Source organism: Phyllostomus hastatus, unplaced genomic scaffold, assembly GCF_019186645.2.
Source record: "Phyllostomus hastatus isolate PE091 unplaced genomic scaffold, TTU_PhHast_1.1 phas_contig_38, whole genome shotgun sequence".
In the NCBI taxonomy this organism is placed as follows: domain Eukaryota; kingdom Metazoa; phylum Chordata; class Mammalia; order Chiroptera; family Phyllostomidae; genus Phyllostomus; species Phyllostomus hastatus.
This window is the reverse complement of record NW_025333869.1, coordinates 1,616,221-1,760,399: the sequence shown is the minus strand read 5'-3', so window position 1 is coordinate 1,760,399 and position 144,179 is coordinate 1,616,221. Positions and strand designations below refer to the sequence as shown.

At 39.6% G+C, this 144,179-nt stretch overlaps 1 pseudogene; it reads right to left on the bottom strand.

Moving 5' to 3' along the window:
* Positions 1 to 141,926: 141,926 nt before the first annotated feature.
* Positions 141,927 to 142,271, bottom strand: LOC123821075 (annotated as a pseudogene).
* Between the last annotated feature and the right edge of the window lie 1,908 nt (positions 142,272 to 144,179).

Here is a 144,179-nt window from a genome sequence, read left to right as displayed (position 1 = left end):
TTCCCAAGTCTCCACTACACTGTAGTTTTGTTAAACTATTAATTTAGGTTGAGCCTGTGATCAACTAAAACTAGAGATTTTTGTTTGTTAGCTTGTTTCTTTTTTAAGAAAAATATGTATTTATTTTTAGAGAGGGGGAAGGGTGGGAGAAAGAGAGGGAGAGATAACCTCTATGTGAGATAGAAACACTGATCATATGTGCTGTGATGAGGCTATAGACCCATAACCCAGGCATGTGCCCTGACTAGGAATTCAACTGGTGACCTTTTGCTTTGTAGGATGATGCTCAACTAATGGAGCTACAGTGGTCAGGGCTTGTTTCCCTCCCTCCCTCCCTCCCCCCTGCCTTCTTTCATTCTTTTTTCTTTTTAAATGTAAACTGCCCTTAAATGAAGTTTTCTCTCATGTATTCATGCAGTCAATTCTTTTAGACCCAGTATTATGGGTTGAATTGTGTACCCCACCCCTTCCCAAAGAGGCTGAAGTTCTAACCCCTAGTGCCTATGAATGTGACCATACTTAGAAACAGGGTCTTTGCAACTGTTCAAGTTAAGATGAGATCATTAGGATCACCAATCCAATATGACTGGTGTTCTTATAACAAAGGAAAATTTGGACATAGAGACAGACATGCATAAAGGGATGATATTGTGAAGATGGGGAGAAACCATCTACAAGCCAAGGAATGCCTGAGGCTACCAGAACCTAGGAGAGAGGAATGGAAGAGGTTTTCTCTTACCACCCTGTGAAAGAACCAACTCTGTTAACATTTTGATTTTGAACTTCTAGCCTCCAGAAATGGTAGATAATACATTTCTGTGGCTTGAGCTACCAAGTTTATGGTTCTTTGTTATGGCAGCCCCAGAAAACTAAAACACCCAAGGTACAATTTAAAGAATTTTTTCATTTGGAGATAATAATAGATAATACCAGGAAGTCACAAAGATAACATAGAGGGGTCTCATGTATCCTTTATTTAGTTTCTCCAATGGTTAAATCTTATATAATCATAGTACAATATCAAAACCAGCAATTTTGCATTCATCCGATGTGTATATGTTGCATTGTGTCATTTTATCACAATCATAGATTCTTGAAATTCAGTCAAGATATGAAACTAGTCTGTCACCAGAGGGATTTACCCCATCTCATCCCTTAACAGTCATTCCTACATACCTAACCCTCCCCCAATCCCTGACCCTTGGTCTATTTTCCATTTCTCTAATTTTGTCAGTTCAAGAATGTTACATTACTGAAGGTGTGTAATTTTTTTTGAGGTTGGCTTTGTTCATTCAGCAGAATGTCCTTGAGATCTACCCAGGTTCTTGCTTGTATCAATAGTTCTTTTTTATTGCTGAATAGTATTCCAGGGTATGGGTACACCAAGGCTGTTTAATTGTTCACTGATTGAAGGGCATTTTAATTGTTTTCAGGTTTTAGCTATTACTGATAAGGCCTCTATGAACAATTGTTTACAGTTTTTTTTTGAGGACATACATTTTCATTTCTCTGAGACAAATGCCCAGGAGTGTAATTGCTGGGTCAAATGGTAAGAGCATGTTTAGCATTTTAAGAGACTGCCACACTGTTTTCCACAATGACTGTGTCATTTTACATTCTAAGAACCAATATATGAGAGGCTCTATCTCTCTGAATCCTAATCAGCATTTAGTATTGCCACTATTTAGCTCTCTAGTAAGTGTGTACTAATATGTCACCTGTAGACCTAGTTCAATTATTGAACTTAATCATATTGTTGTATTTCACATCTATATAAGTGCATTTTTCTAGCCTTTCATGAATGTCTTACATCTGTATTTTGCTATATTGGCTCTCTTTTCCAGTAAGCATGATATTTGGAAGAATACAGATCTGACTTCAGCTATCTACTTCATCATCTATGATCTGTGTATCTTTGAGCAGCCAGCTTAACCTCTTTGAGCTTTGTTTTCTCCTTCTGTAAAAGTATTGCTCTAATACTGTAAATATGAAATAAGATAATGTATGTACGGTGTTTAGTAGATGGCATGCCCCCAGTAGATGCTACGCCCCCAGTAGATGCTACTTTTTTTCCCTTCTGTGTTTTCAACTCACTAAAAACGTAGACCAGGACTTCTGGCCAAGATGGAGGCATAGATAGACACACTGTGCCTCCTTGCACAAGCAAAATAAGGTCAGCAACAATTTAGAAACAGGATTAACAACCAGATATGACAGAAAACTGAACTGCATAGAAGTTGGACAACCAAGGAGTTAAAATATACACATTCATCCGGACTGGTAGGAAGGGTGGAATCGGGCAGCCTGGCAGAGAGGGGTCCTGGCACAAAAAGTGGTGGCACTGGATGCATAAGGCTTCCTGGGGGTGTAAGGCATCCCAGGCACAAGATCACAATGGGTGGACCCTGGGCACGCAGGTGTCTGGCAGACCCAGCGAGGCAGTGACTGTGAAGTGAGGCACTGGGCACAAGGCTGTGGTCCCACATTCGCACACAGGTAAACCAGGTGAAATTGGGGAGCAAGACAGACCTTGAAACACAGGTTCCCAGCACCTGGAAATAGAGCCTTGGGGCACTGAATGAAAACACCTGTGGGGATTGAGGTGCCGGGAGAGACTCCCAACCTCACAGGAGAATTTGTTGGAGAGATCCACAGGGTCCTAGAATGTACACAAGCCCACTCAAATGGGAATTAGCACCAGAAAGTCCCAGTTTGCTTGGGGGAAGCGGCAGAAGGACTGAAATCTGACATAGAGAGGAGCATGTGCCATTGTTCTCTCTCAGGCTCCACCCCCATATACAGCATCACAATCCAGGGACTGGGTTGTCCCATCCTGGTGGACACCTAAGGCTCCTCCCCTCACTACGTAAAAGGTGCAACCAGACCAAAAAAAAAAAAAAAAAAGACCTGAATGGAAGAACAGATCAAAGCTCCATAGCAAATACAACGAACAACCAAGAGATAGGCAATCTATCAGATGCACAGTTCAAAGCACTGGTGGTCAGGATGCTTACAGAATTGGTTGATTTTGGTTGCAAATTAGATGAAAAAATGAAGGCTATGCAAAGTGACATGAAGGAAAATGCACAGGGAACCAATAGTGATGAGAAGGAAACTGGGACTCAGATCAATGGAGTGGACCAGAAGGAAGAAAGAAACAATCACATAGAAAAGAATGGAGAAATAAGAATTCAGAAAAATGAGGAGAGGCTTAGGAACCTCCAGGACATCTTGAAATGTTCCAACACCCAAATTATAGGGGTACCAGAAGGGGAAGAGGAAGAGCAACAAGTGGAAAAGTTATTTGAACAAATAATAAAGGAGAACTTCCCCAATCTGGCAAAGGAAATAGATTTCCCAGAAGTCCAGGAAGCTCAGAGAGTTCCAAAGAAGTTGGACCCAAGGAAGAACACACCAAGGCACATCATAATTACATTACCCAGGATAAAAATGAAGGAGAGAATTATAGAAGCAACAAGAGATAAGGGGACAGTTACCTACAAAGGAGTTCTCATCAGACTGTCAGCTGATTTCTCAAAAGAGACCTTTCAGTCAAGAAGGGGCTGGAAAGAAGTATTCCAAGTCATGAAAGGCAAGCACCTACATCCAAGATTGCTCTATCGAGTAAAGCTTTCCTTTAGAATGGAAGGGCAGATAAAGTGCTTCTCAGATAAGATCAAGTTAAAGGAGTTCATCATCCCCAAGCCCTTATTTTATGAAATGTTGAAGGGACTTATCTAAGAAAAAGAAGATAAAAAACATGTATAGTAAAATGACAGCAAACTCGCAATTGTTAACAACTACAGCTAAATCAAAAACAAAAACAAAAACAAACTAAGCAATCAACTAGAACAGGAACAGAACCACAGAAATGGAGATGACATGGAGGGTTAGCAAGAGGGGAGTGGGAGGAGGAGTGAAGGGAAAAAGGTACAGAGAATAAGTAGCATAGATGGTAGGTAGAAAATAGACAGGGGAGGGCAAGAATAGTATGGGAAATATAGAAGGTAAAGAACTTATGACACATGGACATGAACTAAAGGAGGGGAATGTGGGTGGGAGAGGGTGTGCAGTGTGGAGGGGAATGAAAGGGGGGGTGGGACAACTGTAATAGCATAATCAATTAAATATATTTGAAAAAATAAAATGAATTCTATACCACCTCTAATTTGCTTACTTTAGAGTTATTTTGCTACTTATTAAAGTTTTGCTGGAAAAAATGTATTTCTAGATGTTATTTGAGAAGAGTGTGAACCTAGCCTCCCTACTAGCATCTGGCAAGGTGTTCTGAACCAACAGGGGAAGGAAGGATATACATTCAGTACCCTGCCCATCACAACACATCAATTTCCTCATCTCAGCAGTGGGAATCTTTCATTTGTTATTTTAGTTTGACTTGTTTGTGGTGTGTGGCCCTGCTGACTTAGAGCCCTCTGTAGAAGAGAAAATAAATACTGCAAACAACTCCATGACAGAGAAGCACCTCCCTTTCTGTTTCTCTTGAAACATATGTTTTTTCTTTCATGATTTACTTATTTATTTATACTTGAATTTTTTAGAGTAGGTTGAGATTTACAGCAAAATTGAACCAAAGGTACAGTGATTTCCCATATACCATTGCCCTTATATATGCACAGCTTCCTCCATCAACATCATCCCCCATCAGAGTGGTACATTTGTAACAATGGATGAACCTACATTATCACCTGGAGTCCACAGTTTGTTACAGTTTAAATTACATTACATTACATTACATTACATTACAGTTAAATTACTCTTGGTGCTATATATCCTAATTGGTTTGGGAAAATGTATAATGACATAGGTCCATTATTATAGTATCCTACAGAATACTTTCAGTGCCCTAAAAATCCTCAATGCTCCCCCTACCCCTGGATCTCCAACTCTTGACAAACACTAATCTCTTACTGTCTCCATAGATTTGCTTTTCCAGGATATATGGTTGGAGTCCTACAGTGTATACACCTTTCAGATTGGCTCCTATCACTTTAGAAATATGCTCTTAATGTTTCTTCTTATCTTTTCATGGCTTGATAGCTCATTTCATTTTAGCACTGAATAATATTCCATTGTCTGGGTGGTCCACTGCTTATTTGTCCATTCATCTACTTAAGAGCATCTTGGTTTCTTCCAAGTTTTAGAAATTAATGAATAAACTGCTTTAAATATTCATGTGCTGGGTTTTGTGTGAACATACGTTTTTAGCTCCTTTGGGTAAATACCAAGGAGTGTGATTGCTCGATGGTGTGGTAAGAGCATATTTAGTTTTATAGGTAGCCATGAAACCCTCTTCTAAAGTGACTGTACTCTCTTTCTTTTTAAGTGTATGAACAACCCTTGAAGTCAGCAGTGGCCTAAATGAATCAGTATATGCATGTGGTCACTTAGTGAGGTAGTTCTGCAGGACATCCTGTGGAGTGGGTCATTAATCTCTAGGCACAAGTGTCTAGCAGATGTCCCCAAGCTTCTACAACCCCACCTCTGAGGTATTTGTAAAAGGCATAAAGGAGATGAACGTGGGTCTCCTTGGTCTCTAGTGTCAGGTAATGGACACAACAGCAAGAATGGGGGAAATGGCCTCACCAGGGTGCATGTGGAGGACTCTGATCTTCTGAAATATGCTGATGTCTTTGTGAAGACAAAGAAAAACCAGAAGTACGTTGGTCTTTTAGGGGGAGCTCAGTGTTCCTTTCTGCCAAACACATACCCTTGCAGATCTGCCTTTTCGGGGCAAAGACATTTAATTGAACCACAGATACACTGACAGGAAAGGAGTGTAAAGTCACAGCCCATTTTGGGTGGTCATTGGGGACAAGTCTCCTGGACAGGTGGGTGGGAAGGTGGCAGGGCCCTCCTTCCCCATGGGCCCCTTCCATGGTGCATGCAGTGCAGGGCACTTCTGCTTGTTGAAGACACTTTACTCCTGTGTTTTAGAGTGGTAGAACATGACCCAGCTGACCCTAATAAAATAAGTCCACTTAAAATTAAAACTTTTAATAACAAAAATGTTAAGATTTAAAGCTATCAAATAAATAGCATCTTTCTTCTTCTGTTGAACTTGGAACCAAGTGATAGCTGAACTCAGTGGTTAGCATAGCCAAGCAGCACTGTGCTAAGCACATGCACAGGGCTTGAGTGGAGCCACCATGACCACGAATTAAATCAATGACTTAGTCTCTAGCAGAGCTCGACAACTGCCAGACTCTCTGGGTAGTGGAGGTGGAGGGCAGGCCCCTCATCACAGGTAATATATATTAACTTACTGAAAATATATTAACTTACTGGAAATATATATTAACTTACTGAAAATGGATTTATTCATTGAGCACTCAGTGAGCGCTAGCATCGTTCTAGGTGCTGTAGGCAACAGCAGTGAAGAGGAGACAAAGTTGTGTCTCTGCTGTATAGTTTTATTAGTGTGTGTTTGTGGAACTTGAGGATGGAGGTGGAGGGGGTGTCATATAGATCATAGAGATAATAAAGAAATGTATGTGTCTGGTTGGTTGACATTCCTTTCCTGGCATCTCGTTTGGACGTCCCACTAATTAGCTGGTTCTTCTTCTGAAGGTGGTTTAAGCTCCCAGAGCAGGCCTCATGCCCTTTCTCCTGTACTTCATATTCTGGGGTCTCTCTTCTTTGAGACAGAGGATGGAGAGAAAATGCCACTTTCATCTTTCTCTCACTGGATTAGGAAGGAGTTATACTTTGGGATTGTGGTGCTGACTCACTTTTTAAAGTTGAATTGCTTAAATGAAGTGAAAGGTTATTTTGTAGAGAACAAATAAAAATTGCCCTTTAACTAAATTTCAAAATATCCAACTTCTGACATAAACTGCTTTGCAAAGGGTGAACATGATGACTTTTTTTCTCTAGTAGATTAAAATAAGATGCACCAAAATCTTGTTCTTTTCTGTTCTTTTCTTTATGATACCAAATATGGGCTTTGTTTTTAGAAGAGAACTCAAAGTTCCTTGTGGAAAATTAGGGAATCACTCGAAGGAGTTGGAATGATATACCAGAAAGTATTTCCTTATGGGGGGGGCGGGTTGTGATGAGTAGGCTGGGTGTTCTTTACAAACACTAGACTGGAGGGTGGGTGACAATTTGGCAGTGTTATAGGTACCGTCACTCATCAGGGACTGAGTGATATTCTTCACCTTCTTAGAACTCTTGAGGGGAAGAGCAGGGCAGCAATAGGGGCCAGAAGAAATCCCCAGCATGAGGGATTTGCTTAGGTAAAGCCACCGGATGGGGACTCATTATACTTTCTCTTGCCCCCTCCTGCTCTCCTGCCATTTCTACCTTCATTTGCTGATTTTCTAGTCCTGCTCCTGGCCAATTTTGCCACCTCGCATCTTTGAACCTCAGATATTTGTCTTCAATTTTTTTATTCCAACTCATTTCTTATATGTCTTTCATTCTTTTCCTTTATTTTGGTACCTCCTCTTCAGTAAGTTTTTTCCTACTTCAATAAAGATTACTCTAAATACATCTAAAACAGTAAAATAAATGTTACCTTATTTATGTTAGCATTTACTGGAAATTATATATATATATAATAATGTATCTAATATAATATATATTATATAATAATATAATATATAATATTATATAATAATTATATATATATATCTTTACAAGGACAAGATATTTAATTACTTGTGTTATAGTTAAATACATCCAGAGCTGTATGCAACAGGTGCTCATGGAAAACACCAGTGAGAACAATTTTACCTGAACCACAGTTTCTCCTGTGACTTCTCAGAGCTTCTTTTTGGTGACCCTGTCATAGAGGTGCGTGTGCCAGCAGCACTGGAGACCTGGGGCCTCTTGGATGTTCATTCAGAGTCTCAGGCCATGCCCATTCTTACTGGAGCAGAGAGTTCCCAGGTGATTCATATCCACAAGAAAGCCTGAGAAGCACGGTGTCAGAGGACACACAGAGACCTGTGACTTCTCTGTTAGAGGATCATCAGTTGCCAGAATTTCATAATTAAGTGCCATGATTTAATATGTCAGAGAACAGAACTGAAGTCCACCTTGGTGGCTTCAAAGGGCTAATGTCATGTAGTACAAAGTGCAATCCAAGCCGGTGACTTAGACACAGAGGAGAGTAGGAGGTATAAATGGAATAGGATCATGAACGCTTTGATATTGTTCTCAGCAGGGTGCCTGTTGCACCCGCTGCAGTGCCTAAACAATAGTGTTTCCTTTGTCTTCATTTGTATGCCTGACTAGCAGGAGAGGCTAGACATGCATAACCAGTTGAGTCTTAAAGATCTAGTTCAGAAAAGACTACGTAGATGGCTACCTAGTTCTTCTTTTACATAGTTGGCAGGAGTCCCACATTCTCCAGGTGCCTTTGTGAGTCACTCTACTGAATTGTTTGTGAACCATCAGGCACTGGCTGTTAACACTGAGCATATTTGTAGGTGAAAAGACTAGTGTACCTGAGCCCATTCAATTGTAGGTATTGTATTTTATGAGATTTGCTTTCCTGGTACAGTGTGTTATCATCACTGCTTTTAATATTATTTTTGGCTTGCATTTTGAGCCCTCTATTGCAAAGTCAAGTGAAGCCATTCTTTAGCACTTCCTTCTGTAGTTAGAAGTACAGCAAATGTTGTTACTATCCTCCATGTACTTCCTCATTGTGACTGGTGGAGTTCAGGCCATGGGTCAGGTGATCAGACATTATTTTCAACTAACTTGACTGAAAGGTTATGCTTTTGGATCTTTAGGGAAATGCTGTTTTTTTTTGGTAGGAGAATTGGTAAGAAAAATATTACCTTATGGAAGACACAGAGGGCATTAAGAATGCAGAGAGTTTTTAAAGATTTTATTTATTTTCAGAGAAAGGGAGGGAGAAAGAGAGGGAGAGAAACATCAATGTGTGGTTGCCTCTCATGTGCTTGCAAATGGGGACCTGGCTCACAATCCAGGCATGTGCCCTGACTGGGAATTGAACCAGTGACCCTTTGGTTCACAGGCCAGTGCTCAGTCCACTGAGCCACATCAGCCAGGGCAGAATGCAGAGTTTTTAATCAACCTTAGGAAATTTTGTGAAGAGCCAGAACTGTGATGCTCCTTACAAGGGGCACTACATGAATCCTTGTTCACTATTCTTTGGTCCTCTGTGGTTGGTAATGGGATGAGGACCTGTGGGACAACTAGGCTCCTGTCCTCAGCCCTGAGTTACTAATCACTGTTGCCACCACCCTGGCCCCTAGGGAACATGTTAACATGCCATTCCATGGTTAGCACTCAGGCCTAGCTTAGGGCATATAGCTGTCCTGAATTGACCACAGCACAGATTCTGGAGTCACAGCAGAGATTAACAATGGGATGAGTGACAATCACTCACCAGACGAAGCTGCTGTGCAGGGTAGACAGTATCTGTTCTCTCTCATAGGACACTGGGAACAGGGGCAGGGAGGAGGTTTCTTCCTCTTAGTCCTCCCAGGCTGCAGCCCCTGTGTCCATTTGTGCCTTGTCCTCTTTTCTCACTGGTGAGGAGGAGGGTCTCTGATGATTGAATACTCACTTCTTTATTCTTATGACCTCAGAGGCTTATGGTGTTCAGGGAGGGGCCTCATAAAGATTGTGTTTTGTGACTTGAAATAAAATACCCGAGAGTTTAGTCTCCCATCACAGCTGTTTTAAATGGAAAACCTAGGAGGCTACAAATATTTAGAAAGCAAGCAAACAACCAAACATAAAAAAAAAAGAAGTCCAGAATAACATATAAGCCAATATTTCAATCCTAGGATTTCATACCGAGAAAAGTTTCTCAGGATGGGTTATTCCGTGATGTATTTGTGTTCATGGTCAGATGGTGATGGTGGTTGAGTCTATGCGGCCTTTCTCCCATCCATTTTCTCAAACCTTCATTTGTCTTCTATGCTGTCTCCACTGGGAAATGTTGAATATATAACTACTTAATTCATATGGGCACAGGTGGACTCATCTGGACCCATTTTTAGAATTAGTGTTATGCATGCCATCTTCTGGCCATTATTAAGAAAGCACCTAAAATGAAAACAAAAGAGAGGACTCAGCTTGGAGCAGTGCTTTCTGAATGAAATTCAATTTTCCAACCACCCCACTGGAACTGTCTGTGGTGCTGCTCAGTACAGACCCTGGGCTCAGCCACACTTGCAAATGGATCTGGAGGTGGAGACAGGACCTGGGCTTGGAGCAAGAACTGGTGATTCCTTTGTGTCTAACAATGGAGAACCATCAGCTTAGACTAGACTTTGAGACCGAATTTTCCCGCCCCTAATTAATTATGGAACTGAACTGCCTTCTTTTCCTCCCACATTGCTGTCCCCTCACCTCTGTATGTAGCCTTTCTGTCCTCTCAGGGGCATCATGGTGAACTCTGCTCCCTGACCTACTTTTAGTATCATATTAAAGCTGCAAAAAATGTATTTTACATTTCTTTTTAACTTTATTCCCTTTAAAGTTTACAAAGCACTTACACATACCTTATTTCATTAGTGTTCTAAATTTACTTTTTATAGATTTCCTTCAAAGACCACAGAACAGAATTTTCTTTGATTTTAATATGCATCTCTCCCATCCATTTTTGGAGAGATGAGTGATAAAATAGAAGAAAATTCAATTATGTCAAATATTGACTTATCACATGTATTAAATTGCATGTAATTCAGAGTGTATGAATACATATATTTGACCTCCTCCTCTAAATGACCAAATGTCCTAACGTACTCTTTCTAGAGGTTCCTTGATTGCACAATTCCTATTTGTACAAGATTCAAATTTGCAGTATATTTCTCAAAGATGTTCTTCCTTACTAATTAATGCTCCATAAGGTTTTTCAAATACTTCCCTGGGATTCCTGAACTTTTCATCAGTCTGTATTTGAAGGATAGATGTCAACTGAAAGTCAGACTTGTCTTCATCAGCTGATTGAGAATATTTATAATGATGGACCTCTTGTTTGTGCTAGCTTATTGTTAATTCACCAGTAAGTATTTACTGAGTGTCTGTTGTACAACCTACTATTTCAGGGGATACAGAAGTGAGTAATACATATAAAAATCACCTGTTCTACCCCACTCCCACCTTGGAGTTCACATTTTAGTGGGAGGAGACAGACAATAAAATAAAGTGTAATAAGTTTCATGAATAATAATAATGCAGATGGTGGGGGTATTGGAGGGTTTGAAGTGATAAACAGGGCACTCTGGGCAGAGTCACTAAGAAGGTTATGATTGAACTAAGATTGGACATCTCAGAGCATGTTCAGGTGGAAGGCATGACAGGTGCAGAGGCTCTGAGAAAGAAATCAGCAGGGCCTGTTCCAGGTTAGTAAGGAGGCCTGGTTATTAGGCCTGAGAGAGAAGGAGATGGTAGTGGGAAATGACATTGGAAGGGCAGGTGGGTGCTGGATTGGTTAAGGCATGGTAGGCCATCACATGGACTCTGAGTATAATTTGTAGGTATTGATGGTCCTCACATGTTTTAAAAGGCCCATTGTGAATACCACATGCTCCATGTCACTTATACTTCTGGGATCATTTTTCATATAAACTGCAGCCAAGCACTTATTTTAGGACCTAATTTGGGAAAATCAAATTAAGCAACCCAGAATCCAGGTTATTCAAAGTATCATTCATAGGGACATTTAAAAGACAATAGTAATATTGGAGCAAATAGCCATCCAGGAATTATAGCCTACCAGGGCAGGGGGCATTACTTAGCCTTTGTCTGGCACTTAGTAAAGATTTGGAGCATGTTTATTGAACAAATAATACATGGACACACAGATCCTTCATAGCCCATTGTTGTGAATTTCAGTTTCCTACCTTAGGGGCTCCTTGAGGAGTCATTCTGAAGCCTACTGTGTGATATTCATACCACACTGGCCTGTCTAGTAAGAATGCTGACAGAGATCTAATGGTAGGTTAAGGCCAGAAAATGCTGCTGAATAGGAAAATTATTATGCTACTTTGACTTTTCTATGGGGGGAAAGGTCTGGATGTTCACTAGAAACTATCAAACTAGAACCATTCTGTGTAGTTGGGGAACTGCAGAAAATAGCCCAAGCTTATGGTAAGGTGATCCTCCTTACCATATTCTTCAGATGTGCCCAGAAAATCTTTTCCTGGGGTAACCACGTTCACATGATACTTTCATAAAATATTGGGATCTTTCCATCATTTCACTTCTTTTGTATGAAAGGGCTTAAATTAATGAAATGTTACTGTAAGTCCATTTTCAGCTTTACATTTTCAGCTTTAATATTTGTTTTCTCCTGATGCACACCCAAATGGTTCCTGAAAATGAAATAGGGCATAGGAGTTGATTAACTTTACACATCATCTCTAAATGAAATGTAGCATATTTATGGGGAGGTAGTTGATTAATGCTGAACAGGAAAAACAGGAAGTGATGGAAATGTTCACCATAGAGTTACAATTGCAATGCTGAGTTTCTAAACGCAATGGCTTTTCTTATCTTCCTAATGACAATTGTCATTGGGAAGATGACAGAAGTAGGTTGTTACTGCTAGTAATGAAATACAACTGGATACATTTGAGAATATCTTCATAAAATTATATTTATTGGTAGAATGGGAAATGATCTCATTTATGCTTTAAAGGAACTCTAACAAACATGTTAAATATGACAGATTCTGCTATATTATTCTAATACTTTAAAGCATATATAGAGCATAGACAATTTGTTTTTAAGATTTTTTTTCCTTATACAAGGATGTTTATTGCTTTGAGGCAGACAGACAGACAGACAGACAGACAGACATTGATTGGTTGCCTCCCATATGTGCTCTTATGGGGGATTGAACCTGAATTTAGGTATGTGCCCTAACTGAGAATGGTACCTGCAACCTCTTGGTGTACAAGACAATGCTCTAACTGAGCCACCTGGCCAAGGCTACAACCTTTGTTTTTAAATGGATGGGTACCATAGAATATGGATGGAAAGTGAAAAAAAACACTTTAAAATTAAAATTTTAACTTTATAGTTTTATAACTAAAAGAATGGTATAGACCCCAAAATACAATTTGGTGTATCTTTTTATTTTAGTGATACAGTTGCTCATAATCACAAATGGCTTAAGTTTTATCCTTAATCTCTATTGTTTCATTTTTGTCTTGTTCATTAGTAGAAATGAAAAGGTTAATAAGCATATTTATATCCAAATTCAGAGAAGCAGTTGTTAAACTTTACAACACATCACTGTGTGTTTTTCCTCTTTCTGCCCCCATTTCAAACACCCAGGCTGTCATGCTGAGTATCCTGACCTGTGCTGAAATCTATGATAACTGTGCAGAGATGCCAGACCTGTTTTCCAGAATGGGTGTTAACACCTGCTCCAGGGTGACTTCCTTTTTTTTTTTTTTTAACTCTACAGAGTGTGTTTCAACTTCTTCTCTTGAAGAGATAAAATGTAATTTCAGGTACATCAGCCTACAGTATCTGGGTGTGTTTTCAATGCACTGTACACAAGTTGTAGAGAGAACATTCCAGTGCCATAATTAATCATAGAAAGATTGTTTCCTGATTCAGTAAAATCACTTACAGAATCACTTGGGTGTGGACAGATGGAACTCAGAGTGTGGTCTGGAAGGAAGGGATAGATAAGAGCAGGTTGGAGTTGCTTGAATTAGAATTGAGAGGATGTCATAGACATGGAGAGTGGGGTGGGGTGGGAGCTCTTACTTCCTAGCAGCTTATTTCTTGCTGGAGTGAAGGTAAAGAAACATCATTTGGAAGCAGAGTGGGGGGAAGTGATAGAGGGATAAAGCGTTTCTTCACCTATGTGGTGTAGCAGCTTGGGACAGCTTTTAAATAAAGAAAAGGGTTATCTCAGAAGGCCAGAGAACATGGAGATAGATGACACTGGTTAAATGCATTAGTACAGACTTCTGGCCAAGATGTAGATGCAGGTAGATACACTGCATCGTCATATAACCAGAAGAAGGACAACAACAAATTTAAAAATAAAAAACAACCAGAACTGACAGAAAATCAAACTGTATGGAAATCTGAAAACCAAGGAATTAAAGAAGAAATATTTATCCAGACCAGTAGGAGGGGTGAAGATTGGCAGCCTGGTGGAGAGGACTCCTAGCAAGGTGGCAGCTGGTGGAATAGGTAGCTGGCAGAGCCAATAGTCCTACATTTGCATACAGATAAACCAGGAGGAACAACTGGAAAACAAGATAGACCACACAACCCTCAGTTCCAGTGCAGGGAAATAAAGCCTCAAAACCTCTGACTGAAAAGACCTGTGGGGGTTGAAGCATCTGGAGAAGCCCTCAGCCTCACAGGAGAGTTCACTGGAGAGACCCACAGGATCCTAGAACATATACAAACCCACCCACCTGGAATCAGCACCAGAAGGGCCCAATTAGCTTGTGCTAATTAGAAGGGCGCAATTAGCAGTGGGGGAACTGACTGAAAGCTGGCAAAGAGCTAAACAAGTGGCATTGTTCCCTCTCAGACCCCTACCCCACATACAGTGCCACAATGCAGCAACTTGGGTTGCTTCTCCCTGGCAAATACCTAAGGCTCTGCCCCTTACAACATAACAGGAGTGTCAAGACAAAAAAAAATGGCCCAAAAGAGAGAACAAATCAAAGCTCCAGAGAAAATACAACTAAGTGATGAAGAGATAGCCACCCTCTCAGATGCTTAACACAGTTCAAAACAGTGGTAATCAGGATGCTCACAGAATTGGTTGAGTATGGTTGTAAAATAGAGGAAAAAGTGAAAGCTATGAAAAGGGAAATAAAGGAAAGTATACAGGGAACCAACAGTGAAGGGAAGAAAACTGGGACTCATATCAACAATTTGGAGCACAAGTAAGAAATAAATATTCAAATAGAACAGAATGAAGAAATGAGAATTCAGTGAGGAGAGGCTTAGGAACCTCCAGGAAAACCTTGAACATTCCCACATCTGAATCATAGGGGTGCCAGAAGGAGAAGAGGAAGAGCAAAAAAATTGCAAACTTATTTGAAAACATAATGAAGGAGAACTTTCCTAATCTGGTGAAGGAAATGAGCTTCCAGGAAGCTCAGAGAGTCCAAAGAAGTTGGACCCAAGGAAGCACACACCAAGGCACATCACGATTACATTAGCCAAGATTAAAGAGAAGGAGAGAATCTTAAAAGCAGCAAGAGGAAAGGAGACATTTACCTACAAAGCAGTGCCCATAAGGCTATCAGCTGATTTCTCAAAAGAAACCTTACAGGTAAAAAGGGGCTGGAAAGAAGTATTTGCCTTTGAAAGGCAAGGACCTACATCCAAGATTACTCTATCCAGCAAAGTTATCATTTAGAATAGGAGGGCAGATGAAGTGCTTCCTAGATAAGGTCAAGTTAAAGGAGTTCATCATCACCAAGCCCTTATTATATGAAATGCTAAAGGGACTTATCTAAGAAAAAGAAGATGATAAAAAATGTGAACAGTAAAATGACAATAAACTCACAACTATCAACAACCAAACCTAAAAAAACAAAAATTCCCCAAACAAAAATGAACTAAGCAAACGACTAGAACAGGAACAGAATCACAAAATGGAGACCACATGGAGGGTTATCAGTGGGGAGGGCAAAGGGGAGAATGGGAAACAGGGAATAAATAGCATAAGTGGTAGTTAAAAAATAGACAGGGGGAGGTTAAGAATAGTACAGGAGAATGTATATCCAGCCATTGTTAATATAAGAATGGCTTGCATGATATTGATGTAACCTGACAGGCAAAGAGAGTGGCCTGGAATGTGCATGTGTAAACATGACGATTTCACTGTACTAGTCAGTGGGTCTGGTAGATGCCATTGAGTGAGCACATGTACTGTGTGGCTGTCACATTTAAAATGACCCAGTGAGTAGAGTAACAAATGTGCATCAAATTTTGCATTAAGCTTGAACATTCTTTTGTGGAAACTATTCAGATGATTCAGAATGTCGCAACTATGGGCAACTGGTGATTGGCAGCTTCATCAGTAGAATAAGCCCACTCATGCATCATGTCTTGTGCAGAGTTTTTTGACAAAATATCAAATTATCCAGGTGACTCAGCCCACTACAGCCCAGATTTGCCACCCTACAACTTTTAGCTTTTTCCAAAACTAAAATCACCTTTGAGAAGGAAGAGATTTCAGACCATCAGTGAAATTCAGGAAAATATGTCAGGGCAGCTAATAGCAATTGGGAGAACTATGTGAGGTCCCAAGGTGCCTACTTTGAAGGGGACTGAGGTGTCATTGTCCTATGTACAATGTTTTTTTGTATCTTGTGTCTTCTTCAATAAATGTTTCTATTTTTCATATTTAACAAAAAGAATAGTATAGGAAATTTAGAAGCCAAAGAACTTATATGTACGACCCATGGACATGATCTTAGGTGGGAGAATGATGGGGGGGGTGTGCAGGGCAGAGGGGAATAAAGAGAGGGAAATGGGATGGCTGTAATAGTATAATCAATAAAATATATTTAAAAAATACCTCAGTCTAAGGCAGACATTCTTTTTTTTGTAGTCTATCCCTTTATTCATCTATTTATTTCCCTCCCACCCACACTAAATAGCGTAGTTTCAGTAAATCCTGGTTTAATTGAATTGGAAAGATGCCATTAGTGAGGATCATGTTACATGTGCATGTGACTGAAATGAGACTCTTTTCTGGGCCACAGGTGTCTCATTTAGTGTCATTTTTATACTGTTGCTGCAGAAATGTGAGGGAACAGTAATGTAGCCTTTCCAACATTGCACTCACACCCACATTTTCAGTTTGGCCCGCACATATCCTTGGTTCTTGCAGGTTTGAATGTTGGTTCTTCGCACTGAAATAAAACATTGTATGAAATCTCTTCCCGAGGTGAGTGTGCACAATGCAAGCAACAATGGGGTAGATTCTTTCAGAGGGCGATGTCTCCTGGATTATACACAGTCATTCCCCCTGTAGATGGCATTAATTCCTTATCCCTAAAGCACTGCACTACATGTTTGTTTCTTCATCTTGAAGAGAAACATTATGCTTTGTGCAGAATCATTTTCCTCTGCCTCAGAAGATAAGCTTAAACAGTGGTAGAAAATGAGTTATGAAGAAGCCTAAGCTTTCAACTTAGATGGTGACTCAGTAACTGCCCACAGAATCTGGCTTTATTTTCCCACTGGCTTCCTGCAAGTACTGATTGTAAACAATAGAATGCGATTGGAACTGTTCAAAGAGCAGTATTTTTTTACCCTTTTCAGATTCTTGTGATGGTGCATACAAAGATGACTTTTGAAATGGTGAGTGTACACACTTTTGTGAAGGTTATCAGACCACAGGGGTCCCCAGTGCTCCTGGGCCACAGACCAGTACCAGTCTGTGGCCTGTTAGGAACCTGGCCACAGAGCAGTAAGTGAGTGGCAGGACAGTGAGTGAAGCCTTATCTGTATTTACAGCTGCTCCCCTTTGCTCACTTTACCTCCTGAGCTCCGCCTCCTGTGAAGTCAGCAATGGCAATGGATTCTTATAGAAGCACAAACCCTACTGTGAACTGAGCATGTGAGAGATCTAGGTTGTGTGCTCCTTAGGATAATCTAATGCCTGATGATCTGAGGTGGAGCTGAGGTGATGATGCTAGAACTGGGGAGCGGCTGCAAATTGATTACACAGAGACCATAATAAAGCAATTGTTTTCAGACTCATATCAAAATTATTATCAGTGAGTGGCAAGTGACAATTAAGCTGAATATGGTGGCAGACTATAAAGACATATTTCTCCCCCTTCACTCCACCATAGAAAAATTGTGTTCCACGAAACCAGTCCCTTGGTGCCAAAGAGATTGGTGACTGTTGTCATACAGCACTTTTCTCTGAAAATTTACTTCAACAAATTAGCCACTAGATGGCACTGTTGCATCACCGACAGAAGCACAAAGGATTGATTCTTAGGTAAAGTGTATTAGGAATTCTTGTGACCAAATTTTGGGAGTAAATATTTAAAGTAACTCCTGTAATTTTAATCCAGAAATTTGCATTTTACATCAATTCTGGATTTGATATTCAAAGGATAAACATGCAGTTTCATGACTTGTGGGTCTTTATGATCTACTGTAAAGCACTTTGACAAATATGAAGGAAATACTCTGTTGGCACTTCTGAAAACATACTTACATAAAGTACCATGTCACCTACCAGCACCTGGATCATGATGAGTACTAGCTAACTATTAGTAGATGCAATTAAAATAATAATTTTAGAAGTAAAGAGATAATGCTGATAGGCAGACCTCACTTGATGGTGCTTCACAGGTGTTGTGTAGGGCAAGACCCTCTGCACATTGCTGGAGGAGATTTCTAAGATCCTGACTAGGTCATATTCTCCCTACCTTCTCTTCTTCAAGGGGCTGGGGAGGGGAATCAGAAGAAAAGAAGGTAGAGAGACATCATGACTTCATAGCATCTTACTCCTTTCCAAGCCCCCAAGACCCCAAATGCTCTGATGACTGCTGACCTCTCCCAGCACAGCAACAATTCATCCTGTCACTTTGTGGCCTCCATCACAAAGCTAGTCTTTGCCCAGGTCTTCCCATGCTGTCCTTGCCTTGAACCACTCTCTCCCAACCTTCACACAGCAGGCTCACTTTTTTTTTTTTAAAGATTTTAATTTATTTTAGAGAGAGGGGAAAGAAAGGAGAAAGAGAGGGAGAGAAACATCAATGTGTGGTTGCCTCTTGAGTGCCCTCTACTGGGGACCTGGCCTGCAGCCCATGCATATGACCTAGACTGCGAATCTAACTAGGTTTGACTCCAGAATAAATACGCAAAGAAACATGAACAGATATCCACACACTTTGATATTGGTAACAGAATAAATATCCACCCATCCACCCCAGTTAAAAATGCTACCTGCCTAGTGCCTTAGTGTCTGGGAACCCCTCTTTCCCTCCTCTGGGCATCATTTGGCTGTCCTTTATTCTTTTACCAGGTAGATTTATGTCTTTAAACTAAATATTGTTTACTTTGCCTCTTTTTGAATTTTATAAGTGATATGATTTTCTTCTTTCAATCAATGTTACAGTCTTAATGTTCTGAGATATTCAGGTATGGCTGTAGTTATTTTCATGGACATACAGTATTCACTAGTCAAGTATATTTGTTTATGTATCCATTGTTGTGTTAATAGATTTCTTGATGCAGATACCGGCCGCTGCAGTGTCTGCATCATTATGGATGAAATGAGACATTCACATGGACTACCGAGTCTGGTGGAGGAAAAGGGACAGCATGGCTTTCCTCTCAAGGGGAGCAGAAGCCGAGGCCTCTGTCATGACAGGCCTTTATTTCTATCTCTGAACACATTACATGATGGTCCTCACTTGCTATGCACAGATTGCTTTAGGTGGTTACCTATTACAGAAAACAAAGGGGCTAATGCTGCTAATCACATCACAGAAGAGGGATATTTACAAATGAAAAGGCAAAAGTGGTTGAACCCATTACATTCATCCTTGGAAGGTTTAGCATGGATTTTAGGAAGTAACTTTGCAGTAAATGTCCTCAATTCAGGCTGAGGGAGTTTTTTAACAAGAGCAAGACTCAAAGTGGCCTAGGCACATTGCAGGCCTGATTCCCCATGGGAGAACCTATCCAGGGGTGTGGGTCCTGTGCATCTCTGAGTGGGAGCTGGGCCCATGCCATGCAGAATGGTCTCCTACAATTTCTGAGTTTTTCCATGTTTGTTACCATGTGTAGTGATCTGGGAGCTTTACTGTTAGGGTGTCTGGTGTTAACCTGTGTAAGATTTTTTCCTACCTTCAAAGTGGAAGTCTGGTTCCTGGAGTGTACAGGTAGCTTCCTTACCAGTGCTTGGTGATCACCACTCACAGCACCATTGCAGGGAGAGTCTATTTCTTTTCATAGCAAAAGTTTCCCAGAGTTAGCTGCTGAAGATGTCAGAGGGTTGGTGATTAGAATCAGCTACTTCAAAATGAAGTGTGTTAGAGTAGATAATTGGCAGCTCTATAAATCTTTCTGGCAAGTGGATAAATTTAAAATAAATGTATTTTCTCTGCTTGGTACTTATTTTTAAACTCATGGGGATAACTGACTGAGTAGTAAACACAGAAATGTGGAGCCCATTCACTCATCAGATTGATCAATGGGATTTTGAAGTACAAAGTGAACACTAAATTGGGAGGGGGCAGTTTCTGGGAAAATAATAATCCAGAATAATAAATATATATAAATATAGTATATCTATGAAGAAGTCCTTGGGCTATTTTCTTAGCTTCTTCACAAGAGTACTTTGTATTTTAAAATTAAGTGTCAAAATAGGGTGAGTAGCACAATTTAGAACAATTTTGGAACACTTTTCTCAATGTTGTGCTCTTCATACTTTTGAGACTCATGAGAATCCTGGCAAAAATTGCATTGAAAATCACCCGGAATTTATATTTTTAAGTTTTCTTTATTTGGTATTCATGAAAATATTTTTATCTTATTATCTATTTAGTTCTTCATCCTAGTTATTCACATGCATTGGTTAAATTAAATTACCTTGGTACTGGCCAGTTAGCTCAGTTAGTTAAAGCAGGTCATCCTGATACACCAAGGTTGCAGGCTTGATCCTTGGTCAGGACACTTACAAGAATCAACCAATGAATGCACAATAAGTGGAACAACAATTGACGTTTCTCTCTCCCTTTCCCTGAAATCAATAAATTTAAAAAAAGTTTCCTCTGTTACCTCTGAGATCTTTTCTTGGGTAGGCAGAGAAAGAGAGAGGGACGTAAGAGGGAGGGGAAGAGGGAGGGAGATAGGTAGCTAGATAGTAGATAGATAGACATGGAACCTAGGATGGAGGGAGAGAAAGAGAGAGAGAGAGAGGCAGATGATGGACAAGGCAGCATGGTTAGTGCTAAGGAGGAATTGCCATTCCTCACCAGTGAGGTGGAGACCTTCTAAAAACCTAGAAGGTCTCCAGCTGTGTGTATGACACTGATCTTCCATGAAGGAGGGCTAGGAGGTTGAATTATTCATTGCTTTATGGCTTAGTCCAAGTTCCCTGGAAAGAATATGAGGCAGAATTTTCATCTAGTGCTTTATCTGGGCCACAGGTGGGGCACAAGGGCGGAGGCAAGTGAAATGAGAGGGAAGACAGGTCTATGTGCTGCTGAGCTGATGACAGCCAAGTAGGTAACATGTCAGTTTTAGAAAGGTCCATGTGTTTAGATGAGGTTAGAAACACAAATACTTAGTATTGTGTTATAACTGCCTACAGTATGTAGTACAGTAATCTGCTATGCAGGCTTGGAATCTATGAGCAGTAGGTACCTCACGTAGCCCAGGTGTACAGCAGGTCACACCACCCATGTCTGTGTAAGCACCTCTGTGTTCACATAGTGACAATATTGCCTAATGACACTTTTCTCAGAATGTGTCCCCATGGTTAAGGGACGCATGACTGTATAGCAAATCATTATATGGAACACTTTAAATATACTACAATTTTATTTGTCAAATTTATTTATTTGAAGCTGAAAAAGTAGTCCTTTTCAATACAAACACTATTCCTTGAAAAAGCAGGTTGACATTCTTGATGCTGTTAAATAATCATTTCCTTTTGACTAAAGTGGAATGAAATTACCTTTTTTAAAAGGGTGATCAGAATTTGTGAAATGTAATTGTGGATTTGTGCCCCAATTCCCCTGCTTGTTGATCTTCCTGCGTTCCCACTCTTCAGTCTCTGTTTTCTGTCTCCCATGTCTGTTCATGTAAGCACCTTGCTGTGACACATCTGTCTTCTGGAAGTTGCTGGCTCTGCTCTGCTGCCCTCTCCATTGCCTGTTTGTCCTCCCTCATCTCAGATTGCAGCGAGTCATACTTAGAGTACCTTAGAAACTGACAGAGTAACAAGCAGCACAGCTGTTGGAGGACTAGAGCATGATGTTCAGGAGATGAAGGGGGGAAACACAAAGAGACAAATGACATCCCTCTGCAGGATAGAACATCTGACCCAGAAATATTTAGATGGTAACAAACTCTTGAGATTGTCAACTACATCTAGGTGGAATGTGTGGGCTCTGCCTCTGATATTCTTCTCTCCACATCCACTATCATAGACACCAGTGAAGAAAAGGAGCTCAGGTTTTGGCTAAAAAAAGGAGACTATAATGAGATTTTGGAATGATCCACTTATAAGTTGAGAGGGAATGGAGAGACAGTATGATGCATGCAGGCCTTTTAAACCCTGAAGTTCTGAAGTGCTTTGCCTTTCTGTGCCATTGGATTGGCCCTGGAAGAGCCACATTCCTTAAGACAATTCCGAGCTTCCTCATTATCATTTAGTCTCTTTTTTTTCCTGTGCATACTTGGAATAGTTGAATTTACATGTTGGCAATTCAGCCAGAATTCCTTGGCATAATCAAATTACCTGAGTTTAGACATCTTGTTCTGTGTAGTCAAGTTAGCTAATGTCAATGATGCTCCTTGGTGAATTCCTCTTGTCCGTAGCTTCTGTATTCATTTTTATGCATTGGTGTCATTTCTGGCTATCCTACAGAATATTATAGTGTTATTTATGGTCTGAGTGGAAGGGACTGGGTCCATTTTAGTCAGTGCACAGATGATGAACTAGAGTCACAAAGGAAGAATGTCTAGCTTGCTGGGGCAGAAGCAGGGTACATAAGGCCAGCACACATCTTTTTACACCACTGGGCTTTATCATTTGAAAGACACTTTGGTCTTCCATCTGAAATTCACTGATTTATGATGCATTACATGAGATGATAAAATAATTCTTAATAGAACATTAACAGTTGGTCCACTAACTTTAGGTAATAATTGACAGAAAATTCTAGCTAAAGAATCAAAACATCTGACATTCATGTTTTCTCTTTTTTGTTTCTGAGTTAGGAATAACAGAGACAGAATGTATCTTGCTTTTTAAAAAATCCTCACCCAAGGATGTAGTTATTGGCTTGAGAGAGGGAGAGGAAAAGAGAGGAGGGAAGGAGGGAGGGTTATAGGGAGGGGGGAAAGGAGCAGGAAGGGGGGGGAGAGAGAGAGAGAGAGAGATTTATCAATTATTTATCAATTGCCCCAAATGGGGATCAAACCCTCAACCTAGGTATGTGCCCTAACCAGAAATCAAACCTGCAAACTTTTACTGTAAAGGATGGTGCTCTAACCACGTGAACCACTTGGCCAGGCCTCTTGCTTTTACTTTTTATTATTTAACACCATTTACAAGTATTGGTATCCTGCCATGTAATTAACAGTGCTAGATTCTTCTCAGACAGAAAGATAATTAAGTCTTCTGTGGAATAGTCCACTGTCAGGTGCACTAAGACAAATATCTGTGTACCCACATTATGGTACAGCATGACCTACACTATTATAGAGTCAGGTCCACAGTTCCAGGACCATGGGAAGGAATAAAGGTTAACTACCAGCTCTGTTGAGCAAATGACATTTGAATTGTGTCTTGAAGAATGAGCAGACATTTATCAGGTAGTAAAAAGGGATGGGTAGGAATAGAAATCCCAGGCAGAAGGAACAGCATGTCCCAAGTCAACAAATTCTGAGAAAGAATAAAATGCTTAAGTACTTAAGTAAGCAGCATAGGATGTGATCAGAAGAAGATGGATGGAGACAAATCTAGAAGACAGATTGGCTGCTGAGCAGGATGGGCCAGCATGTGATTCCAAAGAGCTACAACCTTACTTGGGAGCAGGGACTTTTGTCTTATTCACTATTCCATCCATAAAGCTACAGTGATTCTTGATATGCTCAAACAAGGGTGTGTACCTATAATGAAAAGGGTCCACAAAGTAGTTTGGTTAGAAGTGAGGAGGATTATCTAAGAAACTTTCAGAATACCTCATGCAATTGAGGGTCTGAAGTGAAGGATTCATGATTGAGGTGAAAAAAATTGGAAAGATTTAGAATGTGAAATTGACAGGAGTTGGAGCCTGACTGGATAAGAGCTGTGCCAGAGGGAGAGGGAAGAGAAGGACCCCAGAGTGTCTAAAGTGAAGACCAGAAGAAGTGATATCAAATGGAGCAGGAGATGGAGGAGAATCCAAGTGATGATGTTCACTGCAGTTGAAAATGCCCATTTGGGGTTCAGATGAAGGCTAATATGGATTTGGAAGTCATACACATTCAGTCATAAATGTGATTGGTAGGGAAGTGGTGGATAAGATTTCTTATGGAGAGCAAGAAAGAGATTCCCATTCTGAGATGATATGTTGGGGTCATCCCCTTGATTCTTCTATAGAGGAAGATAAAACTCAGGATAAAAGTGTCCTAAATTACACCTGCTTTAACAGTTATTGTTCATTCATTCTACAAATGCCTAAACGTCACTAAATTCCAGATACTCTATCAAGCACCACAGATACAAATATGGAAAGATATGGTGTAGTCTAATGGAACAGAGACATAAGACAGATACGCAGAATTCAGTGGAGGTGCTGCTGAGGGGCTGTGACAGGGATGGGTGAAGGGGAACTGGAGAAGGACATCAAAATGGAGTTCAAGGACAGGGCAGAGAGGGAGGTGGGAGTGGGGGTCCTGTCAGGACAGGTGGTTTCCTAGAGTGGTGAGAGAGTGGAGCTGAGTCCTGAGGGTAATTAGATAATATCCATGAAGAGTGTGTGTGTGTGTGTGTGTGTGTGTGTGTGTGTGTGTGTGTAGGTGGTAAAGAGTCTGGTTCTGGACACTTTCTCCTCTTCCTTTTTCAAGTCCTAACTCCTGTAGTGTTGGGGCTAAGTAGAGGGAGAGGACATGTGTTCCTTTTCTAATTGCCTGTGGATTTGGTCCCTCCCTGTTGGTGGCTTGACTTCACTTCCTAACACCTGTTTTCCATTGAAAGCTTCTGTGTGGCATATCGTTTATGGTTTTGGGGAGTCCCACTGCACATATTCACCATACAGAAACCATCTTCCTGGGAGTTCCTCATCTGACTACTGAGGATGTTCACAGCAGTGTGTCGGGCAAGTGAAAGATCATCAGACGTAAAATATGTGACTCATCATGTTTATTATGTGATGCTTCTAATTCTATTTCAGGTAAGTATAGCATGTACATATTTTCTGTAAGCACTTCCTGTAGCTATTTCAATGTGAAATATATTTGACATGACACACAGATTCAACTTACTATTCACTGTCCACTAAAGACATTGAAAATCTTGAGTTGGTTAAAATCACTCACTAAACATTTTCAGACCAGCAAATGTTGCTGCATTAGAAATGTGTACTCCCTTAAGTAAAAACTTTGTAAAAATTTCAATGAAAATAAACAAGGAATCAAGCAAAGGTTTAATTTTAGTATGGGTGTTATCACATTTATGTTAGTAAATTTGTGTCAAGGCAGAAGCTGCAGTTCTAGACTAAGTGCTGGCATCTCTGGCCACAACATGGTGGTGGTTGAAATATTTTCTTATAGAAAAATATGCAGTGAAAAATCATGAAATATATATTTTCATGAGACACCCAACCACCAGAGGTAAAACTAATTAGGACAGGTGAAAATTCTAAAAAACTATGACTTTTCTTATTATTGGGAAGACCTGTAGTAATGATCACATGGTCTGTATGTCAGATCACCTTGGTTTGAGCCCAAGATCTGCACTCTACCAATGGGGTAATTCTAGCCAAGTTCCTTAATTTTTAAGCCTCAATTTTCTAATTTTTAAAATGAGAAGAGTACTAGTATCTATCTCCTTGAGCTGTTGTGGGGATTTAGTGAGACAATCCATGGTGAATGTGTGACATAGAACCTGGCACAGAGCAAGCCCTCAAACTACTACTAATCCAGACTGACATCCTCATCGTCACAAAATGTCATTTTTCTGGGCCAGATCAGATCTGTCCTTAGTTGGTTTTATGATAAAGAGTGAACTTCCTTGAAAAATTGTTATTTTAAATCATCAAATTTGTTCAAATAGGAGTGACTAATTGAGCTACTAGTGTGTAATAACTTGTTTACTTTATTTTATTTTATATTTATTTTTTATTTTTTATTTTTTTGTAGCATGGGAATAATGACACTAGAGCATTCTCCATTTGGGCATGGACACTGACTCAAAGGGACAAAGGAAAAAGCTTTAGTTGAAGAGTTAGATGGGGCTATGTTAGTCCTGGCTTGGGGACAGTTAGTCTTAGGGGGTGAATAGGGTATTAGATTCATGGTTTGGGCAGGGCTCACCCAGTATTACTTGTCAAAGAAAAGGGTTATTTAATATTTTTATCAAGTATCTATAATAGGCCAGGCCTTGTGCTAGATGATGGGGATCCCATAAAAACCTGAGACAGGCATGATTCTTATGTTTGCACAGTTTATATTTTACTAAAGGAGATTGACAAATCCATAAATAAATCAAGTAATTGCAAACTGTGATGAAATGCTGCAATATATCAGATGAGGAGATGGAAGCTTAGAGTAGGGAGTTGTGCAATAGTAATGGAAGAGTCAGGTACTGAGTTTATTCATTTTAACACTTAGGTTTGGTTTTTCATAGGCTTAGGTTTTTGTATATACAAGGTGTACCTTGCATTGGCAGTAATTTTTTTTATGCCTAAGTTGTCCTAAGACATAATGGAGCCTGTTCCTTGGAAACCATTGATTTCATGGCTCATGACTCAGATGATTTCTATTAAAGGTATCATTGTAGTGGTTCCTTGTGATAACAGGTTGCTGGTGCACCTCACTGTTGTTAAGTCCTGGATAGACTTGGTTAGCATCTCAGTAAATCTTTTTTTTTTCCCCCTGGAATCATGTACACAATCATGTCTGCTTGTGAAGATCTATAGCCTAATCTTGGTATGATGCTCATGTGAGCAAGGGTTTATGAACTGAGCTTTCTGAGTAATGTATTACAGCCTTACAGTTTTGCTGTGACATATTTTAGGCACATTTAAAATTCTGTTTAAAATAATAACATGCTGGAATGCAGCTCTGGTAGGAGCTAAAGATCATTTGACTTAGAGGCCAGTGTTTAGTGGGCTTTCCAGAATGTGTTCACCTTGCACAGACCTCAGAATGAGCACAGGTGCTTGGGGACAGCACTGTTGGTTGGGATCAACTACTTCTGCTCAGAGAAGGCTAAGGAGGTGTAAATGCTGCCAGTGGTTCTCCCCACATCTGTGCATTGCTCTGGTCTTGAGCATGCAACCAGGATTCACTGTTTGCAGAACATGGCTGTGCTTGTGACTTTGTCTTTTTCACATTTCTGTTTGCAAAGAGTCACCACTTTGCTGAGGGATCCTTTCTGTGTTAGCCTGTTTAGATTCCAGTGTCGCTAAACACAAGTGGGTACAGGCAGATGCCTCACATGGTAAATGGTTTTAGAGTGGTCACAAAGACACCCAATTACGTGTTGTGACATCAGGCCCAAGGAGAGTCCCAGCCCTCCAAAATGCTCTTCCTCATGTTCATTGAAACCTGAAATCACTTAATAAGCAATGAGATTATTTCACATGGAGAAGAGCTGTATCAGCTAGAAATACTCCAGGTATTAAAGAACTAGTTTCCTGATCATTGCTAATTAATAGGACTTTATTTTTACACACCATGAAGCAGTAGGGCCAATTCTACCATTGGTTTGGTGGCTTAACCATGTCTTGCTCTGATTTACTTGGTTTCTTTCTCATGATGGCAAGATGGCTCCAGCAGCTCCAGATATCATGTCAAAGACCCAAAACACCTCCTTTGCCTGCCTCATAGGAGGAGAAATATTCCCCAAGGGCTTACACCCCCATCAGAGTTCATTTTATGTCATTGTCCAGAGCTTGTCATGAAGCTACTTTAGACTAAGGGACAGGTTTGCCTCTCTGAGATGCAGTGATACCTTGACATGGAATAGCTCAATTGTTTTCTTCCAAGATATTTTAATTTAAACTTAATTTGAATTTAACTTTATTTTTCAACATTTTTTTGTGGCTCACATACAGTTTTCTGCCTTTTCCCCCCACCCTTCTCCATTACCCCAGCCCTCCCACCTCTCTCCCATTTCCATGCCCCCTTGTTATTGTCCATGTGTCCTTTATAATTGCTCCTGCAAACCTTTCACACTTATCCCCTCTAATCCTCTCCCCTCTAATCCCCTCCCCTCTCCCCTCTGGTCACTGTTAACCTATTTTCAATTTCAGTGTCTTTGGTTATATTTTGCTTGCTTGTTTGTTTTGTTGATTAGGTTCCTGTTAAAGATGAGATTATATGGTATTTGTCTTTCACAGTCTGGCTTATTTAACTTAGCATAATGCTCTCCAGTTCCATCCATATTGTCACAAAGGGTAGGAAATCCTCCTTTCTTTCTGCTGCATTGTGTAAATGTACCATAGTGTAAATGTACCATAGTTTTTTGATCCATTCATTTACTGATGGGCACCTAGGTTGCTTCCAGCACTTGACTATTGTAAGTTGTGCTGCTATGAACATTGGGGTGCATAGGTTCTTTTGGATTGGTGTTTCAGGGTTCTTGGGATATAATCCAAGCAGTGGAATTGCTGGATCAAAAGCCAGTTCCATTTTTAGTTTTCTGAGGAAATTCCATACTGTTGTCCATAGTGGTTGAACAGTCTGCATTGCCACCAACAGTGCACTAGGGTTTCCTTTTCTCCACAACTTCTCCCACTTGTTGTGTGTTGCTTTGTTTATGATGGCCATTCTCACTGGTATGAAGTGGTATCTTGTTGTAGTGTTAATTTGCATCTCTCTGATGGCTAGCAATACTGAGCATTGTTTTGTATATCTCTGGACCCTCTGTATGTCCACCTTGGAGAAGTGTCTGTTCAGGTCCTTTGCCCATTTTTTAATTGGATTGCTTGTCTTCTTAGAGTAGAGTTGTGTGAGGTCTTTATATATTTTAGAAATCAAACCCTTGTCTGAGGTATCATTGGCAAATATGTTTTCGCATAGGGTTGATTCTCTTTTCATTTTAATGCTGTTTTTTATTAGCTGTGTAGAAGTTTTTTATTTTGATAAGATCCCATTTGTTTATTCTTTCTTTTATGTCCCTTGCTATAGGGGACATATCAGTGAAGATATTGCTGCATGGAAATATTTGAGGTTTTCCTGCCTATGTTCTTCTTTAGGACTTTAATGGTGTCATGGCTTATATTTAAATCTTTTATCGACCTTGAATTTATTTTTGTATATGGTGTAAGGTGGTACTCGAGTTTCATTTTTTAGCATGTAGCTGTCCAGCTCTCCCAACACCATTTGTTGAAGAGGCTATTTTTACTCCATGTTATGGTGTTGTGCCACTTTGTCAAATACTAGTTGACTATTGAGATGTGGGTTTATTTCTGGGTTCTCGGTTCTGTTCCATTGGTCTATGTGTCTGTTCTTATGCCAGTACCAGGCTTTCTTGATTACAGTGGCCTTTTAATACAGTTTGATATCAGGTATTGTGATCCCTTCTTTTTTGCTCTTCTTTCTCAAAATTTGTGCAGCTATTCAGGGTCATTTATGGTTCCATATAAATTTTTGAAGTGTTTGTTCTATGCCTGTGAAACATGTCATTGGTATTTTAATAGGTTTTGCATTGAATCTATAAATAGTTTTGGGTACTATGGACATTCTGATGATGTCAAGTCTTCCCATCCAGGAACATGGTACCTGCTTCCATTTGTTTTTGTCTTCCTCAATTTCTTTATTCAGTGTTGTGTACTTTTCTGAGTACAGGTCTTTTACCTCCTTGTTTAGGTTTATTCCTAGGTATTTCATTTTTCTTCTTGCTATATCAGATGAGATTTTTTCTTGATTTCTGTTTCTGATGTTTCACTGTTGGTATACAAAAATGCGTTTGATTTCTGAATATTGACTTTGTATCAAACTGTTTTGGGCAAAAATGAATTTTGCCAAATTCATTTATTAGGTAGCAGGAATAGGATGATGCTTGCTTCATAAAAAGAATTTGGGAGTCTTCTATCTTCTTGGATTTTTTAGAATAGTCTATGAAGGATAGGGGTTAAATCTTCCTTAAATGATTTGTAGGATTCTACTTTGAAACCATCTGGTCCAGGGCTTCTGTGTGTTGGGAGTTTTTTGATTACTGCTTCAATTTCATCTGCTATTATTGGTCTCTTCAGGCTTTCTGCTTCTTCTTCATTGAATTTTGGAAGATTATAATTTTGCAGAAATTTGTCCATTTCACCTACATTTTTAAGTTTCTTGGCATATAGTTTTTTGTAGTAATTTCTTACAATCCTTTGTATTTCTGTGGTATCAATGGTAATCTCTCCTCTTTCATTTCTGAATGTGTTTATTTAGGTCCTGTCTCTTTTTTCTTGTTGAGTCTACTTAAAGGCTTGTTTGATTTTGTTTATCTTTTCAAAGAACCAGCTCCTGGACTTAATGATCCTTAGAATTGTGCTTTTAGTCACTACGTTACTTAATTCTGCTCTGGTCTTAGTTATTTCCTTCTTTCTACTTGCTCTGAGCTGTCTTTGTTTTTGTTCCTCGAGTTCTTGTAGGTATAGGGTTAGGCTGTTTATTTGAAATGTTTCTATTTTTTCTTAGGTAGGCCTGTATCACTATGAACTTCTCTCTCAGGCCTGCTTTTGCTGTGTCCCATAAGTTTTGGGTTGTTGTGAGTTCATTTTCATTTGTTTCCAGAAACTTTTTGATTTCTTCCCTAATCTCATTCTTGACCCATTCATTGTTTAATAACAGGCTGTTCAATCTCCATCAGTTTGAGTGTTTTGGGGTTTTTTTCCTTGAGTTTGGTTTCTAGTTTCAGGCTCTTGTGGCATGAGAGGATGCTTGGTATGTTTTCAATTTTCTTGAATTTGTTGAGGCTTGCTTTGTGTCCTATCATGTGGTCTATCTTTGAAAATATTTCATGTGCATTAGAAAAGAATGTATATTTTTCTTCTTTGGGATGAAAGCCTTTATGTATATCAGTTAAGTTCATTTGGGACTTCCAGACAAGATGGAGGCATAGGTGGACATACTGTACCTCCTCACACAACCAAAATTAAGGACAACAAAAATTTGGAAACAGAAAAAACAACCAGAACGGACAGAAAATTGAACTGTATGGAAGTTCCCACAACCATTCTTCCAGACTGGTAAGAGGGGTGGAGTCAGCGGCTGGTGGAGAGGTGTTGTGGCAGGAAAAAGTGCTGGATGGCAGATCCGGGTGCGCAGTGCACAGGCGGCAGCTAGCAGACTCCAGTGGCAGACCCTGGGGGTGAACGCAGGGATGCAACGAGCAGACCCAGTCAAGCGGGCAAGGCAGCTGGCTGTCTGCAGCCACACATTCGTGCACAGATAAACCAGGTGAAAATCAGCAGTGAGACAGACTGCACAACCCAGGGCCCCAGTGCTGGGAAACAAGGCCTAAAAGCACTGATTGAAAAATGCTTGTGGAGGTTGAGGTTTTGGGAGAGACTCCCAGCCTGACAGGAGAGTTTGTTGGAGAGACCCACAGGGTGCTAGAATGTACACAAGCCCACCCGCCTGGGAAGCAGCACCAGAAGGGCCCAATTTGCTTGTGGGGAGCAGCAGAAGGGACTGAAATCCAAGAGAGTGGAGCAAAAGTCATTGTTTCTCTCTGACCTCACCCCCAGATACAGCATCACAACCCAGCCACTGGGTTGCCCTGCCCTAATGAATACCTAAGGCTCCACCCCTCACTATGTAAAAGGTGCAACCAGACCAAAAAAAAAATGGCCTAAACAGAAGAACAAATCAAATCCCCAGAACCAATGCTTTTAAGCTACCAAGAGATAGCCAATCTATCAGATGTACAGTTCAAAGCACTGGTAATCAGGATGCTCACAGAATTGGTTAATTTTGGTCTCAAACTGGATGAAAAAATGAAGGCTAGGCTAAGTGAAATTAAGGAAAATGCACAGGGAGCCAATAGTGATGGAAAGAAAACTGGGTCTCAAATCAATGGAGTGGACCAGAAGGAAGAAAAAAATATACAATCAGAAAAGAATGAAGAGACAAGAATTCAAAAAAAAAATGAGGAGAGGCTTAGGAACCTCCAGGACATCTTGAAATGTTCCAGTCTGAATTATAGGGGCACTAGAAGGAGAAGAGGAAGAGCAACAAGTGGAAAAGTTATTTGAATAAATAATAAAGGAGAACTTCCCCAATCTGGCAAAGGAAATAGACTTCCAGGAAGTCCAGGAAACTCAGAGAGTCCCAAAGAAGTTGGACCCAAGGAGGAACACACCAAGGAACATCATAATTACATTAGCCGAGATTAAAATGAAGGACAGAATTCTAGATGCAAGCAGCAAGAGATAAGGGGACAGTAACCTACAAAGGAGTTCCCATCAGACTGTCAGCTTTCTCAAAAGAGATCTTACAGGCAAGAAGGGGCTGGAAAGAAGCATTCCAAGCCATGAAAGGCAAGGACCTACATCCAAGATTGCTCTATCTAGCAAAAATTTCATTTAGAATGGAAGGGCAGATAAAGTGCTTCTCAGATAAGGTCAAGTTGAAGGAGTTCATCATCACCAAGCCCTTATTTTATGAAATGTTGAAGGGACTTATCTAAGAAAAAGAAGATAAAAAATATGAATAGTAAAAATACAGCACACTCACAGTTATTAACAAGCACTCCTAACACAAAAGCAAACTAGAACTGGAACATAACCACAGAAATGGAGATCACATGGAGGGATAGCAACAGGGGAGTGGGAGGAGGAGGAAGGCAGAGAAGGTACAGAGTAAGTAGCACAGATGGTAGGGAGAAAATGGATAGGGGAGGGCAAGAATAGTATGGGAAATATGGAAGCTAAAAAACTTATGACACATGGACATGAACTAAAGTGGGGGAATGTGGGTGGGAGGGGGTGTGTAGGGGAGAGGGGAGTGAAGGGGGAAATGGGAGAACTGTAATAGCATAATTAATAAAATATATTTTAAAAAGTTCATTTGATTTAGGACACTGTTCAATGCTGCAATATCTCTGTTGATATTTTGTTTGGAAGATCTATCCATTTTTGATAGGGGTGTGTTGAAATTCCCTACTATACTTGTGTTGCTGTCAATATCTTTCTTGAAGTCCTCTAATATTTTCTTTATGTATTCGGGTCCTCCTATGTTGGGTACATATATACTTACAATGTTTATGTTTTTTTGGTGGATTCTTCCTTGAGTATTATGAAGTGAACTTCTAGGTCCCTTTTTATGCCCCCTCCTTTTTAAAAGATTTTATTTATTTATTTTTAGAGAGGGAAGGGAGGGAGAAAGAGAGAGAGAAACATCAATGTGCGGTTTCTGGGGGCCATGGCCTGCAACCCAGGTATGTGGCCTGACTGGGAATCGAACCTGTGACACTTGGGTTCGCAGCCCACGCTCAATCCACTGAGCTACGCCAGCCAGTATGGCCCTTTTTTTTGAAGTCTATTTTGTGTGTTATGAATATTGCTACCCCAGCTTTTTTTTCCTGTCTATTGCTTGGAAAATTTGTTTTTAGCCCTTCACTTTCAGTCTGTGTAGGCCTTTTCTCCTGTGGTGGGTCTCTTGTAGGCAGAATATGTGTGGGTCATGCTTTCTTATCCATTCTGCTATTCTATGTCTTTTGATTGGAGCATTTAATCCATTTATGTTTAAGGTACTTATTCATTGTCATTTTTTCATATCTGTGTTCCTTTCTCTCTCTCTTTTTCTTCCTTTTCTTAAAGCAGTCTCTTTGGCATGTCTTGCAGAGCTGGTTTGGTGGAGGTGTATTCTTTGAAATAGTTCAACTGCGATAGGAAATTGACTTTTGGGGTGGCTACAAACGATGTCAGAAGCACATATGCACAGACATGTTTTTGATAATGCACACACAACTATATATACTAGCCAATACATGCATTTTATTTGAATGAATGAATGAGTAGACAAAAATACAGTGTATCTCAGAGAGAGAATATGCTATAATCTGTTAAAAAAATTTAAGAAGTGATATTATAATGAAATTTAAGGACAAGTGTGATGAGGAGGCATGCTCCTTGACTTAGCATATAATATTGTGTATTTGTGTTTGTGTGAGTGTGTAGTAGCAACACTGAACAGAGGAAGAAAGTAGGCAACAGAAAAAGAAGGGGACAAATGAAACTTCAAGGTGAAAAAGACTTTGGGATTTTGTTGAACATAGCAGGAGATGAGCAGTGGATATGGAGACATGACCTTAGAAGTAACACTGGGATCAGGAGCACTCTACTCTGTGATCCCTAGCATCACCATTGTGTCAAGTTCTGAGTAAATGCTATCCTGTTGAGTGTGCAATGTACAACCTGTGAGGCTGTATGGTGTATCTATGCAGAAAAGGGATATCTTGAAAATCCAATATAAGGCTGAATTTGACACTTTGAGATGGTTTCAAAATGAAGTCTACTAATTCTTTAGTATACCCTTTGAGAAATGAATGTAAAAATGAAAATCTCAATCTAAATTTGCTTCATCTCAAATGTGATCATGTTCTGTGACAAAACCACATGTATTATGGTTTCAGAACTTTTCCCTCATATTGTTTCTAAAGGCATTTTAACTTTTCTAAGTATTCATTTTTCAGGTACACAGTAAGTATTTTGGAGTAGGTGACATATTTTCTACTTCATTTGTATCTTCCGCATTACAGCACAATGTTACTTGCCTCATCATTTTCTTTTATTAGCTCTTTACCTTAATTACAAAAAAGAGAGATTAATATCTTCATTCTAGGATTATTGAAATGATTAATATAATTGATTTTTCATGAATAAATTTTCTGAAACAAAAACAACCAAACTCCTCCTAAAAATACCTTTATATATTAAATCATTATAGACACCCAAAGAAAGTCATGCTTGAAAGATGAACTAAACATTAATGGGGTGCCATTTTTTTGTATTATTAACTGTTACTTAAGTCTTCTACTTCCTTTCAAAGAGTGGCTTGCACAATGAGTGATTTGCTTCAATTATAACCCTGACCGCCCCTCAAAAAAAAGGAGAAAGTGATGCACTACAGTGTGAAACTGTTTATATACTGGGAAATACAGTGGGAAAAGCATGTTTAGATTTCAAGAGAATTATAAATTATTTACTGCATTCTGATTTTACTAAAGAAATTAAATATTAATATAAAACATTTCTTTTCCATGAGAATAATTAGAAGGAGCTATGAGGAGGCATGACCTAAGTAGGCAGTCTATATAAATTAGAGTTTACAGTATCCTGAATGCCCTGGGCTGACACATGGGATGGTCAGCATTTTCTTTCAAGTGAGAGGAAAATGGGCAAAGCATATGGGAAGTAATTTTCACCTTAGGTTTCTGTGCACAAGGGAAACATTTAGGAGCATTATTTTATTATCAGAGCCCAAAAATGAATATGGACCAACATATATTGTACTAAAGCTCAATATTTATCATTTCTTGGAGAAGAATCCTTGGTAGAAACAGTTCAGTGCTTCCATCCTACACCTCTATTGTCCTGGGCACAGGTGAATAAACATGGGAGCCTGCTACATTGTGAGTGACTCACAGGAAAAGCAACTTAATTGCAAAGCATTGCTTACTGTTTGGAGAGCTTGCTCTCATTGTTTTCATTTTGAGTTTAGATATTTTAGAACCACTGTCCTACCTGTAAAGCAGTTAGAACAATGCTGGCATATAGCAAACACTCAGTACATATTAGTGATTAGTAGTTATTTTTCCTGCTTGAATCATATATGTAGAGCTACTGTCATTTGGCTTTCCATTCATCCTTTGACTCCACATTCCTGGTACTTTGATTCTGAACTCACTTCAGTCTCATTAAAGTTTATAGCTTTTGTTTGAATGAGGACAGCTCCTTACTGGTCCTGAATTTTGTCAGTGTGTCTAAAGTTGTTTTTTTTTTTCCCCTCCCTCTTTTGGCTTAACTAATGATGATGGTCTGAGGTTCACAGAAATCCTTGCTGTTATAGACTCTCTTCCAAAATCTTTCCTTGCAAAGATTCTCCATTGTGGTGTTGGGTAATCTATACTATTGTGATATAAATATCTTTTTCCAGCACATTTTTCTAAGATTGAATTTTCTGTAAAATTCATATGCTAGTCTCTTAACTTGCACTGCAGCTGAAAGCAAACAAGTTTCAAAAATGCTAGGGTAAGACGCCTCTCTTCTGAAAATTGGCTGGAATGAACCAAACCACGAGCCTTTATACTTAAATTCTTCCTGCAGCATGCCAACACACCCTGGCCTAGAACTGAATAACTGCCCAGACCACTTTCTGCATGCTCCTTGTTAGATGTTCCAACAACATCTGCAGTGTCCTTCTTAGTGTTATGGCACTGAAGCCCTGAATTTCACAAGGGATCCCTTTTCTCTTAACTTCAGATGTCTCTAGGCAAGGATAAAAAATCCTGTCTTGTCCAGGGCTGTGCCTTTAACATGGATTCTGCTCATGAGAAGGGCACTTTCTGTTTGAGGGCCCTGTGTTCTGTTGGTGGATATCAGATGCTAGTCATCACCAAGGAGGAGAGCACAGATGAAGTCTTGAATCAAGTCCTGCTTCTACTACTCAAGTCCTACTTTACATGTCCTATCCAGCCAACTTTTGTAGCACTGGCCCCAAAGAAGTGGCAAGCTGTGAGCTGACCCTTGGGACACAGGTGGCCAGGGAGTTACTCTCCAGACTTGAGGGTTATTTTCACAATCTTTGGCCTTAAATCCTCATCTGCTATCTCCTGTCGAGAACATGAGATTCTGGGGCCCCTTTTGCCAGGTTAGAGTTAGGTGCCAGCTTCTCCTCCACATGAGGGAAGAACTTCCCAACCTTTTCTGTCCTTCTATTGATAGCCCTTCCCTGATAGCAGGGCCTAGGGTCCTGGGTACTGACTTACATCAGCATTTGAATTAACCAGGGAGAGCACTTCACAAAATGAATTGTGAGGATTGTTCACCTAGAGATCTCTAAGAAGTGTTTCATGATATGTGTTTAGGAGATGCAGATGGTCCTCTTAGCATACTGATACTGAGTCTTGTGGAACAAGTGTTTCATATCCAAGACTTTGGGAAATATTGAAATAAGCAAATTAGTCTATAATATATAAAATTGATACACTAGATAGCTTTTTCAAAGAATGAGCTACTTGTATATTTCTTTGTATGAAAAGGTGTTCAACATGGAGAGACAAGGGAGAGAAATAGCATGTATGGTTTGATCCCATTTTACAAAAAGCAAAAAAATCATCTCCCCGACCCCGCAACACATTTTCAGATGTATAAGGAAGCCTCAAATATACCAAAATGTTCCTAGTGCTTGTCTCTGATGATGAGTCTATTAGTCATTTTTGCATTTTTTCTTTGCTGGGGTATAGTTTCTAATTTTCGTACAACAAATGCATTTTATCTGAATGTAATGAAATAATATTACACTTTTCAAAAGAATGTTTCATTTAACTGCAGTACCTTTGTCTCCATTTTATTTTTAGGTTTTGGCTAAATTATTCTCTCCCTTCCAACCTTTGCCCAATACTGAGGAATGTGAGTTCCTGGCAATAGTGAGTCATCCTCCCAGTCCAGGCTCCTCCCTCCCTCCCTTCTCCCCTCCCTCCCTTGCTTCCTTCCAGATTTTATTTATTTATTTTTAGAGAGAGGGGAAGGGAGGCAGAAAGAAGAGAAACATCAATGTGACAGAGAAACATTTATTGGTTGTCTGTCATACATGCCCTGCCTGGGGACCAAAGGTACCCTGACTGGGAATTATGCCTATAACCTTTCCCTTTGTGAGGTGACAGACAACAAACTGAGCCACATTGGTCAAGGAATCCCAGGCTTTTCTTTGTGGCCTCTTGGCACCTACTCTGCAGACCTCCTGCTTTTCCCTCCTATTAGCACAGCACCAGGGACCATGCATGAGGGTAGCTGCTGCCCTCTTAGGGGGACCCATGGTAGGAATTGGAGCCTTGATCCTGGGCCTTTCACCTGGATTCTATTCCACTTGGACCACAGCCCCCAGAGGTGACAGGGACTGCTGGGATTCACATGAAGACTTTCTTCACTTGACCCCAAAGTGGGGCGGGCACAAGTGTCCTTTCTTGTCCACAACAAAACTTGGTAGCATGTTCTTTTCTGCAGATCTCACCAGGTACAGTCATCACACAGTGAAGTCTTGTGCCAAATTCTCTTATTTGCATCAGGAGTGTTGAGTGGCAGGCAAAGATGTGGGGGCAAAGATGAGCTCCCACAACTCTCAAGTGTGTTAAGAAAGCTCATGGGGTGGAGGACAACTTCTTTCATAGGGTGTGACTAGAGCAGTCCCTGACTTTCTGCTCTCATATCACACTGGGCACATGAGTGTTTGACTCACACAGAGAGAACTGTGGACAGTCCATGACCAAGTTGTTGGGAACAAGGAAATTAAGAACTAAATTTAACCTTAATAGACAAGAACCACATTGTAGCTAAAAAGAAATGATAAAAGAGACAAAGTACAGTCAAAGCAAACATCCTGTGTCTAGCAGACGCTCTCCCCTGGGTAGGCTAGATAAGCAGTGCTTTGTAGTTTTTAATGAGAAAATAGAAAACCAGCTAGCTAGAGCCAGGAGATTACTAGGTTAATGAACAAACATCCTGCCTTCCCGCCTTATGAAAGAATGCTTGGTTTGAAATTCCCGCACGCGGTCTTTGTAAGTGAATTACTAACTGCCACGTCTACTTCTGTATAACGCTTGCTTACTCGCCCATATATAAGGACGTAGTTGTAAGCGCTCGGCGCGGCTCTCGTTTGCAGCTCCTTGCGGGCACTGTGTCGCGGGACACTTTGAGAGTTCGCCCCTGCGCAGGTTAAACTTGGCCAATAAAGTAATATCTTTGATACTCTGAAAGTCTCCGATATTCGTTCTCGAGTTTGCTGGATGCTACACAAGTCTTTCTGGAGTGTTGGGAACCACCCTGCCTGGTTTCGGAAACTGTAATCCTCCATGGCTAAGGCTGAGAGAGAGACCTTGGGACCGTAAGCCACTAAGGATACAAAGCTTATCTCCCTGGCAGGGGTGCTGCCTCTGCCCCCTTTCTTCACCCTGCCTGGCCCCCAGTGCATGACTGGTTAGCCATGTTGGGTAAGATTCCTCAAGGGAGGGATGACCTAAGACAGGCATGGTCATGGTGTCCCTCAAGGAAGGACTTTGGGGGGGTATACTAAAAGGGGGTGATGGACTCTCGCCCTTTGGCTTTGACATAGCCTGAATCCTCATTCTGTCTGCAAGAAGTCTCTTAATCTCTTGGCTGCCTTACTTCCCCTGCCTGACTTAAGCCTGAAACAATGACAGAAGGTGGTGCAGCCCTGTGCTGGAAAGGGCCTGTTCCCCTGGGCAAACAGGCCTAAGAAAGAATACATAAAATCTGATGAAACATGGTTTGCTAAGAATGCTCTTGATTTTCTGATAATGGTCTGAGCGGCAAGTGAGTTTGTTTCCCAAAGTTTTGTAACCCTTTAGCTAACAGACCCTGACTTGGGATAAGCCCTTGTAGTTCTTTGTATGCTATCTATTGTTTGATCCTTACTGCCTGACAATGATTGATGAGCCTTACCTGTGTTCTTGTGCAAATTGAACCCAGTAAAAGCCCACTGAGGAAAAGGCTCTTGGCCCTTCTCTTTTGAGAGATCAGCCACCTTTCCTCCGCAAGCAGATCATGTCTTGGTAGACTTTTCTCATCCATGGTGACCAGGGTTTTTTTTTGTGGAGCACCCCCCAACACTGGAGAACAGACTTGCTCTCCTTATTTCCTTGCATCCTATGTGTATATGTGGCGGGGGTCAGGGGTACCCTAGTTTTCCAGGAGGAAAAATGAGACAAAGAGAATTTGGATTCTATACATGCCCCTGTATGTTCAGGATTGCCTTTACCAAAGCTTTATGTGTTTAATTAGTTTTTGTTTTAGCAAATATTTTATACTCTGTAGTCTAGTGATGAACCCCATTGATTATGTTTATGTCTTTTCAAGTGTAGGAACTTAGTAGAGATTTTTATTATTACCCCATAAATTCCTAAGATTTGAACTCTGTGGAATTGCAGTGCAAAATGTAGTTATGAACTCCACATTTTGTGAGCTCTTTTAATTGTTCCTTTGAAGTGTGGACTATTTTGGGAGAAGGTCACAGTAGTTTGCATTAATCCAGTGCTACTTTTCAAATCTCTTGGCTTTCATTCGCATCCAAAATTCTATTAGTTTTTTTCTTAATTATTTCATGAAATGAGTTGTGTTTTCCATTTTGTAAGGAGTCTCTTCTTGATAAAAGGCCAGCTTCATGGACATGTTTTCAGTTCCCTTGCTCTTCTTATAGGCCATGAGTGATGATTGTATCATCACTAAAGGCAGGAGGAGAAAGGCAGTGCTATAATCTTTGGATAGCTTCCAGTTTGTTGGCTTCCTTTCTTTCTCTTCCTTAAGTTTTGGGCATTTTATTCACATTTTATTTTCTTTAATTTGAAACAAAGATGGGGTCTTAAAGATCAAGTAAAATGAGAAATACTTTGTCACTGATGTAGTTGATATTTTAGGTTAAAAAGAACCATTTACATTATTTGTGGAATATATTCCACTCTGATTATTTCAAAATAACATAATAAATACAAATTTAACTTGATAAAATGTATTAAGAATATGTGCTGTGCACTAGAGGTACATTGCTGGGGCTTGCAATACTGTGGGAGTTTGCCTCTCACAAAGATCTGTTTGTGTTTTGCATATTTTAGAATAACAGGAGGGAAACACTTAGCACTGTGGTGGTAAATAACCTTAACAATTTATTTAGGATCCTGTGAGTAACTTTTCTAAAGTTCTTCAAACATTTGTTTAGCTCACACAAAATCCAGAACTATGTACATTTGGAAGGTCTGTGTAGAGGAGTCACCCCTTTAAAAAGACATGCTGATAAAAGAAATGCTCAGAGAAGAGCCTGTTCCACTGGGTGGGATTTATCTCCACTGTGGATGGGTAGGAAAGTGAGAGCTAGGTAAATAGGATTGCTGTCTACCACTTACTTGATATACTGCAACCTGGGCACAAACTGGCACACCATAAATTTTTCATGGAGATTTTAGAATACTGATGCCTACAAACTTTGAAGCTTGAATGAGGTCATGTTAGGACAAATACAGTAAGTGCTACTTTTCACAGTAAGTAGTTATGGGAATCGTTCAGGCTGAGATGATAAATGGGCCTTTTGAGGATGGTATCCTATAGGCAGTTACAACGCTCACTCATGAAACATCCCTTTTTCCTACTGCTGGTGTCAGGATGTGATCTTGAATAGATGTTATTAGTTAGGTTAGTATAATATCATTCATTCTTAGATTTGCCATCTTTAAATGAGTTGAAAGTCACCTTTGAGAAAATGTTCTTAAATGTCTTAGTGTACGTCACATGTGTAACTACAAAATTAAAAAGAGCCAATTTGGTTTGTACTTTGTATCCCTCACATTCAGCTCTAGCTAAGGAAAATGCTATTTTGCCAAATACATGCTAGCCAATAACTGTTAGGTTTTGCAATTTATGGTGCAGCCTCTTGTTTAATACAAAAATTATGTTTTCCCCAAGCACGTTCAAGGTAATTCAAAGTGTTATGCTTGATTACTGGGTAATTATGTTTCCTCTCTAAGTTCATATAATAACAGAAAAGATAGAAACACTGCTCCTGGTTTTAACAGCACAGTTCTGATAACACTTACTGAATCAGTGAGTGAACAGACAGAGATTTTGGGTGGGTTTAGCATCTTTTCCCTTCTTTGTTCTGAGCTCATTGAGATGAATGGACTAGTCACCATGTGTATAACTGTGTACCAATGGGCCATGCATGGGTCATTTATTCATAATGTCATATTTTAAAAACTGAACTCCTATTTCTGGTCAAGTTGGAGGTGTAGGTAAATGCAACTTGCTTCCTCACACAACACCAGCAAAATTACAGCTAAACTACAGAACAAATATCACTCAGAACCATCAGAAAATGTAGCTATATGGAAATTTTCCAACTAAGGAATTAAAGAAATCAGTTTCATCCAGATGAATAGGAGGGGTGAAGATGTGGAGACATGAAATGGGCTTGTCCCAAACCCATGTGTGGTGGATATAAAATGGAGGGATACCTTGGGAGTCAGGGATCTCAGACCCACTCCAAGCCACCCAGCCCAGTGCCCAGTGTTCCTGTGCCAGGAAGATAAATCCCCAGAACTTCTGGCTATAAAATCCAGTGGGGATTAGGTTGGTGGAAGAAACTGTGGAATTCTCAGGCCTCTTGGAGAGGCCTGCACATGGACTTGCTCAGACTCAGTGCCTCTGGGCTTTAGTACTTGGGAAGCACCATGAAGGGCACCAGTAGCATACAGGGAGGAACTGAGGTGTCTGGCATCTGGGCAAGAGCTGGGGTATAGCTTTCTCCCAGATAGAACTGCAGACAGCCACCATTGTTCTTTTCCTGAGCCCTCCCCCACACAGAGCCACAGTGCAGGGGCACCATATCTGAGACTCCATCAACCTAGCTCATAAAGTTAGACCCATCCTGATGATTACCTAAGGCTTTGCCCCTTCCAATTTATGAGTCCACCCAAGCTGATTATGGTGGCTTTTCCACATGCTTGGCTGAGCTAGAAGCAGGCTTCAGACCTTCCTAAATCTGCTCAAAGAAGAAATAGCTGAGCCCAGCTCCCATACCTCTCACTGAGTGGCCCCGGTCCCCAGTCCTGGCACTAGCAGGAGCCACCTGCAGATCATTTTATAGCTTATACCAAGGGGCCCCAGACAGAACAAAGGTGGAGGATGACCTTGGTCTGCACCACTGGGGAAAGCCCAGAGCCTGTGCACCCAGTGGACAGTTAACAGACCACATTGGAGTACCACCACTCAACTACCTCCACAAGACATGGAGGGAAGTGGTTCCTGGCTAGGGGTCACAACCAGTCTTACCAGTTGTCTGGACTGGGTAAATCCCTCCAATTGACCTGCTGACAGCAATCAAGACTCAACTACAAGAAGAGGGAGTACTCAGCCCATACAGAGGGCATGCCTCAAGTACCCAGCTTGGGGGATAGGGGAGGCTGTGCAACTGGACCCTAGAGGACACCTACTACATTAGGCCATGATACCAAGACAAGGAGTCAAAGATGCTCTACTGAATACATAGAAATAAACACAGGGAGCCTGCTAAAATGAGGAGACAAAGAAATATGGCCCAAATGAAAGGACAAAACAAAACTTCAGAAAAAGAACTAAACAAAATGGATATATGCAATTTATCAGATGCAGAGTTCAAAACACTGGTTATAAGGATGCTCAAGGAACTCAGTGTGTACTTCAATAGCATAAAAATGATCCAACTGAAAATGAAGGAGACACTAGTTGAAAGAAAGAACAATTTACAGGGAATAAATAATAGGGTAGATGAAGGCAAGAATAAAATTAATTATATGAAACATAAGGAAGAAAAAGACATCCAGTCAGTACAGCAAGAAGAAAAAGGAATCCTCCCAAAATGAGAATAGTGTAAGTTGCCTCTAGTACAACTTCAAGTGTTCCAACATTCACATCATAAAGGTAACAGAAGGAGAAGAGAAAGAGTAGAAATTGAAACCTGTTTGACAATAATAGACGAAAAGTTCTCTAATTTGGTGAAGGAAATAGACATACAAGTCCAGGAAGTACAGAGAATCACAAAAAAGATGGACACAAAGAGTATCACACCAAAACACATAATTAAAATGCCAGAAGTTAAAGTGGACTTCTGGCCAAGATGGAGGCATAGGTAGACACAATTTGCTTCCTCGTACAAACAAAAGAAGGACAACAACAGAATTAAAAACAAAAAATAACCAGAACTGCCAGAAAATCAAACTGTATGGAAGTCCAACAACCAAGGAGTTAAAGAAGAAACATTCATTCATACTGATAGCAGGGGTGGAGATGGGCAGCCAGGGCAGAGAGGATGCACACAGTAAGTGGTGACTAGAGGACACGGTGGACAAAGCAGTGGCTGGTGGACGGGGTGGTCCCACATTTGCATGTGGATAAACCTGGGGGAATAACTGGGAAGCAAGATAGACCACACAACCCTCAGTTCCAGTGCAGGGAAATAAAGCCTCAAAACCTCTGACTGAAAAGACCTATACGGGTTGAAGCATCAGGAGAAACCCTCAGCCTCACAGGAGAGTTCACTGGAGAGACCCACAGGATCCTAGAACATATACAAACCCACCCACCTGGAATCAGCACCAGAAGGGCCCAATTAGCTTGTGGGTAGTGGGGGAACTGACGGAAAGCTGGCAAAGAGCTGAACAAGTGGCATTGTTCCCCCTCAGACCCTTACCCCGCATACAGTGCCACAATGCAGCAACTTGGGTTGCTTCTCCCTGGCAAATACCTAAGGCTCTGCCCCTTACAACATAACAGGAGTGTCAAGACAAAAAAAAATGGCCCAAAAGAGGGAACAAATCAAAGCTCCAGAGAAAATACAACTAAGTGATGAAGAGATAGCCACCCTCTCAGATGCTTAACACAGTTCAAAACAGTGGTAATCAGGATGCTCACAGAATTGGTTGAGTATGGTTGTAAAATAGAGGAAAAAGTGAAAGCTATGAAAAGGGAAATAAAGGAAAGTATACAGGGAACCAACAGTGAAGGGAAGAAAACTGGGACTCATATCAACAATTTGGAGCACAAGTAAGAAATAAATATTCAAATAGAACAGAATGAAGAAATGAGAATTCAAAAAAAAAAAAAGTGAGGAGAGGCTTAGGAACCTCCAGGAAAACCTTGAACATTCCCACATCTGAATCATAGGGGTGCCAGAAGGAGAAGAGGAAGAGCAAAAAATTGCAAACTTATTTGAAAACATAATGAAGGAGAACTTTCCTAATCTGGTGAAGGAAATGAGCTTCCAGGAAGCTCAGAGAGTCCAAAGAAGTTGGACCCAAGGAAGCATACACCAAGGCACATCACGATTACATTAGCCAAGATTAAAGAGAAGGAGAGAATCTTAAAAGCAGCAAGAGGAAAGGAGACATTTACCTACAAAGCAGTGCCCATAAGGCTATCAGCTGATTTCTCAAAAGAAACCTTACAGGTAAAAAGGGGGCTGGAAAGAAGTATTTGCCTTTGAAAGGCAAGGACCTACATCCAAGATTACTCTATCCAGCAAAGTTATCATTTAGAATAGGAGGGCAGATGAAGTGCTTCCTAGATAAGGTCAAGTTAAAGGAGTTCATCATCACCAAGCCCTTATTATATGAAATGTTAAAGGGACTTATCTAAGAAAAAGAAGATGATAAAAAAATGTGAACAGTAAAATGACAATAAACTCACAACTATCAACAACTGAACCTAAAAAACAAAAATAAACTAAGCAAACAATAGAACAGAAGCAGAATCACAGAAATGGAGATCACATGGAGGGTTTTCAGTGCAGAGGAGGAGGGAGGAGAATGGGAGAAAAGGTATAGGGAATAAGAAGCATAAATGGTACATATGAAGTAGAGAGGGGAAGTTAAGAATAGTATAGGAAATGCAGAATCCAAGGAACTTGTACCAATGACCCATAGGCATGAACTAAGCCAGGGAAGAGCAGGGATGCAGGGTGGAAGGGAATAAAAGGGAGAAAAGATGGAACAATTGTTGTAGCATTATCAATAAAATGTATTTAAAATATGCCAGAGGTTAAAGATACGTACAGAATCTTAAAAGCAGCAAGAGAAAAGCAGATAGTTACTTACAAAGGAGTTCCCATAAGACTATAAGCTGATTTTTCAAAAATAAATTTTGCAGGCTAGAAGGAATTGGCAAGCAGTATCCAAAGTGATGCAAAGCAAGGTCTTACAACCTAGGTTTTTCTATCCAGCAAACCTATCATTTAGAATCAAATCACAGATAAAGTGCTTCCCAGACAAGGTAAAGCTAAAGGAGTTCATCATCACCAAATCATTATTATATGAAATGTTAAGGGACTTATCTATGAAAAAGAAGATTGAAACTGTGAACATTAAAATGGCAATAAATAAATATCAACAACTGAATTTAAAAAGCAAATTAAACAAACAAGCAGAACAGAAACAAAATCATAGATATGGAGAACATTGGTGTGGTGGCCAGTTGGGAAGGGGGTTAGGGGGAATAGGGGAAATGGTGGAGGGATTAAGAAGTACAAATTGGTAGTACAGAATAGGCAGGGGAATGTTAACAGCAAGTATAGGAAATGGAGTTCCCAAAGAAATTATATGCATGACTCATGGACATGAACAAAGGAGAGGGGATTGCTGGAGGGAGTGGGGTGTGCTGAGTGGAAGGGAGCAAAGGACGAACAGTTGAGACAACTGTAATAACATAATCAATAAATAAATGCTGAACTCCTCTGACTGGGTGGATAAACAATATAATGTTTCTTATAGGTGGTATAAGTTGGCCTCATAGTGAAATCCAAGGATCGTTGAGATGTTCTTAGGAGTTGCACACAATTTCTGATTTATGCTTTTTCATGAATATCCATTTGTCCCACCATGTGCTTTCATGATAATTAAATGAGGTGGTTCATGTATATGATTTAGGACAAAGCATTGGACTAATTAAGTGTTTAATAAATGTTACTGATGATGATAATGATGTGATGATGCTATCAGTATTGCCATAACCATAACCTTAACTTTGTTGTGAAGACTTGATATCCTTGCAAGCTTTGAGTATACTAATCTGATCTTAGTTCCTAGTCTGAAAGGGTCTTTATCCTTAATTTTGCAAAATGATTGGAATACAGTTAGTTGTACAGTTTGCCATCAGTTTTTAAGAGTATGATTTTCAAAAAGTTAAATCTGCATCTAGGTAGATTCCAGGAATAGTTCAACTAGCTCAGAGCCCTGTTATGTACATTGGAGATGCAGTCACATAAAGCCACTCAGAATTTACCCAGATATGTGTGTGGGCAAGAGTCTCTGCCATGGTCTGTATGTGAGTCTGTTCCCAGGTCCTAGGTGCAAGATTCTTCTGGGAGTGGAAGCTCCAGATCAGCCGTGCAGTGTCTTTCCCTGTGCGCTGACCTATTATCTGGATCCTGTAGAGATCAGTGGGACAGGTCACCAGCTTCCATCAGGATTGTGGTGTTCATGCAGACATTCCAGAACTCCTGCCAACAAGCAGAGATAGAGGCAGATTCTAGCAACACTGCAGACTGTGTGGATTTGCATGACTGCTTCTGGTACATTCTAGAGTGGGAACAGGATCAACCTTCTATCATTCCTATGGTGTGACAATGTGTTAATGTAATAGGTAATTTGCAGCTGGTTTCCTCTTCATTGATGCATGTGATTAAGATCTTATGTATTTTTTTCTTTAGTTAAATAAATGTATGAAGATTAATAAATTTATTCTAAACACTTCAAAATTCAAAATTATTCAGCATGACACCTTTTTTTCATTTGCTTTTCATTTTGCTTCTCCTCAGGTAGTGAAGATATACTTTTTGAAGGAACAAAAACCTTTTTTAAACTAAAGAAGTCTGTTTTGTTAGTGTTCATATTTTTCTGGAGTCCATTTACCTCAGTCCTTTTGTGGATCGTCAGCAGGCAGATGAGTAATAGTGCTTCGAAGGAGGACAAGGACCATGGATGTGTATTTGGTTACAAATTTCAAAAAGGTTTTTCTCTGTATCTTTTGTTTCTGATGTTTGTAGTTTATGGCAGCTCTTGTTTACATGCACTGTAGGCCTGAGTGTGAGTGTCTGATTTGATGAGTCACCCAGCACATGTGGTATGTGTAATCATAATACACGTGGGAATGGCCTGTCTGATGAACAACAATGCTGATAAATGGTGCTACTTCCAAACTGTGGCCACTCCCAGGCTTCAGAACATGTGCAGTTTGTTAGTGAATGGCTGATAAATTTGTAATTCAGGGAACACTGCCATCCAGACTTTATCACTCTAACAGGTTTTTTATCATTCTTAGAAGATGATCTCTTAGTGTGGACTTTTCTGACCTGGCTGGAGGCTGCCCCAACATCTCATCTCCTTTTGCTCTTTCCCCACCTCCACTCTGCTCCTGCAGATAGACTTTTTTGTTGTTGCCAAATTATTTCCAGATTTTTCCTCCCTCTGCTTAGAATTCTGTCCCCTCATGTTGTGCAGGGCACCCTCCTTTACCTAATTAAGGTCTCCTGTCCTCAGAGAAGACTTCTCTCCCACCCAAGCTGATGAATCCTTTCACCATACCCTATATCCCCTAATCCCCTTCTCTGCCCTTTACCCGGCTTTACTCTTTCAAGTCACTCATCATTACCTGAAATTGTATTTGTATTATGTATTTGGCTTATTTATTGTTTGTGTCCTCCACTACAATGTACATGCCATTGAAGGCAGGGACCTTTCCTGGATTGTCATCGCTGTGTTTCCAGCACCAAGAGCAGGGTCTAACACACAGGAGGTCTTGAGAAACATCTGCTGAGTGAATGAATGCATAAATGAATGTGTACACTGGTCACTTTGTGTGAGATGGGCAATTTTGTTTTTCTGTGGGTCTCTGGGACTGTGTAAAGTGACTGTCACCATTTCCATTTTATTAGGTAGAAACCCACGATGCAGAGGGTTAAGTCCAGAGCCATATAGTTTGCAAGTGGTAGAGCTAGGATGCAGGACTGTTTGTTTGATTGCTTTGATTTGCTTAATTCAAAGTAAAATATATTATTTCTGTTCAGGAAGAAGGAAGGAAGGCTTTGTTTTCTGTAGCAATGCTTTCTGTGTGAAAACCTGCATATTGGCCATCTAGACTCAAATTGTAAATTAATTTACCAGTTGAGCTGATAACATTGTTTTTAAATATAAATTATAGAAACATATTGGCAGAAACTTTTAAAAATCTTTTTTACTTTCTCACTTTTGTAGGATTTTATGTTGTAAAATTTCTCTTTTTTATCTAGTAAAATTGAATAATTTAAAAAGAGACTCTCCTAGAAGATTATTTCTCATAGATCTATTTTCCTGTAATAACTAGCATCCTACTTTATACTTTGTTCATCTCTCTTTTGACAATAAAAAAGCTAACCTTTCTACCAGGTTATGTGGGTGCCTTTCCCCAGGGTTTATTTTTTTTTTTTGGACATTTGTTATTTTTTGTTGTGGTGAGTGTCCCAGAGGCCCCAGCAATTTTCTTTAGTTTGGCAAATTCCCAAGCCTACTTTGCTTTTCATGATCCCAATGCCAGCAGCCATTAAGCTCTGAAATATTGCAGGACTCCTGTTGACTTTTCTGTTGTGAAAAAACTCATTTATGCAGATACTGTCAGGTAAAGACACTGGGAAAGTCTGCTATTAGGCAATACTTGATAAAAGTTGAAGCATTAATATTTTGGCCTTAAAAGGAAGCTGTTAAAAAGGTAGCTATTTTTAAATTTCACAAACTACATGTTACTGCTGTTTTATGGAGGAATTTGTAAAATATTTTACAGTTGCCACATGTTAAAATAAATATTTTGTACTCAACATATGTGGCATGTTTTCTGACTTTCTTTAGTTGATGTTATAGGAAGTGGCAAGGGGATTAATGATATCTTTGTTCTTGTAATTGTATGTGTTCCTAATTTTTTAGAATGATTTTAGATTTGGGTATGGTGGGATTTTGTAATAGTTGTTAGGATTTTTTCATCTTTTTGCTGGTTGTTAGGATTTTTTCATCTTTTTGCTGGTGTTCTCAGAATAGATGAAACACTCTTACAAGCATAGCATACAGTGGGTGCTTAATACATGTTAACTGCTTTCTGAACAATCTTTCTTCCTCCCCCTCCTTTCACAAAAAGCTCTTTCTGTGAGTTGGAATATGCTGAACTGCTTATGTCATAGTAATTGTTCTTAAATCAAAGAAAAGTCATTATTCTGTATCAACTTTTTCCCTTTTTTTAAAATTTTAATTGTTGTTTAGTACAGTTTTCTGTCCTTTACCTCCATCCCAGCCCACCCCACCAGCCCTTGCCTCCTACCTCCCGTCTCCACCCCCAACCTTTGTTATTGTACATATGTCCTTTATACTAGTTCCTACAAACCCTTCCCCTGCCATCCCCTGAAATTCCATCCCCTCTACCCTCTGGTCACTGTCTGCCTGTTCTCAATTTCAGTGTCTTTGGTTATATTTTGCTCATTTGCTTGCTCTGTTAATTAGATTCCTGTGAGAATCTAAGGTGAGAGTATATGGTATTTGTCTTTCTCTGCCAAGCTTATTTCACTTTGCATAATGCTTTCCAGTTCCATCCATGCTGTTGCATAGGGTAGGAGCTCCTTCTTTCTTTCTGCTGCATAGAATTCCATTGTGTAAATGTACCATAGTTTTTTGATCCATTCATTTACTGATGGGCACCTAGGTTGCTTCCAGCACTTGACTATTGTAAGTTGTGCTGCTATGAACATTGGGGTGCATAGGTTCTTTTGGATTGGTGTTTCAGGGTTCTTGGGATATAATCCTAGCAGTGAAATTGCTGGATCAAAAGCCAGTTCCATTTTTAGTTTTCTGAGGAAATTCCATACTGTTGTCCATAGTGATTGAACAGTCTGCATTGCCACCAAGAGTGCACTAGGGTTTCCTTTTCTCCACAACCTCTCCAACACTTGTTGTGTGTTGCTTTGTTTATGATGGCCATTCTCACTGGTGTGAAGTGGTATCTTGTTGTAGTGTTAATTTGCATCTCTCTGATGGCTAGCAATACTGAGCTTCGTTTTGTATATCTCTGGACCCTCTGTATGTCCTCGTTGGAGAAGTGTCTGTTCAGGTCCTTTGCCCATTTTTTAATTGGATTGCTTGTCTTCTTAGAGTAGGGTTGTGTGAGGTCTTTATATATTTTAGAAATCAAACCCTTGTCTGAGGTGTCATTGGCAAATATGTTTTCGCATAGGGTTGATTCTCTTTTCATTTTAATGCTGTTTTCTTTAGCTGTGTAGAAGCTTTTTATTTTGATAAGATCCCATTTGTTTATTCTTTCCTTTATGTCCCTTGCTCTAGGGGACATATCAGTGAAAATGTTGCTGCATGGAATATCTGAGATTTTCCTGCCTATGTTCTCCTCTAGGACTTTTATGGTGTTACAACTTATATTTAAATTTTTTATACACCTTGAATTTATTTTTGTATATGGTGTAAGTTGGTGCTTGAGTTTCATTTTTAGCATGTCCAGTTTCCCAACACCATTTGTTGAAGAGGCTATTTTTACTCCATTTTATGTTGGTGTCCCCTTTGTCAAATATTAATTGACCATAGAGACTTGTGTTCATTTCCGGACTCTCTATTCTATTCCATGTTGTTGGGAACCACCCTGCCTGGTATCAGAAGCTGTAACCCCCGCCTAGGCTAAGGCTAAGGGAACACCCTTGGAACCTACCTAGACTAAGGCTAAGGGAACACCCTTGGAACCGTAAGCCAGGAAGGAGACAAGCTTATCTCCCTGACAGGAGCGTGGCTTCTGCTCCTCCATACCTCACCCTGCCTGGACCCCAATGCTTGGTCAGTTAGCCAATGACGGGTAAGATTCCCCAAGGGGGGAACGACCTAAGACAGGCACGGTCATGTGGGAGGCTCTCAAAAGAAGGACTTCGGGGGCTACGGCAAAAGGGGGTGATGGACTCTCACCCTTTGGCTTTGACAAAGCCGAGTCCTCCTGCTCTGCAAGAAAATCTCTTAATCTCTTGGCTGCCTTACTTCCCTTGCTCCACCTAAGCCTGAAACAATGACAGGGTGGGTCCGCCCTGTGCTGGAAAGGGCGGGTTCCCCAGGTGATCAGGCCAAAGAAAGAACATGTAAATTCCTGTGAAACCTTCTTTGTTTAGAATGCTCTCAGTTGAATGAGAATGTCCAAGGAGGAAGTTAGTTTGTTCCTCAGTCTTACAGCTCTTTGACCCTGACTCAAAATAGACCCTCAGAGTTCCTTGTTACCTATCATTTTATCCTTACTTCCTGGCAATGTGTAATGTGCTTTACCTGAATTCTTATGCAAAATGAACCCAATAAAAGCCAGTTTGGATTGTGAATCAGCACACTCCCCAATAGAGGGGGGTGGGCGTTCCATCCCTACTTCTCCAGAGAAACTGGTCTGTCTCTGTGCATGTTTTTTCTCAAGTTTCGACAAGTCATTCACAGCGTTCTATGATCACTGCTGGCCAGTGACCCACGCATCACCGTGGGTCTGTGTGCCTGTTTTTCTGTCAGTACCAGGCTGTTTTCATTACAGTGGCCTTGTAATACAGTTTGGTAGCAGGTATTGTGATTCCCTCCTCCTTTGTTCTTCTTTCTCAAAATTTCAGCAGCTATTCTGGATCATTTATGGTTCCATATAAATTTATGAAGTGTTTGTTCTATGTCTGTGAAATATGCCATTGGTACTTTAATAGTTATTGCATTGAATCTGTAAATTGCTTTGGATAGTATGGACATTTTGATGATGTTAATTCTTCTGATCCATGAACACAGTTTATGTTTCCATTTGTTGGTGTCTTCCTTGATTTCTTCTTCAGTGTTGTGTACTTTTCTGAGTACAGGTCATTTACCTCCTTGTTTAGGTTTATTTTTAGGTATTTTATTTTCCTCATTGCTATGTCAAATGGGATTTTTTTCCCGATTTCTGCTTCTGCTGTTTCATTGTTGGTAAGTATACAAAAATGCCTTTGATTTCTGGATATTGACTCTGTATCCTGTTGTTTTGCCAAATTAATTTATTAGGATGAGCAGTTTTTTGGCAGAGTCTATAGGATTTTCTATGTACAGTATCATGTCATCTGCAAAAAGTGACAGTTTTGTTTCCTCCTTTCTGATTTGGATGCCTTTTTTTTTCCTTTTCTTGTCTGATTGCTGTGGCTAAAACTTCCAATACTATGTTGACTAGAAGTGGTGAAAATGGACAATCTTGTCTTGTTTCTAATCTTAGTGGAAACGCTTTTAGTTTTTGCTCATTGAGTATGATGTTGGCTGTAAGTCTCTCATATATGGCCTTTATTATATTGAGGAATGCTCACTCTATTCCCACTTTGCTGAGTGTTTTCATCACAACTGGGTGCTCTACCTTATCAAATGCTTTTTCTGCATCTAGTGGTATGATCATGTGATATTTGTCTTTGCTTTTGTTTATGTGATGTATTACATTTATCGATTTGTGAACATTGCACTATCCTTGCATCCTTGGAATGAATCCCACTTGGTCATAGTGTATGATGTTTTTAATATATTGTTGGATGTGGTTTTCCAATATTTTGTTGCGGATTTTAGTGTCTATGTTCATTAGCAATATTGGCCTGAAGTTTTCTTTGTTTGTTGTGTTTTTATCTGGTTTTCGGATTAGGATGATGCTGGTTTCATAAAAAGAGTTTGGCAGTCTTCCTTTATCTTAGAATAGTCTGTGAAGGATAGGAGTTAGCTGTTCCTTAAATGCTTTGTAGAATTCTCCAATGAAACCATCAGGTCCATGGCTTTTGTGTGTCGGGAATTTTTTTATTACAGCTTCAATTTGATCTGCTCTTATCGATTTGTTCAGGCTTTCTGCTTCTTCTTCACTGAGTTTTGGAAGATTGTATTTTTCTAGAAATTTGTCTATTTCACCCAGGTTTTCAAATTTCTTGGCATACAGATCTTTGTAGTAATTTTTTACAATCTTTTGTATTTCTGTGGTATCAGCTGCATCTCTCATCTTTCACTTCCGATTGTGTTTATTTGGGTCCTCTCTGTTTTTCTGGATGAGCTTACTTAAAGGCTTGTCAATTTTGTTTATCTTTTCAACAAACCAGCTCCTGGATGCATTGATCCTTAGAATTGTGCTTTTAGTCTCAATGTCATTTTTTTCTGCTCTGATCTTGGTTATATCCTTCTTTCTACTTGTTCTGAGCTGCCTTTGTTATTGTTCCTCAAGTTATTATAGGTGTAGGATTAGGTTGTTTATTTGAAATATTTCTATCTTTTTTTTTTTTTTTTTGGTAGGCCTGTATCACTATGAACTTCCCTCTCAGGACTGCCTTTGCTGTGTCCCATAAGTTTTGGGTTGTTTAGAGCTCATTTTCATTTGTTTCCAGAAACCTTTTGACTTCTTCCTTAATTTAATTCTTGACCCATTCATTGTTTAATAGAATGAAAAAGAACACAAATAGCAATCTCAATGATTTTGAGTGTTTTGGGTGTTTTTCCCCTTGGGGTTGGTTTCTAGTTTCAGGCCCTTGTGGTTGGAGAAAATGCCTGATATGATTTCAATTTTCTTGAATTTATTGAGGCTTGTTTTGTGTTTTATCATGTGGTCTGAGTTTAAAATTGTTCCATGTGCATTTGAAAAGAATGTGTATTTAGCTTCTTTGGAATGAAGGGCTATCTCTCTCTATATATATCAGTTAAGTCCATTTCATGTAGGGCATTGTTCAAATCCACAATATCTTCATTGATATTTTGTTTGGAAGATCTGTCCATTTTTGACAGTGGGGTCTTAAAATCCCCTACTATAAATGTGTTGCTGTCAATATCTTTCTTGAAGTCCTCTAAGATTATCTTTATGTATTTGGGTACTCCTATGTTGGGTGCAGATATATTTACAATGTTTGTCTTCTTAGTGGATTCTTTCCTTGAGTATTATGAAGTGAGCCTCTGGGTCTCTCTTTATGTCCCTCTTTTTGAAGTCTATTTTGTCTGATATGAATATTGCTACCCTGACTTTTTTTTTCCCCTGTCCATTTGCTTGGACAATTTGTTTCCAGCCCTTCACTTTAAATCTGTGTAGGTGTTTTGTTCCGAGGTGGGTCTCTTATAGGCAGCATATGTGTGGGTCATGCTTTCTTATCCATTCTGCTATTCTATGTCTTTTGATTGGGGCACTTCATCCATTTACGTTTAAGGTTATTATTGATAGGTACTTATTCATCGCAATTTATGTATCTGTGTTCCTCTCTCTTTTTTTCTTCCTTTCCTTAAGGAGTCCCTTTAACATCTCTTGCAGAGCTGGTTTGGTGGAGGTGTATTCTTTTAGACTTCTTTTGTCTGGGGATCTCCTTATTTGGCTTTCTATCTTAATTGAGAGCCTTGCTGGTGAAAGAAGCCTTGGTAGCAGGCTTGTGGTTCTCATTACTTGGAATATTTCTTGCCATTCTCTTCTGGCTTGGAGAGTTTCTTGTGAGAAGTCAGCTGCTAACCTTATTGGGGTTTTGTCGTATATTACTTCCTGTTTCTCCCTTGCTGCCTTTAATGTTTTCTCTTTGTTTGGAATATTGCCATTTTAATTATGATGTGTCTTGAAGTGGGCCTATTTGGGTTCCTCTTGTTTGGGACTCTCTGTGTTTCCTGGATTTGTGTGACTTTTTCTCTCATCAAATTAGGGAAGTTTTCCATAATTTCTTTTCAAACAGGTTTTCTATCCCTTGCTCTTCTTCTTCTCCTTCTGGTTTCCCTATTATATGGATGTTATTACATTTTATGTTGTCTTGCAACTCCCTTACCATCTCTTCATTCTTTTTGAGTCTCCTTTTTTTTTGTTGCTCTTTTGGGTGTTTTTTTCTACTTTGTCCTCCAGCTCACTGATTCGATCTTCTGCTTTGTCAACCCTGCTTCTTAATCCTTCTAGTGTGTTCTTTATTTCAGAAATTGTATTCTTCATTTTCTCTTGGCCCTTGATTGTTTCTATTTCCTTTTTCATGTTGGTATAGTTTGCACTAAGTTCATTGTAGTTTTTCTGTAGTTTATGGTAATTTTCTGTGAGCTCCTTGAACTTTCTGCTAACCATTGCTTTGAATTCAATATCTGATAGTTGTGTTGCCTGTATTTCATTTAGCATGCTTTCTGAGGCTTCCTCCTTTTCTTTCATTTGGGGATTATTTCTTTGTCTTCCCAGTGTTTGTGGATTCTTCTTGTTAGCCTCAGCTTCTTAAATTTAACTGTTTTGACTCCCTAGGTTTATGGTTTGAAATTCTATGGTAAAATACCTGTGAGACTCAGTGGTGTCATCTCCTCAATCTCCAGAGCTCACTGGTCTTGGGCTGTTGTTTATATTGGCTCTGTGTTTGTCTTTGGATTTTGATTGTTTTGGGGTTTTTCTTTGGTGGTTTCTTTCCCACCAGGTGGTTAACTGAGGGTTACTCTACCCACCAACTCTTGTATTCTGTTGTGCAGTTGTGGGAAGGTTGTGTTGAAGCTGGTTTTTCCATGTGTATAAGGTTTTGTGGATTCTCTCTTGCTCCTGTTCAGTTATTTCTTTGGGTGATTTCTCCATGGTTTAGTTGTATTTCCATATAGGTCCTGGATTGAGGTTAGTGTGGCTTCCACTCCCTCCTTCACCTTCTTCTGTTGTTATATGTTGGTGGTTCCTTTGTTGTTGGGTTTCCTTTTCCAGTGGGTATCCTGGTGTTCAGAGCTTACACCTACTTTTTTTGTAACCAGTTGGAGGGGGACGGCAAAATGTTTTAAGGCATCAAATTGTATTCTATGATATTTTCAGTAGCAGCCAGTAGAGAAGAGATAGTAGATCCTTTGGCTATTTATAGTGTTATCTGTGATTTTCCCCTCATGTAGCCACTTTTTAGAAAGGGTGGAAAGAAGATAAGACTCTTGTTGGGGAGGGAAGGATTGTGAGTTGGATCTAGAAAGTGGTGAGTTTGTGGGAGGTCAGATTCTGAGGTAAGGTGAGAGTAAAGGATAGTAAATAGGTGAGTGTGTATGAGAATGAAATTAACTACCACAGTAATAGAGTTCAGGAAACTGTGAAGTGGGCTAAGATCTGGGAGGGGTGTTCTGAAATATTTACAATGGCATGGAACGGCTATTAATTACCATAATATTATAGCGACAATCATATGATAGAATCTATGTGATCTGGACAACAAAAATAGGAAGTATAGGACCTTTAGTAGTGTGGTAATGGAACACAAGTGTAGCGAAGGCCAGTAAATTAACAATACAGTATGAAAGAGAGTACAAGGGAAACTTGCCCAACAATACAACTTAACCAGCCAAGCAGAGAAGACCAAACAGAAAGAAGAGGAATACAAAAATACTTGTAAAATAAAAGATGTGAGAATAATGAAAAAATAATAATACAAATATGCAATAATTATCAGGTTCTCTGTAGTAGCAAAGTGTAATTTGTCTCACTGTCTCAGCTTTTGGGATTCCACCTCTTTGGTTCCAACTCTGGTCTTTTCAGTTCCAGTTTTTTGTCTCACTTGTGAGAATTAAAAGAAAAGGAAGGCATAAAATGGAAAAGAATGGAGGAAGGAATAAGACAAGAAAGAAGGAAAGAGAGGAACAAGGTGTTGGAAGATAAAAAATAATAATAAAAATAAAAAAATTAAAGAATTACTTAAAAAAAAAAAAGGCCTCTTGCTGGCTTCAATTTGACCAAACTGGTTTTGCTGGTCCTCCTGGCTGCAGCAGGCTGAAGGGCAATTGGTTTTGTTTTTCCCCCTTCCTGTTCTGCAGTCAGTCAGCCTCTAGTCCAGCTCCCCAGTAGACTCTGGTCCCTCAAGTTCTACAATTTGGGTGTGCACTCTCTGCAGGGCTAGCTGGGTATCTCTCCCTGGGGCTTTGGGTGTGGTAGCCAGGCCTTCCGCAGAGTGCACTCTCTCTGGTTTGTGGGTGTGTGCGCTAGGCCAGGCCACCTCCACTTCCTCAGGTTCAGTATTCACTCTTCCAAGGGTTATGAGTGTGCTAAGGGCCTTCTGCACCACCTTGGGAGCGGGAGCGCTTCACAGCTGGGTTGGGAGGAGGCCTGAATGGCTGCTGCAGGATAATTCCCTAAACAGCTGCCAAGTGGATCTTTTTTCACTATTTCTTTTTGAGAAATTCCTCCTGTTCAAGCCTGCCGCTCCATACAGAGGCCTGGCCTCTCATGCAGCTGAATTCTCCAACTGGACTGGGGACTATCAGGGTCAGGGTCCATCACTGCCCAACTCTTAACTCTCCCCAGCTGGCGTCCACAGACTCTCTGGGTGTTCACAGCCGCTGTGTGTGTGCCACTTAGTCCTTATTCCCCTCTCTGTGACTTCAAGCAACTTGGTCTCTCCCAGTACTACTCAAACCTTGTTTGGCAGGGGAAAGAGCCGTTGACCCAGCTCTCTCCCAAGAATGCTGTGGCAGACCCGTCAGGCACCAGGCCTGGGGATGCAACCACCCTGGCCCCTGTGCCGGTCCCTGGAACCTTATTGTCCTGAAGCATTCTCCTTACCATCTGTTTTTTCAATGTCCTCTACAATTTTTGGTCTTCTATCTTCATATATGCTGGGGTACGGTTGGCTGTTTGCTCTGTTTCTCTGTATATTGGCTAGGCTTTTTTTCCTGTGTACAGGGGGAAGTGGAATCTGCTCCTTCCTACCTTGCTGCCATCTTCTAACCCCCCCTGCATCAACTTTTATTCTTTGTAAAATTATTCTTTAGTATCCTTGGTTAATGTTGACTTTTTTATTAAACTATGACAGCCATTTCTAATCATAACAATATTCTTTAATCATCTCTTCCATGAAAGCTAACATTTTACTTCTGTTTCATATCTGCTTCATTTTCACTGGTTAGAGAGTCAGTATTTATAAACAGCAAATAATTTTCTGAAAATATTCCATGGCTGATGTTTTCCTAAAATTAATCTAGAAGGTGAGAGTTTTAAGCACATTTTCTTGGATGAAGTGGCTACTAGATGTGTTTATTTTGATTGCTAGTGTTATAAAAATGTTGAATGTCTTTAGAGGGAATCAGTTATCCAGTTCTACCATAGAACCTACTGTTTTCTTTGATTTTTACACCAGAAACCTGTTTCTTTATCTGTCTAATTCCTAAAAGCATTTCAGATCTGATCCCTGCCTTGGGTATTGAGGAAGAACTGGATGTCCAAATGACTGAGGGATACTCATGTTGTGACTAATTGTATTTGAGACTTAAAACCAGACATTGAATTTTGCTACAGCAGTAGCTGTGGAGACTAGTGACTCGTCTTCTGTAAGTAAGTCTTAGGTTCTTTATTTATAAGAGGTAAGGGAATAATAAGAATAAATAAATAACACAAGCAAAATAAATAAAAATAAGTTTCTTTTTTGTAAGAAATAGAAGTAATAATAATTTACCTACTGGGGTTGTTGTAAGGATTAAATTAAAGGAGTGCTGCCACATATTGAGTATATGCTCAATAATGGAAATTAGTATGTTGCCCTAATATTTTTAGCCCTATCAAGTAAGCTTTATAATATTCATGTTTGGGACAGAAAGCTAATGGAAGTACCTTTATAAAAAGTAAACATTTGCAGTACAATACATATACATGGCCATTACATTTATAAGCATTAAGTGGTCAGTAATGAAGGTAGTATATTTTGGATTTCTTCCATTTCCAGAAACCCACTTTCTAAGAAGTGTACCTGGGAATTGCTTCTCAGCTGGGAATGTAATGTATGGTTTCCAGCCACAAGGTATTTCTGAAGGTGTCGCCTATTATTGGTGACAAGTGCCCAGGACACTGACACAAGGGATTCCTGTGAGCATTTGACAGGACTGAAGGAAGGTAAATTTTCTGGCAGGGGATAGTGTAACCTATCACTGTATTGTCATTACATGCTATGACAAGGTGCTTTTGGCCTGGATTTTTGTGGAAGCAGGATTTACAGTGGCTTTACTTCTTGCCCCTTCAGTGGCACAGATGGGGATGCAAATGGCAGTGTGAGATGCAAATGCTGGAATGCAGTGATTTTGGAAGAGCGTATTAACCAACACATAGCAGCCAGTCAGCTTCTTTTTAAATACAATCTTTTCTTTTTAATAATGAAGAACTTTTCATTTGTAGGTAGATTTTGATCACATTTAATAACAATATAAAAACAAGAGACACCTGCATTTCATAAGCACAAATATTCCCATTGAGGTAATGATATGTAATACAGCAAATTTTTCCCATTGAGTTCTATTGAGTGCCTCAACAATCCTGGAAAAATGTTCACATCTGAGTACAAAACAGTTGTACAGAGGATGAGTGGATGGATGAGGGGCAGTCTAACCCTTTTCTTTCAGGAAGAGAGGTGAAAGGCATTAAGGTATAAAATTAAATGTATGTTATAATCAGAAAGCCCAGTTTGGGGGGCAAAGTTCCAACACATACCCTACAAATCTTCACCTCACTGCTCTCCTTCCAGGCACAGGACCAGTGCCTCCACTTTCCAGATGCACAAATGGAAAATTAGGAAGGTCAAGTAACTTTACTAAGGTCATGTAGCTGATTAGGGCCAAGTCAGGATTTCGCACTCTTGATTTTCTGTCTTCAAAACCTGTACTCTGTTCATCATGATACACTACCTCCTTATCAAGTGGTTTTTAATTAGAAGGCATTATTTTTAGGGGTCTGAGAATACAGGTCCACCTCTGACCTTCTGGTACCTGAATCAGGAGAGTGAGACCCCAGAAAGGACAGAACGCTCCCTAGAGCTGCCTCTGGAAGCAGCTTACTAGACAAGCCTTAGTCCCCATCAGAGGAGCATCAACCAGATAATCAGACTGACAAATAGCTGCGCATGACACAGGTGGCCAGATGTGAACTGGGAGGCCAGAAAAGCATGGTACACTTGGTACCAATGTCAATTTGCCTGAAGAAGGAAGACAGTCAGAAAAAGAAATAGAGGCAGAGGCAGCACAGAGTAGGCTAAAAGAGTCTGAACCTTGTTACCTCTTCTCATGTCTTTGGGAATGTTCCTGCTGGGGGTGGTGCAGAGCCAGGGGAGAGGGACTTGTCTGCATCTCAGGCAACAGCATGCAAAGACCCTGGACTAATTGAGCTGGACAGGGAGGAAGCAAAAACCGCTTTGCAGAGACACAGCCACAGAGAGTGAGCAAGGTTCTCATTTTCACCTGAACAATAGCCCAAATCAGTCCCATACTACATATACATGCTGGAAACTTGACGGAAAGGATGACCCATGAGATTGGTCCCATGTTTCAGTCTTGCTAAAATCTCTTAGGTTTTAACCTGTTTGGGGAAAATAATCTCTTCTGTGAATGTGAGGAGCTGACATGGAGTGACAGGTAGGGCCAGGGTAGAGAAGTGCCCTGGGGAGATCACAGAAGGCCAGCAGCTCCTACCTTACTGCTCCTAGTAAGATGCAAATCCTGCAGCTACCACTGGAAAGCGTCATGACAATGTGAGAACAGAAATTTACCCTAGGAAATTGGTTTTACAGCATTGAAATTGCAAGCACTTTTTGCATTTTTTTTAGTGATATTTTCCCATCTTTGTATTTTGCCAGCATTGTGGAACCAGCCATTAATATAAAAATGGAGTGTCCAACATAATACAGAATTCTATAAAATTTGGAAAACTGAAATTCTTAGTCACTACCTGGGACCCAATTTCAGGTGCATGGCATGCTCTGTCATATCAACTGAGACTGCTGCAAGCTCTGTGGCTATAATAGACTCATGTCCCATGTATCACTCAGTTACTACAATATTTTTCCTTTTTTTCTGCTTTATATGCTGGTGTTGGTGCTAAATGGGATGAGAATGGCAGTGCCTCTCCCTGCCAGAAGAGTTCAGAGAATTTCATCTCAGCTCCAAGTGCACAAGTGCAACTCCTTCTCAGCCCCTCAGAGGATTAAAGATCTTAAAAGAGTCCAATCATATGAAAGGAGGGGCACTCAGGACTCAGATATAGACATGGGACTTATTGTTAACAACTTCATACAAACATATGAACACAGGCAGTGAACTCAGAGGTCTTTTCTTTAACAACTGCCACCTTTTCAGTACCTACTGAACACAATGGTATATTGCCATTTACCTTGAGAAAATAATTCATCTTAAAATTGAACAACACTTATTTCTAATTATTGAGTAAAAATGTATTTTTTCCACATTTTTATTGTTATTCAAGTACAGTTGTCCCCATTTTGCCCCCACCCCCCCAACCCCAGCCATCCCCACTTCCCACCCTTGATGCTACCCCCTTTGGTTTTGTCCATGTGTTCTTTATACATGTTGCTAAAAACCTTTCCCCCTTTATCTCCATTAATCCTTCCCCCTTCCCTCTGGTTACCGTCAGTTTGTTCTTAATTTCAATGTCTCTGGTTATATTTTGCTTGCTTGTTTGTTTTGCTGATTAGGTGCCACTTATAAATGAGATCAGGTGGTATTTGTCTTTTGCCACCTGGGTTATTTCGCTTAGCATAATGCTCTTCAGATCCATCTATGCTGTTGCAAAGGGTAGAAGTTCCTTTTTCCTTTCTGCTGCATACTATTCCATTGTGTAAATGTACCATAGTTTTTTATCCATTCATTTACTGATGTCTACCTAGGTTGCTTCCAACACTTGGGTATTGGAAATTGTGCTGCTATGAACATTGGGGTGCATAGGTTCTTTTGGAATGGTGTTTCAGGGTTCTTAGGATATAGTCCAGCAGTGGAATTGCCAGGTCAAAAGGCAATTCAATTTTTAGTTTTCAGAGTAAATTTCATACTGTTTTCCACCGTGGCTGACCAGTCTGCATTCCCAACAGTACACTGGGGTTTCCTTTTCTCCACACCCTCTCCAACACTTGTTGTTTGTTGTTGTGTTTATGATAGCCATTCTGACTGGTGTGAAGTGGTATCTTATTGTGGTTTTAATTTGTATCTCTCTGATGGGTAGTGAGGCTGAGCATTGGACAAGGGTTTTATCTCTAAAATATATAAAGAACTCACGTGACTCCACTCCAGGAAGATAAACAATGCAATTAAACAAAGGACTTGAACAGACACTTCTCCCAGGAGGACATACAAAGGGTCCAGAGACATATAAGTAAAAATGTATTTATTGAGACCTGTGTGTCTAGAACTTAAATCTTGAAGTTCCATAGTATCTTATGGACTCATAAAGCTCACAGTAATGTTTGAGGGCATCTGTCTCTTTTAGCTGAGGAGGTTAAAGTGATTTGCCCTTTTTTCTGACCTCTTCCTGCAAAGCCTCATTTAAGTGGTATTTCACACAGTTCATCCTCCTTTTACCACTGGTTCTGGGCAGGGCTAAATACACAAATTTGACATGGAGTACCTCTACCTTCCAGGATACTAGCCTGGAGGTGTGCATGAGGCATACTTGTATTAAAAATTATCTAAAATTCAGGTTTATCTGGTGTACTGTGTTTCTATTTGCTAATTCTGACAACCCTACCTGGAAGTTCTGTATCTGTGCAGAACTTCTTTGTTCACATTCCTTTATGAAAAAGGATGAAATTATTAAGAACACACACACACTCACTCACTCATTAGTTAATCTTTTAAGAAATTAATTTCCAGAGCAACATTTGCAGTTAGTACACACTCAGCTCTGTATTCTGCATTTCTGAACCAAAGAACCTTCTATCAAATGGTTCTTTCACTTTTGGAAGAAGCCCTCATTTATTCTTTTCCATGTAGATGCCATGCCTTTTTTATCTGTTACTATTATCTAATTCTATATGATTTTTTTTCTTTACCTAAGTGTATTGATTATATGAAGGAGAGTTAACACCTGTCATTTCAACATATGTATCAGGAGACTTTACAAAATCTTGATTAAGCCCCAGGCCTAAGATATCTCCATAATAATAGGGCAAAAATAACAATAGTGTTAGCTAAACATGTACTGAATACTCTGTTTCCCATGGACTGATTTAATCTGGAAATGGTCATATTATTGTTGTTCTCACTTTACAGATAAGGGAGTTGTGTAGAGAGATAAGAAACTTGTCAGGTTCTACTCTTACAGGTGGTGGGTTCAAGTTCAAGCATATCAACCTTGAAATACAGTGCTCTTAACTACTATGTGTTCTGTAGCAGCAGCTCTGCAGAGTGACCTCAGGTCACACTTTCCTCCACAGGTTCCTATAACATTTGACTCTGAATAGAATTCTAGGCAATATCTCAGAAATTACATCCTTGGAATTTCTTCTACTTACATCCTTGCAGTGAATTTGAACTCTTTATATTATTCCTTCAGATGAATTAACTTTCCTCAGAATTTTGCTTCACAGCACCTTATATACTGAAAAACACTCTGGCCCATTAGTTGAATCAATGAGGTAACAATGGGGAGCAGGGAAGTGCCAAAAATATTAACAAATGACAACACTGCTTCCTTAGCAAGAGTTTTTCCATACTTGACCTTTGCTATCCTCAACTAAAAAAACAGTGCTGATATTAACTTCTACTAAACATATGGAAAGATGATGAAAACATGAAGGGTTTCCCATGCACCAATACATTAGTTCATTGTGCAAGCAAAGCAACAAGGAGAGAATGTCTTTGGAAGCTTCTAGATAATAGCATTTTACTAAGTTATGAGAAATTTCAAGGTTAGTGAATGCTAGTTCAATCTACTTTCATTCTTTTAAAATCTGAGTGAATTTGATTCCCTGGCAGCTGTTAGGATGATAATAAACTAAGTTTTGTCAAAATAGATTCATGTAACTGCAGTGTAAATAATTCCAACAGGTTGTGTCATTCAGCCACTGTCCCTCACTGCTCCCCTACCTGGTCTAGCTCTGTATTAGGGCTAGGATTATGGGATGTGTCTCCAGGAAGTTAATTGTTCTGGGATGTGGTAATGCAGGTGGATGGGAAGCAAAAGTACAGAAGGAATTATTTTCCAGTGGAGATGCTATTAGATGAGAGAGATGGTAGAAAATGAGAAAAGATCTGTGGGATCAGTGCCAGAAAGACCTCTTGGAGGCAGTGTTATTGGGGATGGTTTTCAGGGATGAATAGTAAGGTTTTCACATCAATCTCAGTTCACTGGGAAACTACTTTGGCTTCAAAGTTTTGTGACTCTCTCAAGACACTGTTAGTCTCCTCTGATATGTCTTATTTCAAGATACCTAATTGCTCCTCAGAAAATAAGTGAAATAAATTCATGCATTAGCTTGTATATATACCTTTATATTTATTTTCAGTTAACTTTGAACACAAGATAGGAAAATATATTAATCTTCTTACTGAGGACTGCTTACATAATTGCTTGGTAAAATCATTCCCAACAATATTTAGTTGATTAAAAAATGATGATTACCATGACCAGGTGCCCTTTTAATGTGAAATGATGTAGAGGACTACACAGTGTGTGGAACAGAGCCAGGGTCAGGCTGGCTTCCCCAGCTGTGTTCAAGAACTCTCTTTCCATGTGAGAAGAACATTGTAAAGCTTTGCTGTTACCTGGAGAAAGAAAGGAATTCATATTTCAAGAGGGTGTCTGTACCTATTTTGATTCATTAATTAAGTTAATTCAGGATACAGTACATCAGAAAAAGTGTCTGATGTTTCAGAGATATGTTGTCTGTCCGGTGAATGAGGCCAGGGTCTTCATGAGATGGCCAGAGCACATGGTTGCAATATTACCTCAGCTGTCCACACCCACCCAACTCAATGTATTTTTGGTCTCCAGTATTCCAAACTTGACCTTCCCTAACTTACTAACAACTCAGTATCTCTAATTTGCTCACCCAGTGGACAATCTTGCTCTTCTTGTTTTTCTTTCAGTTCATATCTGTCTGACCGTCTTATCCCTGAGGTGTGGTGCTTGTTTTATTTCTCATGTGCTCAGTCCAAGTGTAGCTCATGTCAGCCTATCTCTTATGGATAGAGCTGACATGAAAACCTCTCTCCATTGCTACTTTTGAAGGCAGTGACCTCTGCTGCTCTTGATAATGCTTCTTCTGTAAACATGTGTGAGCTTCTTTTCCCATTTATTGTCTACTGTATGAGGCACTTTGTTATTTTTGTTATTTATTTGTATGATTTAAACTAGTACTGATTTTCTCCACACCCAGTAGGTGTTATTTTCACTGTTTTACAAGTAACTGATGTGGGACTTGCCCAAATTTTCACAATTTTCATTAGTCAGGACTCTTTCCATTGCAAGATAAAGAAATTGAACTCAAATTAGCTTAAATAAGGTTATGCTTTGATGATCTTGTGTTCCTAGAAGGTTGAACATGGTAAATTTCAGGCACCTCTGCATCCAGGAATTCAAATCACATGATCAGAAAAGCATCTCTTTTCACATGTATCTCTGCTTTCCTTCCATGTAGGATTCATTTTCTGGCAAGTACTGCTCATTCAGTAACAAACAAGCTTATGCTCTACTTGCAAGAGACTTCAGAGAATACAAGGATCATACAGCTTCAGGAGCAGCCCTGGGGCTGAGTCTGAGCTGCCCTACTTTGAAGTCCATGTCAATCTATGAACCTACCATTGGCCCTCTGAGGAACCCTCCCTGTGTTAGTTGTCACCCTTGGACCTGGAAGGTGGGCCAGGCTCCTGAGTCACTTGGCTGTGACTGGATGAGAGGTGCTCCAGAGTATTCTGGGAAGGAAGAAAGCATGTTGTACACTATACACACATGGTTGGTGGATTCATAATTAGAACATCATTGTGAAGATGTAGTCATCCACTCATCTCACAAATAATGAGGCACTTGTGGAAGCTATAGAATACAATGATGAACAATAAAGATAAGGTGCCTGTCCCTACAGAGCTTACCTTTTAGGTCAAGGTAGAAAATAAAATACTAAAAAAATAAAGGTGTAGCCCTGGCTGGTGTGCCTCAGTTGGTTGGAGCATTGTCCTGTAAACCAAAAGGTTGCAGGTTCACTCCCCTCTTAGGCCACATACCTAGGTTGTGGGTTCCATCTCCAGTTAGGGCAGGTACAGGAGGCAGTAGATGTTTCTATCAATGTTTCTCTGTCACACTGATGTTTCTCTCTCCCTCACCCTTCCTCTCTCTCTAAAATCAATTAAAAATGTTATTGGTAAGGATTAAATAAATAAATAAATAAATAAATAAATAAATAAATGTATAAGTTCAGCAAGTAGCAGGTTCTGTAGAAGAAAAAACACACTTTAGAGAGTTAAAGAGTGACTGGGCTGAGTGAGGGGTTAATTTGGCTGGTGAGGTCATGGAGATGGCATTTGTGTAGGCAGAGAATGAAGGGAAGCTCTGAACTATGGGAAAATCTAGGGAAGAGCATTTCCATGAGGTGGACAGCATGGACTCTGGGAGGTGATTTGTGTGGCTTGGATGCTCTTTCCACTTTGTGTCTGTCCTTCCCTTCCTGAATGTCAAATGCTGAGTATTCTGTTTGTTGCCCTCATGAGTAAATCTGAACTGGTGATCTCATGGGCTTTTACTTTCTGATTTGGGAGTCAGTCACTGTTATGGTGACTGAATGAAAGATGTTTAATTGTTTTACAGATGTTTAATTTTGCGGCCACAGTGGCCTTTGAAGCTGTACTAGCCCCTCTGTCTGCACTGTTACCCCTCATCTTCTTTTGTCAAGGTGACAGCTATTTGCCCCTTCCCATGCCCTGATTCCCTTGTCACTGTTTTTGCTTATCTTCTTGGCTGCCTGACATTTTTTCTTTTTCTTTTTTTAAAGTATATTTTATTTATTATACTATTACAGTTGTCCCATATTCCCCCCTTCATTCCCCTCCACCCTGCACACCCACATTCCTCCCCTTTATTTCATGTCCATGTGTCATAAGTTCCTTAGCTTCTACATTTCCCATACTATTCTTGCTTTCCCCCTGAAAATTTTCTACCTACCATCTATGCTACTCATTCTCTGTACCTTTTTCCCCTCTCTCCTCCTCCCACTCCTCTGTTGCTAACCCTCCATGTGATCTCCATTTCTGTGGTTCTGTTCCTGTTCTAGTTGATTGCTTAGTTTGTTTTTGTTTCTGTTTTAGGTGTGGTTGTTAATAATTGTGAGTTTGCTGTCATTTTACTATACATGTTTTTTTATCTTCTTTTTTCTTAGATAAGTCCCTTTAACATTTCATAAAATAAGGGCTTGGTGATGATGAACTCCTTCAACTTGACCTTATCTGAGAAGCACTTTATCTTCCCTCCCATTCTAAATGAAAGCTTTGCTGGATAGAGCAATCTTGGTTGTAGGTGCTTGCCTTTCATGACTTGGAATACTTCTTTCTAGCCCCTTCTTGCCTGAGAGGTCTCTTTTGAGAAATCAGCTGACAGTCTGATGGGAACTCCTTTGTAGGTTACTGTCCCCTTATCTATTGCTTCTTCTAGGATTCTCTCCTTCATTTTTATTTTGGCTAATGTAATTATGATGTTCCTTGGTGTGTTCCTCCTTGGGTCCAACTTCTTTGGGACTCTCTGAGCTTCCTGAACTTCCTGGAAGTCTATTTCCTTTGCCAGATTGGGGAAGTTCTCCTTTATTATTTGTTCAAATAACTTTTCCACTTGTTGCCCTTCCTCTCCCCCTTCTGGTACCTCTATAATTCAGATGTTGAAGTGTTTAAAGATGTCCTGGAGGTTCCTAAGCCTCTCCTCATTTTTTTGAATTTTTATTTCATCATTCTTTTCTCTGTGGTTGTTTCTTTCTTCCTTCTGGTCCATTGATTTGAGTCCCAGTTTCCTTCCCATCACTATTGGTTCCCTATTCATTTTCCTTCATTTCAGTTAGTGTAGCCTTCATTTTTTCATCTAATTTGCAACAAAATTCAACCAATTCTTTGAACATCCTGACCACCAGTGTTTTGAACTGTGCATCTGATAGGTTGGCTATCTCTTAGTCGCTTAGTTGTATTTGCTGTGGAGCTTTGATCTGTTCTTCTGTTTAGGCCATTTTTTTTTTTTTTGGTCTCATCGTGCCTGTTATATATGAGGGGCGGGGCCTTAGGTGTTCACTAGGATGGGGCAACCCAGTCCCTAGGTTGAGATGCTGTATGTGGGGGTGGGGTCCAAGAGGGAACAATGGCACTTGCTCCTCTCTCTGTTGGACTTCAGTCCCTTCCGCTGCTTCCTCCAAGCAAACTGGGCCTTTCTGGCACTGGTTCCCATACTAGTGGGCTTGTGCACATTCCCTGTGGATCTCTCCAACGAGCTCTCCTGTGAGGCTGGGAGTCTCTCCCAGCACCTCAACCCCAGTAGGTGTTTTCACTCAGTGTTTTGAGGTTTTATTTGATGGCGCTGGGACCTTGGGTCGTGAGGTCTGTCTTGCTCCCCAGTTTTGCCTGGTTTATCTGGGGGTATGAATGTGGGACTGTCCAGTCAGCCAGCCGCCTTGTGTGTAGTGCCTGGCTTCACAATCGCCGCCTTGCTGGGTCTGCCCTTTGCCACCCTGTGCCCAGGGTCCTCCTGCTGCCATCTTGCATGCCTGGGGTTTATCAGCTGCTGCCTTGTGAGCCCAGTGCCACTCCTTTTTTTGCTGTGACCCTTCTCCACCCAGCCACGAACTCTGCTCCTCCTACCTGTCTGGATGAATGTATCTATTTTAACTCCTTTGTTGCAGAACTTCCATATAATTCAATTATCTGTCAGTGCTGGTTGTTATTTTGTTTCTGAATTGTTGTTGTTCTTAATTTGGTTGTGTGTAGAGGCACAGTGCATCTGCGTATGCCTCTATTTTGGCTGAAAGTTCCACATTTTTAATTTTTCTTATTTCTTCTTTCTTGTGTATCCTTTTCTGTTACTTGGTCCAGACAGCTTGGATTTTGCACATATTGGCTTTGCTTTTACAGTCATTACTATTTAAGGACATTCTTTCATTGTAGGTAACAAATAGAACAATCCTCACACTTTCTGTGTAATTTTCAACTCTTCTATTCCTTACAACTGTTATTTCCCTGTGCTCTCATAGAAGTACAGGTCCCTACCTGGCTGGTCATTCTGAGGCTGTGGGACAGCTGATCATTCGGACCCTCTGCTTGGTGACTTTCCTCTTGCTCTTTGTTAGCTACACTTGCACCACAGCCAAATAACAGCCTGCTCAGTCTTTGCCAAATCCTTTAAATGTAATCCTGCTTTATTACTACTACTTGTAGTGTGAACAGCCTGATTCAGATCCTACAATTTCATACCAGTGTGAATACAACAAATTTTAGCTGGTCATACCTACCTCTGTCCTTCCTGGTATATCTTTTCCATCTCTACCAATATTATTCCTAAAACACTGCTTTTTTAGAGTCATCCCTATGATAAAAATCTTTCTAAATCTTGTCACCAAATAGAATGAAATACTAACTCCTGAATTGGCAGCCCCACATTTCTTGGTGAGTCACGGACCCAGTAGCCACTCTGGGTTCTCTACTCTCGGGACAACCAACCTCTGAACACACATGGAGCACTTCCTTCTGAACTTGACTGACTCCACCCTGCCAAGAATGCTTTCCCTGTTCTTTGTCTCTATAAATACATCAATAAAAAGAGATCACCTTCCTACTCTTTACCTCTTGTAAACTCTTCCGAAACAATCTGAGTGGTAAGTTGTCATTCTTTCTCAAAATCCATTCTTTAATATATGAAAGTATGGTGTTCTGTCTGATAATGTTAATTCTCATATGTGAAGAATATTTCTCCCATCCTTGTATTTCTTTCTGTCCTTCCTATTCTTCTCTTATGTTCTCTTCAAAACATGCATATTGAATAATGTTTTTCTTATTAGTGTAGTTTTATGATGACATAGAAGACCAGGCAGGAAGGCGAAGTTCAGAAACAGATCCATGTTTCCGTAGAGCTCATCGTATGCATTCATCTACATGTATTGTACTAGTATATTTGTGTCAAGGAAATTCCTTCAAAGGAATAAGAATGCTGATAGCTGTGACGTCTGTGTTCTTGAAGTTTCCTTGACTTTTTTTGCTATTTAACTCCTGAGAGGCTAGGACAGAGACTTAACTCTGGGGTTATTTTCCACTTTACTTCTGATAGTACTGAAATTTGCTGTTCTTTGGAGCCCACTTTTTATTTTTCATTCTCTCTCTTTTGTTGTTGATGTTCAAGTACAGTTGTCTCTATTTCTGCCCCACCAATCCAGCCCTTCACACCTCCCACCCCTTTGACTTTGTTCATGTGTCCTTTGTACATGTTCCCTGATGACCCTTCCCCTTTTTTCCCCATTAACTCCTCCACCCTCCCTCTGGTTACTATCAGTTTGTTCTTAATTTCAATGTCTCTGGTTATATTTTTCTTGCTTCTTTGTATTGTTGATTAGTCTCTACTTAGAGGTGAGATCGTATGGTATTTGCCTTTCACTCTCTGCTTTATTTCACTTAGCATAATGCTTTCCAGATCCATCCATGCTGTTGTGAAGGGTAGGAGCTCCTCCTTTTTTCTTCTGTGTAGTATTCCAACATGTAAATGTACCACAGAGTTTTGATCCATTCATTTACTAATGGGCACTTAGGTTGCTTTCAACACTTGACTACTGTAAACTATGCTGCTATGAACATTGGAGTGCATAGGTTCTTTTGAATTTGTTTTTCAGGATTCTTAGGGTATAATCCCAGCAGTGGAGATTTTTTTTTTTGATTGGGTTATGAATGTCATCCTGAATGGCATGCAGTGTTATATAACTGTGGTTTTAATTTGCATCTCTCTGATGGCGAGTGGTACTTAGAGCATCCTTTCATATGTCTGAGCCCTCTGTATATTCTCCTTGAAGTGTTTATTAAGGTCCTTTGCTCATTTTTTAATTGGGTTGTTTGTCTTCCTGGAGTAGGCTCCTGTGAGTTCTTTAAATATTTTGGAGATCAAACCCCTGTCTGAGGTATCATTTGCAAATATATTTTCCCATATGGTTAGTTCCCTTTTTATTTTACTGATGTTTTCGTTAGCCATGCAGAAGCTTTTTATTTTGATAAAGTTCCATTTGTTTGTTGCTTCCTTTATGTCCCTTGCTCTAGGGCACATATCAGTGAAGATACTGCTGTGTGGAATGTCTGAGATTTTCCTGCCTATGTTCTCCTCTAGGACTTCTATGGTGTTGTGACTTATATTTAATTATTTTATCCATCTTGAGTTTATTTTTGTGTATGTTGTAAGTTAGTGGTAAAGTTTCACTTTTTAGCATGTAGCTATCTGGATCTCCCAACACCATTTGTTGAAGAGGCTATTTTAACTTCATTTTATACTTATGCTCACTTTGTTCAATATCATTTGACAATTGAGACATGGATGTATTTCTGGGCTTCCTATTCTAATCCATTGACCTATGTGTCTGTTCTTATGCCAGTACCAGATTGTTTTGATTACCATGGCCTTGTAATATAGTTTAATATTAGGTATTGTGACCCCTCCTACTTTCTTCTTCTTTCTCAAAATTGCTGTGGCTATTTGGGGTCTTTTATGGTTCTATATACATTTTTGAAATCCTTGTTCTACATCTGTGAAATATGTCACTGGTATTTGAAAAGATATCACACTGAATCTATAAAATGCCTTGGGTAGTATGGACATTTTGATGATGTTAATTCTTGCAATCCATAGGCATGGTATATGCTTCCATTTATCTCTATCTTCCTTAATTTTTTTCTTCAGTGTTGTGTAGTATTCTGAGTACAAGTCTTTTACCTCCTTGGTTAAGTTTATTCATAGGTACTTTATTTTTCTTGTTGCTATATAAAATGGTATTTCCCCCCCGATTTCTGTTTCTGATATTTCATTGTTAGTGTACAAAATGCCTTGGATTAGTGAATATCAACTTTGTATCCCGCTGTTTTGCCAAATTCACTGATTAGATTGAGTAGTTTTTTTGGTGGAGTCTATAGGGTTTTCTATGTATACTATCATGTCATCTGCAAACAATGCCAGTTTTGCTTTCTCTTTTCCAATTTGAATGCCTTTTGTTTCTTTATCTTGTCTGATTGCTGTGGCTAGGAATTCCAATACTATGATGTATAGAAATAATGAAAGTAGACACCCTTGTCTTGTTCCTGTGTGGAGGACAGTGAAGGCTGGTGTCAAAGCTAAGGTTGAGTGCTTGGCAAGGCTGTACTTGAATGCTTGCATCTGCAAGGCAGATCAAGCCAGCAGTAACAATAGCCAGGCCCTGCAGGGGTTATGAAGGAGATTGTTAACTACAAGCTTCAGCTGAATGCAACTGTAACTTTTGCAGAAGGAATATTTATCATTTAGATAGCCTGGGAACGGAGCAATTATGCCTGCAGTTTTTCCCTGAGTCTGCAAAATGTCCTTGAGCTTTATCCAACTAATTCTTATAAAATAAACATGGAGATCATGTTCAGGGTCATTGTCTGTCCATCAGAGGACAATGTCCCACCTGGACCTTTCTTTTCCTTAAACTGTCTGTGTCTGTGTCTGTGTCTGTGTCTGTGTCTGTGTCTGTGTCTGTGTCTGTGTCTTTCTTAGTCTCCCATCGACCCCCGTCAGGAACCTCCTCCCTGTGCTGGTTGTAGCACTCCAGATCTTAGTGGGAAAGCTTTTGGTCTTTGCCCATTGAGTATGATGTTGATTTTGGGTTTCTTGTATATGACATTTATAATGTTGAGGTATGTGCCTCTATTCCCACTTTGCTGAGTTTTTCTATCATAAATGGGTACTGTACCTTATCAAATGCTTTTCCTGTATGTTGATATGATCATGTGATTTGTGTCTTTCCTTTTGTTTATGTGATGTATTGCATCAATTGACTTGTGAATATTGTACCACCCTCCCATCCCTGGGATGAACCATAACTTGATCATGGTTATGAGTTTTTAATGTGTTGCTGGATATTGTTAGCCAATATATTGTTGAGGATTTTAGCATGTGTATTTATCAGCGAAATTGGCCTGTAGTTTTCCTTATTTTTACATATTTTCTTTCTTTATTTTTAGACAGAAGGGAAGAGAAGGAGAGAGAGACAGAAACATAAGTGTGTGGTTGCCTCTCAGGTGCCGCACTGGGGACCTGCTAGACAACCCAGGCATGTGCCCTGATTGGGATTCAAACTGGTGACCCTTTGGTTCAAAGGCTGGAGCTCAATCTGTTGAGCCACACCAGCCAGGGAATGTAGTTTTCTTTTTTGTTGTTGTTGTTTTTTTTTGTTTTTTTTTTTTGTCTTTATTGATTTTGGGATTAAGATGATGCTGGCCTCATCAAGAGGCACAAGAAGTCTTCCCTATTCTTATACTTTTTGGAATAGTCTGGGAAGCATAGGGGTTACCTCTTCCTTAAATATTTTGTAAAATTCTCCTGTGATAGCGTCTGGTTCAGGGTTTTTGTGTGTTGGGATTTTTTGATTACTACTTGATTTCACCATCTCTTATCAGTGTGTTCAGACACTGTTTCTTCTTGATTCAGTTTAGAAAGATTATATTTTTCTAGAAATTTGTTCATTTCACCTAGGTTTTCATATTTCCTAGCATATAGTTCTTTTTAGTAATTTCTTAGAATCCTTTGTATTTTTGTGGTATCAGTTGTAATCTCTCCTCTTTCATTTCTGATTGTGTTTGTGTCCTCTGTCTTTTCTTTGATGAGTCTGCTTAAAGACTTGTTGATTTTGTTTATCTTTTCAAAAAACAAGCTCCTAGATTTATTGATCCTTAAAATTGTGCTTTTAGTCTCTATGTCATTTAATTTTCCTCTGATTTTGGTTACTTCCTTCCTTCTACTTGGCCTGGGCTTTGTTTGTTGTTGTTTCTCCAGTTTTTGTAGATGTAGGATTAGATTATTGATTTGGAATGTGTTTATCTTTTCTAGATAGGGCTGTATCTCTATGAACTTCCCTCTTAGGTCAGCTTTCCCTGTGTCCCAAAAGTTTTGGGTTGTTGTGAATCCATTTTCATTTGTTTTCAGCAACTTGTTTATTTCTTCCTTGATCTCATTCTTAACCCATTCATTGTTTAATAGCATGCTATTCCATTACCATGAATTTGAGTGTTTTTGAGGTTTTTCTTGAGGTTGGTTTATAGTTTCAGGCCATTGTGATTGGAGAAAATGCTTGATATGATTTCAATTTTTTTTAAAGATTTTATTTATTTATTTTTTTAGAGAGGGAGGGAGAGAGAAAGAGAGAGAGAGAGAGAGAAACATCAATGTGTGGTTGCTGGGGGTCATGGCCTGCAACCCAGGCATGTACCCTGACTGGGAATTGAACCTGCGACACTTTGGTTTGCAGCCCACACTCAATCCACTGAGCTATGCCAGCCAGGCTCAATTTTTTTTTTTAAATTTATTGAGGCTTGTTTTGTGTCCTATCATGTGGTCTATGTTTGAAAATGTTCCATGTGAATTTGAAAAGAATGTGTATTTTGCTTCTTTGGTATGAAAGGCTTTATATATATCAGTGAAATCCATTTGATCTAGGGCATTGTTCAATGCCACAATATCTTTGTTAATATTTTATTTGGAAGATCTGTTCACTTTTGACAGTGGGGTGTTAAACTCCCCTAGTATATTTGTGTTGCTTCCAATATCCTTCTTGAAGTCCTCTAAGATTTGCTTTATGTGCTTGGTGCTCCTATGTTGGCTGCATATATTTACAATGTTTATGTCTTGATGGATTCTTCCCTTGAGTATTATGAAGTGACCTCTGGGCCTCTTTTTATATCTCTTTTTTGGAAGTCTATTTTGTCTGATATGAGTATTGCTACCTTGGACTTTTTTTCCCTGTCCATTTGCTTAGAATATTTGTTTCCAGCCCCTCTCTTTCAGTCTGTGTAGGTGTTTTGTTCTGATGTAGGTCCCTTGTAGGCAGCATATGTATGGGTCATGATTTCTTATGCATTCAGCTACCCTGTGTCTGTTGATTGGAGCATTTAATCCATTTACATTTACATTATTATTGATAGGTACTTATTAATGCCATTCTACTCCCTTAGTACCTGTGTTCCTCTATCACTCTTTTTCATCATCTTCTTAAAGCAGTCCCTTTATCATATCTTGCAATGCTGGTTTGGTGGGGGTATATTTTTTAGCTTTCTTTTCTCTGAAAAACTCCTTATTTTGCCTGCATTTTATTTGAGAGACTTGCTGGCTAGTGTAGTCTTGATTGCAGGCCTTTGCTTTTCATTACTTGAATGTTTCTTGCCATTCCTTTCTGGCTTGTAGTGTTTCTATTGAGAAGTCAGGTGCTGGTGTTATCAGGGCTCCCTTGCATGTTAGTTCCTGTTTCTCCCTTGTTGTCTTTAAGATTCTCTCTTTGTCTTGGAATTTTGCCATTTTAATTATGGTATGTGTCTTGATTGGGCCTCTTTGGGGTCCTCTTCATTGGGATACTCTCTGTTTCCTGGATTTGTGTGACTTCTTTCATCAAATAAGGGAGTTTTCCATCATTACTTTTTCAAACAGGTTTTCTTCTTCTCATTCTGATATCCCTATTACTTGCATATTATTATGTTTCATGTTGTCCTGAATTTCCCTTAACCCTCTTCATTCTTTTTAATTATTTTTTCTTTTCTTGATCTTTGTGGGAGTTTTTTTTTTCTACCTTGTCCTTAAACTTGCTGATTCAAATTCTGCTTCATCTAGCCTACTTTTGATTCCTTCTACTGAGTTCTTCAATTCAGAAATTGTAATCTTCATTTCCTCTTGGCTCTTGTTGATTGTTTCTGTGTCCTTTTCATGCTGGTGTAATTTGCAGTAAGTTTCTTGTAGCTTCCCTGTAGTTTTGGTAATTCTCACTGAGGTCATTGAGCTTCCATATAACAATTGTTTTAAATTCAGTATCTGATAGTTGACTTGACTCTATTTCATTTAGCACTCTTTCTGAGGATTTCTCATTTCCTTTCATTTGGGGGTTGTTTCTTTGTCTCCCATTTATTAGTAAGACTCATCTTGTTTGCGTCTGCTTCTTAAATTGATCTGTTTTGACTCCCTGACTTTGTTGTTGTGTGAACTTCTATGGTAGGAGACCTGTGAGATTCAGTGGTTTAGCCACCTTGATCTCCTGAACTTTATGCTCTTGGGATGCCCTTTATGCCATTTATGTTGGCTCTCTGAGTGTAATTGGGCTTTGATTGTTTTGGCATCATTCTTTGGTGGGACCTTCCCTCAAGCTGATTGACTGAGTGTCACTCGGCTCAGCATGTCCTGTGTACTGTTGTGTAGTTGCTGCCAGAAGAAAATCACAAAGCCCAGGGAACAAACCCTCATCCACTAAAATAACTTCCTCTGCAATCCCACTATCAACAGCAAATGAACCAGTACTAATAAGCGGGCAAAGAGATTAAAACTATTATAAGAAAGAAGACAAATAAACTATAGTATAAAATCTGGTGACTTAATATGCACAAACTTGATGGACAGGAAATGAATGTTAAAAAACTATGCAGGAAAGATCATATCACAAATCATGGAGAAGAGCACAGTGGATTTCATCTTGATAGCCTCTTTTATTTATCACTTTTTTTCCTTTCTAGATCCACCTCTGGTGATGTCAGATGTTCACCCTATGTGAATTGAACTTAGGCAGCCTTCTCCTGAGACTGCCAGGGATCTACTGTGTGTGGCTGTTTCCTTCAGTTGTTAATCTAGTCAGTGTGCACTCAGCAGACAGGCTTAAGCCCCATAGTGGGGGGGAGGGGGCAGAATCCCACCTGGTGTTGGGGCTGTTGCTTTTCCTCAGACTGCTGCTGCTCAGATGGGAGTGGTCTGCCTGAGCAGGATGGCTGCTACTGTAGGGGAGATACTCAGCACTGGGATCCTGGATGCTGCTCTCTCAATTCTCTCCCCAAAGCCTCCATCCCTAGTCTCTCCTCAAACGTCTCTAGTCCACTTTGCACCCCCCCCCCCCTTGCCAGAGATCTACTGTCTGTGGTTGACTCCTTTGGTTGTTAATCTAGTCTCTCTGTATTCAGCAGTCAGGCTTCAGTGCCACAGAACCAGGGGACAGTCTCTCCTGGGGTTGGTGCAGCCCACTTTTAAATTTGTCAGTTTACAATTGATGGCATGCTTGGGTGATCACCATGATTACTTGTTTTCTTTTTTTTTGTTTCATTGGTTTCTATGCAATGCTTTATTTCTGTTACTTTGGTTTGATCACTGTACCTTTGTATGTTTTCTAAAAGACATGTGTTTATTCAAGTAAAAATAATGCTGTGGAGTTGAACAGGCATGTGGTATAGATCAGTTGTGCTGAGATTTTCCTGCTCTGTTGTGTCCTGCTGGGAGTGTTAGTCAGGGACTGCAGAAGGAGAGTGGAGGTATCTGAGCACTTTCCAATACACAGGACTTGGACTTTCCTCACATTCCTCTTCCCCCCTTAAAACTACGTGCTCCTTTTCATGCATCAAAACATTAAAACCTTGGTGATCTTAGGTTGGGCTCTCTCTCTGTACTCTTTGTTCTGGGTTTAATAGTTCCACCTACCACTGCCTGCTCTTCCGTAGGCAAGTTTACTAATGTTTCTGTGCCTGTTTCCTTGTTTTCTGTGTGGAGATCCATGAGGCTTAAGCTAGTGTGAGCTGAGTGAGCTGACCTGGCCTGCTCACATAGTGAGCACTATGTAAACCAGTAAACCAAGACAACTTGAGGTTTGATTCCACTCAAATTTCAATGTTTTTAAGATGTCTGTGTGAAAAACTAACATCTACCATGTGAGAGATATGTTACCTTTCCATCTCCATTGAGCTTCTCATCCCCCTGAGGTGAATTAAATGCAAATTTCTGAGACTGAAAAATGAGCCCAGTGTCCTTTTAGGCTCTTTCTAGTCCTTAAAAAGAAAAAAAATAGAAAAGTTAGGTATTTATTATAGTGAACATAAATGAGTACATAAGCTATATTTAATACTATTAAAAATGGACATTTTAGAGTTATTGTGTTAGCTTGGAGAAAACGTCCTCCTATTTGTATACTGCATACAAAATGAATAAGGGTTACTAATTTGACAAAACGTCTAAAGTTTTCTAGGCTTAGTATTAAAATTATTGTAATTATTTAAATGCCTTATATATACACATATAAAATGAATATATGCATGAATACATATGCATATGTGTATATAGATCTTGTAATGACCATTTATTAAGTCAATATCTTAATAGTTGATAAAGCTTCATCCACATATATTTCAAAGGTATATAAATTATATACATTTTATTTTAACATTATGAATATTATAACTTATAAGTTAAACCACTAACATAAAAAATTCATATTCACAGCATTTTTAGTAGAGCTCCAGCATATTTTCCAAATATTTTTTTCTTAGAGGCAAGGTATTGGTAGTAACAGTAGGTGTCACTGTAGCAAAAGAAATAAGCTACTCAGACACTTAATCCCTGGGAAATATTACAACACTACAAGGGAAATTACAGACTAATTTGTTGAAGCTCAGGGTGTCTATCTTCCTGCTCCAAGGAAAGCAGTTTTCATTTACATCAATGTTTCACTCAGTGGACAACATCCTAAGACTAGGAGATTTTTGACCTTCCTGGGAAAGCAGTTTTTTTTTTAAGTTTTTATTTATTTATTTTTAGAGAGGGAAGGGAGGGAGAAAAAGAGAGAAACATCAATGTGTGGTTGCTGGGGGTCATGGCCTGCAACCCAGGCATGTACCCTGACTGGGAATCAAACCTGCAACACTTTGGTTTAGTTTTACCTAGTAATTTAAAGATTTTTATTTTATTTGTTTATTTGTTTATTTTTAGAGGGCAAGGGAGGGAGATAGACAGAGAGAGAGAAACATCAATGTGCGGTTGCTGGGGGTTATGGCCTGCAACCCAGGCATGTGTCCTGACTGGGAATCGAACCTGGGACACTTTGGCTCCCAGTCTGCACTCAATCCACTGAGCTATGCCAGCCAGGGCTAGTTTTACCTAGTAATTTAAAGATTAAATTAAATATGATGTTGGGGGGAAGCTTTGTCCAGCAAAGCCCTCCCAGCGACATAGATGAGAATAAATCTACCAAGGCATGATCTGCTTGGGAAGAAAGGTGTCCAATCTCTCAGAAGAGAAGGGCCTTGAGTCTCTTTCTTAATGGTCTTTTATTAGGTTTAGTTTGCACAGGAATACAGTGCATATATGTAAAGCTCATCAAGCATTGTCAGGCAATAGTGATCAAGGAGTAGATCAAAGAATTATAAGGGCTTGTTCTGAGTCAGGGACAGATAGCCAAAAGACCATAGGACTTTGGGAAACAAACTCATTTTATACTTGGACCCTTAACATTTAAAATTAGGGCATTCTTAGCAAGGCAGGTTTCACAGGATTTTATGCATTCTTCCTTAGGCCTGATTGTCCTGGGGAACTGCCTTTTCCAGAACAGGGCTGCACCCGCCTCCGGCATTGTTTCAAGCCTAAATCAGGTTGAGAATGCAGGCAGCCAAGAGATGAGATTTTTTTACAGATAGAATGAGGACTCAGGCTATGACAAAGCTGAGGGGTGAGGGTCCATCACCCCTTTTCTATAGTCCCCTAAGTCCTTCCCTGATGGTCCCTTTATGACTGTGCCTATCTTAGGTTGTTCCTTTCTTGAGGAATTTTACCCATCATTAGCTAACCAGTCATCCACCAGGGGACAAACAGAATGAAGTACAGGGGACAGAGGCTGAGCCTCTGCCAGGAGGATAAGTTTTATCTCCTTAGTGTCTTATGGTCCTAAGTTCCCCCAGCTGTGAGGCCTTTTTGACTGTTGGTGGGGTTACAACTCCTGAAACCAGACAAGATGGTTCCCAGCATGATGTCATATGCCAGGTGCCTATTGCAGTGTGGATAACATAGCAGGTACTCAGTAAAGGACAGCTATTATTGGTTGTTCTGTGGGCCCACAGTATGAAGCTATTTTGTATAGATGAGGGAAATAAGCATCCTTCATCAGTTCTGCCCTGGAACAGTTTGTAGTTTAATCAGAGAGAATTGCATGCATGTGCTTAAATTTAATCATCACAGCTACCTTGTGAATTGGGCAGAAGCCTTTCCATTATCCCTATTTTCATATGAGCAATCAGAGTTTCAGAGAAGTTAAGCAAGTTTACATTGGTCACTCAGCTCTTAATTGGATGAGAGCTAAGAGCCCTGAGGCTGGGGCCATGGTTCCCTGCATCCAATGCTCTTTACATTTGGGGAGATGAGTATAGGTCTGTGAGAGATGGAGTTACTGTTCAGTTCCAATCAGGAAGTTTTATTGATCACTGATATGACAATCTAAAATGCTAGGTGCTGTGGGGAAATATAAGTATAATTAACACATAATCTCAGGTCTCAAGAAGGTTACAATTGAGGAGAAAGATGGGAATGCACACAACTTACTGAAATACAACATAATACATGATAAATGCTATGCTTTTTATTGAGTTATTTTAGTAAGCATTATTTATTTATTTTGTTACTATCTTTTAAATACTTACCTAAGGATATGTTTTCATTGATTGTAGACAGAGAGGAAGGGTGAAAGAGGGAGAAAAAGAGAGAGAAATGTTGATCGATGTGAGAGAGAAACATTGATTGTTGCCTCCTGTACCTGCCCCAATCCTGCAATGTTTGGTGTTCAGCCAGCTGAGGGTAACTATGAATGTGGTTCAAAACAAAATTGTAAATTTACTTAAAACATTAGAAGTGTTTTTGTGATTACATATTGCAATGTATTTAATGTGTGGTCCAAGACAGCTCTTATTCCAATTTGACCCAGAGACACCAAGGTGATTGGACACACCCCTGGTAGGGGATGATGCTCCAGCCAACTTAGCCACCTGGCCAGGGCAGTAAACATTAGTTAATGTGTTGGATTCTGTGTTGGGTACTGAGAACTGAGTAGAAAACAAAATAAGCAGCCTATCCTCCAAGGGCTTAGAAGGAGACAGATAGAAAACCTAAAGCAAATATACACATGAGATGATGTTAGCTGTCCATGGCAGTGCTGTGAGGTGGAACATGCCGAGTTTGTGACACCAAGCATGTTCTGGATGTTAGGAGGTATAGGAAGAGGGTCTAGGCAGAGACAATGAGGTTGGGAGCACTGAGTCATAGAAGGAAATGGGATTGTGGCTGGGCATGAGAAGCAGCAGGAAGGCAGTGGGACCAGACAGAAAGTGGTGCCAGGGTATGCTGTCATTTCATTTTGTATTTTAGAAAGAAAATGCTGGCAATGGGGTGAAAGATACTGGAGGAGTCCAGAATGCAATTGATGGGCTCCTGCAGGAGTTCATTGGAAAGGTGAGGAGAGCTGAGCAGTGAGAATGTAGAGGACAGGCTGGAGCTATTGAGGCCAAGGGCTGCCTACACTGGGTGGTAAGTGGCCATTGTGGTGGGGACACTGCAGACAATAGCATCCAGGCCAATGACCTTTCTGTGAGAAGGAGGCTGGGAGAGCTTTCTGTGCTAAACAAGCCGGGACATCCATAGGATAAAATGGAGAGATAGCTAGAGAGGTAGAGCTGGGCTCAGTAATTTTGGCCTTTGAGAGCACACCTATTCCAACTAATTTCTCAAAACATGTGAAAAAATTTCCAAGACTTTAAATATTTGCTGTTTTCAAGGAGACAGAGGTTTCACAAGTGTTTTTAAGAAGCAAGTAGTATTTTCTACAAAAAGGAAAGGTTTTTTTCTTTAAAAAAGCACAATATTTAGTAAGGAGAAAGCTGGCTGATGGTTTCTACTTCCTTTTCTTACATTGGAAACTGAGTAGTCAGACTTGTTTAGGCCTGAGGAGTCACATTAGGGGATATTACCACACAACCACAGTTTATAAGAATGATCTTGGTAGGATAATTGACAACTGGTCATGAAGACACAGACTGTCTCTTGTGGCCCAAAAGGTGACAGGGAGAGGAGGAGAGACCAAGATTTTTCTTAGAATTTACATTTGGTTATGTTTGATAGTTTTAGCAAATATCAGACACAAAAGATTAGGTGTGAGGCAGCATAAATGGATAAATGAGGGGAAAAGATGTCAATTAGAGAGAAAGGGGGTCTTTTCATCAATACCTAAAATGTTTGAATTTGAAGTATACAGTTCTCTCAAGCACTAAGCTGAACAAACTACAAAGCTAAATGGAAGGTTTAGTCCACTACCTACCACAGAGCAGTGAGAGCCTTTCTTTCTGTCTCTCCTCCTCACTGGTACAGTCATATCTCCCTCCACAGTCACATTTTCCCTTACTTGCTGATACTGAATAAGAGGTACGGGACCAGGCATGGAGATCTAAGTCACCAGCACAGGCCACTTGCAGTTTCTCTCTCTGGTGTCAGGACTGCATCATGGATCAGCCAACATGACTCAGTGTTGGCACTGGCACTAATTCATGGAGCTCCTAACAGATAAGCACTGGTGTCACAGACCCACCGCAGACCCATCTGTCAACATAGGGTAGAGAAAGGAGGTGATGCATGCTGGCCTTAGGGTCCAGGCTGGGGAGGGATAACCCCTTCTGAGGAAGCTTGGTTAGCTGTGCAGTGTGTGTTGCTGCCATTAGTATAGTGACTACTGCCTTCCTATTTGATATGTATGTGCCTAAGGCCTCCAAGGTTTAGAGACATACCAACTCTTTGCAAAAGCCACTGTACTATGGTAGAGGTAATCATAGTTCACTGTGGCTAGGGCAGCTGGCTTGACCTATGATCGTGGCCTCCTTATCTATCCTTTCAGACCCAGCATTTCAGACTCAGTCTCTGTCAGGTATCTATTACTCTTCATAGAAAACTCAGGAATAAAATATCATTGCCATTGTTTTCACAGGTGAAGGGACTAAATTTTTGAAGGACACATTATTAGTGAGTAATGATTTTGAAATTTCTTCCATGCCTCTTTCTCCTCTAAGTCAGTGCTCTTTAACTACTCTCCTCAAGTTCCTCTCAGCTGTAAAATATGGGTGATGATAATGCTGGTCCTACAAGTTTGTTATACAGATTAAATAATAGAACTGTGAAAACTCCCTTGCCTTTGGATGCATTAGGAAATCATTAAGTGGTTGATAGTATTACCAAAATTAATAAAGAATACCTTCATCTATAGCAGTACAGTCTTTGCCGGAACCCTTGCAACTCTTCAGTGTGAGCTACATGATGTTACCAGCCCTGAAAGCAGGTGGCAGGGACACAATGCAAAGGAATGAATCTCTGTATTGAAATGTCAGGTGCTATGACATCTGGATGGGAAACATATTGTTGTACACTTAGAACTATGCAGGTCATTCTTAGACCATTACATGTTGATCTTTTCCAGCATACTTTTCCTTTAAGTAACATTTGCTCTAATAAAAATAAAACTATCAGGTTCCAAGTAAGTTGAATGTATATTGATCTGCAGGAGGCCAAAGTTTCAGAATACAGTTGGAAAGCTTTAATTTGGAATAAAAGAATATACTCCCTGATAGCTCTGGTAAATGTGAAAACAAATGCAAGCAATATGGTAAAAACATACGTTTTAGCTAAGAATCCAGGTTTTGACTGGGATAACTGATACAGGGCAAGTATCATTCTAGAAAAATCCTGGTGAAAACAGATCAAGCAGAGATAAAAGGGATGTGGTCCGACCACATATATTGTTTATATTTAGCCCTTTATGAGGCCAATGAAACAGAAGTGCAAAAAGCACACTGCTTCTGATGAGAGGAGACATTGAGATGGAGCTTGTTTCATGAAGACTGACTGTATTAGACAGTGATCTCCTTGAGACCAGGGAGTGTTGCGCGTGGGTCACCGGCCAGCAGTGACCACGGAACGCTGTGGATGGCTTGACGATAAACACGCGAGAAAAACAACACATGCACAGAGACAGACTAGTTTCTGTGGGGAAGTAGGGACGAAATGGCCACCCCCCCTAGTGGGGAGCGCCCTGATTTACCATCCATACCTGCTTTTATTAGGGTCATTTTGCATAATAATTCAGGTAAAGTACAGTACTCATTAGGGGAAGTAAGGAACTATAGAAAACAAAGAACTCTGCTGGTCTATTGAGTTGGGGTCAAAGAGCTGTAAGACTGAGGAACAAACTAACTTCCTCCTAAGACCCTTCTCATTCAACTGAGAACATTCTAAACAAAGAAGGTTTCACAGTAATTTACATGTTCTTTCTTAGGCCTGATCACCCCGGGAAATCCGCACTTCTCAGTACCGAGCTGCACCACCCTGTTATTGTTTCAGGCTTAGGTGGAGCAAAGGAACTAAGGCCACCGAGAGATAAGGAGATTTTCTTCCAGACGCTGAGAACTCAGACTTTGTCAAAGCCAAGGAGTGAGGGTCCATCACCCCCTTTTGCTGCAGCCCCCCAAGTCCTTCTTTTGGGGGGCCTCCCAAAGTGATCGTGCCTGGCTTAGGTCATTCCCCCCGTGGGGAATCTTACCCGTCTTTGGCTAACCGACCAAGCTTTTGGGGGTTCAGTCATGAATAAAGCAGCAGAAGCAGCATTCCTGCCAGGAAGATAAGCTTTTGTCTCCTTGCCGGCTCACGGTTCCAAGGGCGTTCCCTTAGCCTTAGCTAGGCGGGGGTTTCAACTTCTGATACCAGTCAGGGCGGTTCCCAACAAGGGAGTATCATTTATCCCTTTTATCACTAGAACCTGGCTCAGTCCTGGCACAAGGAGCCTCCGTAAACCTTTGTTTGAGGGTATGAGTGGCCAGTTACAAGTTTGTCTATCAGAAGGAGAGAATGAACAAATTCAGCTTGTCAGCATAAATGCTCATGGCAGTCTTGTATCAATGGGCAGAACCCTTGGATGTTGCTAATGGGGAACTTGGCCCAGCCAGCTGACCAAGGACATCATGTTGGGCAGCAGACCATCATCAGTCAGCAGGCTTCCAGGCAGTACCCAGGATCAACAGGACAGATGCCCTTTTGTTGTGTATCTGGTGAGCAGCAGGTTGTCTTCAGACAGATACCTATCTTAGATAGAAGCAATCACAAGGTCTTTAACCCAAAATCCCCAGGGAAAGAGAGAGAGAAACAAGTTGAAGGGAGCAGCTGTGTTTTCCCAGGTTCACAGCACAACTAGTAGGAATTTGTTGGTTAGGAAGTTCAAGGCAAAGGAGTGTAGAAAAGCTGGTCATTGTGTAGAAATATCTCTTAGGGGATTCCAGAATATAAGATGTAAGAAGAGTAACAAGACCACATAGCTCACTGAAATCTCAGGTAGCTCTATCAGATAGGAATTCTTGGTGTTCTCTTATTCAAAGGCTGTAACTGAGCTTCAGCGAGGCTAGAATATGGTCTAGGGGCACATAGTGGCTGGCCCCATCAGTATCCCTAATTTTACCATCTCAAAGGTTGTTATGAGGTTTTAAGTATTAAAAACATTGGAGAAAGAGGCAACAAATACTAGTCAAATACTAGTTTGTCAAATACTAGTTTTAGCTCTTCACAATAAACAATAAGCTACATACCCAGTGGTTAGGTAGCTTAACTCTGTTTTTGTGGTGTCTGGTTTATAAACCTTGGGATTTTCAGTAGTGTTTTCCTTTGATATTCTGTACACAGTGAGTTAAGAAGTACATAGGTCAATATCTATAAGTGAAAAATTGTGTTGTGATAAATTTGGATATACATTAATCTTATCCATTTATTGGTAACCTAATATGTGTCTGATAGGTGCTCAGAGTCATAAATTTGTAATTATTTTTCTTAAGTAATACTTGCTTTTGAATAGAGATATACGATAAGTGGGATTACAGTTGTGAATAGGAAAGGGGAAAAGAAATAAATTTTCTGAGTATATAACATTTATTGAATGAGATTTGTGAAAGAGTTAGGTACAAACTTTTTGAGAAGCAAATCTATGCTTAATGCTGGGAAAGTCACTTTATCCATAAGATCTAATTTAATATATTTAACGATGGGAGGCAATTATTGTCCCTACTTTAGAACAGTGATTTTCAACCATTTTGATCTCATGGCACACATAAACTAATTACTAAAATTCTACACACACCAAAAAGTATTGTATATTTTTTGGCTAATCTGACAAAAGTAAGTATAATTTTGATGTATTCACACTGGATGACTATGGTTATATTGGCTGTTATCATTTTTTAATTTGACAGTCTAAGGGAAAAAAGCTAAGTGCTCCTGACTAAATAGGTATTGCATGTTTTTAAAATTCCTTTTTTGTTTTAAAATGTATTCTTATTATTTTATTGTTGTTCAAGTACAGTTGTCTCTATTTTACCCCCACCAGACCCTGCTGCCTCACCCATCCCTACCTCCCACCATCGATCCTACCCCCTTTTGGCTTTGTTCATGTGTCCTTTATATGTGTTCTTTGATAACTCTTCCCTTTTTATCCCCCATTATACCCTTCCTCCTCCCCTCTGGTTATAGTCAGTTTGCTTTTTATTTCCATGTCTGGTTATATTTTTCTTACTTGTTTGTTTTATTGATTAGGTTCTATTTAGAAATGAGATCATATGGTATTTGTCTTTCACCGCCTAGCTTATTTCACTTAGTATAATGCTCTCCAGATCCATCCATGCTGTTGTGAAGGGTAAGAACTCCTTTCTTTCTGCTGCATAGTATTATATTATGTAAACATACCATAATTTTTTGGTCCACTCATTTACTGATGGACACTGAGGTTGATTCTAACACTTAGCTATTGTAATTTGTGCTGCTAGGAACACTGGCATGCATAGGCTCTTTTGGATTGGTGTTTCAGGTTTCTTGTTTTTAAAAATCCTGAAACACCAATCCAAAAGAACCTATGCATGCCAGTGTTCCTAGCAGCACAATTTACAATAGCTAGATGCTGAAAGCAACCAAGATGCCCATCAGTAAATGAATGGATCAAAAAACTATGGTACATTTACACAATGGAATTCTATGCAGCAGAAAGAAAGAAGGAGCTCCTACCCTTTGCAACAGCGTGGATGGAGCTAGAAAACATTATGCTAAGTGAAACAAGCCAGGCAGTGAAAGACAAATACCATATGATCTCACCTTTAACAGGAACCTAAACAACAAAACAAACAAGCAAGCAAAATATAACCAAAGACACTGAAATAGAGGACAGGCTGACAGTGACCACAGGGGAGAGTAGAGGGAATTTCAGGGGGACATTGGGAAGGGTTCATGGGAACAAACTTAAAGGACACATGGTCAAAAACTAGGGGGAGGGTGGTAATGGGAGGGAAGTGGGGAGGGGTGGGGGGGCTGGACTGGGAGTAAAAAGGAGAGAATTGTATTTGAATTATGATTAAAATAAAATAAGAAAAGAATTATAAAAAAAATTCTTGCAGCACATTGGTGTGCTGGCACACAGCAGTTGAAAATTGCTGCTTAGAAATAAGAAATAGAAATACGGAGACTGAGAAAAGATAAATAAGTTCATAACTAATACATCGATAGACCAGGGTGAGAATCCACCTGTAAAGCCACCCTTGGACTGTATCTCATGGTCTATTTTATAAATTATGTCCAAAAAGGTGAAATGTCAGCCAGAGTTCAGTGCATTTTAATCATGTAGGGATTTAATTCAAGATGTAAGGTGTCAGTTCTGTCACAAGCCCCTTGCTTAGTCCTAGCACCATGCAGGTGTAACCTATGGGAGAGCATTGCCTTTATGCATCCCTTAATGACATGTCAACAAAGGAACCTTCACTGTGTCCTCAGTTGTCTGAAGAGTATGGAGGAGGGACAACTGTCCTGTGATCCAGGACATGGCCATTGGCTCTGGGAGCTAATGTGTAAATGCTGCAGAGCTTCTGTAGAGAAGCTTTGTGTCTCCATAACCATGATAGCCAGCAGCCACTTCCCAGAGCCACAGCAAGATGTTCTTGGCCTCAATTCTGCCTCCACATATGAACTGAGTATATTTGCCAGGCAGAACTTGATTTGCATATATAATCCTGTGTTACAATAGAGTCTGGGAAGTAAAAATTTTAGCTTTGCAGCTTCTCAACTAGAAGGAGGAGAGAATAAAGGATAAGTAAGCTATTCCCAAAAAGTTTTTATTATTAATTAAAATGTAATAATTATTACTGTCTGGATTTTCTAACTTGATATATCACAAAATGGCAAACTACTGTGAAATGGCTACCTGTCTTTTTAGTCTCTGCTACTCTCAATGTCCTGAGGATGCTACTGACTGAGGAGGACCTTGGCTTTGGACATGGTTCTTGCACTTTTTATGAGTGTGCAAAGCCATTCGTGTCTAATGGCAGTTTTATGGTCCACTGACTGTTCTAAAATGTAGCATTTTACCAACCATGGACTGTGATATGTTTATAATAGGGGCTTAATCTGTAAATATTCTAGAGGGAGTTTGTGAATATAATTTAGCATCAGACAAACTCTCTCTAGGTGTCAAATAGAACATTAGATTAATATTTGGGCCTTGGGTTTCAAGGTTAGTTTTATCCTCCTTCAAGAGTCATGGTGATATTAGTAGGTGACCTGAAGATTGAGGTCTGAATTGCTTTGATAGGAGATCAGGCCTTATGAATTTGCATTAATGCTAAAAACAGCAGAGGAGTAGCATAATTAACATACATGAAATTCCATTTCCTAATACAAAGAAAAACTTGTTTTTATCATAACAAGCAATGTCAATAGTCTTAGTTATTGTATGTGAAGATCTTTATTTCTATAAGTTTGTGGGCTTTTTCTAAATCTCCAGCATGTATTTTATTACATGTTGACCTTTTCTTTAACTCTTTCAATCATGTACTATTTAATGGCACACGTGTTTATTTCTTCTCCAAGATTTTCAGTTCCTAAAATCAAATAGCCACATCATATTCCTATACTTTGTCTGAAGTATTTCTATGCTTTCATTAGTGTAGACATACTTCCTAGCTCTCTAAGTACTTTTATGGAGACCACAATTCAAGGCAAAGGGGAAATTATACTGTTCTAAAATATTCCAGAAAACTCAGTGTTCAGAAGAGGACTAGAAGAGGACTAAATAGGAACTTGGAGATGCCATGGCAGTAAAATATGATTCAATATTTTATACTCAGAAATTTGAAGCGTGCTTCAGTTTTTATTTTAATTATTCTTGTGAGTCTTCTTCCATCAGTAAGATTTTGTCAAAATAATTTTATCAGGGGACTTAACTGTTAATCAGTGAAAAGAGACTTAAGGAGAGAATTGATGACATCACATAATTACTACATGACAGATAAGTGCGTATGATAGATAGGACTTTGTCCTGTCAGACAGGACAAAGGCATCCACACAGCTGTTGTCTGTCTGTGGGTGTGTTTTGGGATAATGTAGGCCTGAGTACATACATGTGTTTCTCCACTCAGGGATCTATCAGCCTTGCTCAGTGTGGTTATGCGGGTTCTATGTCTGCACTTATCTTGGTCTGTCATGTGTCACATGTGAACAAATGTGACAAGAAGGATTAGTATAGTGAGTGTAACTTTGTGTTTATGCGTCTATATCAGAACATAGAAGTTGGTAATTTGCATGTGAATAAGGCTATATTCCTTTGTACTTGTTTCTAAGATATTTGGTTACCAATATTAATTGGCTGTGTTCTGCTTAACTTTCTGCCATCTTGGCCATTCACCTTCACCATGATGGAGTGTCAGTGGTATGACTCATACGTTTGCTCTTTCAGAATCTCCAGACTATGGATCCCGGAGCTCAACCAGGAATAAGAAGGTAACACCGATGGCAGCCCACCCTCAAAGGACAGAGCTAAGGAGGTATCTGATGCAGCAACAAGAGACCTACAGATATGAGGTCACTGCTGACTATTTTGAATTTTAGTACAGTATCTCACAAGATGATTTTAGCAAGCAAAATATTCCCCTCTGCACAGTTCTCCCATACCTGTTATTTCAAAAGATTAGAAACTTACTAAAATGCCTTGCTACTTCTAGTGTCTTCTTTTTATCTTGGAGGTGAATGAGGAGAATATTAGTGTGAGCTGAACAGAGTCTTAACTCAGAGAAAAGAAGCCACTGATCTTTGGTTGGAATACAGAACAGATGTAGTTAAGGGTGAGAAGAGGATTCAGGAAAAGATGACTAGCAGGCATTTCTGGCAATGTTTACATAAAGACACCAAATGAAAATCTGAGTCACTGATATATTTAGCAGCACAACTGTTCTCAACAGCAGCAGCAAATGGTTTCACAGATAATAGGGGAAATGTTGGGTTCTGCAGACTTGCCAGCCAAAATGGAAGAAACCTAAAACACAATGTCAGGTGTTATTTAGCAGCTGTAAAGTCTCAGAGACAGTTTCCAATGTGAGGTTTATGGATTTTAAAGCCAATGTGACCAGCAACATTGCCCCTAATTTATATAAACAAGGGCAAGGGATTACATTCCAGAAATATAGAGACTCTTGTTCTCAGTTTTGGTTCTGCTTTCTGGCAATCAGTTCTAGAGACTTTTTAATGGAAGTGTATTTCCTCTTCAGGCTTCCTTGGGCACCCATGGCTGACTTTTCTCCTAGATATATCTGTGGACTCCATTCCTGCCAGATTTTATTACTCAGGGTGTCCTAGTTGAGGCAGATTGGGAGTCATATGATTGCATGCAGACACATGGGAGAGACCGTCAACATTTGAGTGTTGGCCAGTAAGAGTTATCCTAACCAGCAGCAACTATTCAATGGATTTGTCAAAGATGCACTGTGTTTGGAAAAATATCTCGTCCTTCACTGAGCTCCATGTGAAATCTCCTTCCTTCCTGCTTTGTTTCTGTGTTTCAAATCTCCTTCCTTCCAGCTCTGATTTAATCTCATCTGTGGACTAGCACCTGCTCCCTGGTTTTATATTCCTGATCAGTACCAGTCCTGGGCTTGCTGTGATGGATGGCTTGCTAAAATGTACTCATCCTGCCAGAGAAAGTACTGCATCCAACAGAGAAAGGGGCAAGTCTGCCCTCAGAGGATGGATATTTATGGAGTGCCCACATGTGCACTAAATCTGAAACCCCATTGACCTTGTTATTAATTGAGTTTATCAGCAGGGTTCAGTGTAAAAAACAGAGGTTCACCACTTATTTCAGTAATGGGGGTGGGACTTGTAGGGACTTTGAGGTTTACAGTCATTGGAAAGGTTAGGGGAGAAGGCAGGAAAGTCTCCACTAACCGATCACTGAAGTGCAGGGCTCTTCAGACTCGTCTGGAGGCCACTGCAAATCTCAAGAGTCTCTGGAAGCTTCCACAAAATGCAGTGTTAAAATGAGAGGTCTGTGAAATACTGCTCAGAAGCTACATGGCTCTTGTATCTTCTCACACACATGGACACATCTTTTTCTGGAATTATGGCTCTTGACTGGGACAAGTGTTGGGTTCACCTTGTAAAAATGAGATGAATCCTCCACCCAAAATTTGGCTCAGATATCAAGACATGATATCCATGCATTTATTACAAAAGGATGAAAGGTTTATCACTCACATAGTGAAGTTTTCTTCTTTAAAGTTTGTGAAATCACAGAAAGGTAGAAAGAATGAAAATAATGTTCATTTTTGGGATTTCTTCTGTATCTGTCAAAATCTTTAATTTGAGAAGATGGAGGCAAGATAGATGGGAGTGGAGTCTACTTCCCCCTGCACATGGGTGGAACACCTAGCTGATCTTCTGAGGAACAGAGTGAACAGCAAATGGTATGCCAGCATATATGAAAATTGGAGGCCAAAACTGTAGAGGACATTGAAAAATCAGATGGTAAGGAGAGTGCTGTAGGACAATAAGGTCCCTGGGACCAGCACAGGGACCAGGGCAGCTGCAGCCCCAGGCCCGGTGCCCACCCGGTCTTCCAGAGTATTCTTGGGAGAGAGCCAGGTCAACGGCTCCCTCCCCTGCCAAACAAGGTTTGAGCAGCACCAGGATGGACCTGGATGGTTGAAGTCCCTGGGGGGAATAAGGATGAAGTGGCAAACCACAGGGATGGTGTGTACCCACTGAGACTTGGATGATGGCTGGGAAGAGGTGGGCGATGACAGACCCTTACCCAGATAGTCCCTAGTCTGGTTGGACAGTTGGGCTGTGTGAGAGGCCAGGCACTTGTTTGGAGCAGCAGGGTTGAAGAGGAGAAAATTTTCAAAAAGAAAAAGAGGCACTCAGCAGCTGTTTAAGGAATTCTCCCATAGCAGCTGCTCCCACCTCCCCTGTGTGTGCTGCTTCCGCAGCCTCAGCTGTGAATCCACTTTGGTTGCTAGGACCGATACTGAGCCCCCACCCCTAGCTGTAGCAGCAGAGGGGCCCCAGGCGCGCCTGCGATCCTAGTGGTGCACCACCAACCCAGCTGCCCCCCCCACACCCTGCTGCAGCTGCAGCAGCGGAGGCTAGTATGCACTGACACTGTGGCCTCAAGAAGTGACTGCACTCCGGCTCCAGGAAGCTGAGCACTCACGCCCACAGCCCCAGGGCAGAAAGCACCTGACCCTGCCACTCTACCTCCCAGCCACTGCAGCAGCAGCAGAGGGGCTGCATGCTCACACCCAAAGCCCCAGGGATGGCACATACCCAAACCTGAACCCGAGGCCCAGCAGCTGCCAATCCCACCCCAGCAGCAGAGGCTGAGCACTCATACCTACAGCCTTGGGGGTGACGCACACCTTACACCACTTTCCAGAGGAACCTCACACCGAACCGCACTGCCTCAGGCACAACTGTGGAGGAGGCGTGTGCAGCATCAGCTGCAGCAACCATGGAGGTGCCCTGCCCTGCAGGGCCAATTGGCTTTCTAAGACGGAGGCAGAGATGCCCCTGCAGAGGAGAGCTACAAGGCTCAGGGAGTCAGCAGTCCCCAGAAAGACAACTTAGTGGGGGGCTGAACTACCCTGAAGAGACTCTGAGAGTCCCTAACATCTAGGACAGCAAAGAATGAGAAGGTGGAGTGTGAAATGCCCGTAACTGGTACACTTCAAGAAGAGCACAACTGGTGGGCTGCAGGCATAGGCCAGGCGCAGAAGGGTACTGAGGGCCTGGAAGTGGACTGGGGAACTGTACTGGAGGATGGGAAGCTGTGAAGAGGGTGGCTCAGACCTGGTCCCCATCCCCACAAAATCACAGGAAGGGAGAAAAGTGAAACCAATCCCCCCTTAGCCTGCTGTAGCCAGGAAGACCAACAGAATTCTCTTGGTTTATTTAAAGCTAGCAAGAGGACTTTTTAAAAATTATTGTTCTTCCTTTCTTTACTTCTTTTTTTACAACTTCCTTCTTCCTTCTTTTTTTTTTATTCCCACAAGTGAGACAATAAAACCTGGTGCTGTGAAAGGACCAGAGTTATACCCAAAGAGGGATCATCCCAATAACTGAGACAGTGAAACAGATTTCACTTTGCTACTCCAGAGAACTTTCAAGTTATTGTATATTTGTATTATTATTATTTTTGTTTACATTTTTTATTAGTATGATTTTATTTATCTTTCTGTTTAGTCTTCTTCACTTGGTTTGTTACATTGCATTGTTTCACTTGTTTTCCTTGTTCTCTCTTTCATAGTGTATTTTTAATTTTCCATCTTTCACTTCACTTGAGATCCAATAGCACATTACTCTAGGTCCTGTACTTCCTGTTCTTGTTATTTAGAACACATATATTCTGCTATATAATTGTTGCTCCATTACTATTGTAAATAATTGCGGTTCCATACAATGGTAAATATTACACAGCACAACTCCCAGATCTTAGTTCACTTTACTGTTTCTGGAACTTTATTACCATTGTAGTTAACTCAATTCTCTTGCACACTACACCTATTTTCTATCTTTTATTCTCACTTTACCTCATAATCTAACTTCCCACAAGGTCACTGCTTTCTAGATCTAACTCACAATACTTCCCCACCCAACAAGACTCTTATATTTTTTCCACCCTTTATAAAAAGTGACTAGTTGGGTGAAATATCACAGTTAACACTATGCTTATACAGAGAATCTCCTATATATTCTCTATAGCTGGTACTTTAAATACCATAGAATATAATCCCATGGTCTTAAACCATTTTGCCTTCCCCATCAAACTGATCACAAAAAAGAGTAGGGGGGAGCTGTGAACACCAGTATATGTGCAGGAAGAGGAAACCCACCAACAAAGGAATCACCAACAGATAACAATGGAAGAAGGTGAAGGAGTGAATGGAAGCCACACTAACATCCACTCTGGGCTGATCTGGAAATACAATTAAATGGTGGAGAAATTACCCAGGAGAAACAACTGAACAATAGTGAGAGAGAACACTCAAAACCTCATAGAGACAGAAGAACCAGCTTCAACACAACCTGTCCACACCTGCACAACAGAATACAAGATGTGGTGGATGGAGTGATCCTCAGTTAACCAGCTGGAGGGAAGGACCCAATAAAGAAAGACACAATAACACTCAAAACCCAAAGACCTACAGAGAGCCAACATAAACGACACCCCAAGACCAGCAAGCTCAGAAGATTAAGAAGACTGCACTGCTGAATCTCAAATGTATTCTACCATATAAGTTCACACCATAAATCCAGGGAGTCAGAAAAGATCAATTTAAGAAACTGAGGCTAACAAAAAGAGTCTCACAAACAATGGGAAGACAAAGAAACTATCCCCAAATGAAAGGAAAGGAGGAAACCTCAGAAAGAGTGTTAAATGATAGGGAAGTCAACTATCAGGTATTGAGTTCAAAGCAATGGTGATCAGGAAGCTCCATGAGCTCACAGAGTATTACCAGAAACTACAGGTAAACTACAGTGAACTCACTGCAAATTATATCAACATGAAAAAGGAAATAGAAACTATCAACAAGGGTCAAGAAGAAATGAAGAATACAATTTCTGAGTTGAAGAACACATTACAAGGGATGAAAAGCAGGCTAGATGAAGCAGAGGACTGGATCAGTGAGCTAGAGGACAAGGTAGAAAAAAACACCCAAAGGGCAAAAAAAGGAAAAGAGACTCATAGAGAATGAAGAGGAATTAAGGGAAGTGCAGGACAACATGAAACAATATCTGTATAATATCTGTAATAACATCTGTATAATAGGGATAGAACAAGGAGAAGAAGAGCAAGGGATAGAAAACCTGTTTGAAAAAGTAATGATGGAAAACTTTCCTAATCTGATGAGGGAAAAAGTCACACAAATCTAGGAAACACCAAGAATCCCAATCCAGAAGAACCCAAAGGGGATCACTTCAAGACACATCATAATTAAAATGGCAAAATTATAAGACAAAGATAGAATCTTAAAGGCAGCAAGGGAGAAACAGGAAGTAATATACAAGGGAGTCCCAATAAGACTAGCAGCTGACTTCTCAGTGAAAATGCTACAAGCAGAGAGGAATGGCAGGAAATATTCCAAGTAATGAAATCCAAAGCCCTGCAACTGAGACTACCCTATCCATCAAGGCTCTCGATCAAGATAGAAGGCCAAATAAGAAGCTTCCCAGACAAAAGAAGCCTCAAAGCATATACCTCCTCAAAACGAGCTCTGCAAGAGATGCTAAAGGATCTGCTTTAAGAAGAGTAAGAAAAAGAGTGAGAGAGGAACACAGGTATGAAAAAATGGCAATGAATAAGTACTTATCAATGATAACCTTAAAAATAAATGGATTAAGTGCCCCAATCAAAAGACATAGATTAGCTGAATGGATAAGAAATGTGACCCACACATATGCTGCCTACAAGAGACCCACCTCAGGACAAAAGACCTACACAGATTGAAAGAGAGGGGCTGGAAATAAATTTTTCAAACAAACAGACAGGAAAAAAGAACACTGAGATAGCAGTACTCATATCAGACAAAACAGACTTCAAAACAAGGACCATAAAAAGAAACCCAGAGGATCACTTCATAATACTCAAGGGAAGAATCCACAAAGAATACATAAACATTGTAAATATATGCAGCCAAAATAGGAGCACCAAGCATATAAAGCAAATCTTGGAGGATGTTGAGAAGGATATTGAAAGCAACATAATTATAGTAGGGGAGTTTAACACCCCACTGTCAAAAATGAATAGATCTTCCAAATAAAATATTAACAAAGATGTTGTGGCTTTGAATGATGCCCTAGATTAAGTGGATTTTACTGATATAATAGAGCCTTTCATCTGAAAGAAGCAAAATACACATTCTTTTCAAATTCACATGGAACATTTTCAAAGATTGACCACATAATAGGCCAGAAAATTAGCCTTAACCAGTTCCAGAAAATGAAATCATATCAAGCATTTTCTCCAACCACAAGGAACGGAAACTAAAAACCAAACTCAAGGAAAAAAACCCCAAAACATTCAAACTCATGGAGATTGAATAGCATACTGCTAAACAATGAGTGGGACAAAAATGAGATTAAGGAAGAAATCAAAGAATTTTTTTGCAGCAAATGAAAATGAACTCACAACAACCCAAAACATGTGGGACACAGTGAAGGCAGTCCTGAGAGGGAAGTTCTTGGTGAACCAAGCCTACCTAAAAAGAGATAAACATTTCAAATAAACAACCTAACCTACATCTATAAGAACTTGAAGAACAGCAACAAACAGCCCAGAGGAAGTAGAAGGAAGGATATAACCGAGATAAGAGCAGAATTAAATGACATAGAGCCTAAAAGCACAATTCTAAGGATCAATGAATCCAGGAGATGGTTCTTTGAAAAAATAAACAAAATTAACAAGCCTTTAAGTAGACTCAACAAGAAAAAAAAAGGGCCCAAATAAACACAATCATAAATGAAAGAGGAGAGATTACAACTGATACCACAGAAATACAAAGGATTGTAAGAAATTACTACAAAGGACTGTATGCCAAGAAATTTGAAAACCTAGGTGAAATGCACAAATTTCTAGAAAAATATAATCTCCCCAAACTGAATGAAGAAGTAGCAGAAAGCCTGAGCAGACCAAAGCAGCAGATGAAATTGAAGCAGTAACCAAAAAACTCCTGGTACTGAAAAGCTGTGGACCAGATAGTTTCACAGGGGAAATCTACAGGAGCATTTAAGGAAGAGCTAACACCTATCCTTCACAGACTATTACAGGAAAATCCAAGAAAAGAGAAGACTCGCAAAGTCTTTTTAAGAAGCCAGCATCATCCTAATCCACAAACCAGATAAAGATACAACAAAGAAAGAAAACTTCAGGCCAATATCACTAATGAACATAGACACTAAAATCCTCAAAAAAATATTGGCAAAACACATTCAGCAATACACTAAAAAAATCATACACCATGACAAAGTGAAATTCATCCCAGGGATGCAAGGATTGTACAATATTTGCAAATCAATAAACATAATCTATCACATAAACAAAGGCAAAGATAAAAATGACATGATCATATCAATAGATGTGCAAAGAGCATCTGATAAGGTACACTGCTCATTTGTGATAAAAACACCCTGCAAAGTGGAAATAGAAGATTCCTGTACATAATAAAAGCCATATATGAGAGACCTACAGAAAACATCATACTCAATGGGAAAAAACTTAAGAGCTTTCCCACTTTCAGGAACAAGAAACAAGACAAAGATGCCCACTTTCGCCAATCCTATTCAACATAGTATTGGGAGTCCATGCAAGAAAAAGAAATAAAAGGCATTCAAGTTGGAAAAGAGGAAGCAAAACTGTCATTGTTTGCAGATGACATGATAGTGTACCTAGAAAATCCTACAGACTCCACCAAAAAACAACTTGACCTAATAAGTTAATTTGCCAAAACAACAGTATACAAAGTCAATATTCAGAAATCAAAAGCATTTTTGTACACCAACAGTGAAATATCAGAAACAGAAATCAGCAAAAAAAATCCCATTTGCTATAGCAACAAGAAAAACAAAGTACCTAGTAATAAACCTAAGCAAGGATGTGAAAGACCTGTCCTCAGAAAACTGTGCAACACTGAAGAAAGAAATTAAGGAAGACACAAACAAATGGAAGCATGTACCATGCAAAAGGATTGGAGGAATTATTATAATGAAAATGGACATACTACCCTAAGCAATTTATAGATTCAAGCAATCCCTACTAAAGTACCAATGAAATATTTCAGAGATATAGAACAAACATTTTAGAAATTTATATGGTACCATAAACTATCCAAAGACCTGCAGCAATTTTGAGAAAGAAGAACAAAGTAGGAGGGATCACAACACCTGATATCAAACTGTATTCCAAAGCTACTGTAAGGAAAAGAGCCTGGTGCTTGTATAAGAACAGACATATAGACCAATGGAACAGAACAGAGAGCCCAGAAATAAACCCAAGTTCCCAAGGTTAGTATTTGGCAAAGGGCAAAGAAGCATAAAATGGAGTAAAAATGGCCTCTTCAAGAAATATTGTTGGGCGATCTGGACAACTATATGCAAAAAAAAAAAAAAAAAGAAAAGAAAAAAGAAAAAGAAACTTGATCACCAACTTACATCATACACAAAAATAAATTCAAGGTGGATAAAAGACTTAAATATAAGTTATGACACCATAAAATTCTTAGAGGAAAACATTGGGTGGAAAATCTCAGACATTCCAGTTATGAGTATCTTCACTGTTATTTCCCCAAAGTAAAGGACATAAAGAAAAGATTAACAAATGGAACCTTATCAAATTAAAAATCTTCTGCCTGGCTAAAGAAAACAGCATTAAAATGAAAATTGAACCAACTATATGGGAAAAGATATTTGCCAATGATACCTCAAATATGGTTGTAATCTCCAAAATATATACAAAATTATACAACTCCACTTCAGGAAGACAAAAAAATTAAAAATGGGAGAAAGACTTGAACAGACACTTCTCCAAGAGATCATATAGTGGGACCAGAGATATATGAAAAAATGCTTAACATCACTAGCCATCAGAGAGATGCAAATTAAAACCACAATGTGATACCACTTCACACCAGTCAAAATGTCCATCATAAACATAGCAACAAAGAAGTGTTGGAGAGCATGTGGAGAAAAGGGAACTCTAGCGCATGCAGACTGGTGCAGCCACTGTGGAAAACAATATGGAATTTCCTCAGAAAACTGTCTTTTTTCCTCAGAAAAATGGAACTGTGTTTTGACCCAGCAATTCAACTGCTGGGATTATACCCTAAGAATCCTGAAACACCAATCCAAAAGAACCTATGTACCCCAATGTTCATAGCAGCACAATTTACAATAGCCAAGTGCTGGAAGCAACCTAAGTGCCCATCAGTAAATGAGTGGATCAAAAAGCAATGGCACATTTACATAATAGAATTCTAAGTAGGAGAAAGAAAAAAGCAGCTCCTGCCCTTTGCAACAACATGGATAGAACTGGAGATCATTATGCTAAGTGAAATAAGCCAGGCAGTAAAGGTCAAATACCATATGATCTGATCTGTAACTGGAACAGAATCAACAAAAGAATAAAGCAAGGAAAATACAACCAGAGACACTGAACATAAGTACTATCTGACAGCAACCAGAGCGGAGGTGGGAGGGGATAATGGGGGGACGGGTTTTCGGGAACTATTATAAGAGACACATGGACAAAACCAAGGTAGAGGGTGGAAGCAAGGGAGGAAGGGGGGTTTGGGTGCAGTAGGGTGGAGCAGTGGTGGGGAAATGCAGACAACTGTAATTGAACAACTATAAAATAATTTTTTAAAAGACCGTTAATTTTAGCAGGTGGGTAGAGCTTTCAGGTGACAGAATTCTAGCTGTCTTATATCTCATATTTAGATTTTTAGAGGCACTAAAACTTTATTATATGAGTAGTGTTATAGATATTATGTAGTTTTTTAGTTAAATTTTATTTTTTAGAGCAGTTTAGGTACATAGCAAGGAAGCTTTTTCTTTTTTTCTACCTCAACTTTCTATACTTATTCTTGGGTTACTGAAATACAAGTGAAGTCAAAGTAAAAATGAGTTGAAGGACAAAACATGCATTTAAATATCAAATATGGGTTGTACTGAAGACACTGGTATTGTTATCTATTATGATTTTATATTAATTTTAATTAAAGATCTTTAGATCTTGCCCAGAACACATGAATTATTTCATGATTTTTTATAAAAAGTGTGCAGATTGGTATTTTATTACAATAGTTTTCTTGTGACTATGTCAGTGTGTTTGCATCCATTGGGTGCAGCTTGTCATTTGCAAGGGAAAAGGCAGGGTCAGAGGCTGAGTTAATTCTCTGCTGTTACTACTATGGAGTTGACCAAACACCTTGTTTAGTTTTCTTCATAAAATAAAAGACACATTTTTCATTTTTACCAATGACTTTATTGATTTGGATATTTTGAGTATATCGGCTATCTCCTGCATGGTATGTTGATTATTCTCAATTAATGTCTCGATTTAATTACTATCAACTTCAACTGGTCTACCTGACTATGGAGCATTGTCCAGCAAGAAAGCTTCCTTATAACCATTGCTTTGACCTTTGAAAGATGGAAAATTAAAAATACACTATGAAAAAGAGAACAAGGAAAATAAGTCAAACAGTACAATTAAACATATAAAACAGGAGACTGAAGATGGTGGCTTTATTCTAGGCAGCGTTTTTCTCGGCTTCTGTGAAGAGGGGGGAAACTCGAGGATCTGTGGAGAAACAGAGCAAGTGGGCTAGGTTACCGAATCACTTTTGAAAGCAGGACATCAAAAATTACTGCACTCACTGGAAAACCAGACAGTAAGGAGTCTGCTACAGGACAAAAGGGGCCCAGATATCAGCGCGGGGTCTAGGGGTGTGCAGACCCCAGGCCCGCCCGGTGCTCCGGGGTCTGCCCCAGGGCTCCCGGGAGAGGAAAGTCGCTGCTCCCTCCCCTGAATATGGGGGTGAGCAACTCCAGGGGAGAACATGTTGTTAGAAGGAACAGATTGGCCAGTTGGACTGGGAAAAAATCGCCCAGGGGCTATGAACATCCGCCCAGAGACCGGGGAGAAGTGAGGGCCTCTACTGACAGGACCAGGGGCAGCCTGGAAGAGCGCCCACACCCCTAGTCCAGTGGAAGTGCAGATCGGTGGAGAGTAAGAGCCAGGCCACGCTCCACTCGCGCCCCATAGGGAGGCTGGAATCGCACACTGTGATCCCTGGAGGGATGTGGCGCTTGGTGCGTTCCTACAGTAGTGGCTCAGAAATTTCCAGCCAGCCCGACCGGGGGAGCCGGGAAAGGCGCCAACACCCGGTTGGAGTGTGGTTTGGTGTGGAACACGGACCTGGAAAAGGCTGGGCTCGAGCACCATCGGAAAGACTGACTCTCGCACGCCAGTGTGTTCCGGAGTGCCCAGGGTACCTGACAGACTTGCTGAGATCTGGCTGGGAGAGAGAGAAGCATTTCAAAGGTCCCACAGCCAGCTGAAGCCAGCAAGATCAGAAAAACTGGTCTGGCCACTTAGAAACCAACAAGAGGGTTTTTTTTTTGTTTGTTTGTTTTTTTTTTTTGGTTTTGTTTGCTTTCTCTGGCTGTTTTTGGTTGATTGATTTTATCTTGTGTTTTATGTGACATTTTATTTTTCAATTCTTATTATTTTTATCTCGCAATCCCTTATTTTCTCTTCCATTCAACCTAATATTATTCTTTCCACTCCAAATTTATCTCTCCTGCACTACATCTTCTGCTTTTCTTTCCTTTTTTTAATCTTGCAAGTTACTGTAAATTTGTATTATCTTTTTCTCACTTTCCTAACATTTTTTATTTCAATAATATTTCGGTATTCTTTTTCTTTCTGTATAATCTTCTTTGCTTGGCTGGTTATACTGTCATTTGATAGGTTCCCCCTGGTATCTCAGTCACAAGGTGTTGATAAGTTACTACCCTTCATCTGTGTTCCATTAATACACCTCTCAAGGTTCTATACTCTTTATTCTTGTTATCTAGACCTCGTCGATTCTGCCACAAGACTGTCACTTTACTATTACTGCTAGTAAGACCTAGACTATACAATTGTAAATGCTTCTCAATACCCCTACCTGATCTCAGCCCACTTTGCAATTTTCTGAACTACATTATTGTGGGGGTTGTGTCTATTCTTTTACTCACTACTCCTATATACTAATCTTTATTCCAACCCTACCTTAGAATCTGACTTCCCACAGCCTCACAGCTTTCTAGATCCAACTAACAATCCTCTCGGCCCCAATAAGAGTCTTACCTTCTTTCCATCCTTTCTAAAACGTGGATAGTGGGGTGGAGGATCACGGTTAACACTATAAGGAGGCAAAGGATAACCCATCTCTTCTCTACTGGCTGCTAAAGTAAATATCATAGTATACTGTCTTGCTGTCTTAAACCATTTTGCCTTACTCCTCCAACAGATCCCAAAACAGAGTAGGGGGAAGCTGTGAACACCAGGACACATGAAGGAGATTGCATCACTGAATCTCACAAATATTCTACCACAGAAGTTCACACCATAATTACAGGGAATCAGAACAGATCAAATTAACAAACAAGAAGAAAAAAGAAGAAACCCATGAACAAAGAAAACAAAGAAACAACCCGCAATTGAAGGGAAACGAGGAAGCCTCAGGAAAAATGCTAAATGAAATAGAGGCAACTCAACTATCAGATAGTGAGTTCAAAACAATGATTACCAGGAAGTTCAATGAACTCACAATGAGCTTTCAGAAATTAGAGGGAAACTACATCAATCTCACTGCAAACTATATAAACGTGAAAAAGGAAATAGAAACTCTCAACAAAGGTCAAGAGGAAATGAAGAATACAATTTCTGAACTGAAGAACACAGTAGAAGAAATGAAAAGCAGGATTGATGAAGCAGAAGATCGGATTAGCAAGCTGGAGGACAAAGTAGAAAACAGCATCCAGAAAGAGCAAGAAAAGGAAAATAGGCTCAGAAAGAATGAAAAGGGATTAAGAGAAATGCAAGACAATATGAAATGTAATAATATCTGTATAATAGGGATACCAGAAGGAGAAAAAGAAGAGCAAGGGATCGAAAACCTAGTTGAACAAGTAATGAAGGAGAACTTCCCTAATTTGATGAGAGAAAAAGTCACACAAATCCAGGAAATACAGAGAGTCCCAATCAAGAGGAACCAAAAGAGACCCACCCCAAGGCACATCATAATTAAAATGACAAAATTTCAAGACAAAGAGAGAATCTTAAAGGCAGCAAGGGAGAAAAAGGAGTAACATACAAGGGAGCCCCAATAAGGCTAACAGCTGACTTCTCAATGGAAACTCTTCAAGCCAGAAGAGAATAGCAAGAAATACTCTAGGTAATGAGAACCAGAGGTCTGCAACCAAAGCTACTATATCCAGCAAGGCTCTCGATCAAGATAGAAGGCCAAATAAGAAGCTTCCCAAACAAAAGAAGTCTAAAAGAATACACCTCCACCAAACCAGCTCTGCAAGAGATTCTAAAAGGACTGCTTTAAGGAGGAGAGAAGGAAGAGAGAGAGAGAGAGAGAGAGAGAGAGAGAGAGAGAGAGAGAGAGAGAGAGAGAGAGAGAAACACACGTACAAAAAAGACAATGAATAAGTACCTATCAATAATAACCTTAAACGTAAATGGATTAAATTCTCCAATCAAAACATAGAATAGCTGATTGGATAAGAAAAAATGACCCACATATCTGCTGTCCACAAGAGACCCACCTCAGGATAAAAAACCTACACAGGCTGAAAGTGAAGGGCTGGAAACAAATCTTCCAAGAAAATGGACAGGAAAAACAGCCACGGTAGTAATACTCACATCAGACAAAATAGACTTCCAAAAAAGGTCCATAAAGAGAGACCCAGAACGTCACTTCATAATACTCAAGGCAAGAATCCATCAAGAAGACATAAATATTGTAAATATATATGCACCCAACATAGGAGCACCCAGATACATAAAGAAAATCTTAGAGGACTTCAAGAAAGATATGGACAGTAACACAATTAGAGTGGGAGATTTTAACACCCCAATATCAAAAATGGACAGATCTTCTAAACAAAATATCAACAAAGATATTGTGGCATTGAACAATACCCTTGATGAAATGGACTTTACTGATATATACAGAGCCCTCCTTCCAAAAGAAGCTAAATATACATTCTTTCCAAATGTACATGGAACATTCTCAAAGATAGACCACATGATAGGACACAAAACAAGCCTCAAGAATTTCAAGAAAATTGAAATCATACCAAGCATTTTCTCAGACCACAAGGGACTGAAGCTAGAAACCAACCCGAAGGAAAAAAACGAAAAACACTCAAAATCATGGAGATTAAATAGCATGCTATTAAACAACGAATGGGTCAAGAATGGTATTAGGGAAGAAATCAAAAGGTTTCTGGAAACAAATAAAAATAAACTCACAACAACCCAAAACTTATGGGACACAGCCAAGGCAGTCCTGAGAGGGAAGTTCATAGCGATACAGGCCCACCTAAGAAGGTTAGAAACATTCCAAACAAACAACCTAACCCTACGTCTACAAGAACTCGAGGAACAACAACAAAGGCAGCCCAGAGCAAGCAAAAGGAAGGAAATAACCAAGATCAGAGCTGAATTAAATGACATAGAAACTAAAAGCACAATTCTAAGGATCAATGAATCCAAGAGCTGGATTCTTTACCTTTGGAAAGATAAAAAAAAATCGACAAGCCTTTAAGCAGACTCATCAGGAAAAAAAGAGAGAAGACCCAATTGAACACAATCAGAAATGAAAGAGGAGAGATTACAACAGATACCACAGAAATACAAAGGATTGTAAGAAATTACTACAAAGAGCTGTATACCAAGAAATTTGAAAACCTAGATGAAATGGACAACTTTCTAGAAATATATAATCTTCCAAAACTCAATGAAAAAGAAGCAGAAAGCCTGAACAGACAACCAACAACAAAACAAATTGAAGCAGTAATCAAAAAACTCCCAACACACAAAAGCCCAGGACCAGATGGTTTCACAGGAGAATTCTACAAAGCATTTAAGGAAGAACTAACCCCTATCCTTCACAGACTATTCCAAAAAATCCAAAAAGATGGGAATCTCACAAACTCTTTTTATGAGGCCAACATCATCCTAATTCCAAAACCAAATAAAGACACAACAAAGAAAGAAAACTTCAGGCCAATACCACTGATGAACATTGACGCTAAAATCCTCAACAAAATACTGGAAAACCACATCCAACAATACATTAAAAAGATTATACACCATGACCAATTGGGATTCATTCCAGGGATGCAGGATGGCTCAATATTTGCAAGTGAGTAAATGTAATACATCACATAAACAAAAGCAAAGACAAAAACCACATGATCATATCAATTGATGCAGAAAAAGCATTTGATAAAGTACAGCAGCCATTCATGATAAAAACACTCGGCAAAGTGGGAATAGAGAGAGCATTCCTCAACATAATAAAGGCCATATATGAGAGACCTTCAGCCAACATCATACTCAATGGCCAAAAATTAAAATCTTTTCCACTAAGATCAGGACCAAGACAAGGCTGTCCACTTTCACCACTTCTATTCAATATAGTACTGGAAGTTTTAGCCACAGCAATCAGACAAGAAAAGGAAAAAAAAAAGGCATCCAAATCAGAAAGGAGGAAACAAAACTGTCACTATTTGCAGATGACATGATAGTATACATAGAAAATCCTATAGACTCTACCAAAAAACTGCTTGACCTAATAAATGAATTTGGCAAAACAGCGGGATACAAAGTCAATATCCAGAAATCAAAGGCATTTCTGTATACCAACAATGAAACAGCAGAAGCAGAGATCAAGGAAAAAATCCCATTTGAAATAGCAAAAAGAAAAATAAAATATCTAGGAATAAACCTAACCAAAGAGGTAAAAGACCTGTATTCAGAAAACTACACAACACTGAAGAAAGAAATCAAGGAAGACACAACAAATGGAAACATATACCGTGTTCATGGATTGGAAGAATTAATATTATCAAAATGTCCATACTACCCAAAGCAATTTACACATTCAATGCAATTCCTATTAAAGTACCAATGGTATATTTCACAGACATAGAACAAACACTTCAAAAATTTATGTGGAATTATAAACGTCCCCGAATAGCTGCTGCAATTTTGAGAAAGAAGAGTAAAGTAGGAGGGATCACAATACCCAACACTAAACTATACTGCAAGGCCACTGTAATCAAAACAGCCTGGTACTGGCATAAAAACAGGCACTTAGACCAATGGAACAGAACAGAGAGCCCAGAAATAAGCCCAAGTCTCTATGGTCAATTACTATTTGACAAAGGAGGCAGCAACATAAAATGGAATAAAAATAGCCTCTTCAACAAATGGTGTTGCGAGAACTGGACAGCCACGTGCAAAAAATGAAAGTTGAGTACCAACTTACACCATATACAAAAATAAATTCAAGGTGGATAAAAGAGTTAAATATAAAACGTGACACCATTAAAGTCCTAGAGGAGAACGTAGGTAGGAAAATCTCAGATATTTCACGAAGAAACTTTTTTACTGACGTGTCCCCTAGAGCAAGGCACATAAAGGAAAGAATAAACAAATGGGACCTCATCAAAATAAAAAGATTCTGCACAGCTAAAGAAAACAGTATCAAAATTAAAAGAGAACCAACTGTGTGGGAAAACATATTTGCCAATGATACCTCAGACAAGGGTTTAATCTCCAAAATATATAAAGAACCTACAAGACTGCACTCTAAGAAGACAAGGAATCCAATTAAAAAGTGGGCAAAGGACTTGAACAGACACTTCTCCAAGGAGGACATACAGAAAATCCAAAGACACATGAAACGATGTTCAATATCGCTAGCTATCAGAGAGATGCAAATTAAAACCACAATGAGATACCACTTCACACCAGACAGAATGGCCATCATAAACAAAGCAAGAAACAACAAGTGTTTGAGAGGTTGTGGAGAAAAGCGGACCCTAGTGCACTGCTGGTGAGACTGCAGACTGGTACAACCACTATGGAAAGCAGTATGGAACTTCCTCAGAAAACTAAAAATGGATCTGCCTTTTGACCCTGCAATTCCACTGCTGGGACTCTATCCTAAGAATACTAAAACACCAATTCAAAAGAACCTATGCATCCCAATGTTCATAGCAGCACAATTTACAATAGCTAGATGCTGGAAGCAACCCAGATGCCCATCAGTAAATGAATGGATCAAAAAACTATGGTACATTTACACAATGGAATTCTATGCAAAAGAAAGAAGGAAGGATCTCCTACCCTTTGCAATAGCGTGGATGGAGCTGGAAAACCTTATGCTAAGTGAAACAAGCCAGGCAGTGGAAGACAAATACCATATGATCTCACCTTTAACCGGAAGCTAAATAACAAAACAAAGAAACAAGGAAAATATAACCAAAGACACTGAAATAGAGGACAGGCTGACGGTGACCGGAGGGGAGAGAATAGGGAATTTAAGGGGACAGTGGGAAGGGTTCACAGGAACAAACTTAAAGGACACATGATCATAAACTAAGGGGAGGGTGGTAATGGAAGGGAAGTGGGGAGGGTGTGGGGGGACTGGATTGGGAGTAAAAAGGAGAAAACTGTATTTGAACAATGATTAAAATAAAATAAAAAAACATATAAAAGAAAGAAAATTACACAGAAAGAAGAGAAACAAAAAATACAAATAAAAGAAGTAATAATAATGAAAAAATAATTATACAAATATAACTTTCAGATTGTCTGGAATCGCGAAGTGAACTTTGTCTCAATTTCTCAGTTGTTGGGATGAGCCTTCTTTGGTGCTGCCTCTGGTCCTTCCACAGCTGCAGGTCTTAATGCTTTACTTGTGTGTGTGTTTGGGTGCGTGGGGGGGAGAACAAAAAAAACCTCCTGCTGGCTTTAAACCATCCAAGCAAGATCTGTTCATCCATTGCAGCTGGGAGAACTTTGCTGGGAGGAGCTTCCCTACAAAAACTGAATGAAGAAGAAGCAGAAAGCCTGAACAGACTGATAACAGCAGATGAAATTGAAGTAGTAGTAAAAAACTGCCTAGCACACCAAGGTCCTGCACTAGATGGTTTCACAGGAGATTTTTACAAAACATTTAAAATGGAGTTAACCCCTATCCTTCACAGACTATTCCAAAAAATCCAAGAAGATGAAAGACTCAAGCTCTTTTTTATGAAGCCAGCATCATCCTAATCCCAAAACCAGATAAAGACACAACAGAGAAAGAAAACTACAGGCCAATATTTCTGATGAACATAGATGTGAAAATTCTTAACAAAATATTGGCAAATTGTACCCAGCAATACATTAGTAAGATCATACACATGATCACGAGGGAGTCATCCCAGGATGCAAGGATGGTACAATATTTGCAAGTCAGTAAATGTAATACATCACATAAACAAAAGCAGACAAAAATTACATGATCATATCAATAGATACAGAAAAAGTATTTGATAAGGTGAAGCACCCAGTTATTATGGAAACACAGCAAAGTGGGAATAGAGGGAGCATTTCTCAACGTAATAATGGCCATATGTGAGAATGCTACAACTAGCATCATACTCAATGAGCAAAAACTAAAACTTTCCCACTAAGACCAGGAACAAGACAAGGATATCTGCTTTCACTACTTCTATTCAACATAGTATTGGAAGTCTTAGCCACAGCAATCAGACAAGAAAAAGAAATAGGCATGCACATTGGAAAGGAGAAAGTAAAACTGTCACTGTTTACAGATGACATGGCAGTGTACACAGACAATCCTATAGTCTCCACCAGAAAACTATGCAACCTAATACATGAATTTGGAAAAATGCGGGATTCAAAGTCAATACTCAGAAATCAAAGGCTTTTTTGTACACCAACAATGAAATATCAGAAACAGAAATCAGGGGAAAAAATCCCATTTACTATAGCAACAAGAAAAAGAAAGTACCTAGGAATAAACCTAAGCAAGGATGTAAAAGACCTGTACTCAAAAAACTACATAATACTGAAGAAAAAAATTACGGAAGATACAAACAAATGGAAGCAGGTACCATGTTCATGGATTTGAAGAATTAGCATCATCAAAATGGCCATACTACCCAAAGCAATTTTTAGATTCAATGCAATCCCTGTTAAAGTACCAGTGGTATATTTCACAGTTATAAAACAAACATTTCAAAAATTTTTATGGAATCATATGAGCCCAAAAGGCCTCAGCAATTTTGAGAAAGAATAACAAAGTAGGGGGGGATCACAATGCCTGATATCAAACTGTATTACAAGGACACTGTAAATAAAACAGAATGGTACTGGCAAAGAACAGACACATAGACCAAAGGAACAGAATAGAGAGCCCAGAAATAAACCCAAATCTCTATGGTCAATTAATATTTGATGAAGGGGGTTAGAAGCACAAAATGAAGTAAAAATAGCCTCTTCAACAAATGATGTTGGGAGATTAGACAGCTACATGCAAAAAAATGAAACCTGATTGCCAGCTCATACCATACACAAAAATAAATTCAAGTGGATAAAAGACTTAAATATAAATTATGAAACAATAATAGTCATAGAGGAGAATGTAGGCAGGAAAACCTCAGACATTCCACTCAGCAATATTTTCACTGATATATCTCCTAGACCAAGGTACATAAAGCAAAGAGTGAACAAACAGGATCTCATCAAAATAAAAGGATTCTGCATGGCTAAAGAAAATGGCATTAAAATGAAAAGAGAACCAATTGTATGAGAAACCATATTTGCCAATGATACCTTGGACAATGGTTTGATTTCCAAAATATATAAAGAACTCAAAGGGCTCCACTCCAGGAAGACAACCTTTTAAAACAATGGGTGAAGGACTTTAACAGACACCTTCAAGGACATACAAAGTGCCTAGAGATATATGAAAAGATGCTCAGCATCACTAGCCAGAAGAGAAGTGCAAATTAAAACCACAAAGAGATAGCACTTCACACCAGCCAGAGTGGCCATCATAAACAAAGCAACAAAGAACAAGTACTGGCAAGGCCATGGAGAAAAGGGAACTCTAGTGCACTGTTGGTGAGAATGCAGACTGGTAATGCCACTGTGGAAAATAGTATGGAATTTCCTCAGAAAACTAAAAGTAGAACTGCCTTTTGACCCTGGCAATTCCACTGCTGGGATTTTTGAACTGAAATACCAGTTCAAAAGAGCCCATGCACCTCAATGTTCATAGCAGCACAATTGACAATAGCCAAGTGCTGCAAGCAACCTAAGTGGCCATCAGTAAATGAATGGATCAAAAAACTATGGTACATTCACAGAATGGAACACTACGCATCAGAAAGAAAGAATGAGCCTATGCTGGATGGATCTGGAGAGCATTATGTTAAGGGAAATAAGCCAGGCAGTGAAAGACAAATGCCATATGATCTCACCTTTAAGTGGAACCTAATCAATGAAACAAACAAGCAAGCAAAACATAAGCAGTTACAGTGAAATTAAGAACAATCTGACAGTACCCAGAGGGGAAGTTGGACAGGATAAATGGGGTAAAAGTGGGAGAGATCTTCAGGAACAGGTATAAAGGACACATGGATAAAACCAAAGTGGGTTAGGATCGTAGGTAGCAAGAAAGGATATCTGGCATGTAGAGGCATAGTGGAAGGAAAATGGAGACAAGTGTGCTTGAGCAACAATAAAGAAATTTTAAAAAATAAACTGTAGGAAGCAGAAATAGATTAGGAGACTAATCCTTGTGATATATTGTACTATTTAACCTTGCTACTAAGATTATATAGCCTGAGATTTTATTAGTTAGATACCAGGTTAATCAGTTTTAGGTGCTATAAGCCCTTTATTTTTTCCATTAAGTTTATTTTTTATTTAATTTTTCAAGTATAGTTGTCTCCATTTTACCCTCTTCATTCCCCTTCACCCCAGCCATCCTCACTCCTCACACTTGATCCTTTACATGCAACCTGTTTTACTATTCAGATTCACATTTTAAAATTTATTTGATCTTATATTTTTAGTTAGTCATGGCTCAAGAATGTTTCACTCAGATCCTTTGTTTTCCCTGAATAAAAATGCTTCTCACTGTACCATGCATATTTACATAAAAGTTGGTAAGCTAATTCATGGCTTAAAAAAGAAAATAAAGGTCTATATTTTAAAAAAAGAAACATTTATTTCTGAATGTTATGGAATCCAGCAAATTTCATGTATAAGAACATTTAGTAGATATGTTTAGTTCAGTGAATCTAAACTCCCATTGATTTAAATGTACCTGAAACAAGTTCATTTGTGTGAATTCACTTCATATTCTGTGTAATGCTTTATTTCTCATGCATAGTAGGCATTCAGCACACAGTTTTTGATGAATGATAGAAAATGTTAATTTTAAAAGTATAAAACCATAACTTATTTTATTGATATTTAAGAAGAATTTGTTAAGATAACTGTTTCCAGTGCCACATGGATGATAATATTTTGAAAATAAGGCTCTAGGCTCTCATTGTTCTAATAGCTCCTTAGCCAAAGATATAAGTCAAAGCAGTAAATTTTATTGTCCAATTTTATGTAACAAATGACTTTTTTCTTACAGGTCTCATAATAATACCCAATAAAAGTGCTTTAATTTTTAGGAAATGTTTTTTAAAAAGTTGTTTTGGACTGCCTTCATCACCATTATCTAGAGTGCACTAGAAGGGAGACATCACTCAGGCTCTGGACCAGAGCCTGGGTCTTGCCTTTTAGCAGACACTTGAAAAAGTCAGAAGTTCTGAAGCTGGAAACAGTGCTTTTTGACCTCCAGGTAAATGGGCTTCAGTGCTGACTGTGCTGGAATAGTCCAGGAGCTTGTTACTCATGCAGATAATCTGGCTTTATCTCAGGGTGGACCCCCAGAGCCCTGGCTCTCCTCATTATTTCTGGGAGTTTCCCCATGTTCTGTGTGCCATGTGCAAAAAGATAGAGGTTCATACCCTATTTGGCTTCTTCTTTAAGCCACTCTGCCCATCACATTAGCATGTCTTCTAGCTTATCCTCTACCTTCCTCTGCACCTGTGTTGATTCAGCATAGGAAGCTGTGATGTTCGGCTCACTTTGAAGCTTTTCTGATAGGCTTAGGTTCACTTACAAGGTCAGGCATTTTTTTAAATGAATTCTTAGCTGGCACTCTGCTCCAACATCAGCAACACTGATTCCCCCACAACCTCCCCCACTTTCCACCTCCACTTCCTTCTCCCACCTGGGAATATGCTACTTCCCAAGTTCCAGAGAGAAAGGAATTTCTTTTCTTCAATGGAATCCATACAGAAACATTTCCTTGCTCCGACTCTGCCCACTGGGAGCAAAGAAAGCTGCAGAATCAAGGCCTAAAATGTCCATTCAATACAATTTATGCAACCAAACAGAGCACTTAGCTTTCTCATGTGAAACAACTTTGTTCAGGTTATTGGTTGTTTTAATTTTTCCCCCAGGAAAATTGGGCAGATACTTTTTACTTTGAATAACTTAGGAGCCTATTAAGTGGTTTTCTTTGGATGATAGGAGTCTTCCTCAAAGGAAAACAAAAGTATTTTGCCTTATGAGATAGAAACTTTGCAGCTCCATGATTACAACTTTCTTTACATTGTACCCTTCATAAACTTAAAATCTTGTGCTAAATTTCAGACAGGACACTTTGACATACATCATACACATTACAGGTTTATCTGTTGATTTAGATCCCATAAAAATTGCTGAGGTAGAATAAATGACAGGTTTAATTATTTGTTAACTATTCATTTCTACAAAATGGCAGGATAATTAAAGAATGAAAGACTGCTGATAGTAAGTTAAAAAGCATTTTTAACTTATTTATTATCCTATTATAGCTCCAACCTCTATAGCTTCTGCATGATGGCCTCACTCAGTTTCTCTTCAAGACTGAAGTTTGTCTTGACCACAGCCATGTCTATGTCCTGCTTAGTTTCCATTGTGCCTCTTCTTAGGGTTTCAGATCCCAATCCCTTTCAGTATCTCTTCAGACAGTTTTTCTGGACTTTTCTGATTTCATATATTAAGATCCACCCACAGTTCCCTTCTTACTGGGTTGGCTCTCAAGCGGTTGCTTATCTGCTTTCTGCCTTATGTCTCAGCTCTGTCCCTTGCTTTTCCCATTAGCCTGTATCCTGATGTCCCCTGGTTGTTGAAACCCTGACTCCCTGCTAGTTCCTGACCCCCCAAAACAATGTAGGCCTCTGTTTTATATTCCTATTTGTCTGCTTCCTGGCAGTTATTACAATTTGTGATCATGTTGTTTTCTTTTTCCTGCCAATCTAAATGACAAGTGTCATGAGATTAGAGACTGTCTTGCTCACTATTGCATTTATTGAATCTAGTCTGGTCTCAGAGTTGGTACAAGACGCTCAGCAAATGTTAAGAGATGAATAAAATTACTCAAATAACCTGCAAAGGTCAATTGCAAATAATATTTTCATAATGTCGAGAACCATCCAGTAAGTAGGATCAGTTACTAGATTGTGAAGCGACATGATGTACTGAAAATACATTTTAGAGAGAGAACTTCTTCTTTTGTTTATTGGCTGTGGATTAGGCAAGTTAACTAAATATCCAGAGCCTCCCTATCCATAGTTGGAGACCTGGCATGATAGTCCCTGTCTCTCAGCATTCTTGAGAAGCTTAGAAGTTTACACTCCAGTTTGGGTCCATCCCAAATTGGACCCTAGGTCCTGGAGCTTCATAAAGGCATTGTTTGATCACAGTCAGGAGGCTTTACCAACTCTTCAATCCAACACATTTTGTTTTTAGACAGAACTATTTTACTGTTGCTAGAATGGCCAGTGGAACAAAAATTAAGTTCAAATCAGCGAAATTATTTTTAAAAGTTTATATTCAGTGATTGTGCAGTATACATTTGATTCAGTCTTTATCTCTGCCTATATCTGCATATACATTTATTTTCAGCAAGTACTGATATGTGTAATTATACTTTTTAGAGGTTACAGGGACCTTAATTATCCATTATGTTATAAAAATGAAATTACTGAGATAGGAAAGTTGTTTACCAGTACATTTTTGAAAGATTTTAAAAGCATTTTAAAATTTAAAGTGTAACAATTTAATCCATAAGTAGGAATCTTTCTATTCAACCAAATTTGACTATTTCTTGTGTTTGAGAGTGGGCATCTTGGTAGCATGTCTCACTTGCTGTACATTTGGGTAAAGCTTAAATTAGCTTCCTACCATGACATGCTTTGTAATGAGACATCAATTTGGGGGTTTCAGTTTCCATCACATTGGAGCCTTGGCCTCCATGAAATGAGTTCATTGTTGTGAGATATAATGTTGTGTTTTCTAGAATGGAGGGTGTTTTAGTGTCAGGGAGCTGTGTCTCAGGTACTGTCCCAGAAGTCTGAGGTTACTAAATGCTCTTTGGGCTATTGGACCTTGTGCTGACATGTGGAGGTTTCATTTCATCCACAATTGAATGTAGTCTGGTCTCTTCTTAAAAACTTAGACATTAAAAATGAGGAAGACTTTCTCTCTTAGACACTGGGTTCCCACAAAAACATGGGTAATGATGAATGAAGACCCTTATTGAAATGTAAACTGAGTGCACTATCTGGGAAATTACTTCTTTCATGTTTACTCAGTAGTAACTATTTTAAAACACACTGAAAATATTTCTAAGTTCAAAATCTTATGTTACACAATGTTGCTGGAGGAAGCTACTATGGATTTTCTTCCTTATGGTTTTTTTTTATTAATACAGTTGCCGAAAAAGAAGATTGATGTTTTAGAACACAATCTACTTCAAGCAAATCCATGGAAATCCATGAGCAAAATAGGCTTTTAAAAATAAACTTTTATTACCTAAAATTTTACAGGGGGCAAGAGCATGAGCTCTTTGTAAGTCAAGAAAGTATCATGACAGGAATGTGGAGCATGAGCTGCACTACCCTTCTTCCCACTTGAGACTTACTTTTTGTAGGCTTCCTTCTCCCCCCCCCCCCACATTTTATTGTTCAAGTACAGTTGTGTAGGCTTCCTTCTGATGTGTAGTGCTTGCTGTTCGTTTTCATATCTTGGTGCCTAAAGAGGAAATTTTTCAGTGGAAGTTAATCTTAAAGAATGAAGAATGTAATAGAATATTAGGTTTAATAATCTCCATGAAATAAATGATTACAGCATTTATCTTCATGACCAAGCCATTTGTGATTTATCTTTTTCATTTGTAAGGACAGATACTATACCTCAATAATTCATCATGAATTCTTTAAAAGTTTACCCTCTCTACAGAAACACATTGCTCATCCTTCATTGTTGTGAGATATTTTAAGAATGAATTATTTTATATGCTTATTCAAAAGGTGGCTATAAACACCACTGTTGGAGAAGGTCAAATTGTGAATGATATTTCATTCAAAACATGATTCAGTTAGTCAGAGAAATTTAATCTGGGAAATTTGTTCTCTGCTTCCTAACCTGATCAGTATTCATTATTCTGCAATTAGTAGGTAAGAGTTTGGGATGAAGGCAACCACTACCTGCAGATATGCTGGGGGAAAAAAAGACCTCTGTTCCATGACATGCAAAAGAAGATATAATATTTCAGTGTCACTTGTCAGAAAGCTGTTTTTAATTGTTGACTTTTTTTTGATAACTGTTCAGGCATCACGATGTTTTGTTTTTAGAGATTTTTGCCTAGTAAAAAAATGGCCAATTTTATTTTTTTGTTTAAAGCAAATGCTAAAGAATGGACTCAGTGATTCATTTCACAACCTAAGACCATGGAGCACTGACTTCTTCCACTTTCTTCAGGAAAGAAATTAATTCCGATTTCTAACATAAGGATATTACCTGGCAGAATCCCAATGACTGTGCACAGTTGATAGAAAGGCCAATGTCATGAAGTTTTTCACTTAATGGTGTCATTGGTGTTGCCGTTGGGAACCAGTCAGATCCAGGACAACATCAAAGCATTCACCGAGATCTCTGACAGTCCTCTGTCCATGTGAAAACTTAAGTGCTCATAATCGATACATGATGATCTCAGAATGGTTTCTGCATTAAGGCTTCTATTGTCATTTCTAATTTAAGGGCAGAAAAGAACTGTTTCAGTTTTAGGTGCTTCAATACAATTTCATGTTATGTTAAAGTGACCTAAAGAGAGAAACAGGAAATAAACTGCACCATTTTATTTCATGTATATTGTGCGTGAAACTCTATCAGTATTCTGGGACTTCTAAGGAGACCACAGCTTGAGCATTACAGCTGGTTTGGTGCTGTTAGTGGAGGTGGGTATAGCCACCTGGACCTGGACAGCTTTGGTGTGTGTGAGGGTTGTAGACAGAGCAGAATAGAGACAGGCTGGAGAGTCAAGCCTCACATTTCAATTTGGATTGGGACAGACTCTTTGGATTCTTGGTCAGCACATGCCATGTCTAGGACATTGGAATGCACTGAGTGACCAGTATGGCTTTCAGCTCTGATTTGTTCCCAAAGTCAAAGGAAATACTTCAGCTACCAGGGGACTTAAGAACAAGTCCATTGAGTTGAATTGGACACTATCACTTGGTCACTTTGGACTCCATCTGTCACTGGACCAAGAAAAACAATAAATGGACTAAAAAAGAGGTTAGTGTGATTGATCTTCTTTACTAAGTAGACCTGGTATACTGCTTCCTGTGAGAATAGGGAGGAGTCAATTGGGAACCCCACTTTATTGCATGGCTCTTAATTCTTCCACATCCAGTGAGAAGTGTTAATGGAAGACTAATTACAGCAATCCCCCAAAATAAGAGCACTTGCAGCTTAGGTCTTTTGAGAATAAAAGTTTGAGTCAGCAGGTGAAGAGTCACAAATGACAAGAATTATGCAGACCTGAAACTTCACTGCATATAACAAGTTAGCCTGTTGTGGTCTCATGGATGTTGGCAGGAGACACGAGACTCATGGTCTGGTACAAAGGACTTTATTCACCAGAATTAACAGAGGTGTGTCAGCATTTCTGGACTAGTTTCCACATGGTGAAGCAGGATGACCAGGTGTTGAGTGAACCTAAGTGAGTGGCACCAGAGGAGAGGCACTCAGAGCTTAGGAAACCTGGTCCTTTGTTTTTTTATTTTCAATTTTAAACAGAGGGGAAGGAAGAAAGAAAGAGAGGGAGGGAAATACTGATGTGAGAGAGAAATATCAATTGTCTGCCTTTTGTATGCACTCTGACTGGGAAATGAACCTGTAATTCAGGCATGTGCATAGGAGACTTTTCAGTATGAGGGGTGACTTTCAACCAACTGAGAGTGGCTGGAAACCCCAGTCATTTGTAATGGGCAGTGAGCCTGACTATTGCTCATCAGTGTCCATATTAGGTGTAGGCAAAGGCAAAGACAGAATCGACTGTGGTAGAAGGATGTATACTATCTGTAACCTCACTTGTTGCAAAGCCAAGGGCAATGGTAACTGTGCATATATTTTTTAATTTATTATATAGAAACTTGAACGTAGTAACTGTTTTTCTCTCTTCCCATTCTCTACCTTTTTATATAGTATGTATTGGTTGTGATTAACATTATTATTCATTGCCTACATTACAAGACATCTATCAAAGAAGGATTTTCCCTGACCTGTAAAATAAATGAACATCATTATCCAGGCATTGATAGAATAATTTTTTGGGTTTTGTCTTTTTTGGGAGAAAGATTGAATATGTCTTTGTTGGTATAATACAGAGTTGTATTTACATTAGTGGGAAGTATGCCTTTGATATTGTCATTGTTTGTAAGGTCAACAGTGGATATACATGGAATACAACTGAATATACATGGAATATCCAAAGGATAATATTGACTGGATACTTGGTTTCACTCCCTATATTGTAAACTCCACTTGTACTAGAACAGGACAAAGCCTAGAAATGACTCTTCCTACTGCCAGTGAGTGCCTGCTAGATTCTGTGATCAGAGGCTCAGGCACAGGTTTGGAAGCCATCATTGTCCCTTTCAATGTAGGATGGCTTGCAGATACCATCCCAAGATTTGGGTGCATGGCTTTCCTGAATTATCCTGAGTCTCTCCTTTGGCTTAAAGCAGCTGAGACCATTGGCAGAAGCTGTCCTCAGGTCTCTCCTCTTTTTTGAATTTCCTCCTCTTTTGTGAATTTCCTGAGAAAGTTTTCCTGAAATTCACTCGTGTCACTTTCCAGTGGTTCTGCAATACTTCGTGTTTGAACCTCTCCCTACACCAAATGTCTGGGGTGGTATTTATTTTTTGAGCAAATTTATACAGTAGATAATCTCTAGAAATAGATATTGATTGTCTCTAAAGAGCATGTTAGAGGAATTTAAAGGAATAATTAGCCAGTCTAATATTCTTAAAGATGAACAAATGCTTAAAGATGTGTCTTTTTCTGTATCTGTGAGCCATATACATGGAAGATAACAAAACCTTAAGTTATAGCTAATACTCATTTTGGAGTTAACTTCAAATCTGTTTTTAGGTGATTGTTTACATTTTTCAATATGCTATCAGTTTACTCTTGAAAACTTAGTGTGATAATTTGTTTTACCACACAGCATGGTGCTCAATAAATACTAGACATTATCACTAGAAAGAGTATTAGAATTATCATGTTGAGGATCCAAGATGGAAGTGGAGTAAGTAGAAGCTACACTAACCTCCTCCCAGGACCAATGTGGAATTACAATGAAATTCAGAGAAATCATAATAAACAACTGAACGATATCAAGAGAGAAGCCTTATAACTATGGACCGACAGAAGTAACATCTTCACCACAAAGTGACTGGAATGGAGTACAGAGAAGACATGAGAGGGCTAGCTGCACTCACATAGGGGACAGCCGAAGTGCCAGAGGAATATTTCAGTGGCCAGGGAGTCCCCCAGAGAAGTGTGGGATCTAAACCCCAAGCTGGGTTCCCTAGCCTACAGCACCAAAGCCCAAAAAGAACTCAGATAACATCCAGCTATGAAAAGTGGCAGGTTTTCTCTCTGCCAGGACAGATGACTGGAGTCACAGAGAGCCTTTTAAAGGGCCAATGCATAAAATTTCATTTGCAGCCACTTCCTCTGGGCTCTGGCAAAAGGAGGGCAGAGAATAATAGAGATGCTTGAGGAAAGACTAGGGATGGTTGCTTTGCAGGGAGAGAACTGAGAGAGCAGCTGCCAGGATTCTGGTGCTGAGTCATCCCACGTAATACAGGAGCCATCTTGTTTAGGCAGACCACTCCCCTCCAGGTGGCAGCAGCCTGAGGGGAAGCAACAGCCCCACCTGCAGGAATTACCCTGCCCCACCCTGTGGTGCTTAAGCTTGACTGCTGATTACAGAGTGATTAGATTAACAATTTAAGGAGTTATCAGCAGACTCTACATCCAAGGAAGTCTCGAACAAGCCACCTAAGGCCAGACTGGGCCACTGTCGAACATCACTGGAGTCAGATCTGCAATATTTCTCTCCTGCATAGCTTTTTGACATTCATTTCTTGTCCTTCCACTTTGAGCATTTTAAGTCACTAGATTTTATATTATAGTTCATTTCAAATCTTATATTTGCTCCTCCTTTCTTACTCCATTTTACCTTCTTTCCTCTTATTTTCATTTTCAATTTTGTATTCTCTCTTGCTATGACTGGTTTTCATTTCACAATATTACTATTCCCCTCACCTTCCAGCCTTTCAAAACCATTTTTTCTTGTCATTTGTCATTGGACATTCTTTTTCCTGTTCTTAAAATACCCTTGTTCTCTCTATACCTTTATCAATCTTTGCTTGTTTGTTGTGGATATGGTGGTTGCTGTTGATTTTTCTTTAATTTTATCTCTACATCTTCACTATTTTGGTATTTCAAATCTCAAATTTTTACCATTTATCTTTCCTACTTTATTCTGCCTCTGTCCTGCTCTTTTTTCTTTTTTCTTTGTCTCAAATTTTAATTTCCCTTGTCTTAGCTAGGTTTTTATTCTTTACTCTTAGTATTCCTTCTCCCTCTATCATCTTGAAATCACTTCTCTTTACTTTAGACACTCTTTAACATTTTCTTTCTTTTTTCCCTCTTACTCCTCTCCTACCTATATTAATATTTGCTCATTGTTGTTGATAGTGCTGTGGTGGATCTTTTTCTTCAATTTGATTCCTATTTTTTATTCTTTCTCTCACTTCTCTTTTGAAAATATCTGTTTAAACCTAATACTATGTGTTTCCCTTCACTTACTGTATTCCACCATTTCCCTTCCCTGTTTTTGTTTACAATGTAAATTTTACTTACTTTCTATCTTCACCTTGCCTGATTCCATATTCTTATTATTAATCCTTCCTCCACCTTCTCAAAATCATTTCTCTTCAGTTAGTCATCTTGTATTCATTTCTCCTTTCATATAACAGACTTAATCTCTTTACACCCTTATTAATACTGCCTTATTTGCTGTTGATAGTGTGATTATGGGTGAGGTTTTTTTTTGTGGGTTTGGGTTTGTTTTCTGGGCTATGTAGTTTTGTTCAGGCAGCACCTGCACAACAGCAAAAATGACATGGTAGGTGAAGTGATCTCAGTCAGCCAGCCAGAGCAGAGAACCCGCCTAAAAAAGACCCAACAACATCCACAACCCAATTATAACTAGACATATAACATAAATGGTATACAGTACATCCCAGGAGCATCAAGTTGAGGAGCTCAAGGAGATTGCACAACTGAATCCCACAAGTCTCTTACCATAGGGAGGTTACATCATGAAGACAGGGAGTCAAAAGAGAACAATCTAAGAAACAAACAAGAAGAGTACCTAAAATGGGGAGACAAAAAAAACCCATTTGAAAAGACAGGAGGAATCCCCAGAAAGAGAGCTAAATGAAATCGAGGCAAGTAAACTATCATACACTGAGTTCAAAATAGTGGGTCTAAGGAAGCTCAATGAGCTAAATGAGAACTACAAAGATATACAGGGAAGCTACAAAGAACTTACTGCAAACTATATCAGCTATAAAAAGGACATAGAAACTCAATAAGAGCCAGCAGGAAATGAAGAATACAATTTCTGAATTAATAACACAGTAGAAGGAAATAAAAGCAGGCTGGAAGAAGTAGAGGTTTGAATCAGCCAGCTGGAGGACAAGGTGGAGAAAAATTCCCAGATAAAGCAACAACACAAAAAAGGCCCAGAAAGAATGAAGAGAGTTTAAAGGAGCTGGAGGACACCATAATATGTAATAATATCCATATCACAGGAACACCAGAAGGCAAGGAAGAGGAGCAAGGCATAGAAAACCTATTTGAAAAAGTAATAACAGAAAACTTCCCTAACTTGATGAGAGAATAAGTCACACATTCCAGGATGCACAGAGGTTCCCACTCAAAGTGAATCTAAAGAGGCCCACTCCAAGGCACAACATAACAAAGAATGACACAATATAAAGACAAAGAGAATATTAAAGGCTGCAAGGGAGAAATAGCTAGTGACATACAAGGGAGCACTTATAAAGCTATTAGCTGATTATTCAACAGAAACACTGTAAGTTAGGGGGAATGCCAAGCAATATTACAAATTAAAAAACAAAGACCTGAAACCAAGACTAAACTACCCAGCAAGGCTGTCATTTAAAAGTGAAAGGTAAAAAAGGACCTTCCTAGATACAAAAAAGGCAAAAAGAACACATCTCCACCAAACCAGCTTTTCAATAGATGCTAAAGGGGGACTGCTTTAAGAACATGGAGATAGAAAGAGAAACATAAGAACAAAGGGAAAAATTGCAATGAATAAATACCTTTCCATAATAACCTTAAATGTAAATGGATTAAATGATCCAATCAAAAGGTATAGTGTAGTTGAATGGATCATAAACACAACCCCCCATATACAATGTCTAAAAGAGACCCACCTCAGAACAAAATATCAATGTACACTGAAAATGAAGGGATAGGAAAACATTCCATGCAAAAGGGTATGAAAAAAAAAAGATGGGGTAGTGATACTTCTGTCTGAAAAAATATATTTCAAAATAAAGGCCATATAAGAGACAAAGGAGGACCCTATATAATACTTAAGGGAAAAATGCAACAAGAAGATATAATGCTGGTAAACATATAAGCACCCAACATAGGAGCACATAAATATATACAAAAAATGTTGAAGGACTTCAAGAAAGATAACAACAACACAGTCACTGTATGGAATTTTAACACTCCACTGTCAACAATAGATAGATCTTCCAAGGAGAGAATCAATAACAATATTGTGGACAACACTCTAGATCAAATGGACTTAATTGAAGTGTACAGAATGTTTAACCCCAAAGAAGCAAAATACACATTCTTTTCAAATGCATATGGAACATTTTCAAAAATAGACCACATTGTAGGTCAGAAAACAAGCATCAAAAAACTCAAGAAAAAATTATGTCAAGTATCTTCTTGGATCACAATGGCTTCAACTAGAAACCAATCTCAAGGAAAAAAACTCAAAACATTTAAATTCTTGGAGAATGAATATTATGCTATTAATTAATGAATGGGTTAACAATGTAGAAATAAAAAAGTTTCAGGAAACAAATGAAAATGAACATACAACAGCCCAAAACCTATGGGTTACAGTGAAGGCAGTCCTGGAGGGAAGTTCATAACAACACAGGCCATCTAAATAAAACATAAAAATTTCAAATAAATAATCTAGCCCTCCAGCTACAAAATGAGAGGAACAACAACAAACAAAGCCCAGAGTGAGTAGAAGGAAGGAAATAATCAATATCAGAGCAGAATTAAATGACAGACTAAAAGAATTCAAAGGATCAATAAATCCAGGATCTGGTTATTTGAAAAGATAAACAAAATCAACAAATCTTTAACCAGAGGACTCAAGAAAAAAAGAGAAAGGACTCAAATAAACAAAATCAAACAAAAGAGGAGAAATGACAACTGATACCACAGAAATAAAAACGATTATAAGAAATTACTACAAACAATTACATGATAAGAAATGTGAAAACCTGGGTGAAACAGACAAATTTCTAGAAATCCAATCTTCCAAAACCGAATGAAGAAGAAGCAGAAAGCCTGAACAGACCAATAACAGCTAATGAAATTGAAGCAGTAATAAAAAAACTCCCAGTATATAAAGATCCTGGACCAGACAGTTTCACAGGTCAATTTAATCAAACACTTAGGGAAGAACTAAGTCCAATCCTTCTCAAACTATTACAAAAAAAATTTAAGAAGAAGGAAGACTCCCAAACTCCTTTTATGAGGTCAATGTTAGCATAATTTTAAAACCAGGTAAAGACACAACAAAGAAAGAAAACCACAGGCCAATATTGCTGATGAACATATGTGCTAAAATCCTCAGCAAAATATTGGCACAGTACATCCAGCAATCCATTAAAAGGATCATACACCATGATTAAGTGGGATTCATCTGAGGGATGCAAGGAATTGATATAAAATTCACAAATCAGCCCTGGCTGGTGTAGCTCAGTGGATTGAGTGCGGGCTGCAAACCAAAGTGTCGCAGGTTTGATTCCCAGTCAGGGTACATGCCTGAGTTGCAGGCCATGACCCCCAGCAACTGCACATTGATGTCTCTGTCTCTCTCTCTCTTTCTCCCTCCCTTCCCTCTCTGAAAATAAATAAATAAAATCTTAAAAAAATTCACAAATCATTGAAAGTAATACATCGTATAAACAGAAGCAAAGACAAAAATCACATGATCATATCAATAGACACTGAGTAAGCATTTGATAAAGTACTGCACCCACTTATAATAAAAATCTCAGAAAGTGGCCATAGAGGGAACTTACCTCAACATAATAAGGACCATATACAAGAAACCTACAGCCAATATTATATTCAATGGCAAAAAATAAAAGCTTTACCCCTAAGATAAGTAATGAGTCAAGGATGTCTGCTTTCATCACTTTTATTCAACATAGCATTGGATATTCTAGCCACAGCAATCAGACAAGAAAAAGAAATAAAAGGCATCCACATAGGAAAGGAGGAAGTAAGACTGTCATTATTTCACAGATGACTTGATAGTATACATAGAAAATCATATAGATTCCACCAAAAAACTACTTGACTTAATAAATGAATTTGGCAAAACAGTGGGATACAAAGTCAATATTCAGAAACTGAAGGTATTTTTGTATATCAACAATGAAATATGAGAAACAGAAATCAGGAAAAAAATCCTGTTTACTATAGCAACAAGAAAAGTAAAGTAACTGGGAATAAGCTTAACCAAGGAGGAAAAAAACCTGTAGTTGGAAAACTACAGAACATCCAAAAAAGGAATTAAGGGAGATACAAACAAATGGACGCATATACTATGTTCATGGATTGGAAGAATTAACATCATCATAATATCCACACTACCCAAAGCAATCCATAGATTCAACAAAATCCCTATTCAAATATCAATGGCATATTTCACAGATTTAGGACAAATATTTCAAGAATTTATATGAAACTAAAAATGACCCCCCAAACTGCAGTAATTTTGAGAAAGATGATCATAGTAGGAGAGATCACAATACCTAATATCAAACTGTATTATAAGGCTACTGTAATCAAAATGGTATGGTACTGGAATAAGAACAGACACATAGATCAATGGAACAAAATAGCCCAGAAATCAACTCATGTCTGTACAGTCAATTAATATTCAGCAAAGGGGACAGAAGCATAAAATGGAGTAAAAAGTAGCCTCTTCAACAAATGGTGTTGGGAGAGCTGGTCAGCTACAAGAAAAAACATGAAACTTGACCACCAAATAACACCATATACAAAAATAAACTCAAGATGGATAAAATACTTAAATATAAGTCAAGATACCACAAAAGTCCAGAGGCAAACAGGTAGGAAAAGTTCAGATATCCATTGCAGCAATATTTTCACTAATATATCCCCTAGAGCAAGGGGCATAAAAGAAAGAATAAACAAATGGGACTTAATCAAAATAAAATGCTTCTTCATGGCTAAAGGAAACATCAGCAAAATGAAAAGGGAACCAACCACATGGGAAAATATATTTACCAATGATACCTCAGACATGGGTTTGATCTCCAAAATATATGAAAAACTCCCACAACTCTACTCCAGGAAGACAATCTAATTAAAAAATGGGCAAAGGACCTTAACAGGCACTTCCCCAAGGAGGACATACAGAGGGATGATAGGCCTATGAAAGGGTACTCAATGTCACTAGCCATCAGAGAGATACAAATTAAATGACAACGAGATACGACCTCACATGACTCAGAATGGCTGCCATTAACAAATTAACAAACAAGTCCTGGTGAGGTTGCAGAGAAAAGGGAACCCTAGTACACTGTTGGGGGGAGTGCAGACTAGTATGGCCACTGTAGAAAACTATTTGGAATTTCTTCAAGAAACTAAAAATGGAACTGTCTTTTGATGCAGCAATTCCACTGCTGGGAATATACCCTGAAAATCCTGAAACACCAATTCAAAAATACCTATGCACTCCAATGTTCATAGCAGCACAATTTACAATAGCCAAGTGCTAGAAACAGCCTAAGTGCTATCAGTAAATGAGTGTATCAAAAAATGTGGTATATTTGCACAATGGACTACTAGAGAGCAGAAAGAAAGAAGGAATTCCTACCTTTCATAAAAGCATGGATGGATCTGGAGAGCACTATACTAAGTGAAATAAGCCAGGTGCTGAAAGAGAAATACCATATGATCTCACCTACATGTGAAACCTAATAAAAAAAACAAACAAGCAAGGAAAATATAACCAGAGACATTGAAATAAAAAAAAAAATGACAGTAGCCATAGGGGAGGTGAGTGGGGGATAATGGAGGAAATAAGAGAAAGGTCATAGTTAAAGCTGAAGTATAAATGACCCACAAACCTGAACAACGTGTGGATTGACTATGAGTGTGGGAGCGTGGGCAGGGCAGGTAAGAGCAATGGGGGAAATTTTAGACAACTCTAATGGAACATCAATAAAAATAACAATTAAAAATTAAAAAAAGAATTATCATGTAAGGTGTGTATGTTATAGCCTGGGGGATGTGGTAAAAAAATATTGAAATTGAAACAGCCAATATGAAGCCTCATGAAGACCTTGACATGTTTGAGGAATATAATCTTTCTCATAGCTGGATTAAAATATGTGTTTTGTGGGACCTGATGTGAACCATATAGGAAGGGTGACTGGTCTTGTGGTATATCTAAACGACTGCCTTGTGGATGAAGGGGCTTCTTGAAGGTAAGGGTCTGGAAGTTCTGCATTGGCAGACTCAGAGAGCTCCAGGCTCAGCTCAGGGACAGATCTCTGTGTATTACAGGGAGTGCCCCATGCAAGAGCCAGGGAGTCCTTGCTCCTTTAGTAATTATTTATTGTACACTTATATTGTACTAGGTGTTTGTGATGCTGGGATCTCAGCAGTGAAAAAGGAGATGAAGAAAAGGCATAGAAAGTGATGGGGTGTGGTTACATATGGGACAGTGATGGCAGTCCTACTCCTATAGAGAAATATCTGAACCAAGATCTGAAGGAAGTGACAGAGACAGGCTTGCAAACAGCCTAATCAGCAGAAAAAGCAAGTACAGAGGCCATGAGATGGGCACAAGTCTGTCTGAATGGAGCAGGGGAGGGTTAGTGTGATGGGAGTGAGGTCAGGCCATCCAGCACCTTGGGGAGCTATGGCCAGCATGTTGGATTTTATTTCAAAGAGATTGAATGGCATTGGAGGGTTTGGGGTAGAGGGGTGACATTGTCTTGATTTGAGTGTAGAAAGTCATGTGAGTGATGGACTGTCAGAGGAGGGTGATACTGGAGGCAGCTTAGAGTCAGTGCAGGTGAGATAGTGTGGTCAGGGTGGGATGGTGGCAGGGATAGTGATGAGATGTGGTTAGGTTTGGATGCACTGTCAAAACTCAGTGGTCGCAGATTCCACATTTGCAATTTTACCTTCTTCCTAAGATTATCTGTGACCCCAAGATCAATAGTTGCAGTACTTCTTTCATGGTCACTCACAGAGTGAGTGATGTGAGTGATTTTCCATCACTCACATGCAGAGTGATGGAAAATGTGAGTTCTTTAGTGTGCATATCACCAGCTGAGCTCCAGCAAGGTGACACTGCTTTCTTACCCAACTCTTGTGTCCCAGACAAGTGTCCTTTTCATGGCACTTTTACTGCCACATCATTTTCAGTTTTCTGCTTTTTGTTGGTGATTTTCTGTTCAAACCAATCTCAAGTGTTGTACAGAGTTGCCACCCTGTGTCTCTGAGCACAGCAAGTTTATGCCTAGCCTTGTGGAGGAAGCACATAAAAAAAAGGTTGTTCAGGCAGAAGAGAGCACTGCTGGCCAAGAATTCAATGTCAGTGAATCAACGATATCTTATCAAATGCATGTTCAAATAGAAAGACATATAAAATGAGGTTGTGTATTGACTGGTTGATGAAAATGTGACCAAGCACACAGAAAAGTAACTCTATGTTTCCCCGAGGAGTGGTGATTTATATTAGCTAATTCAATATTTACACAAACTTTTTAGACCGTAACTCCTGTCACTGATGAGATAGATGTGTTTTGAAGGTGGTGACAAGATGTGCTGATGGCTTGGAAATGGGTTGAGAGAAAACATGACTCTAAGATATTTGTCCCAAATACCAGGTGGAATAGGGCTGTCATTTGCTTCTGTGGGGAGAACAGTACATGAGTGGGATCTGTGGTTTGGGAAAGTCAATTTTGATGTGGGACAAACCAAGTTTGGAGTGTGTGCTCAATATCTGAGTGGAAATGTCAAATGATCAGTGAGACAAAGGCCCTGAGCTGCGTCCAGCTGTGTCACCTGCTTTAGACATGTCCCCTCCTCACTGTCCTGTGGGGTCTCTCCAAGATGATCAATAGCAGCAGCCAATACATATAGAGGGAGGGGCATGTAGGGGGTGTGACAAGGTCCTGGCAGCTTGAGTCAGAGTGTGGAGATTTGGTCATTATATGGGGTTTGGTGTTAATGCTTATAAGTGACTTTACTCTTTATCAGTGACAGAAGGGCTGTGGGATCTGCCTGAGTTTTCATCCCAGGTGGGATGGAGGGGCTTACAGAATGAGTTCTGTCATTACCTTGCACATGGCGAGGGCTTTGTGTTATGTCTCCAAACAAGGTCTTCCTTCTGAATCCAGATCCATCTATCCAACTGCCTACTAGATATTTCTCTTTGGGTGTCTCAAAACTTGCTGCGGTACAGCATGTTCCATATTGAACTCATGGTTCTCTCAACCCTAACAAGGACCCTGTCCCCTTCTGAACTAAGCCTCAATCTCAGCCCCTAAGGACTTGAGCAAACACTAGCAGTTTCTACCAACTCTAGGCCATATCCTTAGGACAATGCTCTCCACTTTTGAAGGGCTCTCCTGAGAAAGCACAGGGCTGCCAGAAGCATTGTTGTTCCAGTCCACACCCATGGTAGACCCCTCTCCCAGACTCCAGGGGGAAGGGACCTAACTTTGTAAGCAAAGCCAGGTGGTCCTGTGGACCTGTGCCACCTGCCCCATTCTCTGTACCTGCGGAGCCCCTACTCACCCATTTTTTCCCTGTAGACCCTGGTCACTCTGTACAAATTGAGTTGAGCTCAATTTGTTATAGGAGCAACCTCCCTTCCCCAGGGTCTTTTTGTACTATAGTTCTTTCCCTGCCGCCATGTTAGGAACTCTGGTTCTCAATGCCAGAGCTTTGTAAAAAGAAAAGGAACTATTTAATTAAAAGTTATACAGGTTTAGAATAATGATGGAATTCTACTGTTAAACCTCACTCCCTTTAGAAATGAAGATACACCTACAAACATACAGTCCTGCCCTCCCCACTTTGCCCAGTCAGGCCAGTCTCAGAGCATGCTAGTCAGAAGTACTGCCCTCCAGAAGAAAACAAACAGAAATCTGCAGCTCACTTCTCCCAATTCCTCCCAATCTGTTCTCAGCTGGACAGGTCTCCCAAGGTTCCCAGCACCATCAGCCATGTCCCTGTGATCTCCAGTTCTTAATCCAAAACCACATGGTACGTCCTCATGGCCTGCCAGTGAGAGTCCTTTCACTTCTTTTCTTACTGAATCATCCCTTATTGTCTTGCATTGTCCCCATCACACATGGTGGCCTGCCTTTTTGTTTAAATCCTAGACTGGAACCTCCTCCTTAACCTCATTTCTGACTCCTCCCATAATCAGCTACACTTGCTAGCACTCCCATACTCTCTGCCTTTCTTGGCTGCCATAGTTAGTCCTGGCAGGCATGGCCCTGTGGTATGGAGCAAGCCATCTCTGAGCTCTTATGCAGGCACTGTAACTGGGTTGCCGGGGGTGCAGGCAGCTGCCTCCCAACTACCATGGGTCAAAGTCATGCCCATCCCCTTGGCTCCGCATAGGCTATGAAGCTATTCTGCTGTTGTTGATATGCAAAATAACTCTCAATTTCTGTGTTGCTGCTTCTCCCAACCCCCAAGCTAGGCTTGCTGGACACCTTGGGGCCTCTCTGCCTACAACCTGTTCCAAGGTCATGCTGGACTCTTTCCCATTGTAGTAGTTATTGCTGACCCAGCTGTATCCTGACCTCTGTAAGGTATGAACTTTGACTTCCCCATTTTCGGAAAGTCTGGTCCACTTTCAGTGGCTGCTATTTTAGTGAATGGTGCTATTGTTTATCCACTTGTAAATTCAGACCCTCAGATATCATCCCTGATATATCTTCTCTCCAAAACCAGCATCACCTCCTCTCTCCACAATTAGTCTACTGTGTGGCCTGTGATTTCAGCTCCCAGATTTCTCTTGAGTCTGTGAACTTCTTTTTGACTCCACTGCCACCACTTGACAGGCACCCACATGGGAGTGTCTTTTATTGCTGGTTTGCTTGCTGCCTGGGCTTGAATCTGCATTTATCTCTGTGATCCTGGCAAGGCCTTCAGAGCTCTAAAACTCACTTTCCAATCTGTAAAGATCATTCAGTCCCTAATGCATAGGATGGTTGTGAGGGTGAATTAGATATGTTCTCTTAGGCACATGAATTCTGTCATAATGAGCTATTACTAGGTTAGGACTGACGTGACCACCGACCTGCAGTGACCACGGAATGCTGCAGATAGCTCATTGAAACACGAGAAAAACATACACAGAGACAACTGAGTCCTGTGGAGAAATAGGGACGAAACAGCCACTCTCTCTAGTGGGGAGCACCTTGGCCACCCTCCCTAGGGGAGAGCACCTTGTACCCCTGCCCGAGCAGGCTTTTATTGGGTTCATTTACACAGGAATTCAGGTAAAACTCATTACTCATTACCAGGAAGTAAGGATCAAACAATAGATAACAAGGGAGTCTGAGGGCCTATTTTGAGTCAGGGGCAAAGAGATGTAAAAAACATTAAGGAACAAACTTACTTCTTCCTTGGACCCTTATCATTTAATTGAGAGCATTCTAAACAGAGCAGGTTTCACAGGATTTTACACATTCTTTCTTAGGCCTGATTGCCTAGGGAACCTGCCCTTTCCAGCACAAGGCTGCACCACCCTCCGTCATTGTTTTAGGCTTAGGTGGAGTAAGGGAAGTAAGGCAGCCAAGAGATTAGGAGATTTTCCCGCAGACAATGAGGACTTGGGCTATGTCAAAGCTGAGGGGCGAGGATCCATCACCCCCTTTTGCTGTAGCCCCCAAAGTCCTTCCTTGGGGGCCTTCCACATGATTGTGCCTGTCTTAGATCGTTCCCCTCTTGGGGAATCTTATCCGTCTGTCATTGGCTAACCGACCAAGCATTGGGGGCCAGTTATGGATGAAGTAGCAGAAGCAGTGCTCCTGCCAGGGAGATAAGCCTGTCTCCTTGGTGGCTTACAGTTCCAAGGTCGTTCCATCAGCCTTAGCCTTGGTGGGGGTTACAGCTTCTGATACCAGGCAGGGTGGTTCCCAACATAGGACACCATCATTGCCCACCTGGACTATTGCAGTATCCTAATTGTTCTATCTACCTCTAGTCTAGCTCTGGCCTTCATCCTGAGCCTGTGAGGGTCCACATCTCAAAGTTCATATAACTGTATAACATTACTTAAACATTTTAGGTGGCTTCAACTGCTCTAAGGATGAATACCTAAATTCTTAACATAACACCAGGCCCTCCCTCTCCTAGCTTCAGCTTCTGCATTCCAGTCCTGGCCATCGACCCTACCACCTCCCCTGATTCTGCCATTATAGGCTTCCCGAAGGTACAGATTGTTCTGTCTGCAACATCTTCTGTCCTTAAAGCTTAATTAATTCTCCTGATCTTTCATATCTCAGCATGTGCATCCCTTCCTCATAAACCCTTTCTTACTCTTCTGGCTGGGTAAAATGTTCGCTAGACTCTTAAGAAACTATTTGTTTATTTCAGAACATTTTCCTCCATTAGTATCCACATTTTCCTTACTCTGTTTATGTAATTCATGTGTGACTCCTACTAGGTTCCATGGGAGCAGAGATTTTTGTCTGGATTGAACCATCTTTATTTTTTCTCAGTGCATAGCAGATAGTATTGCTTGACACAGAGCAATCTTGCTAAATGAATCTACCCTTAAAGCACTGAGCTCCATAAATGTTGGCCATATTATTATTGATGGTCATTGAGAAGAGGTGAGAAGAGGATGAGAGTGAGAAGCTGCTCTCCTCATCCAGGATGCAGAAATCCAAGCAGGGAATGATGGACTTGTCACAACCCAGAGGTCAATGTCAGGATGGGCAGGGTAGGACAAAGCGGCAGCTGGACTACAGTCAAAATGGTGCCTGATCTATAACCCGGAAGAGATGGCTGATGTCAAACCAGAGCTCGAGAAGAGCCACCAATGATGTGTTGCTGCTTTGTTCGGAGGAAACCAATCCCCAGCTCCCACAAAGAGGGCCAACCAGAATAAAACCCTGCCATGTTCCCTGTGAGGTGCAGACTTTTCTCCGCTCTCCCACTGTGTGGACTGAGAAAACCTCGCTCGGGAGCACGCAAACCCAATAAAAAGCTTTATACTGCCTAAATTTTATGGTTGATTGGAATTTATTTCCTCAGAGGAGCCTAAAAAAACCTTTCAGTCAGAGCCCTGTAGCCAGAATAGAGGACACAAGCCAGAAAGATAGCCTGGGCTTGATGGTGGAGCTAGACAGAGATCATTTGGTCAGGATCCTCTTGAGTGTTTGTTTCCAACATTCTTTTTTTTTTTAAGATTTTATTTACTTATTTGTAGAGAGAAAGAAAGGAGAATGAGAGGGAGAGAAACATTGATCTGTTGCCTCTCACATGCACCCATTTGGGGATGTGGTTCACAACCTAGGCATGTGCTCTAACTGGAAATTGAACTGGTAACCTTTCTGTTTGAAGGATGATGCCTAACCCACAGTGCTACACTAGTCAGGGCTGTGTCCAACATTCTTAAAGGGAAAGTGGGAGCATAGAGGAGCCAAGGGAATGGCTTTGTCTAGGATAATGAAGGATAAGGGGAAAGGAAGGCTGTGTCCTGGGTATGTTGCCCCAGGAAGAAGCCCAATCCTTAAGTGGCTTTGCAGCAGAGGGGTAGTAATGGGACAAGATGGCTGTGTTTCCTCAAGATGGCCTTCATTCCTCTCTTTCACCTTCTTCTTTCCAGAAGGAAAAAGTAAATATGTAAGCTGTTTATTTAGTTTTTGCCAATCTACTTTTGCTTCATTATTTTAGTAGCCAAAATTGCAAACTTACATACTATTTTCCCCCAAAACAAGTACAGTATTATTAGAATAGGTGACTCTGTTTGAATTTATTACTTTCATTATTATCATACTGTTGTAATTCGTAGGAATGAGGGAAAGGCACAGCAAAAATAGAAAGCACTTAAAAATTCCTATAGACTCTGTTCAGTTAACTTCATTCATTATTTTTCCTTTAAAAAGGCCTGATTAGTTCTAATCAAAATGGGCTTCTTCTGTTTAGAACTGTGAGCTTCTGACTGGTTCTTCTAATTATTTCAGAAAAGTACATCTGTCAGAATTTCCAGTTTGGTGCAAACCATTCAGTTTTTTTCTTTCTTAATGCAATTATTCTTTTTTCTATGTAAGCTTTTTTTTTTTTTTACCTAATACATGGTCAGCTGGTCTAGTGATATGTGTGATGCTGCTGCTAGCTGTCTACTCTGCTAGTACAGCAGGTAGTAAAACATTAATAATTAAGGTCAAATGAGATGCTCTTTAAAATCCTCAGGTTTCTGCTTAAACAGCCTTATATAGAAATCATAGAAATGAAATGAGGTGTTTACGTTCACTTGACATGGCTTGCAAATGAGTTATGTGCTAGTCCTTTATTTTGAAAGTGGTAGGCAATCATATGTGTTCATTTTGAAATTGTATGACTGGTGGAATCCTTTGTATTTCAATTTATCAAATATATTTATGCTTCCTTCTCTTTCCACAGACAAAATAAAGATGGGTATGTATGATCAAGCTATTAGAAAAATAGAAGCTCCTTGATAATGTAACCACTAGATGCTTAATGTTTTTTGCGACTGCACTTCAGGATTGGCTCTGAGGCCCCTTGCATTCAGAACAAAAAGAGAAATGTCCCTCATAACTGTTCAAGAGAAAGCATTTCAGTTCTATTGGGGAGATTTCCCTCCAGTTTAAAATTGTACAATTTCTCTCAATTTGTCACTTTATCCAGTCAGAGTTCTGACCTTGCTGAGGTGCTTGAGGCAAAGAAGCTTTCTACTCAATCACAGAGTTTAACAGTGGGCAGGTGGGCTGTAATCTGAAGATGGTTATTTTTCACCTCTTACCACAAGTGGGTTTTAAACAGAGGCAGGGCCTATAGCTGGGTGAAACCCATACCTAACATGTAAACCTACACATGTGAAAGAGCTCATTTTGAGAAATCAGTTTACTTTTATAATGTCCCACATGTACAAGTTTAGTTAAAATTACTACAGGGGCATAAACAAGGTGGGTTAGAGTGGACATGTAATAAAATTAATTTTTCTTCGTTTGTTTAAAAACTCATTCTGAAGCAATTTTAAAATATTTCTAAAACCTACTTTCATGGGGCTGACAGATGGCATGTTATAAAACAAATTAGTTTTTACAAAATTTTCATGGAATTAAAAATATAGTGAAATACAGTTAAGTTTGTTTTACAATTCAAAACATTTTATTTTGGAATTAAATGTATCAGTTTTCAGACTGAATTCACATGAAATTGATACAGTTTTCTTTGGTCTTGGGCAGGTGGGTATATTTGAGAGCAGCTCTGTGTATGAACGTGCATAAGTTCAGTCTTGTCAGGAATCACAGAAAGTGAAGGCTGAACTGGCAATGATTTCAGTTTGGTCAGGAACAGTCATTAGGTACAATGTTAGTAGAACAAGTGACATTAGATAAATGGGCATTATTGAACAGCTTCCACATAAGGCAGAAAACTATAGCCTCAATCAGCAAAAAGCTGCATGGCCAGTATCAGGTCCAGCCCATTGTATTAGGCTGTGAGATAAACTTTTACACACCTTTTACATACTATGATATTTTGATAGGAACATGTCAAAGATTCAAATCCTAACAGCTGAACTCTCTCCCAACAGGCATAAACAGTATCTATTATCAGAGAGAAATTCACTGTTTAGATTAGATTGGTATCAATCTAATTATATATATGTGTGTGTATATATACATATATATGTATATATACACATATATACATATACACACATACATACATTATCTATCTATCTATATATCCATATCACAATGTCAAAAAGCTGTTATGAAGCAAGATTTTGAATTTATATAGAGCAAAGCACCTGGACAAAATCTTAGAGATAGAGAGCTAGAGATTACAGTTTAATATGGTTAATGGTTAATATAACAAATGTCTACAGCAGTTTAAAGAAGAAAATTCAGAAAATTAATTTTATGACCCAAACATAGCAAGATAATGTTTAAGCAGCACTAAACTTTTTAATGCTTTGCCATTGCTCTTATAACAACTGAATATTTTGCCAAATTTTGTGTCTTAATGGTGCACACTGGGTATGAAAAGCACTCCTTTCCATAAACCTTGATATCTTCCTGACAATAAGTCAGAATAGAAGACATTGTAAAATGTTAAAGTCTTCAGGAATTTAAAATCTAATATCACCTTTCTTAAAACGTAACTGTAAATAACCACTGACTTAGAGCATTGCTCATCTCCCTTCCCTTTTATTTTTTATGCACTTAGTCTAATTTTATTTTTTAATTGTCTAAAACTGTTTTATTTTTTATTTTTAGAATTTAGCCTTTTTTTCCTCTTTTTAATTGTTTTTCAAGTACAGTTGTCTGAATTTCCCCCCACAACTCCACCCTTACCCCAGCCTTCCCCACCTCCCACCCCTGAATCCACCCGCTCCCTTGGTTTTATCTATGTGTCCTTTATAGTTGTTCCTGAAATCCCTTCCCCCCTTTCACCCGACCTCCCCTCAGGTCACCATCAGTTTGTTCTTAATTTCCTCCCCTCAGGTTACTATCAGTTTGTTCTTAATTTCAGTGTCTCTGGTTATATTTTGCTTGCTTGTTTGTTTTGTTGATTAGGTTCCACTTAAAGGTGAGATCATATGGTACTTATATTTCACTGCCTGCCTTATTTTACTTAGCATAATGCTCTTCAGTTCCATCCATGCTGTCACAAAGGGTAGGAGTTCCTTCTTTCTTTCTGATGTGTAGTGTTCCATTCTGTAAATGTACCATAGTTTTTTGATCCATTCATTTACTGATGGGCACCTAGGTTGCTTCCAGCACTTGGCTATTGTAAGTTGTGCTGCTATGAACATTGAGATGCATAGGTTCTTATGGATTGGCCAATATAGAATTTTCTCAGAAAACTAAAATTAGAACTGCCTTTTGTCCCCTTCGTTTTCGATTTTATTGGAAACACACCAGTGAGTCAGATAGAGGGGCTTCAAAAGGATAGAAACTCCTCTGGTGAAGTGCTTTGAAAACTTCATTGAACACACTGCCATTGTTTTCCACAATAATCCTCTTGGATTCATTTACCATACTTCCTATGAACTTGGGTTTTGAAGACACTTCACTAAATCACCAGAGTTGCCTACTTTTTCTTTCTAAAATATATTCTTCCATAATTCAGCCAAATTTTCCTGACAACCTTTGAGTTTCTCACCATATTTTACAACAGTTAAATCTTCACTTTTAGATATTTTCTTCTTGTCATTCCACTAGTCAGATGTAAATGAGATTTCCCCCCTTTTTACTGCTTGCATTGTTTGAAATATGCTTTTTCTAGGGTGTCTAAATTTGAAAATGGTTTATCTCATTGTTCTTGACTTTTTGTCTTATAATTAATAATTTGACTAAAAATAAAATTTTTTATGTCGTCATGTAGTTATCTATCCCTTATCTGGTTCATCTTAAAATGGGACAAGATTTGGTTCCTTAAGTTTTCTATGTTGTCTTCTAGTGTCTCAATCAGAATTGAGTATCCCAAATCCTTCTACCCTTTTCCTATTTTAGACTCTAAACAAAAGTATCACAATAGCAATTCTGTCTTTTTGTTTCTCCTCACCTTCCTAATGTGTATTGAGAATTTGCTGTGTGCCAAGGCCTTCGTGTGCATTATCTAATAATGTCCTTACCCAGAAACATGGCTGCTTTTAGTCTAATGCTGTATAGCAGATGTTCCAAGATTCCCATGTGAAGGTAATGTAGCTGGAAGGGTGTGGGCATTCTGGTGACACGTTCCACCACTGCAGGGTTTTATTGGTGAGTTCTGTTTTCAAAGTTGGTAATGTAGGTTGAAAAAAAAGTTGACAATAGAAGGGAATTCTAAAAGAAAATGATCTATTTTCACAGTTTCTTCAGTGTTATTTCCAAATTGATATCTTTAACAGCCAGACACCTAGATGTTATGGATTAGAAAGAGCTGACTGGGGAGAGATGTTGTCTGCCTTGGAACATGGAAGCTGTGTACCTGGCAAAGAGTCACTGGGATGCTCAGTAGCTATTGCTTTCTTTGCTCTTCCTTACTTCCTTTTTTTCTCAGGTTGCCTGACTTTTATCAGATGCTATGGTCATTGTGTCCTCAGCGCATAGAACTGTTGGCAGGTGAGAGAAGAAAGGGCTGGAGTTCAGAAACACTGAGGTTGGCCCCACTGAGAGGGGCTCCACCAGAGGACCATGCCCCACGCTGTCTCAGATCCCAGGAGGCACTTATCTGCAACTCCCTGGCATCCACACAACCCATTATATTCAACCCCTATGTCATCTCTGTCATTTATGGAGTTTGTAAAACTGTCTTGAAAATGCATGTGCAAATAGAGATTTATGAAGTGAGAAGAAACTTCCTTCTCAGTATGAGCCCAAGAAAGAAATGTAGCAGAAGAGTGGGGACCAGAAGGTGCTCCCTGTTCCTCCAGCCCATGGGGGACTGATGTACACTTTGCATGTTTTGATTCCTTAATCATTTGAAAATTCCTGTAGAGAAAACCATTACTACAGGTGTTATATAATCTTGTCATATTCTTTTTTAAAAATATATTTTATTGATTATGTTATTACAGTTGTCCCATTCCCCCCTTCATTCCCCTCCACCCTGCATATGCTTTCTCACCCACATTTTCCCCCTTCAGTTCATGCCCATGTGTCATAAGTTTTTTAGCTTCTACATTTCCCATATTGTTCTTGCCCTCCCCCTGTCTATTTTCTACCTACCATCTATGCTACTCATTCTCTGTACCATTTCCCCCTCTCTCCCCCTCCCACTCCCCTGTTGCTAAACCTCCATGTGATCTCCATTTCTGTGGTTGGTTCCTGTTCTAGTAGATTGCTTAGTTTGTTTTTGTTTTTGTTTTATGTGTGGTTGTTAATAATTGTGAGTTTGCTGTCATTTTACTATACATGTTTTTTATCTTCTTTTTCTTAGATAAGTCCTTTCAACATTTCATAAAATAAGGGCTTGGTGATGATGAACTCCTTCAACTTGACCTTATCTGAGAGGCACTTTATCTGCCCTTCCATTCTAAATGAAAGCTTTGCTGGATAGAGCAATCTTTGATGTAGGTGTTTGCCTTTCATGACTTGGAATACTTCTTTCCAGCCCCTTCTTGACTGAAAGGTCTCTTTTGAGAAATCAGCTGACAGTCTGATGGGAACTCCTTTGTAGATGACTGTCCCCTTATCTCTTGTGGCTTCTAGAATTCTCTCCTTCATTTTTATCCTGGGTAATGTAATTATGATGTGTCTTGGTGTGTTCTTCCTTGGGTCCAACTTCTTTGGGACTCTCTGAGCTTCCTAGACTTCCTGGAAATCTATTTCCCTTGCCAGATTGGGGAAGTTCTCCTTTATTATTTGTTCAAATAACTTTTCCACTTATTGCTCTTCCTCTTCCCCTTCTCGTACCCCTATAATTTGGGTGTTGGAACATTTCAAGATGTCCTGGAGGTTCCTAAGCCTCTCCTCATTTTTCTGAATTCTTATTTCTCCATTCTTTTCTGTGTGATTGTTTCTTTCTTCCTTCTGGTCCACTCTATTGATTTGAGTCCCAGTTTCCTTCCCATCACTATTGGTTCCCTGTGCATTTTCCTTCATGTCACTTTGCATAGCCTTCATTTTTTCATCTAATTTGCGACCAAAATCAACCAATTCTGTGAGCATCCTGACCACCAGTGCTTTGAACTGTGCATCTGATAGGTTGACTATCTCTTAGTCATTTAGTTGTATTTGCTGTGGAGCTTTGATCTGTTCTTCCATTTGGGCCATTTTTTAAATTTTTTGGTCTTCTTGCTCCTGTTACATATGAGGGGTGGATCCTTAGGTGTTCAACAGGATGGGGCAACCCAGTCCCTAGGTTGTGACACTGTATGTGGGGGTGAGAGGGAACAATGGCGCTTGCTCCTATCTCTGTGAGATTTCAGTCCCTTCCACCGCTTCTCCCAAGCAAATTGGGCCTTTCTGTTGCTGATTCCCATGTGGTTGGCCTTGTGTATGTTCTAGGACCCTGTGGGTCTCTCCAACAAACTGTCCTGTGAGGCTGGGAGTCTCTTCCTGCACCTGAATCCCCACAGGCATTTTCAATTGGTGTTTTGAGGTTTTATTTTCCAGTGCTGGGACCCTGTGTTGTGAGGTCTGTCTCGCTCCCCAGTTTCGCCTGGTTTATCTGCTAGTGAATGTGGGACTGCTGGGTCAGGCAGCCACCTTGTGTGCAATGTCTGGCTTCACAATCACCACCGTGCTGGGTCTGCCCATTGCCATTCCACACCTGGGGTATGCCAGCCACCACCTGGGCCCCCAGGGTCACCTGCTGCCATTTTGTGTTCCCGTGGTGCCTTGTGCACCTGGTGCCACTGCTTTTTGTGCCATGACCCCTTTCCACCCCGCTGCCCAACTCTGCCCCTCCTACAGGTCTGAATGAATGAGTCTATTTTAACTCCTTGGTTGTCAGACTTCCATACAGTTCAATTTTCTGTCAGTTCTGGTTGTTGTTTTGTTTTAAATTATTGTTGTCCTTATTTTGTTTATGCAAGGAGGCACAGTGTGTCTACCTATGCCTCCATCTTGGCCAGAAGTCCATATTCACTTAATGTGCTTTTAAATGTTCTACTCTGCTAAGTTTCTATTTTGTAGATTCAATGTCTTTGCTAAAAATAGTATAAGGTTAAAATAATCTGATACTTTGTAAAAGGATTGTTGTGTAAAACACAGAATATACTGTATGTAGACCATAAGTTATTTATTAACTAAACTGGATCAAGAGAAGCCTGGAATAGCTCATTAAAATGACTGTCAGAGACACTCTCTTTTACTGGAAATGGGTCAATTTATGGTATCATGCCAGAAAATGCATGTACAGCTAGTGCTTGGGTTATATATAAGATTAGAGTTGGAATTAGCTAGTAAAACTAAATTTTTTTGTGAGAAAATTATAAAATAATATTGAAACTTAATTAGTTAATAATTTTGTCCCAAAGCATTATACATATAATCATTACTTAATATTAAGCCCATTTGTGTTAATAAATCTATTTTTATTTAAAAAAATTTTAAATATATTTTATTGATTATGCTATTACAGTTGTCCTATTTTCCCCCTTTTATTCTCCTCCATCCTGCACACCCCATCCCACCCTCATTCCCTGCCTTAGTTAATGTCCATGGGTTTTACATACATGTTCTTTGACTTTTACATTTCCTATACTATTATTAACCTCCCCCTGTCTATATTCTACCTACCATTTATGCTACTTAGTCTCTGTACCCTCCGTCCATACCCTCCTACTCTCCCACTGATAACCCTCCATGTGATCTCCATTTCTGTGATTCTGTTCCAGTTCTAGTTGATTTCTTAGTTTTGTTTTGTTTTTAGGTTTGGTTGTTAATAGCTGTGAGCTTGTTGTCATTTTATTGTTCATATTTTTTATCTTCTTTTTCTGAGATAAGTCCATTTAATTTTCATATAATAAGGGCTGGGTGATGATGAACTGTTTTAACTTGACCTTATCTGGGAAGCACTTTATCTGCTCTTCCAATCTAAAGGATAGCTTTTCTGGATAGAGTAATCTTGGATGTAGGTGCTTGCCTTTCATGACTTCAAATACTTCTTTCCAGACCCTTCTTGCCTGCAAGGTCTCTTTTGAGAAATCAGCTGATAGTCTAATGGGAACTGTTTTGTAGGTAAATGTCTCCTTTTCTCTTGCTGCTTTTAAGATTCTCTCCTTACTTTTAATCTTGGCTAATGTAATTATGATGTACCTTGGTGTGTTCCTCCTTGGGTGCAACTTTTTTTGTGACTTTCTGAGTTTCCTGGACTTCCTGGAAGTCTATTTCCTTTGCCAGATTGGGAAAGTTCACTTTAGTATGTTTTCAAATAAATTTTCAATTTCTTGCTTTTCCTCTTCTCCTTCTGACACCCCTATGATTTGGATGCTGGAACATTTAAAGATATCCTGGAGGTTCCTAAGCCTCTTCCCATTTTTTGAATTCTTCATTCTTTTCTGGTTGAAATTTTCTTTTTTTCTTCTACTCCAAACCATTGATTTGAGTCCTGGTTTCCTTCCCATTGCTGTTGGTTTCCTGTACATTTTTCTTTATTTTACATAATGCAACCTTCATTGCTGCCTGGGTCTTTTTTATGCTGTTGAAGTACCCAATGAGTTCCTGGAACATCTTGATAACCAGTGTTTTGAACTATGTGTCTGATAGGTTGGCTTCCTCTTTGTCACTTAGTTGTATTTTTTTCTGGAGCTTTGAACTGTTCTTTCATTTGGGACATTTTTGGGGGGTATCAGTGTGCCTGTTATGTAATAATGGGCAGAGCCTTATTTTTAAGGATTATACGAAATGAAACTACACATTTAGAAAGTCATAAAAACTTAACCACAATTAATTAAAAAAATTCAGAATTGTTATTTACTGCACATAATTCAAAGCTTTCCCTTCCCCCTTTAAGTAAAAAATCTTTATTTCCAATAAAATTAATTTTCCATAATTTGGGATAAAGTGAACATACTTTCTTGAGTCTATTTTTTTTAGGTAATTGTGATTTCCATGAATAGAGTTACTGAGTATCATTTGAATATTTGCCTACATGCATATTGGAAGCTTCTGTAGCCTTTTCTTGGTAGGAATTCCAGTTTTTCTGTATTCTTCCCTTTCCTTCAGGTATTCCATTTTGCATTCTTCATAACAGGCAGGACCATTATTATAAGAATTAGATATTCTTTTAATGCAGAATTTTCTTTCTGGCACTTTACTACCGTAAGGATTCCAGACTTCTACAACCTTCTACAACCTTCTACAATCTTTTAAGATTTGGTAAAATCTTAAACTTGTTTCTAACATCTCTCTTGGGCCTTTCTCTCATTATTTTAGGGATCAAAGAATCTTTTTAACATGTCTGAGATGCTGCTCTGCGGGGTCAAGCACCATCTCTGTGACAGAGAAAGTCAGTCTTGTGGTCACTCCCAGTCCCTCCCCTTTTATCCTCTCAGCAACAACATTTTTTCAGACCACTGTCACCCCTTTTCTACAGCACTAATAAGTATTTTAATGGGCTTTTCATTTTGTTTCATTCTATTTTTTTTTGTTCCTACAGTTGCTCATTCACACTACTGTGATGATATTCTATCTAAGAGAGTTCTGATCCTGTTAGCTTAACTGTTTTGATGTCCTTGATGGTTTACCATTGGCCCCCTCTGGGTTTTGTGTGGCCTCTGTACTCGGGTCCTTGTCAATCCACTAATTCAGCCTCTTCAAATGTCTCCCTCTTCAGTCTTGCCTGCATCATTTACCCAATATGTGCATCTCTGGGTGGTTCTTACTGCTCACTGAATTTCCTTTGCCTGTAAAACAGGTCATTTAAAAGATATTTCAAGCCCCAGCTCATGTGTTTCACTCTTTACAAAGTCATTTGTCACTGCCATTCTTCATAGCAGGAAGCACAGTCCTGACCTCACATATGTGCCCTGCTGTCTTCCTTGTACACTGGAGGTAATGTGGGGAGAAGGCATCACATCATCTTCAACTTTGCATCCCTGTTTCACAGTACTTGGGACATAGCTGAGTACTGAATTACTGTGAATAGTAGTTATTGTTTGATTCTTACCTTTCAAGCCAAGTGAAGCTTGGTGATGTCTCTAAATTTACTTTTTTTTTTCATATTAAAGAGACACTTAAAAATGAAGCTACTAGCTAAGTATTAATGAAGCATGAATCTTATTTTGTGCCTAGTACCCTTTCCTTGGTCTCTAGTTAAGAGAAGAAGTGACTCTGGCTTTTAAACTACACAATTCATAACTTTATGTCATGGGTGCACCCCCAGGAGCTGCTTGTTAATCAGTGTGGATTCTGTACGGTCAGGCTAAGGGTGTGCTCACTTCCCAGTGGGATATCCTCAGAGAAAGGTGCTTTAGAATGACTAAGGTAAAGAGAATGACTTCTCCTGTCTTTGGTTCAGAAGCTTGCATTGCATCAGGTCACTTTGTTTTTGGTAGAACACCCAGCTCCTGGCTTTTCATCAGTGCTCCAGACCCACTGGTTTGGAGAAAGACCAAGCACCTAAACCAGAATGCAACACTGTGGCATTTCCCACAGGTCTGTGTCCCATGTGGAGTGTGCAGGCATGGAAATACTCGGTGCTTTAATAATGTTACATTTAGATATTATAGGTTCTTGTCTGAGATTTGTGACAGCTTTCACAACTGTGTGAAAGTCTCAGATTCAAATTCCAGAGGAACTGAAATATGTCAGCAAGTAGCACTCAGAATAAACCAGTGCTCCCCCTACAGCCAGTGCATTAGTCCTCATTCTTTTGCAGGACCCTGTGGCAGGAATTCTTTGTGAGCACACAGAATGTACACTCGACACCTCACTGAGGCCCTCAGAAAGTCCTAGCCTGCTCAAAACAGCACATGAGGTACCTTTGTCCCTCATTCTCACCTTGTGCCTCAGTGTCTATTAAACTTTGTAATGTGCAGGAAGTTACATGTGGCTGATGTGAGCAATGTGTAGTTCATAAAACTCTAGCTTATTCTGCTAAAAAGGTCCTTTGTCTTGTGGACTGTGAACCAGTAAAGATGAAGCACTTTTTCAAATCTCAGTTTCTATTTCTGGGCTGCTATTAACCTTTTATATTATATAATAATTAAATTTGCAGCTTTTGGGATTATACAGACATTCTTTCTGCTGTGTGTTATCAACAAAGAACCAGTGTGAACAGAGTTGAGCCCAGAACCCATATTGTCTGTCCATGTTCATGTTTTTGTTTATAATGGATCCTCCTACATTTATATATAATATACTTTATTTTCTATCTTTATTTCCATAGCCATGCTGCCT